At 41.8% G+C, this 144,179-nt stretch overlaps 5 protein-coding genes across 10 annotated transcripts; 3 read left to right on the top strand and 2 right to left on the bottom strand.

Moving 5' to 3' along the window:
* The first annotated feature begins 3,974 nt into the window (after positions 1-3,974).
* On the top strand, positions 3,975-9,668 carry zgc:136930 (uncharacterized protein LOC563946 homolog). Of its 2 annotated transcripts, XM_060931566.1 has the most exons (10): positions 3,975-4,787; positions 4,933-4,993; positions 5,071-5,166; positions 5,280-5,459; positions 5,596-5,721; positions 7,096-7,316; positions 7,475-7,512; positions 8,513-8,593; positions 9,316-9,342; positions 9,535-9,668. In XM_060931566.1, the coding sequence occupies exons 1-10, from the start codon at positions 4,030-4,032 to the stop codon at positions 9,582-9,584; spliced, it is 1,638 nt and encodes a 545-aa protein (XP_060787549.1). In that variant the 5' UTR covers positions 3,975-4,029; the 3' UTR covers positions 9,585-9,668. The 2 variants fall into 2 exon arrangements, with proteins under 2 accessions (XP_060787549.1, XP_060787559.1); XM_060931576.1 differs by lacking the exon at positions 8,513-8,593 and having other exon boundaries at positions 3,977-4,787.
* A 20,612-nt stretch (positions 9,669-30,280) lies between these two features.
* ccr9a (chemokine (C-C motif) receptor 9a) lies at positions 30,281-32,346 on the top strand. Its single transcript, XM_060922861.1, has 3 exons — positions 30,281-30,364; positions 30,545-30,629; positions 30,777-32,346. Exons 2-3 carry the CDS (start codon positions 30,576-30,578, stop codon positions 31,821-31,823), a joined length of 1,101 nt encoding a protein of 366 aa, XP_060778844.1. The 5' UTR covers positions 30,281-30,364; positions 30,545-30,575; the 3' UTR covers positions 31,824-32,346.
* A 4,987-nt stretch (positions 32,347-37,333) lies between these two features.
* On the bottom strand, positions 37,334-81,123 carry LOC132892955 (myosin regulatory light chain 2, smooth muscle minor isoform). Its single transcript, XM_060931552.1, has 5 exons — positions 81,040-81,123; positions 69,268-69,373; positions 50,754-50,974; positions 41,443-41,604; positions 37,334-38,241 (listed from the first exon to the last, which is right to left on the bottom strand). The coding sequence occupies exons 3-5, from the start codon at positions 50,935-50,937 to the stop codon at positions 38,069-38,071; spliced, it is 519 nt and encodes a 172-aa protein (XP_060787535.1). The 5' UTR covers positions 50,938-50,974; positions 69,268-69,373; positions 81,040-81,123; the 3' UTR covers positions 37,334-38,068.
* prpf4ba (pre-mRNA processing factor 4Ba) lies at positions 80,504-110,288 on the bottom strand. Of its 3 annotated transcripts, none has more exons than XR_009655494.1 (16): positions 110,209-110,288; positions 101,625-102,821; positions 100,076-100,195; positions 99,702-99,851; positions 99,457-99,538; positions 96,223-96,421; positions 94,303-94,376; positions 89,112-89,202; positions 88,845-88,992; positions 88,343-88,480; positions 87,966-88,119; positions 87,758-87,872; positions 83,148-83,299; positions 82,905-82,991; positions 81,783-82,758; positions 80,504-81,537 (listed from the first exon to the last, which is right to left on the bottom strand). XR_009655494.1 is itself a non-coding variant. In XM_060931532.1 (15 exons), exons 1-15 carry the CDS (start codon positions 110,244-110,246, stop codon positions 82,555-82,557), a joined length of 2,949 nt encoding a protein of 982 aa, XP_060787515.1. In that variant the 5' UTR covers positions 110,247-110,288; the 3' UTR covers positions 80,504-82,554. The 3 variants fall into 3 exon arrangements, 1 of the variants encoding a protein (XP_060787515.1); XR_009655495.1 differs by having other exon boundaries at positions 80,504-81,904; positions 82,007-82,758; XM_060931532.1 differs by having other exon boundaries at positions 80,504-82,758.
* A 295-nt stretch (positions 110,289-110,583) lies between these two features.
* On the top strand, positions 110,584-133,252 carry si:dkey-154p10.3 (zinc finger protein Xfin). 3 transcript variants are annotated; one of them, XM_060922838.1, is made up of 8 exons: positions 110,584-110,667; positions 113,351-113,838; positions 113,916-114,609; positions 116,409-116,496; positions 116,631-116,861; positions 122,886-123,019; positions 125,503-125,626; positions 131,807-133,252. In XM_060922838.1, exons 2-8 carry the CDS (start codon positions 113,359-113,361, stop codon positions 132,003-132,005), a joined length of 1,950 nt encoding a protein of 649 aa, XP_060778821.1. In that variant the 5' UTR covers positions 110,584-110,667; positions 113,351-113,358; the 3' UTR covers positions 132,006-133,252. The 3 variants fall into 3 exon arrangements, with proteins under 3 accessions (XP_060778821.1, XP_060778836.1, XP_060778829.1); XM_060922853.1 differs by lacking the exon at positions 131,807-133,252 and adding an exon at positions 126,043-126,434; XM_060922846.1 differs by lacking the exon at positions 125,503-125,626.
* Positions 133,253-144,179: the final 10,927 nt, after the last annotated feature.

Here is a 144,179-nt window from a genome sequence, read left to right as displayed (position 1 = left end):
TCTGCTGATGAGCTTTTTGGAGATCAAATCAAATCAAGTTTATTTGTATAGCGCTTTTAACAATAAACATTGTCGCAAAGCAGCTTTACAGAATTTGAACGACTTAAAACATGAGCTAATTTTATCCCTAATCTATCCCCAATGAGCAAGCCTGTGGCGACGGTGGCAAGGAAAAACTCCCTCAGACGACATGAGGAAGAAACCTCGAGAGGAACCAGACTCAAAAGGGAACCCATCCTCATTTGGGCAACAACAGACAGCCTGACTATAATATTAACAGTTTTAACAGGTATAACCCTCAACTGTCCTCATGGGGCCGTCCTTCACAGGAGCGGTCTGATAAAACTCCGACCAGACACAGGGCACCAGGATGGATCAAGCAGGTCCGAGGGGCAGAAGGGGCCAGCATCTCAATCCCAGGATCAACATGTAACTCAGAGGGACAGATTGGGGGGGGAAGAGAGAGAGAAAGAAAACACAGGTTGTTAGGTATGCCCTAAAAATGACAAGTATTAAATCTGTGTGGTAGGCTTGCAGAGACTAGAGTCTTTACATCAGGCATAACACACAACAATGGCATGTTAATATGGTAAAAAATATCATGACCTGCTCTGGCTGGATGCTTGATTGGGTGATGGGAGCACACTCCTCAGCAATGATGAGATGCAGATGGGACCCTTAGGGCTGGCCAAGACAATTCAGTTACATTTCACCGGGTCTGGGACATGCGACAGAATGTCTGACGGCCGATTCCCTGCAGGCTACGATAGCCAGTCGAGGTCTCCACCCTCTCCACCAAAAGATTTCCTGTTGACTCCATGTAACTCAGAGGGACAGATTTGGGGTGGGGGGGAGGGAAAGAAAAACACATGTTGTTAGGTATGCCCAATGTCACCTGAATAAGTAGGAGCAGTATACATATTGCACCGAGTACAAGCAGGGACTCCGGCAACTAACTATGACAGCATAACTAAAAGGAGAGAGCCAGAAGGTAACACAGGCATGAGGGAGCCCCGGGACATAAAGCAGCCAGCCACTACACCGTCAACAAACTCGAGTGAGCAAGCGAGTGGGGACTGACAGCATCCATACATCCCAGTTTACCAAAACACTCTATGGCCGAATCCCATTTCACCCCTTGGACATACCCCTTGGCCCTTCCCCTCCATTTTGCGCGTTCACGTGAAGGGGTATCCCAATCCCAGTTAACGCGGAGGGGTAGGGGAAGGGGTAGGGCTTCTGTACCCCTCCAAACGGAGATTTTCCTGGAGCTGACTCCGAACGAAGGGGTTTGAGTGATTTCCCACAATGCCATGCGGATTTCAGCGAGATTTCATGCGGATTTCAGAAAGATGGCGGTTCCCGCGGCGAAAGATTGTCATAAATGTGTTTTCTCCATTATTTAAGTGTTTTAAGTTGTTATCCAGAGGAAACACGCCGCTTGATTCGCTTTCGAGCTGAGAATGAGCAGCGATTTCTGAAATCCAAGCTGCTGCTAAAAAGCTTTGGGAGTGAGTATTGTTTTCGGTTGCTTGACTGCGTACGTTTTGTTCTGTTATTCTCGCTTTTATTGTTTACATGAGTGTTCTGACACCTCATTCTGTCGGATGTGGTGCACGAAGCGCCAAAGATACCCCATTCAGTGGTGTTAGTTAACAAATCACACCCTGCCAGCAGAGATTTCTGGTTCTGCATCTGGCTCTGACTGTAGCGGCTGGTCGCAGCCAGTGACGCATTTGGTCGCATTTTGCTAACGTAAACGCTGATGGAGGTACGCGATGACGTATGCGATCGTTGAAGGGCTATCCCAATACGTAGGGGTTGAATTTCAAGCCCTATCCTTTGTAGCTCAGTTTCAAGGGGAAGGGCCAAGGGGAAGGGGGAGGGGAAGGGGGAGGGGTAGGGGTAGAAATTAGAATTGGGATTGGGCCTCTGTCTGAGGACCCTCCAGATCTACTCCTTTACCTCATAAACACCATTAACAAAAGGCTTGACTAAACAGATATGTTTTCAGCCTAGACTTAAATGCTGAGACTGTGTCTGATTCCCGAACATTACTTGGAAGGCTGTTCCATAACTGTGGGGCTTTGTAAGAAAAGGCTCTGCCCCCTGATGTAGCCTTCACTATACGAGGTACCAGCAGATAGCCTGCACCTTTTGATCTAAGTAGGCGTGGCGGGTCATAGAGGAGCAGAAGTTCACTCAGGTACTGTGGTGCGAGACCATTTAGTGCTTTAAAGGTCAATAGTAGTATTTTATAATCAATACGAAATTGGATTGGGAGCCAATGCAGTGTGGATAAGACAGGCGTGATGTGGTCATATTTTCTAGTTCTAGTAAGGACTCTTGCTGCTGCATTTTGAACTAACTGGAGCTTGTTTATGCACTTATTGGAACATCCAGACAGTAAGGCATTACAATAATCCAACCTGGAGGTAACGAAAGCATGGACTAGTTTTTCTGCATCATGCAATGACATTAAATTTCTTATCTTTGCAATATTTCTGAGATGAAAGAAAGCTATCCGGGTGATGTTATCAATGTGAGTTTCGAATGAAAGACTGGGGTCAATAATCACTCCGAGGTCTTTTACTGCTGCACGTGAAGAAACAGAAAGGCCATCCAGAGTCACTGTGTAATCAGAAAACTTACTTCTAGCTGTATGTGGTCCTAGCACAAGTACTTCAGTCTTGTCAGAGTTAAGCAGAAGGAAATTAATAAGCATCCAGTGTCTAATGTCCTTCACACATTCCTCAATTCTATTAAGCTGGTGTCTCTCATCAGGTTTTGCAGATTTTGGAGATGCTGATTTCCTTTTCCAGCAGGACTTGGCACCTACCCACAGTGCCAAAACTACTACCAAATGGTTTGCTGACCATGATATTACTGTGTTTGATTGGCCAGCCAACTTGCCTGACCTGAACCCCATAGAGAATCTCTGGGGTATTGTCAAGAGGAAGATGAGAAACACCCGACCCAAAAATACAGATACGCTGAAGGCCACTATCAAAGCAACCTGGGCTTCAATAACACCTCAGCAGTGCCACAGACTGATCACCTCCATGCCACACCACATTGATACAGTAATTCATGGTAAAGGAGCCCCAACCAAGTATTGAGTGTATAAATGAATATACTTTTCAGAAGTTGGACATTTCTGTATTGTAAATCCTTTTTTTGATTGATCTTAGGGAATATTCTAATAATTTGAGATACTGGATTTCTGATTTTCATGAGCTATAAGCCATAACCATCAAAATTAAAACAAAAAAGGCTTTAAATATTTCACTTTACATGTAATGAATATAGAATATGAAAGTTTACCTTTTTGAATTAAATTATGAAAAAAAGGAACTTTTTCATGGTATTCTAATTTTTTGAGATGCACTAGTAAATGTGAGGTAAATTTTACCCAATTTATTTATTTCATAACTTTTTATTTCAGTTATTTTATACTCAATATATGGAATTAAATCTATCCCAAACAAGTCAATGCAAATTGTTACCTCAGATTTATTGGGTAAATTCTATAGGTTACTTTTTTCAGTGTAGGGTTCAAAGTATAACCCCTTTAGGAAGCTAAGAATGCTTAACTTTTTAAAGAACTGCCTTTCTATACCAGGCTGTACTGTTCCCTTACCCTTTTGGATAGCTGTCAAATATATCTGAGTGAAATTTCCATCATAAACCAGATTCAGAAAACAATTCCAGTAGTGTCTCAAGAATCACTTTGATAGGAAGATTAAGTGTGCGTGACTATGTTTATGTGCATCATGAATCATTCCGTGCTTGATAGTGATAAAGCATAGACGCTACCCTCAGGGAGAGCTTATAATTTCAAAGTCCATGGAATGAGATGGCACAAAAAGCATAGCATCAAGTCCAGGCACATGCTACAGATCAGTGCTCCTCCTCCTCCTCCTAACTATTCAACACTGCCTGTATATAAACCTTTTCAAGCTCCCTGCCTTCTTACATTCTCCATTTTCTTCACATTGTGCTTGCTCCAGTGATCCACAACTGTCAATAATGTCTTTCTCTGCATCATTGTCCTCTTCCAGGCTGTCTGGTATCTCAGGAGCTGGAGGTGGTGGAGCCAGATTAGGGCTTGGTGGTGCTGGAGCAGGCTTGGGGCTTGGGCTGGGGGCTGGGGCTGGGGCTAGGCTTGGTCTTGGTCTGGGCTCTGGTCTTGGTCTGGGCTCTGGAGTTGGTCTGAACTCTGGAGTTGGTCTGAACTCTGGTCTTGGTCTGGGCTCTGGAGTTGGTCTGAGCCCTGGTCTTGGTCTGGGTTTTGGTCTTGGTCTGGGCTCTGGACTTGAAGCAGGACTGGGCTTGGGTGTGGGTGGTGCAGGGTTGGCACTGGGCGGTGGTGGAGGTGCTGGAGGAGTAGTTGCAAGCCCAGCATTTGCCATGGGTCGCACCATCGCAGCTGGTGGGCTAACTGCAGGTGCTGCTCTGGCTGGTGGTCCTGCTGTAGGCGCAACCATGGTTCCCATCCTATCTCGTGCAGCTGAGAAAACCACACTGTCACTCCTGAATGACCGCTTCTCTGTGTACATGGCCAAAGTGCATGCATTGCAGCAGGAGAATGCTGCACTGGAGGCTAAGCTGTCCCAGCTGACCGGTGGCACTGACATGTCCCCAGAATCGACAAGCACTACTACGGTGGAATACGAGACCCAGCTGAATGAGTATCGCACCACTCTGCAGAACCTCACTCTTGACACCATCAAACTGGAGATAGAGCTCGACAATGTGCGTGGCATTGCCCATGAGCTTAAGGCCAAGTATGTGTTTCAGTCTGCTTTTAAAGTACAATGAACTCTTAATACATTGCAAAGTGTTGTAGTTTTTATGCATAATATTATATTCAAATGCATTTTTTCCCTCCACAACAGTATTATTGTGTGTATATATATTATTTTTTAAAAGGCTTGACTTTGAACAAGGGGTCAAGTACCAGCTTGAGTCTGACATTGCTGCCATGAAAAAGGTAAGAAGGAAAAGTGGGATTAATTTCCATTATTGTAAGTACAGTTATGTTTTATTTAGCTTTATTTCTACCTTTAGGACACTGAAGCAGCAACTGACCTAAGAATCGATTTGGATGCAAAGCTCTCCAGCCTGAGGAATGAACTGGACTTTGTCACCAAAACACAGGAAGAGGTACTTTACATTTAGACATTAATTAAGACTTGGCTGCAATTTTAGACTTTGTCTATCTTTCTTTTGGTTTTTAATTTGAATAATTCTCTACTCATTGCACAATCTACCTTCAGGAGCTCGCTTCTCTGCAGTCCAAACTGGGCACCACAACCATGGACACCTCTGTCTCTATGATTGAAGTGGACACTGGCAAGTCATTTGACATCTCTGCAGCACTCAACAAGATACGACTGGAGTATGAGAAATCTGTCCAGCAGCACAGAGAGGAAGCCGAAGCCTACTACAAACTCAAGGCGAGAGTTTAACAAATGCCTTCGGACTTTATCTTTTATTTTACATTGTGTTTTCTCTTGCAACCTAAATTAATACGACTGTCAGTATTAAACCTGTTTGGGTCCCAGAAGCTAATATTTTCTCTCCCTTTCTTAGATGGATGAAATACAGACTGCTAATGTTAAGAGCACAGAGGCTGTGTCATCTGCCAAAGCCGACACTGCAACCGTCAGGAAGGAGTTACAGGGGCTCGGGTTAGAGTTACAGGGCCTTATAACACAAGTGAGTGTTCAATATATGTACATTCACATCCGGTAATTCTTACTGTACTACTACCAAAGTTCCACTTTCATAATCGTTTTCATTTGATAAAATTATTACATTATCAATGATTACATTAAACTTGTACATTTAATTTAAACTTATTATACATTTAGAAAGTATACCGAAAGCAATAGCAGTGACAACGCATAACACACAAAAGTCATGTAAATTAAATTAATAGTTAAGACTGTGCACATTGTGTGTGTGTGTGTGTGAGAGGAGGAGGAGGAGGTTAAACTACAAAAAAGCTAACCATGTTTGAGTAGAATATTTAGATATATTTCTTTTATCTCAGTGCAAAATACATTTGAATAGTAAGCAACACCTGATATGCACCTGATGCACTCACTGTAGCATGGCTGTTGGAGCCGGATGGACTGCTTTGAGTATTTTAGAAACTGCTAATCTCCTGGGATTTTCACAGTCTCTAGAATTTACCTAAAATGTGAAAAACACAAATCATCCACTGCCTGTGAACTGTGATAAATGAAAATCCCAGGAGATCAACAGTTTCTGAAATATAAGACTTAAACCAGCCCAATTTGCACCAACAGCCATTCCACGGTCAAAGTCAATGAGATCCAATTATTTTTTGCCCCATTCTGACATTTGCTGGGAACATTAATTGAAGTTCTTGACATGTATCTGCATGATCAGAGCAAGTGTGCCTTGTGACACTGGTGTCTTTGTCATGCAGAGTTATGATTGTAATACGTAGATAAGCTTTAATTGGAGTCTTCTGAATCAGCAAGAAAAGCCCTTCATCAAATTACTGTGTACTATGTATGGTTATCCCCTGTCATAAGCATCATTTCCTTTGTTTTCTGGGGGAATTTTGACATTATGGGGACTTTATTACGAATGAACTCATTTCTATAAACCAGCAAACTAAGAAATAAATGCTTGCTCGATTTGTTTGGGTGCAGTTACAGGGCTAGACATAACACAGTTTAGTTCTCATCGATTAGCATAGTTACCATAAATCACAGTTGCCCGATACAGGAAACAGAAGGCACGGGATGTGGTTTCAAAGTCAGTACCACAAGAAACGAAGAGCTGCTTCTCACAGTCAGCTCTCTCAGAGAACGTATAGTCTCAGTTCACAAACATTTTGACATGTTACTTGATGATGCACCATGCAGAAAATGTTGAGAAGTTAGGTACTTTCTGGCAGGTTAATGCACAACATGACAAGGGGATTTATAGTGAATTTCTTGGTACTCTTTGACTTAATTGTTTCACACACAAAACACAGCATTCTCAAGGCATCCAATCACACCACACTGAATTGAAAGTAAAATAATCTATAATGCTATACCTTTGTTTTCCCAGAACATGGCCCTGGAGCAGAGCTTGGCAGAGGCTCATGCTCAGTCCAGCGTGGGCGTGGCTGAGTACCAGGCCCAGATCGCCAGCCTCACATCTGCCATTGAGGCAGCTAAAGTTGACCTTCACAAACAAATTCTGGCCTACCAAGAGCTGTTAGACATCAAACTCGCTTTAGATGTGGAAATCGCCACCTACAGGAAACTCTTGGAGGGAGTTGACTTGAAGTGAGCCTCGTTCAAATTGACTCATACTGTAACACCAGTAAAAGGCATTTGTTAACCAAATCCTGACATTTAACATCCTTTAAACCACTCTCTCTCTCTCTCTCTCTCTCTCTCTCTCTCTCTCTCTCACTCTCTCTCTTTCTTTTTCGGGTTTTCAGATTGCCAGAATCTACAGAGTCATCCTACACTTTCTCAGGTATGAGTAGTCATTGTCGAAATCATCACAACAAAATCTCAAGTTAGCAACAAAACATAACAAAACAGCCTTAGGTTACGTGAAAGCAGGGATTTCGCAAGAGTCCAGATAACCTTGGAAACCAATTTCAGGTGTTGTTAGATCACACTTACTATGATTTGTTTAGATTACTTAGCAACCATTGCCTGGCTCACCTCTAAACTTCAAATATAACATGATTGCCAGCATCCAGTTAATGGAAACATACTTATTCAATATAGGTATATCCACTGGTTTTTAACCATCATTCAACAGGAATGGAAATCAAGGGAAAAAAATCTAAACTTAATCAATCTTTAAAATGAAGCAAGCAGGCTCATGGGTGTAACAGTCATATGAGAAGCATGTAAGCTCCATCAGCAACATTTATCAGATTGTATCACTGATAGAGGAGAAAACCAATTGTTGATGACACAATACTTCTTCAAATCATAGTCATTCGTGTGACCAAAAGCTGATTTTTAAAATTTGTGACTCATATTTACCTTGGTCCTAGACACTAGTAGCCAAGAGTTTGTAAGAATTAGTCCAGGACTCTAGACTTCATATATATATATGGGTTCTGGGTTTGAACCTCGTAGCCGACTGGGTCCTTTCTGTGTCGAGTTTGTATGTTGTCCCTGTGGCTGCATGGGTTTCCTCCGGGTTCTCCGTTTTCCTCCCACAGTCCAAAGACATGAGGATTAGGTCAACTGGCTACTCTAAATTGTCTATAGGTGTGAATATAAGTGTGAATGGTTGTTAGGCCTGTGATAGACTGGCGATCTACTCAGGATGTACCCCACCTCACGCACAAAGTCAGCTGGGATCGGCTTCAGCTTCCTTGTGACCTTGATGGATAAGTATAGATAATGGATGGATGTACTTTGCATAAGTTTTTGCACCCATAGAAAGGGGACCATAGTCCTGGGGCATGGGGGTGGACGTGGCCCTCGCTTATCTGCACTTTTCCATCTCGTAGGGAGTGCCCCACCCAAAACCAGCACGCCCCAGGACTCACCCCATGCCTCCCTGGATAGACACACTAGATATATCCACAAAGGCAAGTCCTCTTCAACCATATGCCTGTAGTGTAGTCTGGCCAAAACACTTACAAGTTTAGGATTGCATTATCATAAAAAATGAGTATGAATACATTTGCAAGTTTTTAGGTACATGTCAATACAGACTTATAATGAAATGAGTAACCTACTCAGTATTAAGCGATCAGGGGAAGTCATGGAACATTTCATTTATCTGAGTATGCACCAAGATTAGTGGGTGTGTTCATTAAAATGATTGCAAGGTGCAATCATTATATCTCATCTCATCTCATTATCTCTAGCCGCTTTATCCTGTTCTACAGGGTCGCAGGCAAGCTGGAGCCTATCCCAGCTGACTACGGGTGAAAGGCGGGGTACACCCTGGACAAGTCGCCAGGTCATCACAGGGCTGACACATAGACACAGACAACCATTCACACTCACATTCACACCTACGGTCAATTTAGAGCCACCAGTTAACCTAACCTGCATGTCTTTGGACTGTGGGGGAAACTGGAGCACCCGGAGGAAACCCACGCGGACACGGGGAGAACATGCAAACTCCGCACAGAAAGGCCCTCGCCGGCCACGGGGCTCGAACCCGGACCTTCTTGTTGTGAGGCGACAGCGCTAACCACTACACCACCGTGCCGCCCGCAATCATTATATATAGGTATATATAGGTATACAAGTATATATATAAAATAAACTTCTAAATTTCTCTACATTTTTTTCATTGCAGCTGGCAAAGGTCGAATTCATGTCACAGGTACTGTACATATCAGACACACTTTCACTTCACTTTTTTTTGGCTTCATTGCTGTGCTTGGAATGATGAGCAGTTGACTTTCACCAGCATTTATATTACCCATTCATAAACATCTTTTATGTTTCCAGTTACATTCAGATTTGCATGGAGCCAACACATGACTTGTTTCTCTCCTCTCTATCTCTCCATTAGAATACACAGAGACTTCAATCATCAGTGATGCAGACACCGAATCCTCCTGAATGCAGAGGGATTGTTAGAGAGAGTTTGCTTCATGGACAGCAATCTCCCCTCAGTGTTTTTCCAATAAAACTGCATTCCACATATATGTTCTCGTTTCTTCCACTTTGGATCCATACTAGGAATGTAACCAAATACTGAACAAGTTTCTTTGAATGCCAGTATAATATGTTCTAAATGATACCAATAATATCAATACAAAATATGAATAGGAGGAACGATATTTTTAAAGTATCATAGGGTATTTGAAAGAGCCTAGAGTTGTGCACTGGGGACTCCACATGATCAGGTGCAGGTGAGGGGTCAGATATGAAGCTTGTGGGACAAAGAAAAAACACAAATATTAATATGTGAATCTGTGCGATGCATTTGAAGCATCCTTAGTAACTGCCTGATCAGGATCACTGTGGCTTATATACAGGATATATACAGCGTTTCTGGGTTTCAGGGGGCATAGGTCTTGGGGTTGTGTATGTGTGTGTGTGTATAACACATTATATATATATATATAAACACATTTTATATATATAAACACATTCACTGGATATGAGCAATCATGTGTTCTGATTGGCAACTATACTACGATATACTACGAGGCTATCAGCTCATATACCATGAGTAGAGAAAAACAAAATGGCGGCGCATGTTGCTGAACCAACCTGGAATGAAATAAAAACTCTACTCCTAAACAAAAACCCCAAAAATACAAAAAAGCAACAAAATATGGAATGAAAGTATTTGATGGTAAGAACATATCTTTTTTCTTTTTCAAGAATTATTATTATCGCATTTTTCACAAAAGGCTCCTGTCGTTTAGCCAGTTTGTTTACATTCTAAGTGGAAATGATTTTTTTGGACATTTTGTTTAAAGTTTTTATTTATCGAATTTGCAAAAAATAAAAATAAAAATGCTCTGTTTCTCAAAATCCACTGAATTTGGATAGAATAAAACAGTTATTCCACTCAATCTCATCGTACATGGGTTATAGCCAAATCAGTGCTACGTGCCTCGTCGGCTATCAGCTCATGTACGACTTGATTTCATGGAATAACTGTTTTTATATATATATATATATATATATATATATATATATATATATATATATATATATATATACACACACAGAGATAGGGAAGGAAAAAACATTAAAATAGAACAAGTGAGTTTGTAGCAGCTTCCTCTGTGTCTCACAGTGAAAGCACAATGCAAAAAATGATTTCTTAGCAAGTGAACATATCTTGAAAATAGTTGAAACGATCTAGCATTTCCTAGGAGACACTACAAGACACTAATTCTGAGATTATTAAACCTAGTTCTAGATTGCAACCAACTTATTCCAAGATGTCTTGTCAAGTAAAATGATCTGTCCATGCAGCAAGATAATTTCATGAGTATTAAGTAATGTTCTCCTCAAATTCAGTTTTCACTTTTTTGCAGTGTACCTCAGAGATCAACTTCATGTGTAAAGTTTTCTCTCAATAGTATATTTGAAGAGGAAACACCATTTTGCAGTTCATGCATGTTGCCAATGTGTATATTGCAAATGATCGATATTGTGTAATTATTATACAGTGAATTTTGCAATCAATTCCACCTATAAACATTACATGCTGCTTTACACATGAAGCTGATATCTGAGGTGCTTTCACTGTGAAACACAGAGGAAGCTGCTACAAACTCACATGTTGTTTTTTCCTCTCTTATCATTACATCATTGACTTGATCATACATGATTTTCACAACATTATGAGACAGGCTGTTTGCAGGTGATAAGTGTTTTGGTGCTGTGCTATTGCACTGGTTGCATTGGTCAGTGACAGTGTTAAAGTTGAATTTGATTTGAGTCAGTTAGATATGTAACTAGCATTCTATTTCACAGCTCCAAACATCGGCCTGCTGAATAAAATAAATCTCGATAAAATATGCTACAATGTCACGAGGAACAACCCATGTTAGGACTGACTGGAAAGGTGCTCGGAGATGACTGCTGCACTCGTGGCACTATGAGGGGAAATGCTAATCTTGTAGAATCTGGAGAAGGTGCTCAGTAAAACCCAGGTATCAGTAGTATAGGCTTCCTGGAGTATCACGCTTCTAAGTAATGCCCAAGATTAGGAGATGCTCCTCAAAATGGTGTGTCATGGTAGGACCTGTTAGGCCAAGGTGATGACGTTCACCATCCAGTAGGACATTCTCTATTTAGACAATTGAGCTTTCAGCGTCTTTTCCTATATGACTGATGAACAGTTGATCTGGGTGGCACGGTGGTCTAGTGGTTAGCTGCCTCACAGCAAGAAGGTTCTGGGTTCGAGCCCAGTGGCTGACGGGGGCCTTTCTGTGTGGAGTTTGCATGTTCTCCCCGTGTCCGCGTGGGTTTCCTCCGGGTGCTCCGGTTTCCCCCACAGTCCAAAGACATGCAGGTTAGGCTAACTGGTGGCTCTAAATTGACCATAGGTGTGAAAGGTTATTTGTCTCTAGGTGTCAGCCCTGTGGTAACCTGGCAACTTGTCCAGGGTGTACCCCACCTCTTGCCCATAGTCAGCTGGGATAGGCTCCAGCTTGCCTCTGACCCCAGTTGATCTGATGATTGAATTGCTGCCATCAGAATCAATGCCTTATCAGCAAGGCATGTGTTTCTTGCAAAAAGAGACCAAGTTCAGTTTGTCATCTTGCACGGGCACATAAGATGTCTTAAAAAACTCTAGTACAAAGGGAAGAATGTACTTCCAGAATGGGTGTGACATTTTACAGTTTATGACATCCCAGCAAGACACCACTCCTGCTGCGGTGACATGCTGTGATGGCTGCAACATACACCTTCCTGTTGTTTAGCAGCAGACGTGTCAAATCTGATCAAGTCAAGTCAAGTCAAGTCAACTTTATTGTCAAATATGCTATACATGCTCAACATACAGCACAGATGAAATTTCAGTCCTCTCTGACCCACGGTGCAAACAGGCAATGCAATAAATAAAAATAGAATAATTGAAAAAACAAACAATATAAACAGAATAAACACTCTAGATAAGAACTAGACATAGACTAAACACTCAGACAATATAAACAGTATAAACACTCTAGATAAGAACTAGACATAGACTAAACACTCAGACAATATAAACAGTATAAACACTCTAGATGAGAACTAGACATAGACTAAACACTCAAACAAACGATATAAACAGTATAAACACTCTAGATAAGAACTAGACATAGACTAAAACACTCACACACACACGTAAATTGGAGCAAATAAACAGTCAAGGGCACTTGAGGTATAGCAGGTAAACATGAAATAAGCAGTATAAACAATAAACTAATGGCTGTTAAGGTGAGGTAGTGCGGAATAGTGCAAATGAGCGAGGTAAAGTGAAATGTGCAGTCCCTGAGTTCAGTGTGTTAATGAATGTTAAGAGTGTGTGTGTGTGTTGGGAGGGGGGGAACTGTGAGGGTGACATGTCAGATGCTGAAGGGGGGGCAGGGGGGTGTGCGAGCAGAATCTGTGGCAGGGGGCAGAGGGGGGAGGAGGAGCAAAACAGGGAGGGAGTTGAGCCTCCTGACCGCCTGGTGAAAGAAACTGTCCTTGAGCCTGCTGGTTTTGGCCCGGAGACTCCGCAGTCTCCTCCCCGACGGCAGCAGGCTGAAGAGGCTGTGAGATGGGTGGGTGGGGTCACCTGCAATCCTGATGGCTTTGCGGGTGAGGCGGGAGTTATATATATCCATTAGAGAAGGGAGAGAGACACCAATGATCCTCTCAGCTGCTCTCACGATGCGCTGCAGAGTCTTGCAGCAGGACACCCATGTCTTTGCCTTTGTTGTGGTGTCATGATGAGGAATGCAAATTTCATGGTTTTTTTTTTTACACTCAAAGCACAAAAACAACAAGACCGCTTGTTCAGCAAAATACTGGAATGGTGCATAATGTCATCAGAGCAACACTGGCCTCAGTAACCTATTTCACTCTATCCAGTGTAACTGGCCATTTCTGCCTGTTCAAGTAAAGCTCATTTCACACACAGACCATGCAACAGTGAACCAAGAGCTGAATGGCTACAGGCAACTTCAGTTTGGGGCGGCACGGTGGTGTAGTGGTTAGCACTGTTGTCTCACAGCAAGAAAGTTCTGGGTTCGAGCCCAGTGGCCGATGGGGGCCTTTCTGTGTGGAGTTTGCATGTTCTCCCCGTGTCTGCGTGGGTTTCCTCTGGGTGCTCCAGTTTCCCCCACAGTCCAAAGACATGCAGGTTAGGTTAACTGGTGGCTGTGAATATGAGTGTGAATGGTTGTTTGTCTCTATGTGTCGGCCCTGTGATGACCTGGTGACTTGTCCAGGGTGTATCCCGCCTCTTGCCCATAGTCAGTTGGGACAGGCTCCAGCTTGCCCGCAACCCTGCACAGGACAAGCGGCTATGGATAATGGATGGATGGACTTCAGTTTGACTGCACAGAGATATCTAAACTCGGAGCACACTGTGCATTCAGTAAAGTATGTAGGTGTGATGCAAAGGTCATGGTGTCATGTGTGTTTGACATTAAAGTGGAAATGGAAATGTATGGGGACTGATAGACTCAGTGCACTGCTGAAATGCAGTGTAAATTAAACACAGACCGTGATGCAATTTTGTAATCACTCCACAAATGTGGAGAGAGTAGAATGCTGCCATTACTATTTTGAACATATTATTTAGTACGGTGGAATGTAGGACAAGACACAGCCAGTGCTTTAGTTGCTGGTTTCCCAGACATAACAAGAAAACATCTAGCTTATCAGTTTCTTACACCAACACATCCACTGATACTGTATAGGGCACTTTGCTCCATTAGATCTGGAGAAATTTGCATATGCAGTTTTTTCCATGCTATTTGAGCCAAAGACTTTTTTCAAACAGTCATTTCACAAATCTGTGTTTGAAAGGTCATCTCTTCAATCCATTGCTGCTATATGGGCCTTTCTCCATTCAAGTAAGTAGCCTGGGCTTTTATGACAGAAAATAACCTTATCTTCATCTGTTATATGCACTAGTTTGCCTACAGAACACAGCGCATAAACAATAAGCTGTTATTCGAGGTGTTATTTGGGTTACACAATAACGGAACACATAGGAAGCTTGAAAATGAATTAAACTTATGGGGCATCATCACAAAATGACTCCGGTGTTGTGAAAGTTCATACAGTGATTTTAAATGAGAGGGAGTCAAAAGATCTCATCTCATTATCTCTAGCCGCTTTATCCTGTTCTATAGGGTCGCAGGCAAGCTGGAGCCTATCCCAGCTGACTAGGGGTGAAAGGCGGGGTACACCCTGGACAAGTCGCCAGGTCATCACAGGGCTGACACATAGACACAGACAACCATTCACACTCACATTCACACCTACGGTCAATTTAGAGTCACCAGTTAACCTAACCTGCATGTCTTTGGACTGTGGGGGAAACCGGAGCACCCGGAGGAAACCCATGCGGACACGGGGAGAACATGCAAACTCCACACAGAAAGGCCCTCGCCGGCCACGGAGCTTGAACCCGGACCTTCTTGCTGTGAGGCAACAGCGCTAACCACTACACCACCGTGCCGCCCGAGTCAAAAGATGACTTGTATAATTTTTTAAAAATAATTTTGCCATTTAAGACATTCCTTAATGTAATAGTCACCAAAATATTATACTGTAAAACAACCTATAAATATGACTTCATAAGTTAAATATGTGCGTGAAATGGATTCATTTCAGTTTACACATCACTAAGTTTACACCTGACCATCTCCAAACTTCAGATGGTGACACCTTAAACATTTTCGTTAATTTCTCTGGATGGGCAGCACCAAATTTAACAAACCACCTTATTTTAAAAGATAATTAATGGTGGAGGCGGCACGGTGGTGTAGTGGTTAGCGCTGTCGCCTCACAGCAAGAAGGTCCTGGGTTCGAGCCCCGGGGCCGGCGAGGGCCTTTCTGTGTGGAGTTTGCATGTTCTCCCCGTGTCCGCGTAGGTTTCCTCCAGGTGCTCCGGTTTCCCCCACAGTCCAAAGACATGCAGGTTAGGTTAACTGGTGACTCTAAATTGACCGTAGGTGTGAATGTGAGTGTGAATGGTTGTCTGTGTCTATGTGTCAGCCCTGTGATGACCTGGCGACTTGTCCAGGGTGTACCCCGCCTTTCGCCCGTAGTCAGCTGGGATAGGCTCCAGCTTGCCTGCGACCCTGTAGAACAGGATAAAGCGGCTAGAGATAATGAGATGAGATGAGATTAATGGTGGATTTAGAATATCCAATAAAAAATTATTTTCTGACTAACTGGACTCATTTTATGGTGGCACACCCCATATAATCATTCATCAAAATTGTATTTTATCATGATGTCATACTTTTATCATTATAATGTAGTCATATAAGATAAATGCTATCACTGTCTGCTGTCATTCAGGCCAGTTTGCTCTCTACTATATGCCAGCCCTAGACTGTGTGTTCCTGTGACTAAGACACTTCTCTGTCTGCGGTATTTGTGGTTTAGTTGCAGTCTGATAACCCGCTTCTGAAAGCCCCAGTTCAACAGACATTTTGTTGTGCCCTCAGCAGGAGTCAATAACACTCATAACAACCTCACTGTGTGCTACTGGTAACGGCAGTGATGTCTGCTGCATGCTGGGATGACAGGAGGGCAAGTGTTCTCAACTAATCTAGCTCCATGTTAATGCATTAGACCAGGGGTTTTCAAAGTGTGGGAGAGTCAGCCCCCCCTCGGAGAGCAAATAAACAACAGCGCCCCCCCTTACAATTTTTGTTGTTGCTATACTTAATGTTCCATTCGTATTTTTAAAAAAATGGTTGTTGTACACATTTTTCTTTTTTTCTTTTTCACATTTTAAACATCTGTGCTTTTTAATACATCTTGTTTTACACATTTTAAACATCTCATAGCATCGTTAGCTAGCACCTCTTGGCAGACAACACACTGTGGCAGTGGAGCATCTTCAGATCCAGTCCATGAAAATCCAAACTTTTAAATAATCGTGGTCATACTGCCTTCTTTTTCCAGTCCCCCAGGATTCCGCGGGCCTTTTTTGTGATTGTTGCGGGCTAAAATGTCTGATGTTGCGGGGGGTTTCCCAAAAAAATTGCGATGAGAGTTGCGGTGTTTTTTAGGTTTTTGTTGCGATTCCATTGCGGGAGGAAGTGAAAGTTGCGAGAAATTGTTGCGATTTTCTCTTTTTGTGATTAAAATTGAGTGACATGTTAAATATTAAGTTATTACTGAAAAACTATTGATTAAAAAAAACAGAGAAATGGTCCTATAAACAACTTTACCAATATAAAAGATTACCAGGACTACAAAAATGCAGAAAAATAGGCTTTACTTATCCAAATGCACCTGTTGGTTCAAAAGTTAAAGTGCAGAGAACCTTACAGCACAACATGAAGTTACCTTAAAATATAATATAAATGCCTCAGCATGCAAGAAAAAAAACTATTAATACTAGTACTGTGTGCAGGCAGTCTCTCCTGAAGACTAAATTAAACAATAATTATAAACTAATAAAATAAATGGCTCAGGCTTCATAGAAGAAAAAAAAAATTTGAACAGAATCTCACAGTATGATTCTGAAGCTGCCTACACAATGGAAAATAAAATACCATTTTGGCAAAAATGTTGGCATCCATTAATTTCTTGTATTAAGTAAAAAAAAAATAAAGTGCACACAGTCCTTCACTGTAAACATAACACACTTTCAGTAACAGAATTTAAGCCTACAGAAACACTGACTCGCACATCATGCAATGTTGCCAGATACTGCTGACGTTTTCCATCCAAAATATGTTCAAAACCCGCCAAAATGCACTTAAAACCAATCTGGCAACACTGCGCGTATGCTGCTTCTCTTGAACGTAAACACGGAAGTAAGGCGGAAGGTAGTTTGTCGACGTCACTTCAAGATGACGCCAACGATTGGTCAAATTTGCGGGAAAGTTGCGGTGATTGGATATAATTGTAACACCGCCCTGAATTCGCGGGGATTGGTTGAATTTGCGCTGAAGTTGCAAATCGCAACATCCTGGAGGCTCTGGGTTTTTTTTTTGCTTGGCCGAAACTCTGTCTCCTCATTCACTGTAGCTTTAGGTACTAAAAATCGATCCATTTTGTCTCTGGTAAAGGCTCCTCACGTTGCGCCCCCCCTGAAGAACTCTGGCGCCCCCCAGGGGGGGCGCGCCCCACACTTTGAAAAGCCCTGAATTAGATAGTCTGTTTTGGTGTTAGGGAGCGCTTTTAAGAGTTCATCATTATACCGTAAGACTGATCTCCAGGAGGGTACAGTAGATGTGCCCCAGATAGCATGAACACTGCAGGAAAAAGGCATCTTGGTAATATTCACTTGTAACAAGAGTTCTAGGTGGGTGGAGCACAGAAGCACGGCAGGCCAGAACTGAGTTCTCAAAGACTCTTTATTTAGCTTTTCAGTCTAAACTACACATGCACGCACACAAGCATCCAGGTTGGGGAGAACCTCTCTTCCTCCGCTCTCCCTCTCCTCTTATAGGGCGTGGTCACTGGGGAAGACACACAAACACAGGTTAATTCCCATCAGGTGCAGTGATTCCGCCACTTACCTTCCCTGACTCCGCCCTCCATTCACAGACCGACGCTTGACCACACCCCCGCTGCCACATACCCCCACCGCCCGACTCAGGCCGGGCAGCTGTCCGGCCTGCCGCCGACTCCTCCCCCCGACAGGAGAGGAAGTCTGCCACAACCATCTGTGCCCCCGGCCTGTGGACCACCTCGAACTTAAACGGCTGGAGTGCCAGATACCAATGGGTGATCCGTGTGCTAGCATCCTTCATGCGGTGGAGCCACTGCAGGGGCGCGTGGTCCGACCAGAGGGTGAAAGGGTGCCCCAGAAGATAGTAGCGGAGGGCAAGGACCGCCCACTTGATGGCGAGGCATTCCTTCTCTATGGTGCTGTACCTGCCCTCGCGCACCGACAGCTTGCGGCTGATGTACAGCACTGGACGGTCCTCCCCCTCCACCTCCTGGGACAGAACCGCCCCCAGCCCTCTGTCCGATGCGTCTGTCTGTAAAACAAAGGGGAGAGAAAAGTCAGGGGAGTGTAACAGTGGCCCCCCACACAGTGCAGCCTTTACCTTAGAAAAAGCCCGCTGACATTGCTCCATCCACTGGACTGGATCTGGTGCCCCCTTTTTAGTGAGATCAGTCAGTGGGCTGGTGACGTCCGAATAATTAGGTATAAACCTACGATAGTAGCCAGCCAACCCCAGGAACTGCCTCATCCCCTTTTTGGTCTTGGGCCTCGGGCAGGCCGCAATTGCTGCTGTCTTATTGATTTGGGGACGCACCTGCCCATTGCCCAAGTGGAAGCCCAGATACCGTACTTCCACCTGCCCAATCGCACCCTTCTTCAGGTTGGCTGTGAGCCCCGCTCGCCTCAGCGACCCCAGGACGGTCCTCAGGTGTTTTAGGTGCCGTGGCCAGTCATTACTATAAATAATAATGTCATCTAGGTATGCGGCCGCATAGATGGCGTGGGGGCGGAGGACCCTATCCATAAGCTGCTGGAACGTAGCGGGCGCCCCAAACAACCCAAATGGAAGTGTGACGAACTGGTGTAAGCCAAACGGTGTGGAAAAGGCCGTTTTCTCACGGGATAGTGGAGTCAAGGGGATCTGCCGATATCCCTTTGTCAAAACCAGTGTCGAATAAAAACGAGCCATGCCTAGTCGATCGAGCAACTCACCAATACGAGGCATTGGGTATGCATCAAATTTAGACACCGTGTTGACTTTTCTATAGTCCACACAGAACCCGACCGACCTGTCGGCCTTGGGAACCAAGACCATCAGACTGCTCCAGTCACTGTGGGACTCCTCGACGATGCCCATTTCGAGCATGGCCTCGAGTTCTTCCCGAACCACCTTTTTCTTGTGTTTGGGCAGTCTGTAAGGGCAGCTGTGCACTACCACCCCCGGGGGCATCTCAATGTGGTGTTCTATGAGGTGGGTGCGGCTGGGCAGGGGCAAAAATTCTGTTTGCAACCAGGCAACCTCCGCAAGCTGGGTCAGGGAGAGGTGGGCTCCACAGGGGACCGGAGCGGTGGGTGATGCCAATTTTCCCTTTTGAACCTCCGGCCCCAGCTCCGCCTTCTCTGGAACCATCGCCACCAGCGCCACGGGGACCTCCTCGCGCCAATGTTTTAACAGATTGAGGTGGTATACTTGTAATGCCCCACCCCTGTCCATTCACCTCACCTCACAGTCGATGTCCCCAACTCGCCGTGTGACCTCAAAGGGTTCTTGCCACCTGGCGATTAATTTAGAGCTCGACGTGGGCAATAACACGAGTACTTTGTCTCCCGGGGTGAATTCCCTAAGGTGCATGCCCCTGTTGTACAGGCGGACTTGACGTTCTTGAGCCTGCTGCAAATTCTCCTGGGTTAGGTGTGTGAGTGTGTGGAGTTTTGCGCGCAGGTCAAAAACATATTGAATTTCATTTTTGCTTGGGGAAGGTCCCTCCTCCCAATTTTCCCGCAGCACATCTAGGATGCCACGCAGCTTACGCCCATATAATAATTCAAATGGGGAGAACCCCGTGGAGGCTTGTGGGACCTCTCGCACTGCGAAAAGCAGGGGCTCGAGCCATTTATCCCAGTTACATGTGTCCTCGCTTACAAATTTTTTAATTATGTTTTTGAGGGTGCGATTAAACCATTCGACTAAGCCATCCGTTTGTGGGTGATAAACGCTGGTGCGGATCGGCTTGATTCCCAATAACCCATACAGTTCGTGCAGTGTGCGTGAGATAAACGTAGTGCCTTGATCAGTCAGAATCTCTTTCGGGATTCTGACTCGGGAGATGACGCGGAAGAGTGCTTCTGCAATACTACGTGCGGAGATATTGCGGAGTGGCACTGCTTCTGGGTATCGCATTGCATAGTCCACCAGAACTAAAATAAAGCAATACCCTCATATTGACTGATCTAATGGCCCGACGAGATCCATCCCAATTCTTTCGAACGGGGTCTCGATTAATGGTAGAGGGCGCAAAGGCACTTTTGGGATGGCCGCTGGATTTACTAACTGGCATTCGCGGCATGCGGTACACCACCTATGGACATCGCCGCGAATCCCTGGCCAATAGAACCGGGCCATTATTCGGGCTAGTGTCTTATCCTGCCCTAAGTGTCCAGCCATGGGATTAAAGTGAGCCGCCTGGAATACCAATTCCCGGCGGCTCTTTGGGATCAAAAGTTGGGTTACTTGTTCCTTCGTCTGAGTGTCCTACGTCACTCAGTATAACCTATCCTTAATAATGGGAAAATAGGGGAAGGACAGGGTGGCATTTGGCTGGAACGTTTGACCATCGATTACTCTCACTTGGTCAAACGCATGCCGCAGAGACTCGTCTCGCGATTGCTCTAATGGAAAATCCGCGAGGGATTCCCCGAGAGAGGGAGGAGGAGCCTGCTGCTCCTCACTCTGACCCGGTGATGACATAGACGGCTATGTGACAGCTACTCCCGCCAATGCCACACCGGGACCTCCCCCTGCTGAACTAAGGCAGGACCCACTCTTCACTAAGTGCGTCATTAAGTCCCGAAATCCCGGCCAATCAGTCCCCAAAATTATAGAGTGGGTAAGGCAAGGATTAACCGCCGCCTGTACTCTAAATTTCTCCCCTTGAAACAGAATGTGGACCGACACTAAAGGGTAGTCATGAACATCCCCGTGCACACACAACACCTTCAACAACTGTGCTCTGCCCAATGCCTCATCTTGCACTAGGCTTTGGTGGATTGAGGTCTGATTACAGCCGGAGTCCACCAAAGCCTGATACATATCCGCTTGGATACTCACCGGTATGCGATACGCTCCGGCCCGATCGAGGGCGGTTCCTGGCACATCGGGGATCCAGACCACTGCGCCCACCTCCATCGCCGAGCACTGATGCTGGAGGTGCCCCGGCTCCCCGCAGCGCCAGCACACCGGCCCAGGCTCTCTCTCTGCACCGGTGTGCCGGATTTCACTCACCTGAGGGGGGGAAGACAGACATGGAAGTAGGAAACAGTAGGACACCATGGGTGCGGCGGGCCAGCTGGGGTGGAGCCGGCCCCCGCCTCCATGGTGGGGGAATGGGACGAGGAACAGGAGGGGAGAGAGAGAGAGGGGAGGGGAGAGGGGGAGACATGCTGTCCTGCCGTTGGAATGACCGCCATATGGTCCTCCGCCAGCTCAATCGCCTGATCCAGTGACACCGGGCGATGGCACTGGACCCACTCCGCGGTCCCTTCCGGAAGTCGAGCGACGAACTGCTCCAGCGCCACCAGATCGATGATTTCCTCGGCGTCGTGGTTGTCGGCCCTCAGCCACTGGTGGCAGGTGTCCCGGAGTTGCTGGCCAAATGCGAACGGCCGGCCAACCTCCTCCAGGCGCAGCGTGCGGAAGCGTGCTCCGGAGTGCGACCCATGAGTTGGAGGACGGCCCTGTGGTGGTCCGCGTAGACCAGCCGGCTGTCGGCGGGGAGCTGTAGGGCGGCCAGCTGCGCCTCGCCCGTGAGCAGGGGGAGGAGGCGCGCCGCACGCTGTTCCACCGGCCAACCCCACGCCTCTGCTGCCTGCTCAAACAGAGCGAGGAAGGCCTCAGGGTCGTCGTGTGGACCCATCTTTGTAAGGGTGAGGTGGGGAGGGCCTGCGGCGGTGGAGGTGGTGGACCCCGCCAACGCGAGTAGGTGCCGGAATGCCTGGCGGTCTTCCTGCTGCGCCAACACCAGGGCCTCGAACCTTTGCTCCTGTTCTTTCCGGAGGGCGACCAGCACCTGGTGCTGGCTCTGTTGGGCTGTGGCGAGGGCATGGATCAAGTCCTTGAAGGGGAAGGACTCCATGGGGCAGTTCACTCTTGCACTCCGTCCCGGGTTTCAGCACCACTGTAACAAGAGTTCTAGGTGGGTGGAGCACAGAAGCATGGCAGGCCAGAACTGAGTTCTCAAAGACTCTTTATTTAGCTTTTCAGTCTAAACTACACATGCACACACACAAGCATCCAGGTTGGGGAGAACCTCTCTTCCTCCGCTCTCCCTCTCCTCTTATAGGGCGCGGTCACTGGGGAAGACACACAAACACAGGTTAATTCCCATCAGGTGCAGTGATTCCGCCACTTACCTTCCCTGACTCCGCCCTCCATTCACAGACCAACGCTTGACCACACCCCCGCTGCCACATCACTGTATAATATAATAGGGGTGAAATTGAACCAGGGTGGCACGGTGGTGTAGTGGTTAGCACTGTCGCCTCACAGCAAGAAGGTCCTGGGTTTGAGCCCAGCAGCCAGCGAGGGCCTTTCTGTGTGGAGTTTGCATGCTCTCCCCATATCTGCGTGGGTTTCCTCCGGGTGCTCCGGTTTCCCCCACAGTCCAAAGACATGCAGGTTAGGATAATTGGTGGCTCTAAATTGACCATAGATGTGAATGGTTGTCTGTGTCTATGTGGCAGCCCTGCGATGACCTGGCGACTTGTCCAGGGTGTAACCCGCCTCTCGCCCATAGTCAGCTTAGATAGGCTCCAGCTTGCCTGCGACCCTGTAGGACAGGATAAGCGGCTGCAGATAATGGATGGATGGATGGATGGAAATTGAACTATGGTTTTCTCAATGTACACGGGTCATTCTAGATTCAGGGTACATTTTGCATCTCTGAGATAAACCTTTTGTTTGCAAATTATGACAAACTTTCACCAACAGCTATGCTTGATGTACATTTTAGCCCCAATTTATCCATAAAACGTTAACTAAATGACTCCCACCCCTCCCCCCACCCCACATTATTGGCTGTCTTCGACTCCTGATTCATACATTCAACTCGAATAAACATGAAGTGATCCAGTCTAACAATCTGTTTTTTGGGGCTTATTCAATTAAGTGTTATCAAATCAATTGTATAGAAAGTCTATTTTCTGTACTATGTGAAATTTCAGTATTTTTTTTTTATCTGTCCCAATATTCATGTCAACTCTGTTGTAAAACCACATAAAATCCACAGAGACTTTTAATAATAATTTGCACGATACCCGCACCAAGAGATGTCACTTCCTCTGGCGGGAAACTTCAGAAAGGCAGTGAGGTATGCTGTGTTTCTTCTCTCATTAATTTGAACAAAATGTTGAGGATACACCAAGAGTACATTAATTATTCATCAAATCTGTTATTGTGATATTGGATTGAATCTCACTCATTTAAAAAAAATAGAATAATATGATTAAAATCCATAAAATTCTGTTTTTATACATGTCATGTGGTCACTAGCTTTGAGGTGAACATGTGGAGTTCAGACACAAAACGGGTCAACTCTGTTATCACCGATTCTGTTAATGGATTGCCCAGTTTGACGATAACTGAGTTGACGACGACTAACAGAGTCAACACTTGAAACGTACCCCCAGTTACAGAAGGGGCCACGCAACCTTATTTTCTAGTGAACTGGACCTTCTGGGCCTTTCTGAAGATTGCTTCAAGGCTGAACCTTCATGTATGTTACTTCTAGGTTTCAGCAAGGAATGTACTACATGTACACATACACTATATGGCCAAAGGTTTGTGGACACCTATCCGTCACATCCATATGTGCTATTTGAACATCCCAGTCCAGATTTTGTCGCCCTTTGCTGTTATTGATATCCATTTCATGAAGCTCCTGACACACAATTCTTGTGCTGATGTTGGTTTCTGAGGCAGTTTGGAACTCTGTAGTGAGTGATACAACAGAGGATAGGTGAGTTTTACACACTACGTGCTTCAGCACTGAGCAGCCCCACTTTATGTGCTTGTATGATGCTTCTAAACAGTGACATTTCACAATAAGAGCACTTAGAGTATCAATGTCTGTGGGCAAAATAGAAAGGGCAGAAGGTGAGTGGTGAGCAGGTACACGCCCTTTCCCTGACTCAGTTCCCTGTTTAGTGTGTATTGTGCAAAGGTTCACTGCAGGATGTTTGAGAGGATTTCTGTTTGTTTCAGACCCATTGTTCACCTCAGAAATGAAGTTGAATGTCATGCACATATGAATCATCACAACATATTAGTTCCTACTAAAATAATGTTTTCTCGCACGTTCATATCATGTGATACAGATGTATCCTGGGGCCACATGCTAATTTTGAATGGTTTTTTTTCCAAGTGTACTTTAGTGCTTGAACCCAGAATGTGACATGTACCACTCACATGCCACATGTTAAGCTCTCGGTAGGCCAAAACAAAACAAAAGGCAGGCTTTATACACATTTCTGGCTCAGTTATAGTATTTATATCCATCTGTCCATTATCTGTAGACGATTATCCTGCTCTACAGAGTCGCAGGCAAGCTGGAGCCTATCCCAGCTTTCTATGGGCGAGAGGTGGGGTACACCCTGGACAAGTCGCCAGGTTATCGCAGGGCTGACACATAGACACAGACAACCATTCACACCTATGATCAATTTAGAGCCACCAATTAGCCTAACCTGCATGTCTTTGGACTGTGGGGGAAACTGGAGCACCCGGAGGAAACCCACACAGACACGGGGAGAACATGCAAACAGAAAGGCCCTTGCTGGTCGCTGGGCTTGAACCCAGGACCTTTTTGCTGTGAGGCAACAGCGCTAACCACTACACCACCATGCCAACCCTTAGTATTTATATATTTTTTGTTATACTGTATATCAGAGTTTTGGATCCTGTGCATGACAGTTCTACACACAAGGATATATTACAAAAAAAAAGAGAGATTAGTGAAATGAAACAGCATGTGGTTGATAAAGCAACAGGTAGGCAGCAGATTTTGAGGCTGCAAAATTGTTTGAGTGATTTGGTGTGGGCTTCAACCATGTTTGCTCTATATACAACAAAGGCTTGGACACACCTACTCATTCATAGGTTGACTACATTGTAGAACAAAACTGAAGACATCAAAACTATGAAATAACATCTGGAACATGTATGGAATTATGTGGTAAACAAAAAGGGTGCTAAAAACAAATGTTTTATATTTTAGATTCTTCAAAGTAGTCAGCCTCGATGACGCTTTGTACACTATTGGCATTATCTTAACCAGCTTCATGAGGTAGTCACCTGGAACGCTTTTCAATTAACAGTGTGCCTCGTCAATAGTTAATTAGTGCAATTTCTTGCCTTTTTAACATGTTTGAGATCAAATAGTAACAATACAGAAACAGCCCTATTCAACTAATCCATATTACTTCAAGAACCGCTCAACTCAGTAAAGAGAAACGACATCCATCATTACTTTAAGACATGAAGTGACTTAATTAATAAAAAAAAGAAAAAAAAAGCATTGAATTAGAAGGCATGCCCAAACTTTTGACCGGCACTGTGTATATACATGCATGTATAGAACTTATCGTTGCTTGAATAATAGTGTCATTGTTTTGCGCAACAGATAAAAATAGGCTGATTTTCAAATGGGAACTGATGCTTCAAGCTCAGGATATGGCATAACGAAGCAGACAGAACAAATTGAGTTAAGTCTCGACTGTTCTACAGTGTAGACAGAAAAACAGGATGCCCGTCATGAGAAAGGGCTCAAGTTTAACAGAGGAACTAGGTTCAAGTGGTATTTGAGTTTTGATAGATCTCATTTAGTGCCAGAGTCCTAAAAATATGATCCATGCTTAGGACAAACGCTGTGAGCTTTTACTTTTCAGAGGAAAGGAAAATTAATTTCCTTGGGCTAGGCTTTTGCTAAAAGGAATCTGTTACCATTGGACATGACGCCATACGTGTGCGTGTCGTGTGACTGACCACAAAAATCAACAACAAGAAAAGGAGAAGGTTATGAGAAGATTATGTGGTCATTATTTTCAGTAGTTCCCTGTTTGTGAAACCAAGTACGAAAACAATACGTCAAAAGGCATGGCTAATCGAAGACAGTGTGTCAGCTGGTCAAAGTTCATACGTCTCTCTGTCTGGGTTCATAAACAAGTCACCAGAGGTAAATACAAACACCTGTTAATAAATGCATTCTTTGTTTGTTAACTTTACGAATCTCATGACTTATTTCTTCATATTAGTCATTCAGATTAAAAACAATGCTATTTTAAGATACTCTTTTATAGGCAAAAGAATAAAAAATGGATCAAAATAGGAAGTTAAATCATGCCCCAACCAATTTTCCAAATAAAGTGCAAATTTCCAAAATGAATTCCTTAAAATTTCCAGGACACCATCAACAGGCCCAGACATGTTTTCCTTCCTCTTTTAACTACGTATGCTTTGTTTTACTCCCAAATTGTTTTCTAATTATTTTGAATTATTCGTAGGCTTTAAAGGGGCGGTATGTAATTGCTGGGTTTCATATGACGTCACATCCGGCTCATTAGTTATTCAAAATTTTAACTGGTGGTCTACCAATGTTCAGCTGACAAAGCGTTTGTATGGAGAAGGTGCATTGCTCGCATGAAAAATGCCTTACGGTTGTGTTGTTCGAATCAATCAAACCGTGAAACTGATCAAAGTTTCTTCAGGGTTCCCCGCAAACTAATAAAAAAGGATGAATGAACACATGATTTCACAAAAAGACGTCGAGAAAGGTGGCTTTTGAACCTCTCAGTGAAATCGAAGGGAGCCGAGTCGAAGCATGCTCGAGTTTGCAATGATCACTTGGTGAAAGGTTTGTATAGTGGTGCTTGAAAGTTTGTGAACCCTTTAGAATTTTCTAAAAGGTTACAAAACCATCTCTAAAGAGTTTGGACTCCACCAATCCATAGTCAGACAGATTGTGTGCAAATGGAGGAAATTCAAGACCATTGTTACCCTCCCCAGGAGTGGTCGACCAACAACGATCACTCCAAGAGCAAGGCGTGTAATAGTCGGCGAGGTCACAAAGGACCCCAGGGTAACTTCTAAGCAACTGAAGGCCTCTCTCACATTGGCTAGTGTTCATGTTCATGAGTCCACCATCAGGAGAACACTGAACAACAGTGGTGTGCATGGCAGGGTTGCAAGGAGAAAGCCACTACTCTTCAAAAAGAACATTGCTGCTCATCTGCAGTTTGCTAAAGATCACATGGACAAGCCAGAAGGCTATTGGAAAAATGTTTTGTGGACAGATGAAACAAAAATCGAACTTTATGGTTTAAATGAGAAGCGTTATGTTTGGAGGAAGGAAAACACTGCATTCCAGAATAAGAATCTTATCCTATCTGTGAAACATGGTGGTGGTAGTATCATGATTTGGGCCTGTTTTGCTGCATCTGGGCCAGGACGGCTTGCCATCATTGATGGAACAATGAATTCTGAATTATCCCAGCGAATGCTAAAGGAAAATGTCAGGACATCTGTCCATGAACTGAATCTCAAGAGAAGGTGGGTCATGCAGCAAGACAACAACCCTAAGCACACAAGTCGTTCTACCAAAGAATGGTTAAAGAAGAATAAAGTTAATGTTATGGAATGGCCAAGTCAAAGTCCTGACCTTAATCCAATGGAAATGTTGTGGAAGGACCTGAAGCGAGCAGTTCATGTGAGGAAACCCACCAACATCCCAGAGTTGAAGCTGTTCTGTACGGAGGAATGGGCTAAAAGTCCTCCAAGCCGGTCTGCAGGACTGATCAACAGTTACCGGAAATGTTTAGTTGCAGTTATTGCTGCACAAGGGGGTCACACCAGATACTGAAAGCAAAGGTTCACATACTTTTGTCACTCACAGATATGTAATATTGGATCATTTTCCTCAATTAATAAAATGACCAAGTATAATATTTTTGTCTCATTTGTTTAACTGGGTTCTTTTTATCTACTTTTAGGACTTGGGTGAAAATCTGATGATGTTTTAGGTCATATTTATGCAGAAATATAGAAATTCTAAAGGGTTCACAAACTTTTAAGCACCCTCTCCCTCTCAGCTGTCCTTAGTGTTTTCCAAGTACTTTTCTTGCTATGTGTCGTTATTTTACGGTACGTTATTTAGTCATGAAGTGGTAAAGTCCCCAGCTGTTTCTTTGTTTCCTCCTCACAAAGTCCATATGCATGAAGGTCGCAACAAAATTCTTCCCCAGCCATACAGTTACAATGCCCCATGATCACTTCTCCGTCTTGTTTAACTGAGATCCAGGTCTTTAAAAGGGGTTTCTGATGATCTTTGTGAATGATTTACCTGAGAGATAAGAGTCAACACAAGTGAGAATCAAGCCAAATGTTGTTTGTGTACACTTCAACTTGCAGCGCTTCGTTGTAAAGATGCAAACGAAAAGCTTTAAAAAAAACATACATACACGGGCAAAAACAATGCAGGATTCATTCGGCAGTGACTTGATACCGAGGTCCTTTATCCAGCCACATACAAAAAAGTCGTAAGCCTCCATACTCTTCCACGCTTTCATCTGTTTTGCGGTGTAGAAGGACGTCTGCAACAACAGATAGTTCGAGATGTCGGGGAACACGACTGAAGGATAGTTTTCGAGATCGTATAACAAATCCTTCTTTCCCAGACTGTAGGGGTCGATCCCATTGCACATAGCAATCTTCTGAATATATCTAAAGCCAGCAGTGGCTTCTAGATTGCGAGCATACTATGATAAGTTATAGCTAGTTGTTTGCACTACGGCAGCCGTTTAGACCACCAGCTATTTCACATACGGTAAAACTGTTAAGAAAAGTCACGTGTCTGTCTGTGAGGCAAATTGCAGTTGCAGTTCAAGCATGGGTAAGTCAAGTCAAGTCAAGTCAACTTTATTGTCAAATATGCATTCCGAATATGCTTTAAATAAGTCTTTACTTTCTCTGCCAACCCGTGTTTTAGATCCACTTATGTCTTCTGAGAGAGGTTCAGACCTGAGTAGCTCTGCTTTGGCTGGGGGTGGAGCTAATTTCTGGCCCGGTTATGTAAACAGAACTGAGACGTGACCCGTTGCAAATTTATTTATTTATTTGTATAATTTATTTATTTTAAATTCATTTAAAGGCATCTCTGAAATTATATTGCTAACACAGGTCTGGGGCCACTTTTTAAAAAGTTACAAACTGCACCTTTAAGATGCGAAGTTGTGGCTTTAAAAGATAATGTTTCTAAGTAATCAGTTTTCAATAAAAAAAAATTAAAAACTTCTGTTGGGACATATGGAATCATTAAGGACAGTATAGCTTATGCCAGTATTTAAAACCACAAACCCAGTAAACAGGTGCTATGCCTGTGCCTGGAGGATTACTGAACATTAGTCAAACACTCGACGTAATCTTGACTAGTACAATACCTGAGAGTCTTTTTCCTTCACCCAATCAAAAATGCAGTTCAGTTTGAATAATCTGCCTACTTATTATGGTTCTACAGGCAGGACGATGGAACTAAAGTTCCTAATGCAGTAAACACAATCCTAGTTTATAATCAACATTCAAACCCACATGACAGGGATAATAATCCTAATCATACTAAAGTGCTCTGAAATCACTCCATAACATTTATTAGAATCTCGACTAAATCTTAACATATAGTTCCTTGTTATTCCCCTGCTTTGTGTCGATGATTATTCATTTGAGTATTGAGATATCACTGTGAGTAAGTTCAGTAAATATGCATGGCCAAACATCACACTACAGGAAAAAAAGAGAGGGAGAGTGCGCGCGAGAGCAAGCGCGAGAGAGCGAGAAACCACTGCACAAATGCGTCACGTTGTGGTTAATCCGAGGCCTTAAAAGCTTCTGCAAAACAGACCAGTTTAGACATCAACTCAGCTGCATCCGCCATCCGCCTCACCTCTCTATCCTCTTTTCCGTGAACTCTGGAACACCTGAAAACATGTAAGTAACAGAAAAGAAATGTAGAGATATATAAATAATAAAAAGGAAATCTAATGTTATTGCTTGAAGATGTTTAAGTTAAGTGTGCTTTAGCTGATTTTTTAAAAATCTGATATTACTCTGGTATTTGGGGCTTGAACTAATAAGGCACTAATGTTTACATTTTCTTACCATTTTTAGATTTCAGAGAAACTTCTGAGAATTAAAAAAAATGATAAATATGACTGAGACTTGGAATTCCTTCTTATCACCAGCCACCCCAGACGTAAGTAGCATCTAAATGAAGATAAAATCACTGCATGTTGAAAGTCACCAGCTAAATTTCGAGACATACCTACCTTAATATGTTGATTTGGTCAGTAGTTGAAATTCATGGCTAATAATGTCGTTCATTTTCTTCTTTTATCCACAGGCTGATTATGGAAGTGGTAGTGGTTCTGGTCACGGAGATTATGACTTTGACGCCCCGTGTGATAAGAGCATAGTACGCCAGTTCCGCATGTTCTACGAACCCCCTTTCTACCTTCTGATCGTCATCCTGGGCTTTATGGGGAACCTGCTGGTGCTCTGGATCTACACGCACTTCAAGAATCGCCTGAGAACCATGACCGATGTGTACCTGCTGAACCTCGCCTTGGCTGACCTGCTCTTCTTGTGTACGCTTCCCTTATGGGCGGTGGATGCCATGAAGGGCTGGGCATTTGGCACGGCTCTGTGCAAGGGCACATCGGCGTTGTACAAGATCAACTTCTTTAGCAGCATGTTTCTGCTGACTTGTATCAGCGTGGACCGGTATGTCTCGATCGTGCAGAGCACCAAGGCACAGAACTCCAAGGAACTGCGTCTGGCCTGCAGCAAAGTGGTGTGCGTGTTTGTCTGGCTCCTGGCCATTATACTGTCCATTCCAGAGTTTCTCTTTGCCCGAACCAAAGTGGACTCTGAGGGCAACCAGTTTTGCACCATGGTCTACTGGAACAATCAAAACAACCAAACAAAGATCCTGGTCCTGGCTCTCCAGATCTGCATGGGCTTCTGCATTCCTCTCCTGGTCATGATCTACTGCTACTCTGTCATCATTAGAACCTTGCTGAAGGCCAAGAACTTCGAGAAGCACAAAGCATTGCGTGTCATCCTGGTAGTCGTGACAGTGTTTATCCTTTCTCAGCTGCCATACAATAGCATGCTGGTGATCGAGGCGACACAGGCAGCAAACACCACCATCACAGACTGTGCCGAGGCCAAGGGCTTTGACATTGCCACCCAGATCATGAAGAGTTTGGCTTACATGCACAGCTGCCTCAACCCATTCCTGTATGCCTTTGTTGGGGTTCGTTTCCGAAAAGACCTGATAAGGCTGTACAGAAAGTATGGATGCACACCATCCAAATCTGGCAAACACGGTCCACTTCGCTCTTCTGTCATGTCCGATACAGAAAGCACCATGGCTTTCTCGCTGTAAACTCAGCCTTGGGACAGTATTAGTGCATGAGTTGAGGAACAAGTTCTCAAAATGTTGCCAGAAAGTTTCTGAATCTGTGAAGCATGATAGAGACACAGATTTCTTCAGAGAAGGTGTGCAGAAAAGGTGAACATGAATGCATGAACCTTCTCCAGCTGTCAAATGCCGAGGCCGTTGAAAAGAGCCGTGTGCGCGTGTGTATAGAAGCCTATGAATAAGGAAGAATTACACAGAATGTAGAGTGGTTGTGTTATTTTCTCCATGTCAGATGTTGTATTAAAGAAGGCTGTGATCTTCCTTCAAAGCTATGTAAATAACATTTGATATGTATGACTGATTTTTTTTAAAATGTCTGACCTTCAGAACTCCAGATGTATCATCTTTATTTGTTGCAAGAACTGTGACATTAGTCACAGCATTTCATGGAAATTACTGTAGTGCAAAACTGAGCCAATGTGTGTATATATATATATATATATATATTTTTTGTACCAAGACTAAATTAAATTCTGGTTTAAACTAATCTTCTTTTTGTTTGCTTTTTGAACACACCCACACACCTCAGAATGAATACATAAACCTACAAGCTAAAAAAAAAAAAAAAAGTTCATTGTTTCTCAGAAGGAGAAGTAACATCCCTTATTTGTTTATGTTGTTGAGTGTTTCGTGCAAAGCTTGGTCACACAGCAAGAATAATACACACAGTGGTTAGAAAACCGTTGTGATCATGACGTACAACTTTCAAATGCATGAAACATGCGGCACTTGTGGCCAGAGAGTCACGTCTCTCGTTCAAACTGAAAAGATAACCTACACACTAAGATTTTACTCAGATTGATCTTTCCCCCCTCTCATTTGAATGGTTAGTTTCAATGGCTGTACATAAAACTAAAAAAAAAAAGTATCGAGAACATTTGAACCACACCTTCCTCATTTTGTTGTTTGTTAAAAAATCCACTAAAAAAAAAATTCAATTTCTAAATGGCTTAGAATTTCCATCATGTAATTTTGAAATAACCCTGAGTTCTGCTGGCTGACATGTCAAAACTTTGAAGCCTCATAACAGCTCACCTACCATAGAGAGAACCTTATATTAGGACAACAGCATGAACCTTTGGACTTGCAGTGGTGCTTGAAAGTTTGTGAACCCTTTAGAATTTTCTAGATTTCTGCATAAATATGACCTAAAACATCATCAGATTTTCACACAAGTCCTAAAAGTAGATAAAGAGAACCCAGTTAAACAAATGAGACAAAAATATTATACTTGGTCATTTATTTATTGAGGAAAATGATCCAATATTACATATCCTTGAGTGGCAAAAGTATGTGAACCTCTAGGATTAGCAGTTACTTTGAAGGTGAAATTAGAGTCAGGTGTTTTCAGTCAATGGGATGACAATCAGGTGTGAGTGGGCATCCTGTTTTATTTAAAGAACAGGGATCTATCAAAGTCTGATCTTCACAACACACGTTAGTGGAAGTGTATCATGGCACGAACAAAGGAGATTTCTGAGGAGCTCAGAAAAAGCGTCGTTGATGCTCATCAGGCTGGAAAAGGTTACAAAACCATCTCTAAAGAGTTTGGACTCCACCAATCCACAGTCAGACAGATTGTGTACAAATGAAGGAAATTCAAGACCATTGTTACCCTCCCCAGGAGTGGTCGACCAACAATGATCACTCCAAGAGCAAGGCATGTAATAATCGGCGAGGTCACAAAGGACCCCAGGGTAACTTCTAAGCAACTGAAGGCCTCTCTCACATTGGCTAATGTTCATGTTCATGAGTCCGCCATCAGGAGAACACTGAACAACAGTGGAGTGCATGGCAGGGTTGCAAGGAGAAAGCCACTGCTCTCCAAAAAGAACATTGCTGCTCATCTGCAGTTTGCTAAAGATCACGTGGACAAGCAGAAGGCTATTGGAAAAATGTTTTGTGGATGGATGAGACCAAAATAGAACTTTTTGGTTTAAATGAGAAGCGTTATGTTTGGAGAAAGGAAAACACTGCATTCCAGCATAAGAACCTTATCCCATCTGTGAAAATTGGTGGTGGTAGTATCATGGTTTGGACCTGTTTTGCTGCATCTGGGCCAGGACGGCTTGCCATCATAAAGTGAATGTTTTGGAATGGCCAAGTCAAAGTCCTGACCTTAATCCAATGGAAATGTTGTGGAAGGACCTGAAGCGAGCAGTTCATGTGAGGAAACCCACCAACATCCCAGAGTTGAAGCTGTTCTGTATGGAGGAATGGGCTAAAATTCCTCCAAGCCGGTGTGCAGGACTGATCAACAGTTACCGCAAACGTCTAGTTGCAGTTATTGCTGCACAAGGGGTTCACACCAGATACTGAAAGCAAAAGGTTCACATACTTTTGCCACTCACAGATATGTAATATTGGATCATTTTCCTCAATAAATAAATGACCAAGTATACTATTTTTGTCTCATTTGTTTAACTGGGTTCTCTTTCTCTACTTTTAGGACTTGTGTGAAAATCTGATGTTGTTTTAGGTCATATTTATGCAGAAATATAGAAAATTCTAAAGGGTTCACAAACTTTCAAGCACCACTGTAACTCACCTTGTGTCAGCAGATCAGCCTGGTGGTGATCGTATAATGGCGTGGGGAATGTTTTCTTAGCACACATTGTGCCTCTTAATACCAACCAATCAACCATCACAGCTTATCGGAGTATAATTACTGACCACATATAGGTCTTTTACGAGCTCAACTTTGCCATTTTATATCGGCTACTTCACACGACAGTGAGTTCAGAGACCTCGCCAGTCACCAGGTCGGAGTCTAATCGAGCACACTTGGAACTGAAGCTGTTGAGATAAAAGGGGGATCCTATGCAATATTAGTATTTGTATTCATCTAGTTCCTAATAAAGTGGTCAGTGGGTGCACACACTTTTCAAACCTAAAAACATACTGTATATGTCATGAACCTTGGAGCAAATTGATGCTAGGTGGTGTATAAAAATAAAATATACAGTACTGAGCGTAAATGAGTGCACCCCCTTTGAAAAGTAACATTTTAAACAATATCTCAATGAACACAAACAATTTCCAAAATGTTGACAAGACAAAGTTTGATAGAACATCTGTTTAACTTATAACGTGAAAGTAAGGTTAATAATATAACTTAGATTACACATTTTTCAGTTTTACTCAAATTAGGGTGGTGCAAAAATGAGTACACCCCACAACAAAAACTACTGCATCTAGTACTTTGTATGGCCTCCATGATTTTTAATGACAGCACCAAGTCTTCTAGGCATGGAATGAACAAGTTGGCGACATTTTGCAACATCAATCTTTTTCCATTCTTCAACAATGACCTCTTTTAGTGACTGGATGCTGGATGGAGAGTGATGCTCAACTTGTCTCTTCAGAATTCCCCATAGGTGTTCGATTGGGTTCAGATCAGGAGACATACTTGGCCACTGAATCACTTTCACCCTGTTCTTCTTCAGAAATCCAACAGTGGCCTCAGATGTGTGTTTAGTCATGTTGGAAAAGTGCATGACGACCAAGGGCACGGAGTGATGGTAGCATCTTCTCTTTCAGCATAGAGCAATACATCTGTGAATTCATGATGCCATCAATGAAATGCAGCTCCCCGACAACAGCAGCACTCATGCAGCCCCACATAAGGACACTGCCACCACGTTTCACTGGAGGCACCATGCAGTTTTCTTTGTATTCCTCACCTTTGCGACGCCATACAGTTTTGAAGCCATCAGTTCCAAAAACATTTATTTTGGTCTCATCACTCCAGAGTATAGAGTCCCAGTAGTCTTCATCTTTGTCAGCATGGGCCCTGGCAAACTCTAGGCGGGCTTTTTTGTGCCTGGGCTTTAGGAGAGGCTTCTTTTGTGGACGGCGTCCATGCATGCCATTCCTCTGCAGTGTACACCGTATTGTGTCACGGGAAATAGTCACCCCAGTTTGGCTTTCTACTTCTTTAGATAACTGCAGTGAACTTGCATGCCGATTTTCTTCAACCCTTCTCATCAGAAGACGCTCCTGTCGAGGTGTTAACTTCCGTGGATGACCTGGACGTCTCTGTGAGACGGTTGCAGTTCCATCTTTCTTAAATTTTTGTACCACTTTTGCTACAGTATTCTGACTGATAAGTAAAGCTTTGCTGATCTTCTTGTAGCCTTCACCTTTGTGGTGGAAATAAATTATTTTCTTTGGGGAATTCTGAATAGACAAGTTGAGCATCACTCTCCATCCAGCATCCAGTCACTAAAAGAGGTCATTGTTGAAGAATAGAAAAAGATTGATGTTGCAAAATGTCGCCAACTTGTTCATTCCATGCCTAGAAGACTTGATGTCATTAAAAATCATGGAGGCCATACAAAGTACTAGATGTAGTGGTTTTTGTTGTGGGGTGTACTCATTTTTACACCACCCTAATTTGAGTAAAACTGAAAAATGTGAAATCTAAGTTATATTATTAACCTTAGTTTCACGTTATAAGTTAAACAGATGTTCTGTTAAACTTCGTCTTGTCAACATTTTGGAAATTGTGTTCATTGAGACATTGTTTAAAATGTTACTTTTCAAAGGGGGTGCACTCATTTACGCTCAGCACTGTATGTTTAAGCTGTAAAGTTTTTCAATTCAGAAGCAGCCACTTACAGGACTGTAGCTGTAAATCTGGAGTAGAGCTATGTTTCAAGTTCTCATACATCTATGCATATGCTTTTTGGCTTTATATATTGATTCGCCTTCACCAGTAGAATGTTTGTTGCCTGTTTTGTAACAAAACAAAATGTTCTACTTCGGTAGAGGTTGGTTGATACCACAGACTGAGATTGGATTTAAAAAAAAAAAAAAAAAACCCACACACACTTTTCACTCTGCTGTGTTTGCACGACAGGAAGTGGTTCGAAGGGGACAACTTGAAGTCACACGCACACAAAAGTAGCAGTTCAGTTCTCAGACCGATAGTCGAACTAATTTCCACACGGTAAACTCTGAAACATGCGATATAAGCAAAAGTACATTGCTACACCACACAAGGACTAAGATAAAGCATGGTATTGCTTTTTCAACGACAAACCAGTGTGGAGTTCAGACATGCGTCACTGCTTATTAACATCTCCATGCAGAACAGACTAACTTATTTCTTGTACATACGTTAAGGACAAATTCGCACCATTATACACATCATCTAAGCAGTAGATGTTGAAATGTTGGCACAAAGTGAGATGTTCATCCTGGTGAACTAAATACTTAAAAATGGCAGAGCTAGGTAATAACTTTTGAAAAGGTTTTTGGATGAGCAGCAAAAACAAAAGATTAGCTACCAAGAAACGCAGACAAGTATCTTGGGTATGAAAATGTTCCCATAGCTGTCGAACGACCAATCACAAGCACGTGTTGAGTAAACCTGAGATTAAGCACAGCATGCTAAGCAGTTCATGAAGATCCCACTGTTGCAAACGGTTTCTTCGCTTTTTTTCCCCCCCAAATCAAGAACGTTCACCTCCTTTGTTATACACGGTTCTTTATTTCAGTTATACATTCTGTGAGACTTTGCAGTGGAAGATTATTGCTTTACTTTACACCACAAATGGAAAACCACAACAGCATCCTATTTTACGATGGACGAGCTTGTTACATTGTGGAAGCTGCCTCTACCATGTGGTTACATACTTCATTGGTTGGTTGGAAGCACCCTTACTAATATTTCAGTAGTAGCAATGACCATAGTGCTCAGTGTAACTTTCAGCTGCACACTTTAAAACAAACCAACGTGTGTATTCTTAAACTTTGTATCTAAACAGTATCGCTGAACAACAAAAAAAAAGTGCATAAATAATTAGTGCGTCAATAATTTAATACAGCAACGGTAGTGCCATACTTCAGATTTAAGCTTAACTCTCAGCAGTCTTTAACTGGTTTTCTGATGAAATGTTAAAGCCTAACAAAATGGAACAGCAAAGCTGCTAGCGTGTAGACCACCATCATTCCCGAGCTTACTTCAAACCCTTGTAACACTGCTACAGCTTCATTTTGCTCCTGAGTACGCCACTATGTAGTTATAAATACAGTATAGAAGTATATTAAGAATTTCTACGAGGTTTATCAAATCGATCAGTCTTGCCTTGTAGTGTTATGTGCCTTCCTTCTAAAGCCAACACGTGTGAATTGGCCTACAACAATTAAACATGATGTGCAGTACGCATTATGTGCATGGGTCTTCAGTGCAATCCGGTCCCTTCCTAATCATCCTTGTCCTTGGCACCGTGCTTTAAGATGCGCGTGAACGCCACATAATTGAAGTTGCCCTTCTTGTCAATCGGAGCTTCTCGGAAGAGCTCGTCCACCTCTTCGTCTGTGAATCTGTCGCCCATGGTGGTCAGGAGCTCCCGGAGGTATTCCTCTTGGATAAAACCTGGACCAAAAAAAAAGAGCTAAGAAAAACAACACAGTTCTTACAGCGTGTTAATATTCATTACCAGGTCTCCCTTCACTGGGAAACCCCCTTCTGTTTTATTGTAGAGATGAAAGTAGAGCAAAGAAAAAAACCCTGAACTTGAGGGGGCATGCAACGTCCCCCAAAAATATTTTAATAACAAAACACACAAAACCTTGCATTCTAGTGCTTATTTTCACAAGTTATAACTTAAGCCTTTTTCTTTCATGGACATTAATGATTAACATGTCAAATATCAAATTTAATTCCCCTAGTTAAGGAGTAATTTTCAGGAGTGCATTTAGAAAATGCGGCGAGTTTCCTGGCTACACAGTTCATTACTTTGAAAAAAGAAAAGAAAAAAAAAACCACAGTTGAAGGTAAACTCAGCAAAATCCCAAAACAGTACTGTTAAAAAGTAAAGGTCTGTTAGAGTTTCTAAAGCTTTCAGGTTTCAATGTTGGGGACATTGATAAACGAGGCTCAATCTTTTAGTAGAGCTGTGCGTTTGCAGAAGCTAAAGTGAACTAAACATTTCCAATTCATATTTATGCGAGTTGAAGCCAATTGTTTACATTCGCTCATATTGTCTGCAAATTTAAACACACCAATGAATACCAAATTTCTCATGTAAATCAGGGGCGTAGCTAGGATTTTTCGGGGGGGGGGGGATGTCATCCACACGCTGACTGGCAGCCTGAGTACATTATGTAACCAAAAATAATTACCATTGCTAGTTTTAGGCAGCTTAGAAACCGGCTCTTCCATTATTGCTGTTTCTTCCACGTTTTCTTGTGTGTTCTAGAAACGGCACTAAAACTTAGCTTCGAAACCACAAAATGCAACTTTGATGGGGGGGAAAAAAAAAAAAATATATATATATATATATATATATATATATATTTATATATATATATATATATATATATATATATATATATATATATATATATAAAATTGCTTACCTCTCTTCACGTCAAAAGGAGGAAAGTTTTGCTCGTTTTGACATGGCAAATTATTAACACAAGAGGAAATACTTGTAATTTGCAACTAAAAAGACTGCAGCTTCACTGGCAGCTTGACCATGCTTTCTAGTGTGACTGTGTTGGCCTTGTGCAGAACGGTGTCAGTCCTGCGTGCCTTAGCATGTGCACCTGAAGGCGCGCCACGCACGCGCCTAACAAGCTCCGGCACGTGCGCCGTTAAAGAACACCCGTCTTTAATTGATGAACTATGTTTGGGCTATTTAAGGACCGCGCCCATGCAAGGACGATGCCAAGTATTACGCCGCGTCTAGGAACGCAAAAAATCCGAAAAATAAATTTCTCCATTTGGAAAGACTTTCATCCCTGTTTATTGGTACTTTTAACATCACTGGCACAAAGCAGATTTACCAAGTGACATCAGATGGTGGGATCTTGATTCTAAGGTTCCTGTTCTTGGCTCCAGGAGTGGAACCCAACGTGGTGTTCTGCTGAGATGCTTTCGTACTCACCACGGTTGTAAAGCGTGATTAGACTGCAGCTCCTTGCACCCACGGTGCAAGAAGGAACGCTACCGCAGGTCTTTCATCCCAACTGCTGCCAGATGTTTCAATGACAGCCTGGCATCACATTTTTGTCACTTCACCCACATCTCATAGTCATGCTGTGCAACATCATTACTATTTGGTACAATATCCTTGACATTGCAAGTATTATTATTTTTTTATTCATGCCTCACTTTCAAAATTGTTGCGCACAATTGTATCCATAGCCTGTGTCATCTTCTTATTAGTTATGTTATACTGTCCAATAACAACACTTCACTACCTAGTGCAATATTTCTATTCCCATTTCAGTTGCCAGTATTTAATTGGTGCAATATTGCTGTGTACATTTCATACACAGCCTGCATTTTTACACTTTTATTGCACCCTTTCTTTTTGTTACTGTCTATTCCAGACTCTTTCTATCTGTGAGCTGCTGGAACAAGTACATTTCCTCATCGAGGGATGAATCAAGTTTATCTTAGGAGTTCCTACAGCCTTCCTGGCAGCTCGAACCAAACTGGCCATTTTCCTTTGACCTCTCATCAACAAGGTGTTCGTTTTCATCCACACAACTCAAATGTTTTTTACATCATTCTGTGTAAACTCTAGAGGCTGTTGTGTGTGAAAACACCAGGAGATTAGCCGTTTCTGAAACACTCAAACTGACATCCATGCCACAGAGATGACAATTTTTCCCCACTCGCCCCTTTCACATATCCCACTATCCCTTGCGGGATTGGGAACTCCTGGTGGGCCGGCCCAGGCTTCTGATAATGGTACAAAAAACAAATACTGGGCTATATAATAGAGTTTCCATGTTCAAATATCATTAAAGGCTTACATGGTTGCACAGATCCCCCCCCAAAAAGATTAATACTGCTTGAAATAATTGCATGTTCACAATTTGGATGTTCAAATATCAGATGCAAGCTGAAGTGTGATGTTATTAGAGCGCTTTTTTATTTGTCCAGTTACTGGTTCCATGGTATTTTTTGTCAGCACAGAAGCTTTTAAAAGTCACTCTTCAAGCTCTTTCTGCATTGTTTACACGAAATACATGTTCCAACTACTCCGTGCTAGAACTCTGGCCAACATTGACACTGATGACGAATTGTAAATGCGTAATCATTTCGATCAGTATTAATCTTGAACGAAAATCTGAGACCATGTAAACCTGTATTCTATTTGAACATTGAAACTGATTATATAGCCCAATACTGGTTTTTGTACCATTATCAGCAGCCTGGGCCTGACCACTGGACGTTCCCAACCGCGCAGTGGACTGCGGGATATGTGAAAGGGGTGAATTCTGATGTTTGAAATGAACATTAACTGAAGCTCTTGATTTCTATCTGCGTGATTTGATGCATTGTGCTGCTGTCAAGGGATCGGCTGATTAGAGAACTGCATAAAACCACAGGTGGATGGGTGTTCCTAATAAAAAGTGGCCAGTGAGTGTAAATCATTAGTGTATACAGGTCTAGAAGTCAAACAGTGCTGTGTGTATAAAAGACTTAAAATGACCTGGATACTTTATAACTAGTGACAACTGGAACACAATGCACTAGATCACGAATCAAGGGTGAAAAGACTTTGTGAAGTTGAAAATGCATCATGTTCACTCGCTCGCTGTTATTGTAAAGAATTACCTGTTCCTTCCTCGTCGAAGCAAGCAAAAGCGTTTCTGATGACGTCCTCGGGGTCCGTGCCATTCAGCTTCTCTCCGAACATCGTGAGGAACATGGTGAAGTTAATAGGACCTGGTGCTTCGTTCATCATGGCCTCAAGGTATTCGTCGGTGGGGTTCTTACCTAATAAAAGCCAGGTTATCAAAGTTAGTTTTGGTTTTTCTTCTCCTAAGGACTACGATTTCTGTGATAACTTTAGGACTGCGGTTGTCGTGAATGGTTTTGCACTCAAGTCTCCATCAATGAACAGCTGATAATGTCAACAAAAAACAGACTTCTTATCAAAACCATAATGAATTTCCTGGTTTCACGGCTTGACTACGCAAGTTATTTATAAAAAGACACCATCTGTTGTCACCCAAAGGAGAATAGGTTCCCTTTTCAGTCTGGTTCCTCTCAAGGTTTCTTTTTCATGACATCTAAGGGACTTTTTCCTTGCCACCATAATGTGTCCTATACATTTGAGAAATTAAAAAAAAAAAAAAAAAAAACTGTTCTGCAAGCCAACTGTTCCCCCCCCACCCAAGTAGTCTGTTATGGAGTGTGATTCCAGCCAAAATAGTGCAATCAGCAGCATGAATAAAAAAAAATAAAATACAACCCCAATACCAAAAAAGTTGAGATGTGTAAACTCTAAATAAAAAGACTGTGATCATCTGCAAATCTCAGAAACCCTATATTTCATTGACAATAGTACAAAGACAACATATCAAATGCTGAAACTGAGATACTTTATTTGAAGTCAGTAACATGTCAAAAAAGTTGGGACAGGGGCATGTTTACCACTGTGTTGCATCACCTCCACTATTAACACTCAGTAAACGTCTGTGAACGGAGATGACCAATTGCTATAGTTTGGAAAGAGAAAATGTCCCATTCTTGCCTGATATGCAATTCCAGTTGCTCAACAGTTCGGGGTCCCCTTTGCTGTATTTTGCGCTTCATAATGCACCAAATGTTTTAAATGGGAGACAGGTCTGGACTGCAAGCAGGCCAGTTTAGCACCTGGACTCTTATTACAGTGCCACGCAGTTTTAATATGTGCAGAAAGCGGTTTGGCATTGTTTTGCTGAAAGAAGGAAGGCCTTCGCTGAAAAATATTTTGTCTGGATGGCAGCATATTGCTCTGAAACGTGTATATGTCATTCAGCATTAATGATGCCTTCCCAGATGTACAAGCTACCCATGTCATGTGCACTAATGCTGTCATGTGACAGCATTAGTGCACATGACATCACATCACATGTGACATCACATGTATAATTGTCATGTGACAATTATACTGTCGCTTTCATTTTTGTACTTTTCACTTTCCTTTTTCCGTTTTTTTCCCCGGTTTTTTCTCTTTCTTTTTTCGGAAGAACGCCGAGACCGGAAGCTTTCTTTTTCTCTCCTCCTGTGTAAAGTCCACAAGCGGAGGCCATCTGATCTGCTTTAATATCAACAGATCTTCATTTAAGGTACGTGAATCTTTTCATCATGGCACACCTTCAGCCTGTTCAGTGTGCTGAGTGCAGGATGTTTAGTCATTCTTCCTCCGTCACTAGCAATAGCTCTATTAGCTTTACTTGTGATAAGTGCAGATTAGTTAGCTCTCTGACGGAGAAGATTACAGTGCTAGAAGCGCGTGTCCAGGCTTTAGAGCAGGTTAGTGAGCGTGAGAACAGTGTAGTTTCTGTTAGGGAAAGTCTGGACGCCCTAGGTGGAGTTAGCAATCCCCCAACTCCAGCATTAGAGCCCTTGCAGCGGGGCGAATGGGTGACGGCTCGGCAGCATAAGCGTAGAGCCAAAGCTACCGCTGAGGCTCGCCCACGGGAGCACCACTCCTCTCCGCGTCACGTGTCGAACAGGTTTGCTCTCCTTAGTGATGCACCCACTGAGAAACCTGAAAGAGCTCTGGTTATAGGGGACTCTATCATACGGCACGTGAAATTAGCTCAGCCTTTAGGGGCACCAGCAGCTTTAGTCAGGTGTATACCGGGAGCCAGGGCGCCGGACATAGCAGGTAATCTTAGGGTCCTAGGCAAGCACAGGTTCTCAAAGATAGTTATCCATGCAGGAGCTAATGATATACGCCTTCGTCAGTCTGAGGTTACTAAGAGTAACTTTGTAGAGGTGTTTAAATTAGCGAAGGCGATGTCCGATGCTGTAGTATGCTCTGGCCCCATCCCAATGCGGCGTGGCGATGTAGCTTACAGCAGGTTATGGTCGCTGAACTGCTGGCTGTCCAGGTGGTGCTCTGAAAACAGTGTGGGCTTTATAGATAATTGGGCTAATTTTGAGGGCACTGCTGGCCTGTTAGGGCAGGACGGTATCCATCCCACTCGGGAAGGTGCTGCTCTCATTTCCTGCAGCATAGGTCATAGTCTCAGAACAGGCCTAGTTAATTTCTGACAATCCAGAGCCAAGGCCAGGGAGCAGACGAACAGGCTAAACCAACTGTCTGCTAGCTGCACAGAGTCGTCACTCAGGGCCCACTACATCGAGACTGTGTCTGTTCCCCGAGCTCAACAAAAAGGTAGAAATTTTCAGAGAGTTTGTTCCAGTAACCTAATCAATATAAAATTAGATCATACTGACTGTACAGCTGCTGCCAGCACCTTTGATCTAAAGGTGGGGCTATTAAATATTAGATCTCTTACATCTAAAGCGCTAATGGTTAATGAACTCATTACTGATCAGGAGTTTAATGTACTGTGTTTAACAGAAACATGGATTAAGCCAAATGAATATATAGCATTAAATGAAGCGAGTCCTCCTGGATACAGTTATATACACCAGCCTCGTCTAACTGGCAGAGGAGGAGGCGTCGCGGTTATTTATAACGATTATCTAGGTGTAACACACAAACCTGGTTATAAATTTAATACATTTGAAGTTCTTCATACTCAATGTATGTAGCCTCGAAAAATAAGTCTACCCAGTTAATTCCATTGCTTATTATTTACAGGCCCCCGGGGCCATATTCTGAGTTTCTTTCTGAATTTGCAGATTTTCTCAGATTTGGTTATTTCCTTAGACAAAGCTTTAGTTGTCGGAGATTTTAATATGCACTTCGATAACCCAGAAGACCCTTTAAAAACAGCGTTTGTGTCCATCTTAGATTCAGTCGGGATTAAGCAGAATGTCATAGGACCGACCCATAATGGTGGTCACACCCTTGATCTAATACTAACATTCAGATTAAACGTAGACAATATAGTCATACTTCCACAGTCTGAAGTTCTCAGATCATTGTCTCATCTCATTCAAAATATGTCTGAGTAATAATATATGCACCTCACCACGCTACTGTATTAAACGTACTTTCACGTCAACTACTGCACAGAGCTTTATAAATGATCTCCCAGAGCTGTCAACTTTGATTGGGTCACTGTCAGCCCCTGCAGAACTTGATCAGGCAACTGAATGCTTAGAGTCAACATTCCGCCATACTTTAGATAATGTAGCTCCTCTAAAAAGGAAAATGGTCAGAGACAAAAAATTAGCGCCCTGGTATAATGATGACACTCGCACATTAAAACAGACCACTCGAAAATTGGAACGTAAATGGCGTCAAACAAAATTGGTAGTGTTCAAATTAGCTTGGAAGGAGAGCTTCCTGAAGTATAGAAAAGCTCTTAGTGCTGCGAGATCAACATATTTCTCCTCCCTAATAGAAGATAACAAAAATAATCCTAGATTCCTATTTAATACTGTAGCAAAATTAACCAGGAATAAGTCCACTATCAACACATGCACACCTGCAGTATGTAGTAGCAACGACTTCATGAATTTTTTTAATGACAAAATTGAGAATATCCGACAAAAAACTCAAACTACTAATTTAAGGTTAGACAATGAAAGTGACCTTGTAGTTAACAATATAACTGTATCAGATCATCAGTTAGAATGTTTTACTCCCCTAAAAGAAACTGAATTACTTTCATTAATCTCTACATCAAAAGCCTCAACTTGCGTACTAGATCCCTTACCGACACATCTATTCAAACAGATAATACCTGGAGTAATTGAACCGCTTCTAAAAATAATAAATTCTTCTCTTATGATTGGCTATGTACCCAAATCCTTTAAACTAGCAGTTATCAAACCCCTGATTAAAAAACCTGACCTTGATCCCTGTCAGCTGTCCAATTATCGGCCGATATCAAACCTCCCCTTTATCTCCAAGATCCTTGAAAAAGCTGTGGCACAGCAGTTATGCTCATATTTACATAGGCATAACATCCATGAAATGTATCAGTCAGGATTTAGACCTCATCATAGCACAGAGACAGCACTGGTTAAAGTAGTAAACGACCTACTGTTGGCGTCTGATCAGGGCTGTGTCTCGCTACTTGTGTTGCTTGACCTTAGTGCAGCATTTGATACCATTGATCATTCCATTCTTCTGGATAGACTAGAAAATGTTGTGGGAGTTAAGGGAATGGCCCTCTCCTGGCTCAGGTCTTATCTAACTGATCGTTATCAGTATGTTGATATAAATGGTGATATTTCTAGACGTACCAAGGTAAAGTTTGGTGTTCCACAAGGTTCTGTCTTGGGTCCACTGCTTTTTTCTCTTTCTCTCTCATATATATTATATATATATATATATATATATATATATATATATATATATATATATATATATATATATATATATATATATATAAAACCTCTGGGCGATATTATTCGTAAACATTGTATTAGTTTCCACTGTTATGCTGATGACACACAGTTGTATGTCTCTGCAAAACCTGATGAGAGACACCAGCTTAATAGAATTGAGGAATGTGTTAAGGACATTAGACACTGGATGCTTATAAATTTCCTTCTGCTTAACTCTGACAAGACTGAAGTACTTGTGCTAGGACCACATACAGCTAGAAGTAAGTTTTCTGATTACACAGTGACTCTGGATGGCCTTTCTGTTTCTTCACGTGCAGCAGTAAAAGACCTCGGAGTGATTATTGACCCCAGTCTTTCATTCGAAACTCACATTGATAACATCACCCGGATAGCTTTCTTTCATCTCAGAAATATTGCAAAGATAAGAAATTTAATGTCATTGCATGATGCAGAAAAACTAGTCCATGCTTTCGTTACCTCCAGGTTAGATTATTGTAATGCCTTACTGTCTGGATGTTCCAATAAGTGCATAAACAAGCTCCAGTTAGTTCAAAATGCAGCAGCAAGAGTCCTTACTAGAACTAGAAAATATGACCACATCACGCCTGTCTTATCCACACTGCATTGGCTCCCAATCCAATTTCGTATTGATTATAAAATACTACTATTGACCTTTAAAGCACTAAATGGTCTCGCACCACAGTACCTGAGTGAACTTCTGCTCCTCTATGACCCGCCACACCTACTTCGATCAAAAGGTGCAGGCTATCTGCTGGTACCTCGTATAGTGAAGGCTACATCAGGGGGCAGAGCCTTTTCTTACAAAGCCCCACTGTTATGGAACAGCCTTCCAAGTAATGTTCGGGAATCAGACACAGTCTCAGCATTTAAGTCTAGGCTGAAAACATACCTGTTTAGTCAAGCCTTTTGTTAATGGTGTTTATGAGGTAAAGGAGTAGATCTGGAGGGTCCTCAGACAGAGTGTTTTGGTAAACTGGGATGTATGGATGCTGTCAGTCCCCACTCGCTTGCTCACTCGAGTTTGTTGACGGTGTAGTGGCTGGCTGCTTTATGTCCCGAGGCTCCCTCATGCCTGTGTTACCTTCTGGCTCTCTCCTTTTAGTTATGCTGTCATAGTTAGTTGCCGGAGTCCCTGCTTGTACTCAGTGCAATATGTATACTGTTCCTACTTATTCAGGTGACATTGGGCATACCTAACCACCTGTGTTTTCTTTCTCCCCCCCCACCCCAAATCTGTCCCTCTGAGTTACATGGAGTCAACAGGAAATCTTTTGGTGGAAACGGTGGGGACCTCGACTGGCTATCGTAGCCTGCAGGGAATCGGCCGTCAGACATTCTGTCGCATGTCCCAGACCTGGTGAAATGTAACTGAATTGTCTTGGCCAGGCCTAAGGGTCCCATCTGCATCTCATCATTGCTGAGGAGTGTGCTCCCATCACCCAATCAAGCATCCAGCCAGAGCAGGTCATGATATATTTTTTACCATATTAACATGCCATTGTGCGTTATGCCTGATGTAAAGACTCTCGTCTCTGCGAGTCTACCACACAGATTTAATACTTGTCATTTTTAGGGCATACCTAACAACGTGTTTTCTTTCTCTCTCTCTTCCCCCCCCCCCCCAATCTGTCCCTCTGAGTTACATGTTGATCCTGGGATTGAGGTGCTGGCCTCTTCTGCCCCTCGGACCTGCTTGATCCATCCTGGTGCCCTGTGTCTGGTCGGAGTTTTATCGCCCCACTCCTGTGAAGGACGGCCCCATGAGGACAGTTGAGGGTTATACCTGTTAAAACTGTTAATATTATAGTCAGGCTGTCTGTTGTTGCCCAGATGAGGATGGGTTCCCTTTTGAGTCTGGTTCCTCTCGAGGTTTCTTCCTCATGTCGTCTGAGGGAGTTTTTCCTTGCCACCGTCGCCACAGGCTTGCTCATTGGGATAGATTAGGGATAAAATTAGCTCATGTTTTAAGTCGTTCAAATTCTGTAAAGCTGCTTTGCGACAATGTTTGTTAAAAGCGCTGTAGAAATAAACTTGATTTGATTATGCACCCTCATACCATCACAGATACTGGCTCTTGAACTGTGCACTAATAAGTTGGATGGTCCCTCTCCTCTTTAGCCTGAAGGACGTGATGTCCATGATTTCTAAAAATAAATTTCTACCTTTGATTCATCAGACCTCGGGGACAATTTTCCACTTTACCTCAATTCATCATAAAAGAGCTCGGGCCCAGAGAAGGTGGCGGTGTTTCTGGATGTTGTGTATATCTGGTTTTAACTTGCATTTGTGGATGCAGTAATGAACTGTTTTCACAGACGATGGTTTTCTGAAGTGTTCCTGAGCCCATACAGTGATTTCCACTACAGACACGTGTCTGCTTTTAATGCAGTGTCACCTGAGGGCCTGAAGATCACAGGCATCCAATGTCAGTTTTCAGCCTTGTCTCTTGCATACAGAGATTTCTACAGATTCTCTCAATCTTTTAATGATATTAGGTTTCATAGACGATGTGATCCCCAAATTCTTTGCAATTGAATATCGAGGAACGTTATTCTTAAAAATTGTTGCACTGTTTGCCCTCGCAGTCTTTCACAGAGCAGTGAACCCCTCCTTATCTTTACTTCTGCGAGACTCCATGTCTCTGGGATGCTCTTTTTATACCCAATCTTGTTACTGACCTGTTACCAATTAACCAAATTAGGTTTTTTTGGTTTGTTTAGCATTACACTTTCCAGTCTTTTGTTGCCCCTGTCCCAACTTTTCTGAAACATGTTGCTGACATCAAATTCAAAATGAGCATATATTTTTCAAAAAACAATAAAATCTCAGTTAACATTTGATATGTTGTCTTTGTACTATTTTCAATGAAATATAGGGTTTCCATGATTTGCAAATTATCGCATTCTGTTTTTATTTACAGTTTACATAGCATCCCAACTTTTTTGGAATTGGGGTTGTTTAAAAAAAAAAAACCCCACAGAATCTAAAAATGGTAAATTAATATGAAAATTTTTTTTAAATAGATGCATTTTACTTGTTAAAGTGTTTTAGTAAACCACCAGATGCAGACCCTTCTCATTATTATAAAATATGTAATAAGAAGAGTTGAGAACCTTCCTGGAAGAGCTCCTTCACGTCCTCCGGAAGCGCTTTTGGATCGGCTGCACCAAATTTAAAAACGATTCTTTATTTTAAATATGATTCAATGTAGATTGAGAATATCCAGAACACAACTTCAGTTTTTGATTAGCGACTACTTTGTGGAGACACGCCCCATTTAGAATAACCCGTCTAGCTGCTGTTGTGTTTGGGAGATGGGAGGAAACCAATACAGATGCAGGACGAACATGTAAAACTTCCCATACCCCTTTTCGGCCTACAGGGAACGGGTTCTCGAACCGGTTCCATTCAAGATTCTTTGAACCTTGGTGCCAGCTAGAAAACCGACCCACATTTTCACTAGTTTTGTAAATCAAGGATGCGTCATGAACAGAAGATGATGTTACACAATTCACAGCGGGAGCAAACAGTAGTAGCAAGATGGCAGTGTGCACTGATCACCTTCGAGCTTTGGTTCGGTTATTGCAGATATTTGTTTTCTGAAGATGTATCCTTTTCCGTTGCGTTCTCCATTTCCTCTCCAAACTAATGACTTCATGCTTCGTGCTGGAAAAACTAGCTATATTTTGGTTCCAGATGGGAGCCAATTTTGCAGGTTCTAAACCAATTTATTTTTGGTTGAAATGCTCTGAATGGGGGCAGCACGGTGGTGTAGTCGTTAGCACTGTCGCCTCACAGCAAGAAGGTCCTGGGTTCAAGCCCAGTGGCCAGTGGGAGCCTTTCTGTGTGGGTTTCCTCCAGGTGCTCTGGTTTCTCCCACAGTCCAAAGACATGCAGGTTAGGCTAACTGGTGGGTCTAAATTGACCGTAGATGTGAATGTGAGCGTGAATGGTTGCTGGTCTCTGTGTTAGCCCTGCGATAACCTGGCGACTTGTCCGGGGTGTACCCCGCCTCTTGCCCATAGTCAGCTGGGATAGGCTCTAGCTTGCCTGCGACCCTGTAGAACAGGATAAGCGGTTACAGATAATGGACGGGGCACGGTGGTGTAGTGGTTAGCATTGTTGCCTCATAGCAAGAAGGTCCTGGGTTCGAGCCCAGCAGCCGGCGGGGGCCTTTCTGTGTGGAGTTTGCACGTCGTCTGTGTGGGGTTCCTCCGGTTTCCCCCACAGTCCAAAGAAGGTTAGGTTAATTGGTGGCTCTGGGATAGGCTCCAACTTGCCTGCGACCCTGTAGAACAGGATAAGCGGCTACAGATAACAGATGGATGCTCTGAACGGTTCAAGAATCAATGCACGATTCAGAACAGAACCCGTTCCCTGTCGGCTGAAAAAGGGGAAGAGACAGTACCCAGAGCTCAGGATTGAACCTGGAGCTGTGAGGCAGCAACACAACTGGTCATAAAGGATTTAAGAAAACTGCATGGTTTTATAGTGTACTTTTTTTAAAAGTATATTTGACAATAGTAGTCATGAATGTGAGACTAGAAGATGAAATCCTAAGTTATTAGAATTTCTATACTGTCCCGGCTGGGTGTCTGATCTAACAAGCTCAGCATCAGTGTCCCAGGCTACGGTGTTACCTAATGAAGCCAGCATGTCATGGAGGTCCTCTTTATCGATGAAGCCATCACGGTTCTGGTCGATCATATTGAAGGCCTCCTTGAACTCCTGGATCTGTGACTGGTCAAACATGGCAAAGACATTAGAGGTGGCCCTCTGAGGACGCTTTTTGCTGGTCTTCACCTTCGCCCTTTTGCTGGACATTTTGGCAGTTGGGTCTTGAAACACCAAGGAGAAGGGACTAAAGGGTGGAGGGGATTAAAAATGCCCATGAGTAATCCTATATATACACACACATACATACACACACAGTCAAGCCCGAAATTATTCGTACCCCTGGCAAATTTTGACTTAAAGTTACTTTTATTCAACCAGCAAGTTGGTTTTTTTTGGACCGGAAATGACACAGGCTTCTCCCAAAAGATAATAAGACGATGTACAAGAGGCATCATTGTGGGAAAAATTATTTCTTAGCTTTTATTTACATTTGAACAAAAAGTGGCATGTCCAAAATTACTCATACCTTTTGCAAACTGTCACAGTGTATGGGAAAATCCAAAGTTCTATACCATTCCAAATAGTCCAAGCTGTTCTAAAGCATCCCAATTACCCTGATTAATTGGGAACAGCAGTTTTAATCAACAACAGGTGAAAAACAACAGCTCTCTGCAGTGGGTTTGTGGACAGTCGTGGCTAAGACAAAGGAGCTCACTGAGGACCTGCAGCTGCGCATCGCAGCTGCTCACAAGTCAGGAAGGGGCTATAAGGCCATATCTAAATGTTTTCAAGTTCCAGTGGCTACAGTGCAAAAGTATTATTTAAAAAAAAAATACAAGACGTTCTGCACTGTGAAATCTCAGAGGACGTAGTCGGAAGCCAAAAGTGACACCTGTGCTGGCCAGGAGGATAGTGAGAAGTGAAAAAGAACCCAAGGATCACCATCAAGGCCATCCTGGTGAATCTGGGCTCTGCTGGTGGCAAGATCTCAAGGCAGACAGTCCAACGGACACTGCTGGGTTCCACGGACGCAGACCAAGGAGGACACCACTTCTCCAGATAAGGCACACAAAAGCCCACTTGGCCTTTGCAATTGCTCATCTGGACAAAGATGACTTCTGGTCTTCTGTTATATGGTCAGATGAAACAAAAATTGAATTGTTTGGCCACAATGATGTGTCCTTCATTTGGCGTTTAAAAAAAAAAAAAAAAAAAGAAAGCCTTCAACCCTAAGAACACCATCCCCACGGTCAAACATCGTGGTGGGAACCTAATGCTTTGGGGGTGTTTTTCAGCCAATGGACCAGGGAACCTAATCACAGTAAACGGCACCATGAAAAAAAGAGCAGTACATCAGGATTCTCAACATCAGGCGGTCTGCAGAGAAACTTGGCCTTGGGCACCAGTGGACATTTCAGCATGACAACGACCCAAAACACACAGCAAAAGTGGTGAAGAAATGGTTAGTGGACAAAAACATTAGCGTTTTGCAGTGGCCCAGCCAGAGTCCTAACTTAAATCCAATTGAGAATCCGTAGCGGGAGCTAAAGATCAGGGTGATGGCAAGGAGACCCTCCAATCTGAAAGAGTTGGAGCTCATTGCTAAAGATGAATGGGCAAAAATACCAGTGGAGACATGCAAAAAGCTGGTCAGCAATTATAGGAAGCGTTTGATTGCTGTAATAGCCAATAAAGGCTTTTCTGTGATTAGCAGCACTGGAGCACCCCAGGACACAGTGCTGGCCCCTCTTCTCTTCACCTTGTACACCGCGGACTTCTGCTACAACTCGGATCGATGTCACATTCAGAAGTTTGCCAATGACACAGCCATCGTTGGGTGCATCAGTGACAACAGAGAGGAGGAGTATAGGAGCCTGGTGAGGGACTTTGCTGTGTGGTGCAATAGGAACCATCTGCAGCTCAACATCTCGAAGACCAAGAGCTGGTCATTGACTTTGGGAGGTCCAGACCAAGGTCACGACCAGTTCTGATCGAGGGAGTTGAGGTGGAGGCTGTGGATCTTACAAGTACCTCAGGCTATGGCTGGACAGCAAGCTAGACTGGACTTGCAACACCAATCACTTGTACAGGAAGGGACAGAGCAGGCTGTACTTCCTGAGATGGCTGCGGTCCTTTAACATCTGCAGGAAACTCCTGTGGATGTTCTATCAGTCCGTGGTCACCAGTGTCCTGTTTTACACCGTGGTGTGCTGGGGGGACAGCACATCCAAGGAGGACACATCCAGGCTGGACAAACTGATCAGGCGGGCCGGCTCTGTGGTCAGCATGAAGCTGGACTCTCTGCCACTGTCACCAGAGAAGACGACTATGGACAAACTACTGAACACAGCGTTTCCCCTAGAAAATGTTTGAAGGTGCGGTGGCAAGACCTGCACTTAGACGTCCCACCCCAGTACGAGGATACGGGAGCATTCTGAGAAATTTGACAAAACACACTAAAATGGTGACCCTTTGTAAGGGAATAAATGAATAAACCTAGTATTGAAAGACTAGGTAATTAACACAACAAAGACTATGAGTGGCAGAATTGGTTGATATTAAAGTAGCCACAGAATACTTGCCATGGTCAGTGTGGTAAAGCCAAGGTTTGTATCTGGGCTTGTCAACCCATGTAGGGTCCCAGCCCGTGGCCCTGTGTTTGCCCTTCTTTTGGCTGCTCTCCTCTCTCTTCCCTCTCTTCACATTCTCTTTCCTGTTCTGGCAGTCTGCTTTGCTCTCCTGCTTGATTACTGCTACCTGCCTAAAATGTTCATATTTTCAAAACATTTACATGGACATTTTAAAATTAACGTGGTTTTGATCATTTCTGATCTGATATGGCATTTTGCAGATGATATCACACACACCCACTGACGTTCGGAAAAAGGGCTGTGTTTAAAAACTCGCGTCGGTGTTGTACTTTCTGCAACAGGGCGATTCTATAATTTGGGGTACATTCCATGTCCGCTGATGTTTACTGATGTTACTGACTATTAAAAATCTTTTTTTTTCTCTGGAATTTCACATTTTAAGCATGTATACACATCATGCAATATAACTATAAAAACATTTAACACATTTTTTGATTATTATTAATTAAAATCTATCATGATATTCTTAGAGTTTATTTTTTCCATGTCCGATTTCCTGTTTCACTATTTTGTGTTCAAAATAAAGCATTAAAAAACAAAGTCAATAATATTATTTTATAATGTTCTTAAGGGTGTTAAGTACTAGGAGAAAATAATTTCATATTACATTTTAACATCTTAATACTTAAAATATTAATTTTACCGCTGTCCGCAAAATTTGTGTCAACTAAGTTACTAACAAGACTCCCTCGCTGAAACCCAAAAATGGTTTGCTCCAACACCATGTGACCAGCCCTGTGTGGTGACGCCTTCCTCTCTGGCGGGCATTTTGAATGCATCATGGGGAGTCTCCTAATTTTCTTCAATATTTGATCTAAAATTACTAGTGCTGTCAAGCGATTAAAATATTTAATCGCAATTAGTGTCGCGACTGTCATAGTTAACTCGCGATTAATCGCAATTTAAATCGCACATTTTTTGTCACATGAAAAACCATTGTAATTCTCTTAATCAGCATAAAGTGAATGGGCTTGCTCACCGTTCAAACTACGGGGGTACTCGGGGGATCCGAGATCCCCTGAAACAGACATGAGATCTCTTGAAAACATGACTTGGGAAATGTTGGGGGGTCTCTAAAATATTGTCAAAATGATGTTTATTGACATAGCAATCGTGTGTAACAGGAAGCATTTGCATATCCGAAGTGAGCGCGCGATGGAGAGCCGCGCTCTGAGACAAGCGCAAGCACCCCCCCAAGGGAATAAAGGGACCCCCCCGAAAATATCGGCATAGTTCGAACACTGGTTGTACCAATGTTTTTTTTTTTTTTTTATTGCAGAGCACAACACGTCTTGTCACAGCCACTGCAAAGTCGGGCTGGAGCCGCCGATGGGAAAACGAAACCTAAGCCGAGCACCGTGGCTCTTCGGGGGAGGGCAGAGGACTCTGGCTGTGCGGGGCGTGGCATCATGTCACAGAGCGTTAATCTCGCGATAAAAAAAAAAAATATATCGCCGTTAAAATTGAGTCAAGTTAACGCGTTAATAACGCGACATTTTTGACAGCACTAAAAATTACATATGGTCTGGGAGTATATTAATTAAGCGTCAACTAAGTTACTCATATAATCATGGGTTTTGATGTTTCAATATTTTAATTAACTTACCTGATTAAAAAAAAAGCTGTTAACCTCTAAGAAAATACCATGTGCTTAGCAATGCTACATTAGCTAAGGAAGTTATGAGACAAAACATGGAAATTGTCAACTAAGTTACACAGACTGGGTAACTTAGTTGACAGGCAACTCCAGTGCTCTCTGACATCAGTAATTTTCACTACATCATTGTCATTATCAGTCTGCCTCTCTCAATGAATACTGTAGTTAATAGAGTGCATCTTACTTTTTCACTATACAAGTTAATTTAGTATTTTAAAATCTATTTGAAATAGGTGTCAGCAGCTGAAAAACAGTGCAAATACAGGGCTCGAAGAGATGCTGATCCAGCAAGAAGGGCAGCATATTTGGAGAAGCAAAGACAGGCATGGCACAGGCTAAAGGCCAATTTATGCTGACAACCCAGTCCTTGCAGACGGTGTCGCAGATAGCGTCTGCGTAGCCCCCCCACCTTCGCAGATGCTCTGCGCACACCTCCCAAAAATTGTGACCACCGCAGAAGCCTCGCAGACAAGAGGGCTCTGATTGGTCCACTCTACATCCGCTGTACACGCACTTCCGCTTCCCTACTTTCCCGGTTTGTTTTGTTTTCACGACCGGCATTTTTAAAAACACGAGCGAAGATGGAGCAGCACGAAGAGCGGTTGATCGAGGAAGTACGTACATCTATACGACTCCAGTTCTAGTCATTATATAAAAAAAAAAAAAAGTTCTAGTCATTATAAGTAATCGGAGGATAAACACTCCACTAACCACACCCACCAACTACTCCTAGCGACTTCGCGCCCCCTTGCGTTGTGGCGGTGAATAACATCACGCACGCCTATTACTCCCCGCTCAACGATAAATTACAACTGTCTGCGAAAAGCTATCTGCGAAAGCCTTGTCGCAAGAGCATGCAGAGGCCATAAGGGCACAGAGAAAGGTGAAAACTGTTGGAATGATGAGTGAGAGAGAGAAGAGAAGCAAGAGGGCCTATTGGAGGAAGGCGCAGAAGGAAAGCAGGGAAAGAAAGATGAAACTTCAGTATCGGGATGTCAGTTGCCCTTGTACCACTAGGCAAAGTTTTGAATGCAGATGTGATGGCACACATGACTTTGCCTTTGATGTTGAACACACAGCAACATTAGGCCAAGTTTACATTAGACCGTATCTGTCTTGTTTTCTTCGCGGATGCACTGTCCGTTTACATTAAACCGCCTGGAAACGCCGGGAAACGGGAATCCGCCAGGGTCCACGTATTCAATCCAGATCGTGTCTGGTCCGGTGCTGTGTAAACATTGAGAATATGCGGATACGCTGTGCTGAGCTCTAGCTGGCGTCTCATTGGACAACGTCACTGTGACATCCACCTTCCTGATTCGCTGGCGTTGGTCATGTGACGCGACTGCTGAAAAACGGCGCGGACTTCCGCCTTGTATCACCTTTCATTAAAGAGTATAAAAGTATGAAAATACTACAAATACTGATGCAAATACTGCCCATTGTGTAGTTATGATTGTCTTTAGGCTTGCCATCCTTCCACTTGCAAGTGGCAAGTGATATGCGCTGGGATCACACACACAGCGGCTCAGTCCCGAATCACTGCTCGTGCGCTTCACTCGCGCGCTCTGTGAGCTGCGCAGGGCCGGAGTGCGCACCCTCCAGAGGGCACTCGCTGTTCAGGGCGGAGTGATTTGGAGCGCAGGATGCCTGCGGAGCCGAGCGTATCCGTGTATTGGCGTTGCTGTGTGCACGCGAATCGTTTTAAAAATGTTAATCTGATGGTCCGCTGATACGGTCTAATGTAAACCCCACCTTAGTCCCTCAAACACACAAAGCAGCAGCATGTGAAATTCCTTGGGGTCCTGATCTAATTGGAGAATGGTGTGTTGTAAGATACGAAGGGGACATTTACCCTGGGATAATTCAGGACATCATAGAAACCCATGTACAGGTGAAGTGCATGAGTAACACTGGAATAAACCGTTTCTTCTGGCCACTCAGAGAGGATGTGCTATGGTACCTGTTTGAGGATGTGTTGAGAATGATTCCTCCTCCAAAGGCAGTGAATTCACGCCATGTTGAAATTGACAGAAATATGGTCAAGTTTGTAAAAGGTCCTAGTGAGGTTTATATGGAATGTATCGATCAGTTTAATGTTTCATATACTACAGTTGTAGTTCATTATATTTTCACTGTAATTCTGTTCTACTGTATTAACTGAATACAGTGCAGGGCAGTTCATCGATTGTTATTTGTTGCCCTCTCACTGCTTTTATATGTATGTGAATCAACTTTATCGCCTTTGGTTCTGCTTGGCTACATGAATGATTTCTACTGATATTTTACTGTAACTGAGTTACAGTTACATGGTTACTGTTGCTTATTTCCTTGTCACTGTTTTATCCATCACCTTGCCTATGAATTTACTTAAATGATCTTTCATTAAATTTCATACTACCTTAAAATAACATGGTACTGGTTGTTTAATGTGTCCTGTCAACTACGTTACTTGTGTCAACCACATTACCTCCATCGTCAACTAAGTTACACTTACATTTGTCAAGTTAAAAGAATGAAAATGAGGTCTATAACATAACTTGATTGGTATAGATGTGACCAGTTGTGAACTTTGGCAGCCTTTTCTTTAAAATTGTGAAAATGACTGGTTTGGCATTTTTGTAAATGAAAAAATCATGGTCCTAATCAGGGCTTTGAACCGGTTCAAGGAACGAAAACGAAAACCGGGAACTTTTTCTATTTCACATGGAACAGAAACGAAACCAGAAACTTTATTATTTTTCATGTTCCGGAACAGAAACGCTTATTAAAAATAATGGTAACCGGTTAATACCAGTTTTTATTTCATTCCTCAAAGTTTCCGTAGCCTACAAATAAAAAAGCCATTCTTCTCCTGCACAAGTTTCTATGACCCACTGGGGTTCACTTCCTGTGTGACGTTCGCTGACTGAATGGAGAGAGCGGGAAGGTGGACCATCACGTCTCCATTACTGAGTGTCTGAGCAAAGAAGAGCCTGAACGATGCAACCTCCCTATTGGCTGTTTGTAAAAATGTATCAGTTGTTGCCCTTTCCACGGGAATCATCGCGGACTCGAGAGACGAGACCTGACGAGTTAGTTCGTTGGTAGCAGAACAAAATGTCTGGACACAAATCGGGTTTTCAGAAAAGGAAAGAAAATAAACGGAGGGTCGAAAATACAAAAAAGGAGGCAGAAAATGCAAAACGAGTTTTAAGGTAGGACAAATGGTTAGTTTTCTGAGGCAGCCCGCTGTGGCTGCCTGCAGGCTTATTTATTATAGCCCATTTAGTTAAAATAGTTAATATAAAATGTTTATAGTTATGTGATGGTTGTCCTGATTTAGACTGGTGTTGTTTTTTTTTTTTGGGGGGGGGTTTGCGCGATGTTGCACCCGGGTCCAGATTAGGGCAGAACCGGCCCTGGCTACATTTCAGCTGTAGTTTGTTTTATGAATGTATGTACTTGCATAGATGTGTACTTGGTCTTCCAATATGGCGCCTAACAAAATCTCGCGGCGCGGTGACGTCATGCGGTAGCCCTCTATAGGGCCTGACTAGCCTTTGATAAACACACTAAACGAATTCTCTTTCATTTTTGGCACTTTTTCTGTTTGTGTAGATGGGAAGACATACTGAGAATCCAAATCGCCAACATTTGAAATAATAATAATTGTTTTGAATTATTTCTTGTCTTATTTAATGAAGGTTGTAATAGAATTAGCCTACATTTGGCTTAAGCTGGATGAGACAGAGACATAATTTTATAGCCATTTGTTAAACAGCTGACAGGGAACGTAATTAACCGTTCCGGGAACGAAATTTTTTTGTTCTAACCGGTTCGGGAACGTCTATTTAATGGTGGAACCCAAAACCGGAAACGTTAAAATTCCGTTTCTGTTCGGAACGAACCAATAGGAAAAAAAATTCTGGTTCAAAGCCCTGGTCCTATTAACAGTTGTAGTCGAATTACTTACATATTGGGGGAAATTTCGTCTCGTCTCGTCTTCTTCCGCTTATCCAGGACCGGGTCGCGGAGGCAGCAGTCTAAGCATGGAAGCCCAAACTTCCCTTTCCCCAGACACCTCGGCCAGCTCCTCGGGAAGAACACCGAGGCGTTCCCAGGCCAGCCGAGAGACATAGTCCCTCCAGCGTGTCCTGGGTCTTCCCCGGGGCCTCCTCCCGGGGGGACATGCCTGGAACACCTCCCCAGGGAGGCGTCCAGGAGGCATCCGAAAAAGATGCCCGAGCCACCTCAGCTGGTTCCTCTCGATGTGGAGGAGCAGCGGCTCTACTCCGAGCTCCTCCCGAGTGACTGTGCTTCTCACCCTATCTCTAAGGGAGCGCCCAGCCACCCTGCGAAGGAAACTCATTTCAGCCGCTTGTATCCGCGATCTTGTTCTTTCTGTCATTACCCAAAGCTCATGACCATAGGTGAGAGTCGGAACGTAGATCGACCGGTAAATTGAGAGCTTCGCCTTTTGGCTCAGCTCCTTCTTCACCACGACGGACCGGTAAAGCGACCGCATCACTGCGGAGGCTGCACCGATCCGCCTGTCGATCTCACGCTCCATCCTTCCCTCACTCGTGAACAAGATCCCGAGATACTTAAACTCCTCCACTTGAGGCAGGACTTCTCCACCAACCTGGAGAGGGCAAGCCACCCTTTTCCGGTCGAGAACCATGGCCTCGGACTTGGAGGTGCTGATTCTCATCCCAGCCGCTTCACACTCGACTGCAAACCGCCCCAGTGCATGCTGAAGGTCCTGGTTTGAAGAAGCCAACAGGACAACATCATCCGCAAAAAGCAGAGATGAAATCCTGTGGTTCCCAAACAGGATTCCTTCCGGCCCCTGGCTGCGCCTAGAAATTCTGTCCATAAAAATTATGAACAGAACCGGTGACAAAGGGCAGCCCTGACGGAGTCCAACATGCACTGGGAACAGGTCTGACTTACTGCCGGCAATGCGAACCAGACTCCTGCTCCGTTCGTACAGGGACCGGACAGCCCTTAGCAAAGAGCCCCGAACCCCATACTCCCGAAGCACCCCCCACAGAATACCACGGGGGACACGGTCGAATGCCTTCTCCAGATCCACAAAGCACATGTGGACTGGTTGGGCAAACTCCCATGAACCCTCGAGCACCCTATGAAGGGTATAGAGCTGGTCCAGTGTTCCGCGACCAGGACGAAAACCGCATTGTTCCTCCTGGATCCGAGGTTCGACTATCGGTCGAATTCTCCTCTCCAGTACCCTGGAGTAAACTTTCCCTGGGAGGCTGAGAAGTGTGATTCCCCTATAATTGGAGCACACTCTCCGGTCCCCTTTCTTAAAAAGAGGGACCACCACCCCAGTCTGCCACTCCAGAGGCACTGTCCCCGACCGCCACGCGATGTTGCAGAGGCGTGTCAACCAAGACAGCCCCACAACATCCAGAGACTTGAGATACTCAGGGCGGATCTCATCCACCCCCGGTGCCCTGCCACCGAGGAGCTTGCAAACCACCTCAGTGACTTCGGCTTGGGTAATGGACGAGTCCACCTCTGAGTCATCAGCCTCAGTCTCCTCAGTGGAAGACATGACGGTGGGATTGAGGAGATCCTCAAAGTATTCCTTCCACCGCCCGACAATGTCCCCAGTCGAGGTCAACAGCTCCCCACCCGCACTGTAAACAGTGTTGGCAGAGTACTGCTTCCCCCTCCTGAGGCGCCGGACGGTTTGCCAGAATTTCTTCGAGGCCGACCGATAGTCCTTCTCCATGGCCTCCCCGAACTCCTCCCAGTTCCGAGTTTTTGCCTCCGCAACTGCCCGAGCTGCAGCACGCCTGGCCTGCCGATACCCGTCGGCTGCCTCAGGAGTCCCGGAGGTCAACATGGCCCGATAGGACTCCTTCTTCAGCTTGACGGCATCCCTTACTTCCGGTGTCCACCACCGGGTTCGGGGATTGCCGCCACGACAGGCACCGGAGACCTTGCGGCCACAGCTCCGAACAGCTGCGTCCACAATGGAGGTAGAGAACATGGTCCACTCAGACTCAATGTCCCCCGCCTCCCTCGGAAGCTGGGAAAAGCTCTCCCGGAGGTGGGAGTTAAAGACCTCCCCAACAGAGTGCTCGGCCAGACGTTCCCAGCAGACCCTCACCATACGTTTGGGCCTGCCAGGTCTGTCCAGCTTCCTCCTCCGCCAGCGGATCCAACTCACCACCAGGTGGTGATCAGTTGACAACTCAGCCCCTCTCTTCACCCGAGTGTCCAAGACATAGGGTCGGAGATCAGATGACACGACTACAAAGTCGATCATCGACCTCCGACCTAAGGTGTCCTGGTGCCACGTGCACTTATGGACACCCCTATGCTCGAACATGGTGTTCGTTATGGACAAACTGTGACTAGCACAGAAGTCCAATAACAAAACACCACTCGGGTTCAGATCGGGGAGGCCGTTCCTCCCAACCACGCCCCTCCAGGTGTCACTGTCATCGCCCACGTGAGCATTGAAGTCCCCCAGTAGCACAATGGAGTCCCCAGTCTGAGCACCCCTCAGTACCTCTCCCAGGGACTCCAAGAAGGCCGGATACTCTATACTGCTATTTGGCCCGTAGGCACAAACAACAGCAAGAGCCCTCTCCCCAATCCGAGGGCGCAGAGAGGCGACCCTCTCGTTCACTGGGGTAAACTCCAACACATGGCGGCTGAGCTGGGGAGCTATAAGGAAGCCCACACCAGCCCGCCGCCGCTCACCATGGGCGACTCCAGAGAAGTGGAAAGTCCAGCCCCTCTCGAGGAGCTGGGTTCCAGAGCCCAAGCTGTGCGTGGAGGTGAGCCCGACTATCTCTAGCCGGTACCTCTCAACCTCCCGCACAAGCTCAGGCTCCTTCCCCCCCAGCGAAGTGACATTCCATGTCCCAACAGCCAGCCGCTGTGTCCGGGGGTCAGGTCGTCGAGGCCCCTGCCTTCGACTGCCACCCAATCCACACTGCACCAAACCCCTACTGCTACCTCTGTGGGTGGTGAACCCACAGGAGGTCGGGCCCACGTCGCCTCTTCGGGCTGAGCCCGGCCGGGCCCCATGGGCAAAGGCCCGACCACCAAGCGCTCGCATACGAGCCCCAACCCCGGGCCTGGCTCCAGGGTGGGGCCCCGGCTGCGTCCTACCGGGCGACGTCACGGTCCTGGATTTTTTCTCCATAGGGGTTTTTTGGTGAAATTTTAATGAATAAAATATATACATTTTTTAAAATATTGTACATCTGGCAGAAAAGACTAAATATGTCTTCAAATCTAATTTTACTTTAAGTGTAAGATTCCGCCAAATGATTGAAATCATATCAGTTTGCCCGTAACTTAGTTGACAAGCTCGGAAGGAAAAACATTTTATTTCATTAAAAATAGAAAAAAATGGTTAATGATTAAGCTTTGCAACAACTGGATATGTTACCCTGAAGGATTATGCTAACTTGTAAGACTGGTTGATTCACTGAAAAACAATATGTTTTATTTTTTTCTTACGGCGAAATGTACCCCAAATTAAAGAATCACCCAACAGTGTATGCTCGAATTAGGGATGGACATCACATAACCAATAGCCTAGATTAATCGATAATTGACCATTAAGAATTTCGTTAAGAAGAATGACGTTCATCGACAAAAATGAATAGCCTATAGGTTGTTGTGTTGTGCGTAGTGCAAGTCTTCAAGCAATGAATTTCGCTGTCTGTCACGGACAAACATTTGGTCGTACCCTGGCTTCAGTTACCTACGAGCTTCCGTAGCGTAGGTCAACTGCTTAAAAATCAACATGAAGCAGCACGGCGAAGTGTGGCGTGGGACCATTTTTAAATGTCCAAGTTTACTGTCATCACTATAATGGAGCGTATAAATACAATTCATCCACAACAAAAGTGATGTAGCCTACCATTTGAACAGCACGCACCGGAGCCTTGTAAAATGACGGTGGCGGTTCATCTCAATTCCAACTATCGACTCGGTGTTAGACTACGGACAAGAAGGAGCTGGAACATCTCATAGTAAAACTAAGATAGTTAAATACAAACGTTATGGCTTTGGTTCTAAAAACACACCGAAGAGGGTCTGAAGTTTCGATATTTAGTGTATAAGCTATCAGATAGAACCTGTGGTTTGTATCCAAGGACGGCTCGCAAACCGCAAGATCTAGAGTAAAACTAAAATATCTAAAAATAATTGATTACAAAGACGTGTTTTTATTATGAAAATAAATCGAAGAGGGTCTGAAATATTGATCTTACGAGTATTTAGGCTTATCTGTAAATGGGATGATGGCGTCGTCCGTTCACCTATATAGCCTATTAAAACACCGATGCCGGCCGCTATGGGATACAATACGGCCGACGCCAGCCGCCATGGAATCTAATGGGATAAATTACAGCAATCATTATGATTACTTTAATATAAAAGATGTTAATTATTATTCGATTATTCATCGTTAATTCTCCCGACAATCGGCGAAGAAAACGTAGCAGTTAGTTTACCTCAGGTTGGCTTGGCTACGCTGCTCCAGGCGGAACGTTGTCCAATCAGAGCCCACGGCGACCCGTGGAAACCAATCAAGTAACTGCTAGCTCGGCCAGTGGAACTGCGCTTTGCCCCAAACGCAAAGACTGGGCAAGCAACGGATAATGTAGCCGAATACATATAGCTCCTAGGGGTATTCCTGAAGGTGCGGTGGCAAAAATCAAGGCGCGGCGGCCCGCCGCAGCCAATTGTACATAACGGAAACACAGGAACATCATGAATGATGCCAGTCACCCTCTGCACACAGTCATCAGCAACCAGAGGAGCCTGTTCAGTGACAGAATGCTCCTTCCCAAGCGCAGGACGAACAGACTCAAAGACTCCTTTGTCCCTCACGCCATCAGACTGTACAACTCCTCTCGGGGGGGGGGGGGGGGGGGGGGGGGGGGGGGGGAGGAGACAGGAGGACAGAAAGGAGCAGTAGCCTAGCCTGACAAAAAGCAATACTAGACAATGTGCAATATAAAGTGCAAGTGCTGCCACCCCCTTCCTCTCTTCCCCATATCATTCTTTTTATATGTAAATACTTAATTTATCTAGAAGTTCTCTCTATTTATCCTGTAATGACGCTGCTGGAATCTTAATTTCCCTGAGGGAACCCTCCCAAAGGGATCAATAAAGTTCCATCTAATCTAATCTATTGATTATTGAGAAGCGTATGAATAATTTTGGACATGCCACTTTGTGTTCAAATGTAAATAAAAGCTGAGAATTTTTTTTCCACCCCACAATGATGCCTCTTGTACATGGTCTTATTATCTTTTGGGAGAAGTCTGTCTCATTTCCAGTCAAGAGAAAAAAAACAAACAAAAAAAAACCCTTGCTGGTTGAATAAAAGTAACTTTAAGTCAAAATTTGCCAGGGGTACGAATAAGTTCAGGCTTGACACACACACACACAGTACCAGTCAAAAGTTTGGAAACGCCCTCTAATTCAGTGTTTTTTCATTATTTTTAAAATTTCTGAATTGTAGATTAATACTAAAAAAAAGTCAGTCATCGACATTATGAAGAAATATATATGGAATTATTTGGTTAAAAAAAAAAAAAGTGTTAATCAAACCAGAATGTTTTATATTTTAGATTCTTCAAAGTAGGCACCTTTTGCTTAGATGACAGCTTTGCACATCTTGGCATTTTCTCAGTCAGCTTTACGAGGTAGTCACCTGGAATGGCTTTCAGTTTACGCTGTGCCTTGTCAAGAGTGAATTTCTTGACCTCTTAATGCGTTTGAGACCATCAGTTGTGTTGTGAAGAGGTAGAGTTGGTATACAGTGAATGGCCCTATTTGAGTACTGCTCTAATCCATATTATGCCAAGAACTACTCAACCAAGTAAAGAAAAACGACAGTCCATCATCACTTTAAGAAATGAAGGTCAGTCAGTCCGAAAAATTTCAAGAACTTTGAAAGTATCCCCAGGTGCAGTCACAAAGACCATCAAACGTCATGATGAAACTGGCTCATCAGGACCGCCCCAGGAAAGGAAGACCTCGGGTTACCCCGTTGCACAGGATAAGTTCATCAGAGTAACTAGCCTCAGAAACCGCCAGTTAACAGCACCCCAGATAAGAGCCCACCGAAATACTTCACAGAGTTCAAGTAGCACACACATCTCAACATCAACTGTTCAGAGAAGACTGCGGGAATCTGGACTTTATGGTCGAATTGCTGCAAAAAAGCCACTTCTAAGGAAGAACAACAAGAGGAAGAGAATAGCTTGGGCCACAAGGAATGGACATTAGACCAGTGGAAATCTGTCCTTTGGTCTGATGAGTCCAAATTTGAGATTTTTGGTTCCGATTGCCATGTCTTTGTAAGACGCAGAGTGAGCAGGTGGTTCCTACATGCGTGGTTCCTACAGTGAAGTATGGAGGAGGAAGTGTGATGGCTTTGCTGGTGACACTGTTGGCGATTTATTCAAAATCGAAGGCGCACTTAACCAGCATGGCTACCACAGCATTCTGCAGCAACATGCCATGCCATCCCATCTGGTTTGCGCTCAGTGGGCCCGTCATGTGTCTTTCAACAGGACAATGACCCAAAACACACCTCTAGCCTACAGTATGTAAGGGCAATTTGACCAAGAAAGAGCGTGATGAGTGCTTCGTCAGATGACGTGGCCTCCACAATGACCTGATCTAAACCCACCTGAGATGGTTTGGGATGAGTTGGACCGCAGAGTGAAGGCAAAGCAGCCAACAAGTGCTCAGCACCTCTGGGAACTCCTTCAAGACTGTTGGAAACCATTTCAAGTGATGACCTCATGAAGCTGATTGAGAGAATGTCAAGAGTGTGCAAAGCTGTAATCAAAGCAAAAGATGCCTACTTCAGATAGGCCCTTCAGATAGTCCTTTTTTTTTTATTCACCTTGTTATCCCGAGATAACGACATAATTAATTCAGGATCTCGAGAAAACAAAACCGTTATTCCGTGATCTCGAGAAAACAAAACCATTATTTCGAGATCGAGTAAACAGCTGAGAAATGGTTCATTCGGGTGCGCCAAGAAACTTGTGATATGCTGACTTTGGGGCTATTTCTCATTCTGTATAGATGCAACTTTGGTCATTAGAATGCCTGGAATAATCGATCACCTAATAAGGCAATATTTTGATCAGGGGTTGACACAGGGAGAGATTGCATTAAGCCTTTTAATAAGGGATAATTTCAAAATTAGTCCGCGGCACCTCCGCAGAAGACTGGCCCGGCTTCGTCTCTACCGACGGAGATACAGCGATCCAGCTGAGATCATGAAATAATTGTTTTGTTTTCTCAAGATCTCGAATTAGTTGTGTTGTTTTCTCGAGATCCTGAATTAATCATGTCATGATCTCAGAATAACAAGGTGAATAAAAAAAAAGATTATATGAAGGGCCTCTCTCGGCTTCCGTAAAGAACAGATTTCAGGTAATTTTTTGACGTGTGTATGGTAGTTTTGTGTAATCTGCTATAAGATGGGAGAAACAAATGAAGTGATTCTCAGAGAGGACTTTTTTTTTTTTGACAATTCAGAATCCACTACTTCCATAGTGCTTTTAAATACAAGGCTGTAAGCTTTGTGTTAGTTGTCTCTAATATTTATGTCCCAATATCTTGACCACATTTTAGGATGAAAATAATCATTTTAGATATGTTATTTTATATTGAAAAATGAGCTGTCTCAGAGAGGACTTTTTTTTGACACAATTACATACTAATTTGATCAAAATAGTCTGAAAACTTATTGGCATTCAACATTAAAACTTAACTATGTTTCCAATGATATGGAACCAAATATGTGTTTTATGGTATAAAGAATGATGTAAGTGCATCCCTTTTGGAGCTACCTGTGGTCAAAAAAGCACTTTTTCTAAATGACACGAGTAATTGTGCTAAATATGACATATTGCCATACATTCACCAAAAATAACGTTATCACCAAAATTATTTTTGCATGGTAAATAGAGCGATCACAGGGCTACAATAAACAACCACGTTTATTTAGTCAAGCCTTTTGATATTGAAGATAATAAGTGTTAAATGTGATTTTTAGCTTGCGCACCCTGATTGTAAAACAACCCATTACACTTCCATTAACTGGGATGGAGGGGACTCCCTAAAGTGAATGACGCATGAAATGGAATGACAGCTAGTGATTTGAACAATAAATGGTCCCTTGTCATTCAGATTCTTATAAATGGAATAACGATTGAAATGTAGGTGGAATGACATGCTTTCAGCTCATGAAATGGAATGACATTGTTTCTAAGTGGAATGACATACTTTAAGCTAATGTTATCAGTGATATCCCCTTTTACAAATGGAATGACAGCGTTTCCAGGTGGAATGACATACTTTAAGCTAATGTTATCAGTGATATCCCCTTTTACAAATGGAATGACAGTGTTTTTAGGTGGAATGACATACTTTAAGCTAATGTTATCAGTGATATCCCCTTTTACAAATGGAATGACAGCGTTTCCAGGTGGAATGACATACTTTAAGCTAATGTTATCAGTGATATCCCCTTTTACAAATGGAATGACAGCGTTTCCAGGTGGAATGACATACTTTAAGCTAATGTTATCAGTGATATCCCCTTTTACAAATGGAATGACAGCGTTTTTAGGTGGAATGACATACTTTAAGCTAATGTTATCAGTGATATCCCCTTTTACAAATGGAATGACAGCGTTTCCAGGTGGAATGACATACTTTAAGCTAATGTTATCAGTGATATCCCCTTTTACAAATGGAATGACAGCGTTTCTAGGTGGAATGACATACTTTAAGCTAATGTTATCAGTGATATCCCCTTTTACAAATGGAATGACAGCGTTTCCAGGTGGAATGACATACTTTAAGCTAATGTTATCAGTGATATCCCCTTTTACAAATGGAATGACAGCGTTTCCAGGTGGAATGACATACTTTAAGCTAATGTTATCAGTGATATCCCCTTTTACAAATGGAATGACAGTGTTTTTAGGTGGAATGACATACTTTGAGGCAATGTTATCAGTGATATCCCCTTTTACAAATGGAATGACAGTGTTTTTAGGTGGAATGACATACTTTGAGGCAATGTTATCAGTGATATCACCTATTAGGCGGCACGGTGGTGTAGTGGTTAGCGCTGTCGCCTCACAGCAAGAGGGTCCTGGGTTCGAGCCCCGGGGCCGGCGAGGGCCTTTCTGTGTGGAGTTTGCATGTTCTCCCCGTGTCTGCGTGGGTTTCCTCCGGGTGCTCCGGTTTCCCCCACAGTCCAAAGACATGCAGGTTAGGTTAACCGGTGACTCTAAATTGACCGTAGGTGTGAATGTGAGTGTGAATGGTTGTCTGTGTCTATGTGTCAGCCCTGTGATGACCTGGCGACTTGTCCAGGGTGTACCCCAGCTTTCACCCGTAGTCAGCTGGGATAGGCTCCAGCTTGCCTGCGACCCTGTAGAAGGATAAAGCGGCTAGAGATAATGAGATGAGATATCACCTATTACCTAACCCTAGAAACAATGTCATTCCATTTGTTAATTTGATATCACTGATAACATTGCCTCAAAGTATGTCATTCCACCTAGAAACCTTATCATTCCATTTGTAAAAGGTGACATCACTGACAACATTAGCTCAAAGTCAGTCAATACATATAGAAACCCTGTCATTCCATTTGTAAAAGCTGATATCCCACCAAGCACCCACTTATCTTATCCTAGGGAGGTCTAAAACTAAAGATTTCAATCGTTATTCCATTTGTAAGAATCTGAATGACAAGGGACCATTTATTGTTCAAATTTACTACCTGTCATTCCATTTCATGCGTCATTCACTTTAGGGAGTCCTGGATGGGGTCAGGAGTTTAACTGACAAGCTAGCGGTGTTAAGTGTTCATATAAACTGTACACAGCGAACATTAACCTTCATTTCATCTTTTATTTTCGTCATATCAGATTTGCCTGAAGAGTAAATGAGGTCAAACCCCTGACCGCCACCACAGCTAGGAGCACATTACACAAAAACAAACCCCTCACTGAAGTTCAGCTCATCCCCACACACCGTTTATACACAACACAACGCGCTCGACACTCCGAGCAAGCTAGCCATGCTAATCACTAACAAACAGCTCTCTGCTTCAAGCTAAAACACCTACACGATTTCCAATCGTTTTAACACCGTCATGGACAAAACGCAATTCGTGTGGGTATAGAACTCAAGAACACTTACCTATATAAATAACTAGCTATAAAAGAAGAGCCACCAACAAGGCTGCTAAGACTCTGCTGACAGTCACCCCCTCTAAACCAGCAACATGGAACCGCCCGAGTCAGTCCTGTAAACGAGACCGGAACATACCATTATTTATAATACAGGGGGGTTTGATGTTGTTACCAAATTGCACCTAAACTAGACAATAACAATTAATTCCGGATTTCTTTCACATGTTGTATAGACTAATATTGCGGGAAAAACTGCACATTTTCATAGGCAATGAAAATAAAGATAAATTAAAGCGGCAACTCGATATCAGGTTAGGGCCTTTGGAGTTCAGGGCCCACTTTATGACTCTGTAGTCCACATTCTATGGAGTTGTCTGTTGGGGAAGCAGAATCACAATAGCAGAGAAAAAAGAAAAAAAGAACGTATCCTGCCTTTCTAACCAGCTTGTTCTGTGCACTGGACTCAGTAGGGGAAGAACAGGATGTTGGATGTTCTACAGGGTCGCAGGCGAGCTGGAGCCTATCCCAGCTGACTGTGGGTGAAAGGCGGGGTACACCCTGGACAAGTCGCCAGGTCATCACAGGGCTGACACATAGACACAGACAACCATTCACACTCACATTCACACCTACGGTCAATTTAGAGTCACCAGTTAACCTAACCTGCATGTCTTTGGACTGTGGGGGAAACCGGAGCACCTGGAGGAAACCCACGCAGAAAGGCCCATGTCAGCCTCTAGGCTCGAACCCAGGACCTTCTTGTTGTGAGACAACGGTGCTAACCACTACACCACCAAACAATAAATCTCATCTCATCTCATCTCATTATCTCTAGCCGCTTTATCCTGTTCTACAGGGTCGCAGGCAAGCTGGAACCTATCCCAGCTGACTACGGGCGAAAGGCGGGGTACACCCTGGACAAGTCGCCAGGTCATCACAGGGCCGACACATAGACACAGACAACCATTCACACTCACATTCACACCTACGGTCAATTTAGTCACCAGTTAATCTAACCTGCATGTCTTTGGACTGTGGGGGAAACCGGAGCACCCGGAGGAAACCCACGCGGACACGGGGAGAACATGCAAACTCCACACAGAAAGGCCCTCGCTGGCCACGGGGCTCGAACCCAGACCTTCTTGCTGTGAGGCGACAGCGCTAACCACTACACCACCGTGCCGCCCACAATAAATCTAATATAGTAATTTTTACGAATAAAGTGATTCATATAAGTAGCAGTCTGAGTGAACTACCTTGACGTCCGTAACATCACAGCAGGAAATCTATCGGGCTCATCGCCATTTCCGCTATACTAAAACACCAAGCTGACTGCAGCTCCGATCCTCCATTTTGAGCTAATTTATCGCCATGCCACGTAGATGTGCTTTTGGCCGGTGCAGCAACACGACAGAAGGTGGATTTACGTTGCATTCATGGCCCAAGAATGTTCAAACTGCAAAGATTTGGACGCGTTTTGCAAATAGCTCATGGGCACATTGGGCGCCGACGAAGTGGTCTCTCCTCTGCTCTGCACATTTTACTAAAGACTCGTATGAAACCTCTGATCTGTTGAGGAGCGTTGGCTATAAGCCCGTATTGAAAGAGGGTGCAGTACCAATAATTAAAGAAAACTACAAGAAAAGGAAAGTATATATTTATTTACTTATTTAAGCAATGGACATTTCAAAAGACTCTTCACACCCCGGTCATTGTCTCTTCTAGCTTTTGCCATCAGGCAAGAGATACAGAGCAATGAAAACCAGGACAAACCGCCTAAAAAACAGTTTCTATCCCAAAGCAATCATGGCTTTAAACTCAAATGTGCAATAGAACTATTCTTGGCCCTATCCCCAATGTGCAATTTGTATGTGTGTATATATATATATATATATATATATATATATATATATATATATATATATATATATATATATTCTTATCAGTGCAATCTGTGTACATACAGAACCAATACAATTATGTTTATATTCTGTTTATACTGTTTTATCAGTGCAATCTGTGTACATATAAAACCAATACAATACAATTCTGTTTATATTCTGTCTATACTTTCTATTTATTTTTATACTTTATTTGTTCTTATTTTTTCTATAACTCATAATGAGTCAACAGCACCTTCAATTTCATTGTACCTTTGGAAAAGTGACAATGACGATAAAGACTTATCTTATTTTTTAAAAGGAAACTAAGTTCAGTTTCCCGGAGTGTGAGCCGAGGGTTGTTGGTAAAACCCAGGACGGAACTGGATGGGACATAAGTGACCTCCCCGTGGTTGTTGCTAAAACCGGTGACGTCCCGTCCCGAGCCGAGCAGTAATGGCGGAGTACTCAGTATGGAGAAAATGGAGAATGAGTGGAGCAGCCGTCTGATTTCTAAACTGGATATCGCTGCCATCTCGCCCTTATGTGGAAGAAGCGAATGAACGGAGAACTGAACGAACAACTGAAAGTCAGATTGTTTCAAAACAATTGGCCACAAGATCGGCCTTCGAGAAGCGAGAACACAGATGGGAAAGCGCCGACTCTCATTTGGATACAAAACATGATGTCGTTTACCTGCATTTAGATTAATCCATGTAACTTGTATTGTGTGTTTAAGTTACCAGTATAAGATTATTTAATTTGCTTCAGAATGTGATTGTCTCAGTTCATCTGATTATTTAATTAGCCTTTTACGTTTTATCAGTGAAAATGCATGCATGTACATGCATGTTGCACAAGTTATAACACCTATTCTGTTTTAATGAGAGTCAACCCACAATCAATGAAGTCAAATCAGTCTTAGTTGAGCGAGTCGGTAACGCTATTTCTTACTTTCACCATAAATTTTATTTATACACTACCGTTCAAAAGTCTGGGGTCACCCAGACAATTTAGTGTTTTCCATGAAAAGTCACACTTTTATTTATCACCATAAGCTGTAAAATGAATAGAAAATATAGTCAAGACATTTTTCTGGCCATTTTGAGCATTTAATCGACCCCACAAATGTGATGCTCCAGAAACTCAATCTGCTCAAAGGAAGGTCAGTTTTATAGCTTCTCTAAAGAGCTCAACTGTTTTCAGCTGTGCTAACATGATTGTACAAGGGTTTTCTAATCATCCATTAGCCTTCTGAGGCAATGAGCAAACACATTGTACCATTAGAACACTGGAGTGAGAGTTGCTGGAAATGGGCCTCTATACACCTATGGAGATATTGCACCAAAACCATAGCCTGGCAAGCCAGACTAAATGTGAATATTTAGTCTGGCCTCGATCCGTAGACATTTCTGAAGGGTGTAGGAGGAACAAACCGCTGTCTTTCAAACTGTCTCTGTGCGTATAGGCCAACGCTCTGACCAATCAGCGCAACAGTGACTGTGACGTAGTCAGAGCGCGCAGTGGGGGAGACCTTGAAATAAATAATTTTTCAAAATGCGTATTAATTACTAAACAGGTTCTAGATATTAAGAAGTTTGGAGATAATGACCACAAGTTTGGAGTCTGTACCACATACTTAACATACACTCATTTTTTTCAAGGGTTTGCTTAAACTGTTTTTGAGAGTTTTTATTTAGTGGTGTTTGGTGAAATAATTTCCCTTAAATTTAAAATAACGGGAAAATAAGAAACAATCAAAAAGTAATGTTTCAAAGCTGTTTATTAATTCTTCGTACTGCACAAACTAGCCCATCCTTTTGGCTATGAGCGGAGCCAGCTGGTAGATCAGACTTTTGCCATAGCCGGTCGGCAAAACAGCGAAAACGTCCTTCTTGAAAAGGAATGAGCGGAGAGCCTCTTCCTGCTCATGTTTCAACGAAAACTCCAAGTCTAATTCTTCTAAAACTGATTCCAAAGCGGAGTCAAACGTGCGCTGTTCACTAGCCGTAGCCATCTTTCCTGTTGTGCTTTCTCCAGCGTTGCGCAGCTTTGTTGTCACTCCTGCAAAAGCCCGCTCAAAGAATCCAAACAAAAACCTTGCATTGTGATTGGCGGGCACGATTTGATGCCCGGGGTGTTTTTGTTTATATAGTGCGAGGCTAGACCCATTCGCTAGGCAAAAATATTTTTGGCCGCTAGGCGGGTGGGTCTAGTTTACTAGGCTACTAAAACCAGACATTTGCAGCTAGAATAGTCATTTACCACATTAGCAATGTATAGAGTGGATTTCTGATTAGTTTAAAGTGATCTTCATTGAAAAGAACAGTGCTTTTCTTTCAAAAATAAGGACATTTCAAAGTGACCCCAAACTTTTGAACGGCAGTGTATGACTGTGGTCTATAGCTGTAAAAGGCCTCGGCCTTAAAACCGGTTCCCGCTGTGACGTCACGCACTCAGGGCTGGCTGGCTCAGCGGGGCAGCTCGAATGCCAACTTTGCGGTCGATTTTAACTCTCAAAAATATATGTATTTTTTATTCCCATTTATGCAGCATACAAGAGTCAAGGATGGAGATACTATCCACTCAGAAATATATTTAAAAATAAAGGTTCTGCGTATCTCCTTTAATGACGAACATCCACTGCAGGAGACAGTAGCAGCACTGGGCAGCTCCTTCAGTGACTGGCTCCTCCATCTGCGGTGTGTTAAGGAGCAGCTCCTTCCTCCCTACTGCTGCGAGACTGTACAACCGGCACCTCACCAAACACAGCTCCTCACAATAATCAACAATACTGTCCTGATCACTTCTACGTCCACAGAGACGCCTCTGAACGTATACTGTGTTCACTGACTATCAGCATCAGTACTTTACAGCGAACTGCTAACTACACACTGTTAAAATGGCTCTTGTGCAATACTACCTGGGCAATACTTACATGTGCAATTCCACCTTTGCGATACACTTATGTTAACTGTATATCTGCAAACCTGTTAATTTATGCAAATTTGTTCATTTTTATCTTTAAATTTGTAGTTTATTTCTTTTATATATATCCTTTTTTGTGCGGCACGGTGGTGTAGTGGTTAGCGCTGTCGCCTCACAGCAAGAAGGTCCTGGGTTCGAGCCCCGGGGCCGGCGAGGGCCTTTCTGTGTGGAGTTTGCATGTTCTCCCCGTGTCCGCGTGGGTTTCCTCCGGGTGCTCCGGTTTCCCCCACAGTCCAAAGACATGCAGGTTAGGTTAACTGGTGACTCTAAATTGACCGTAGGTATGAATGTGAGTGTGAATGGTTGTCTGTGTCTATGTGTCAGCCCTGTGATGACCTGGCGACTTGTCCAGGGTGTACCCCGCCTTTCGCCCGTAGTCAGCTGGGATAGGCTCCAGCTTGCCTGCGACCCTGTAGAAGGATAAAGCGGCTAGAGATAATGAGACGAGATGAGATATCCTTTTTTGTATACTTAGTACTTTTGCACTACTTCACTGCTTTATCTTTTTCTCTTTCTATATTTTGCTGCTGTAACAATGTAAATGTCTCCTTGTGGGATTATAAAAGGCTCTCTTATCTTATCTTAATGGAAACAAACACACACCACCCCCAGGGCGAATCATATGTGAGGCCTGTGTTAGGAAGAAAAAAAACCCAGATACCGTATACATTCTGATATTTTTAATCTCATCTCATCATCTGTAGCCGCTTTATCCTGTTCTACAGGGTCGCAGGCAAGCTGGAGCCTATCCCAGCTGACTACGGGCGAAAGGCGGGGTACACCCTGGACAAGTCGCCAGGTCATCACAGGGCTGACACATAGACACAGACAACCATTCACACTCACATTCACACCTACGGTCAATTTAGAGTCACCAGTTAACCTAACCTGCATGTCTTTGGACTGTGGGGGAAACCGGAGCACCCGGAGGAAACCCACGCGGACACGGGGAGAACATGCAAACTCCGCACAGAAAGGCCCTCGCCGGCCCCGGGGCTCGAACCCGGACCTTCTTGCTGTGAGGCGACAGCGCTAACCGCTCCACCACCGTGCTGCCCATATTTTTAATTCAGTTGTTTATTATTTATATTTAAAAATCATTGTAAGTTCCAGGTGTTGGATTATGATATTGATAATTTGTCTGTCCATACTGTGTAGAAATCTAGACTGAAGTGCTTATAGTGAATAAATGCAGTGAAATCAGAGACATTTAAACCCCTTATTGTCTGTTTTTGCTGAATGTTTTGTCTTCTTCCAGTCGGTTGCCATGGATAAAGTTTTTACGCCAGACAACAAGAAGTATGAAAAGCATCTCTGGCTGTCCATTCACCAATATTTATTCAGAAGATTTGGGGTAATGTCCTTCTTTGCATTTCCAGCCGCTTGTACACGGTATCCTGCACCATGACATGTTGCTAATCTTTCTACAGGAGCCATAACACAAGAGGCCATGGAAAGAAGAGGAAGGGGTTATCAGGTCTGGAGTGTCTTGATACATTGTTCAAAACTTTTCTCTTTCTTTACATAATTAAAACAGCGCCTCCGCTTAGGGGAAGGTGGACGGGGCCTATTGGCCAAGAACAGATAGAATGGGCAGGACGTTTTAGCCCAGCACGTTGCAATGACCACGCCCACTTTCCCCCCAAAACCTAATGATGTAAGGTGGACATTCAACAACCTGGTGTCCAGCTGCTCAGGAGGATCTGGTAGATTGTGCTCCATTCTTTCTTTTCTCAGCATAAAAATCCAAGAAATTTTAACCAAGACGACAGGAAACTGATGCCCACCATCCCAGCACCATCTCCAGGTCAGATTGTTTTTAAATTCATTTGAATGTTTCAGTACATGTGTCTCTTTGCTGCAAATAACAAACTCCATTTGTCATTTATTTCCAGTCAGCAAACTATATTAATACTATTTCAACTCATTTCACTGTCTTGTGCACATGTAACGCACTACCTTTGAAAAGAGAAACTGATAACGTAAAAATTTGATCCATTGTAGCTGTGTATAGGAGTGAATACAGCTACTAATTATGTACTTACAGACAAATACACATTTTATTTTATATAGCAGTAATACACTACTAATATTTTGTCCTCACAGGATTTCTTAATCTCATGCCTAACAACAACTACACCCGTCTAAAGTATTGGGTGCACCAAAGGTATCAGGTACCGATAGTTTTCTTTAAGGTGTTTGTGAATTTTATATTATAGCAAGTAAAGAAGTGTTTGACTGCCAAATGTAGCAAAGTACGTCATCCTTTAAACTTGTTACAGAAAGCTTCGTCAGCCAGGAACGTCAATATAACGCATGAGCCAGCCATCTGCCGTGACCGGCCGGAATCTGCCAAAGTGTAAGTAGATACAGAGACACTCCCAGGCTGATGACAGGCATCTTCATTATGGGTTCAAGTGCAGTGTGTTCTGAAATATTAGGCTCATTGGCAACTTGCAGTGGTGGATGCCTATTAATTTCCATTTGTCCATCTAACAAAGAGATCTTTTGATTCCCGATCTTGCCTTCCATCTCAAAATGCAATTTTGATGCAACATAAACAAGGTACACCATTGCCTCTGACAGGGCTCGTCACTGGGGCCTCCAGGCTCCAACAAAATCCTTCCTTAACCTGTAGTTGAACTGCATGTAGCTCTAAATTATCCTGCAACATTAGACCTATTGCTTTCTGCACTACTGGGATCTAATGTCAAGTCTGATACGAGTTCCTGGCTGTTGGACAGAAGTAGCTTCATTACAGATATATTGTCTAATTTTGGCTCCTTGAGAATTTTTCCCAATTAATTATGGTATATTTATTATCTCCTATAGTCTGAAGCATCATAAAAACAGGCCAAGGATGCTGAAGCACAGATGGAAGAAGCTTGGTCTCCAGGATCTGGTCAGTAGTAGTAACAGGAATGCCCATACACCTGAACAGAACGCATTTGCAGTGAAAACGGACCCTTTACTGAAAACAAAGACCAGCCAAGCTGAAGCTCAAAGAGGAAATAAGGAAACAAACGGCTTACACTATTCAAACAGTTCTGAAGTTGGACTTCCAGAAGGGAAAGTGAGTGATAAACACTTGTCGTCAAACATATCAGGATCAGAGTGCTACACAGATAGTGACCCTTCAGATCAAGAGCAGGAAAGCATTGAAATGTCAAAATGGGCAGCAGCTTTGGAATTCGACTTGAAGCCAGAGCCTTTTGACAAGGACCTGGACCTTCATTCCACAGAAACGGCATTTTACCCAGAGGTTCTTCCTGCGTCACTCAAAGTCCTAGACTCCACACAGAGTCTGTCCTCCGAGATTCAGCAAAGTCTATTTGTGACTGATCCTTGCCTTGCTGCTATAATAGCACGCCTGATGGAGCTAGAAAGGCTTCAGGCTGCTACTGTGCAGAAAGAGCGAGCAAAACACGTACGATCCAGACCAACCACTGCTAATGCTAGAAACGGCAATCGGTTGAGAAAAAGTGACCTTCCAGGATGCAAGACAGGGATTTCAAGGGATCCAGAGTGCAATTCTGTTATCTGTAGTTTTACCAAACTCATGGTTTGTCCCAACTCGTCGTGCAGATGCAGGCATCATACCCTCCCTTCGACAAAATCAGGCCAAGGAAGCGGGAGCAAATTGTCACATCCCACCTTGCTGAAACATCCTGACAGCATGTCAGGCAAGTGCACAAAAGCTGAAACGTTCTCCGTTAGTGTAAAATTCCCACAAAACCCCGCAGTGCCAAACAGAACCAAGAGTCCAAAGACACAGAGGGGCTCAACTTCTACTAAAAAGGCAACGGTTCCCAACAGGAAAACTTAATCCAGGTCTTCAATGTCAGATGTGTGTCATTTAGGAGTTGCACTTGCTGTAAGGTTTTAATTATATCAGGATACAAAGTACATATCTATGGTCAAAGGTGTTTGTTACACAAAAAACAACAGGCCACAATGGTATTACAATTCTCCCCCCTTTATTTATTCATGATCTCTCTTGTCATTATACACTGTACATCTGTTGTATGAATATGAATGCAGTATTTGAACAGTTCATTGGGAAATGTCTGATGTCTGAATAATTGAAGAGATGACGAACTTCTTTAAAAGGGGATTTCAGCAAAAGGGTGTGCGACTAGTCAGGTTATCCCCATTGTAGGCTTGTATGAGGAAGGAAAAGTTGACTTACCCTAAAATAAAGACAAATTCAGGTTAGTGTTGACGATCAGGCATACAGACATGGCTCAGTGTTTTTTTTTTTTTAAGGGGCATTACCTTTCAGTTGTTCAATTTGACTATACCGCCAATTTAGAACAATATTTCAGAAAACAATAAAGGACTTCCTTAAATGTAATACAGCTGAAGTAAAACTATAAACACACACTGCTGGTGGCGTGGGCTGGCTGTTTTGAAAGTAATTATTCCAGATTTTATGATGCCCTTTAAATCAAAAGCCTACACAGTTCACCGAAACCTGTATTAGTTATTTCTTTAGTAGTACCAGCTGAGTAGTTGTGACACTTTTGTAACATAAGTGTGCCTACAGAATGACTCAGGTTGTGTTTAATGGTTGACAAGTGAGGCTCATTAAAACCAAAATGATAGCTCGTTTTGCTGATGTTGAATAAAGGAAAAACTAATAAAGAGCACTCTCTAAAGCAAAAACCTTTGATCAGGTGCGAGTCCCTTTAAGAGTCTTCTCTAATGGACAGCACCTAAAATACAGAGAACAAATCAAACAGTATCTTTTCTTTCCCCCCAGTATGGTAACAGTCATTCACCAAGCTCACTGCATTCCCAAGTGATGCATATAAAACAGTCTGTTGACTTGTTAACAGGTGAAATGCAATCGCTATAAACTACAGTGGTGTTTGCGAACCCTTTAGAATTTTCTATATTTCTGCATAAATATGACCTAAAACATCCTCAGATTTTCACACAAGTCCTAAAAATAGATAAAGAGAACCCAGTTAAACAAATGAGACAAAAATATTATACTTGGTCATTTATTTATTGAGGAAAATGATCCAATATTACATATCTGTGAGTGGCAAAAGTATGTGAACCTCTAGGATTAGCAGTTAATTTGAAGGTGAAATTAGAGTTAAGTGTTTTCAATCAATGGGATGACAATCAGGTGTGAGTGGGCACCCTGTTTTATTTAAAGAACAGGGATCTATCAAAGTCTGATCTTCACAACACGTGTTTGTGGAAGCGTATCATGGCACGAACAAAGGAGATTTCTGACGAGCTCAGAAAAAGCGTTGTTGATGCTCATCAGGCTGGAAAAGGTTACAAAACCATCTCTAAAGAGTTTGGACTCCACCAATCCACAGTCAGACAGATTGTGTACAAATGGAGGAAATTCAAGACCATTGTTACCCTCCCTAGGAGTGGTCGACCAACAAAGATCACTCCAAGAGCAAGACGTGTAATAGTCGGCGAGGTCACAAAGGACCCCAGGGTAACTTCTAAGCAACTGAAGGCCTCTCTCACATTGACTAATGTTAAGGTTCATGAGTCCACCATCAGGAGAACACTGAACAACAATCATGTGCATGGCAGGGTTGCAAAGAGAAAGCCACTGCTCTCCAAAAAGAACATTGCTACTTGTTTGCAGTTTGCTAAAGATCACGTTGACAAGCCAGAAGGCTATTGGAAAAATGTTTTGTGGACGGATGAGACCAAAATAGAACTTTTTGGTTTACATAAGCAGCGTTATGTTTGGAGAAAGGAAAACACTGCATTCCAGCATAAGAACCTTATCCCATCTGTGAAACATGGTGGTGGTAGTATCACGGTTTGGGCCTGTTTTGCTGCGTCTAGGCCAGGACGGCTTGCCATCATTGATGGAACAATGAATTCTGAATTATACCAGTGAATTCTAAAGGAAAATGTTAGGACATCTGTCCATGAACTGAATCTCAAGAGAAGGTGAGTCATGCAGCAAGACAACGGCCCTAAGCGCACAAGTCGTTCTACCAAAGAATGGTTAAAGAAGAATAATGTTTTGGAATGGCCAAGTCAAAGTCCTGACCTTAATCCAATCAAAATGTTGTGGAAGGACCTGAAGCGAGCAGTTCATGTGAGGAAACCCACCAACAGCCCAGAGCTGAAGCTGTTCTGTACAGAGGAATGGGCTAAAATTCCTCCAAGCTGGTGTGCAGGACTTGAGCAGTTATTGCTGCACAAGGGGTTCACACCAGATACTGAAAGCAAAGGTTCACATACTTTTGCCACTCACAGATATGTAATATTGGATCATTTTCCTCAATAAATAAATGACCAAGTAGAATATTTTTGTCTCATTTGTTTCACTGGATTCTCTTTATCTACTTTTAGGACTTGGGTGAAAATCTGATGTTGTTTTAGGTCATATTTATGCAGAAATATGGGAAATTCTAAAGGGTTCACAAACGTTCAAGCACCACTGTACATGAAAAGGGTATAGATTCAAATAATGGTATTGCTTGAATCATTACGTTGACTTTATGAACATCTGGCAGAGCATTAGGGAAAATCTGAGAGGTGTTGCACAATCAGCAGCTCCCTTGAATAGTTACCATTAATACCTATTACAGTTGAACACATTGCCCTTCTGCTGGCCCTCATTCGCAATCCAGACATTATAATTTATATTAAAAGATTAAATTAGGATTGCTTTGCCCAAAACTAGAGGCTGTGTTTACTCTGAACATTAGCAGGACTAGATGAATAGCAAAACATGTGTACTTACTAGTTTCACATTACATCACTCAAGTTGCTATGCGTTCACATTACGTCAAGAAAGAAATAAGCCTGTGTAGTGTGAAAGGGGCTATAAATGGGTCTGAGAAAGTGTGAACTCGAGAGCAAATCAGAAATTTCAACACCCTCCATTTCTGTCTATGCCATGTTGGAGCTACACATGCCTTTAAGAGTGACCTGGATAAGGGGTCTTGTGGAGGTCTTGTCTCTTTGAGAGCAGAGGCAGGCTGGAGGATGGTGCACAGAGAAGAGCCTCCTTTGGCTGGAGAATATAATCTCTCTCTCTCAGCAACCACAAGGGAACAGTGGGAGAAACATCATAAACAGCAGTTAGTGGCAGTGAAACTTAAGAAATTTAAGTGTATGGTATCTTAAACCATAATTACCTGACAATGGATGCACACAAGACAGACCAGGAGGTCTAGGACCATTTTTTTTTTTTTTTAAACTTTTTCTCCACAAACATTTATTTTAGACTGTTTTATAACAATTATAACTTTACAATTATGCAAACTATTTTGTAACATGCAGGACGAGGTATGGATAATATACAAGCTGAATGAGCTAGTCCTGTGTCTTAATTAGAACAACAAAGCAATATGAAGTAAAGAATCAATTACCGCTCAAAACAAGCAGATTCATAGAGCAGATGAGGAATATCCCTGTATCAAAAGACAACACGATCACGTCAGAACAAAGGAGCACAGGCAGAAGACGTACACAACAAAAAGCTCATACAAGTGCACAGCATTTTAGATCACATGCACCCCTTGCGAGAACATTAGGTAGAACAAATGCATATCCATTGAGTGTCAAACATTGTTTTTGAAGAACACATTACTGTCAGAGGCAGTACACTGAAGGTGCCTGTTCAATTCAAATAGCAGACTTCCCCTTTTTCCCTTACCCTTAACAGCATAAGTGCCTGCCTTGGAATTCCTTTCCAGACTTGTTTATGCAAGAACTTTGCTTTTTAGGAATTAACTTTGGCTCTGTGGAAGGACGACGGGTTTAGACCATTCTTCGTCTCTACATGCAAAAGATGCCAGAAAATGAGCATACCATTTTTTTTTTTTTTAAATGAACAATTAGAGGCACCATATACTGGCGATTTTGGCCGGCCGAGCTTACCTTCAGTGTACTGTTAGAGGAACACAACCTGCCTTTACAGGAGGCGGCCTTCCCTGCAGACAGGCTCAGGTAGGGCTCAAGAGCTCCGATTTCAGCAGACGAACACCTACAGGCCCGTGCACCAGTGGGCGCTGTCGCTCTAGCACCTGAGGGAGATGCGGATATAGACGGCATTTATCCTGAACTCACATCATAACGAACAGTGTTGGGGAGGCTCAGACTATTGGAACACCAGTACACATACAGATAATGTTTGCTGCTTTCAGATTATATCAAATCAATGATAGCATCAACATTAAAAAAAAAAAAAAAAAGTTTTAACCTAATGTTCAGGGGGGTGACATCTTTATCAGGGCATTGTAAATTTAAAACTAGAAGCAAGATAATGTGTTCAAGAAAGGGGAAAAAAAAAAAGCCATTTTAACTTTAGACATTAAAATGTCTCTTCATATATTCAGTCATGCCTGTAGATACAAAACCGTCACTTTTTGTTGGCAGACTTTTCAAGGACTTGGTGCTGTGTATCCTCAGAAGTGTGGGCATGACAGTCATATCCTCTCCTGGATGTAGGGATGCTGCAGAGCCTGGTTGATGCTGATCCGCTTGGCTGGGTCGAGCACCAGAATCTGATCCAGCAGGTCTTTGAGTTGAACCACCTTCTTCCGCTGGTCCTCTGGCAGTCTCTGACGACCGACCATGTCGTTCAGCAGGTCCTTAGTGGGGTTGATGCTGCTCATTACGGTCACTTTCTCCTGGAGAGCAGGATAAAATAAAGGCGGAACAGAAAGAACATAACACGAAAGTGTGTTAATAGGACAGCGTGAGACACACTAAGTGGAACACGAGTCTGTAAGTGTTTTGAAATTAGATCACAACAGTGAAAAGAAATGATGCTTACCCGTTCGGTAACTTTATCTACCTCTATATACAAGAAGTTCAAGTTTTGATCAAAGTGTTGGTCCTTGAACAAGCCTTTCCTGATCATCTGTGAACATTGTAACAATATTAATCTGTTCCGATATTAAATCGATTGGTGAATTAGTCTTATTTGCAAAACACACTAATAAGATATTTAACACGATAGAAATGAAGAGGCTTGTAATGTAGTATCTGCTGTCAAATCAAATATCCAGCATGTTACCTTGTTGGGCATTTTCCCTTTAAGGTCCATAGCAAGTTTCAGCATGTGGTTGTTGGTCTTCCCAGGGAAGAGGATTTTCCCTGTGTACAGCTCGTACAGCGTGCAACCCACAGACCACATGTCAATTCCATAATCATATGGCTTTCCAATGACTACAAGAGGAAGAAGAGAAAAAGGAAATAAAAGCAGTAATTCAGAATTCAGATCAACCACCAGAAACTTAAAAAACAAAACAAAACCACAGTTAAAAAAAAAAAACAGTTCAAGAATTCTACAGTGAAGTGATGCTATGTGAAATATAGTGATCCATTTCCACTGAAAGACTAAGTGACTAACTGAATTTAAGAATATTCAAGATGTACAACCCCGATTCCAAAAAAGTTGGGAAAAAGTACAAATTGTAAATAAAAACACAGAGTGCAATGATATGGAAGTTTCAAAATTCCATATTCAATTCAGAATAGAACATAGATGACATATCAAATGTTTAAACTGAGAAAATGTATCATTTAAAGAGAAAAATTAGGTGATTTTAAATTTCATGATAACAACACATCTCAAAAAAGTTGGGACAAGGCCATGTTTCCCACTGTGAAACATCCCCTTTTCTCTTTACAACAGTCTGTAAACGTCTGGGGACTGAGGAGACAAGTTGCTCAAGTTTAGGGATAGGAATGTTAACCCATTCTTGTCTAATGTCGGATTCTAGTTGCTCAACTGTCTTAGGTCTTTTTTGTCGTATCTTCTGTTTTATGATGTGCCAAATGTTTTCTATGGGTGAAAGATCTGGACTGCAGGCTGGCCAGTTCAGTACCCGGACCCTTCTTCTACGCAGCCATGATGCTGTAATTGATGCAGTATGTGGTTTGGCATTGTCATGTTGGAAAATGCAAGGTCTTCCCTGAAAGAGACGTCGTCTGGATGGGAGCATATGTTGCTCTAGAACCTGGATATACCTTTCAGCACTGATGGTGTCTTTCCAGATGTGTAAGCTGCCCATGCCACACGCACTAATGCAACCCCATACCATCAGAGATGCAGGCTTCTGAACTGAGCGCTGATAACAACTTGGGTCGTCCTTCTCCTCTTTAGTCCGAATGACACGGCGTCCCCGATTTCCATAAAGAACTTCAAATTTTGATTCGTCTGACCACAGAACAGTTTTCCACTTTGCCACAGTCCATTTTAAATGAGCCTTGGCCCAGAGAAGACGTCTGCGCTTCTGGATCATGTTTAGATACGGCTTCTTCTTTGAACTATAGAGTTTTAGCTGGCAACGGCGGATGGCACGGTGAATTGTGTTCACAGATAATGTTCTCTGGAAATATTCCTGAGCCCATTTTGTGATTTCCAATACAGAAGCATGCCTGTATGTGATGCAGTGCCGTCTAAGGGCCCGAAGATCACGGGCACCCAGTATGGTTTTCGGGCCTTGACCCTTACGCACAGAGATTCTTCCAGATTCTCTGAATCTTTTGATGATATTATGCACTGTAGATGATGATATGTTCAAACTCTTTGCAATTTTACACTGTCGAACTCCTTTCTGATATTGCTCCACTATTTGTCGGCGCAGAATTAGGGGGATTGGTGATCCTCTTCCCATCTTTACTTCTGAGAGCCGCTGCCACTCCAAGATGCTTTTTTTATACCCAGTCATGTTAATGACCTATTGCCAATTGACCTAATGAGTTGCAATTTGGTCCTCCAGCTGTTCCTTTTTTGTACCTTTAACTTTTCCAGCCTCTTATTGCCCCTGTCCCAACTTTTTTGAGATGTGCTGCTGTCATGAAATTTCAAATGAACTGATATTTGGCATGAAATTTCAAAATGTCTCACTTTCGACATCTGATATGTTGTCTATGTTCTATTGTGAATACAATATCAGTTTCTGAGATTTGTAAATTATTGTATTCCGTTTTTATTTACAATTTGTACTTTGTCCCAACTTTTTTGGAATCGGGGTTGTACATGCAATTATAATTCACACTGATGCACTTGATGGATAACCCATGTCTAGTATTGTGCGTCCTCATGCAGAATGGAACGATATTTTTAATTAGACATACAAGCCACTTTTTCCATGGAATAAAAACATTTATTTTTTTCGCGGTCCGGTATCCATCAAATCCTGCGCTCTGATTGGCTGGCAAGCGGGTCCGTGTCCAACCTTGTAAAGGACTATCCAAAGAGGTTGAGGTCAGTTGTGGCACAGAAAGGGTACACTATTGACTATTGATTGTCAGGGGGCTAATAATTTTGACCATGTCATTTTTCGATTTTCTTGTTACAAGTCAGAGCATGAATAAAATATCATCAAACTTAGTGGCCATTCTATCTTTTCTCTTTTGGAATCATATAAACTATACACATTTTTGGAAATTGTCATTTTCATGGATAAACAAAGGGTTATGTCTGATTTCACAAAGGGGCTAATAATTTTGACCTTAACTGTATATTCTTAAGGCATATTTACAAGAGAAAAACATACCAACGGACATCGAAAAACTGGAAGAAAGACACATCAGAGATGTAAAATTTCCAGGCTAGTGAGCGACTGAATTTATAAACCAACGTGACCGCAAGGTTTGCTTCATTAAAAGCGGAAGGTTTTGATAGAATTTTGGCTGCCAGGTTGCTTCGTTGTGTGTAGTTGTCGATGTGGATTTTAAACGTAACTAAGTAAATTACACAGGGAAAATAATAATATTTGGCTTGACTGCGTTAGCATTGGCCTTCGCTAACACTACACCAACGAGAAGGTAACTGGAGTGCCGCGCGAACAGCAACTTGTCTTTGACTCGTTCAACGTCATGCTAGCTGAATGGAACATATCTGATATACCACTCAAAGCCAGCCAATATTATTTAAATATGACATCATTACTGCCTACAAGAGCGCACGAGCCAAGTCAAGTTTATTTGTATAGCGCTTTTAACAATAAACATTGTCGCAAAGCAGCTTTACACAATTTGAACGACTTAAAACATGAGCTAATTTTGTCCCTAAGGCCATACTTAAAAAAAAAAATCCGTTTCCTGTCCACCGGGTGAGCAAAAAAATTTTCAGTCGGGAGGGAGGGATTTTTTTTTTTTTTAAAGGATAAGGCAACTTTTGTACAGTGTGTGTAATAGGAGAAAAACATACGTAATCAATTCCGTTAATTATTTCTCTTATATATCGAACATGAAAAAATATTTTTAACTTTGAAATCATGAATTGACACAGAGGAGCCGAAGTTGAAGGAGTCAGCCATTTTGAGATTGTGGGCAACTATAAACCAATCAGAATCTTTCGTTAATGCGCCTCCCTCTGATCTGTGACGTCACTGGGCCCATGAAAACAGTGTTTACAGACAGATCACTGTGATGACAGTAAGGAGTCCCGGCGGGTGGCTTGTATTCGATTCGTTTATATCCCGACCTTGTCAGCTGTCAGATTTATGTTCATGGACCCGGTAAGCTGGTAAATAATATTTATTTATTTTTTTCTTTACCAAATTCTAACAGAAAACGAGAGCGCCCGAAAGGGAAAACCGAGCCGAGCCGCTTCACGCATGCGCAGTAGGCTTGGTAGGACAACTCCAAATAGGAGTCATTCAGGATTCAGCCATGTTTTTGCTCCGTGTTTTTACTCGACCAAAGTTATACAGTATTATGAGCTTTAAGTTGCATAAATAAAACCATTTGGTGAAACTTTGAAGAAGCGATTGTACTGGTTTTTTACCTTATTACCATGAAGCACTGAAGAGTTGTTTTCAGTGGTGGGCCGCATGACGTCACGCAGTAGATCAATACGGCGGAACGCATCTTCGCTGAGTTCAGCGCAAGCCCATATTATTAAAAGTTAAAAGATACTGTTATGTGGTCTGTTCTTTCTCTATAAATTCCATGATCGATTACTTTATATATTTATCTATCTATTTGTGGTGATTTTGTACAAAAGTTGCCTTATTCTTTAATATATGGATGGATAAGAAATCGCAATGCTGTGTTTGCTTTTTCTTTCAGTACTTTATTACAAAAGCAGACACATTTAATAAAATATGACAGTTTAATCAACTGAAACTTGTACAAAAACTTTAAGTTAGCATTTTAAATGCTGACTGCAACATTTGCGGTACTTAAACTGTCCGACACACGGACTTTTTGTAGTTCTAAATTGACCGTTAGGCCTAGTTCGGATGAAATTACACTATTAAAATGATCACTGAATGATTTGTTTTTCTGAATCTTTACTATTTTGTTGTTCGCTAGAATACCATTTTGTGATTTCACACTTAAGCAAATGTTTGAAAACTCCAGATCTCCTTCCTTCATGGTGGCTGACATTTTTTTGTGCCGCACGGCGCATGCGCAGAGTAAGGGAGAGTAACTCATCCGCGGCCCCGACATGCGGTGTGTGTGTGCGCGTGCACTCGGCGGAGGCAGTAGTGTGTCAGAGGGAACAGAAGCAGAGATGACGCTTATTTTATCTCCGGTAAACCAGTCTTCTCTCGTTCAATTACGTGCTGGCATCAAAAGACACCGTTGGTTGTAAATGAAACCAAACTGAGTGGTTGGAGTGTATTTTCATACACAAATGGAGAAAAGGGACAGGGACAGACTCACCGATCTCAGGTGCTCTGTAGAACCGGCTGACCAAGTAGGGCGTGATGTCATTCTCAGCAATGTGGGATGCGGAGCCAAAGTCGCAGAGCTTCAGTATGGTCTTCGACTCATTCACCTGATGGAAGAGAATGCAATTAAGAAATGAAATGATGCCAGGACACAGAGACTTGGTGTCGTGTTGCACGGTAACACCGCTATTGAACTTTACCAGGATGTTGTCAGGTTTGATGTCAGCATGAAGGATGTTGCAGCGCTTGAGGAGTTTGAGGGCCAGGAAGAGCTGCTGGCTGTAGGAGCGCACTGCCTTGATGTGGAGCCCCACATCTTTGCCATACTTCTTCAGGACCTCCCGCAGGTTCATACTAGAACCAGATCATATGTTTATTCACTGCTGAAAAATGTCTCTCTCTCACGCAAGGTTTCTTAAGGGCTTCTCTGTCAAAGTAAGAATTACTGCTTACCATAGATTGCCAAATTGTATGACAAATATTCGGAGACTCTGGGAAGATTAGCTGCTGCCAATATGATAGGCTATGAGGATGGTTAACGCTTTCTAAACTTGGCTTAGAAGAGGAAAATACTCACCTGAGTGGCTCAAACACCAAACACAGGTGCTGCTTATGGTAAAAGTGCCTGAACAGACGCACACAGTGGAATTTATCATCAGGGTCTGCATCATTCAGCTTCTTCAGGAACTCCAGCTCTTTCAGGCCTGTCTTCTGCCTACAAGGGAAAAATTATTATTATTTTTTTTAAATAAACTATCAAAGCATGAGCTTTCCTATATTTGAAGCATGCTTTACTCTTGCTTAGAAATATAGCAAAAAATACAAAAAGTTACAATACCTGAAGATACTCATAAGTCCATTGATGTCATTCAGTACAAATAAATATTTTTCAGCTACTTGTTACTCTAAGCAACACTGCAGCTTGTCAACATTACAAAAGTGTATTGCGATAGGTCATTTCACAACCCTAGGCGATTGTGACATTGAATATTTCTCAAAAAAAAAAACCACCCAGGAAAAATACTAAAAAGGTATTAAAATGTGTGTTTAAGCCATTTTTAACTATGCATTTTTCTTACATGAGCTCATTGTTGCGTATGATTTTCACAGCAACTTCTTGACCGGCTCGGGCCAGATCCCTTGCACGGATAACATTACTGAACACACCCTGCCCGGTGTAGCCATAGACATCATATCGCTTGTCCAACATCTCTCCGATATTCACCCCTGAACACAAGAGGAAAATGAAGAGACATGATTATTCATCAGAGTGGTAGCACTTACCGCTCTGTAGCCTAGGCAGGGAAACGAGACAAGACCTCGAGCATACTTTAAATGTCACTTACGATAATAGCCCTCAGCATCTGTCCAGTTGTCCCTGAGACTGGGGTTCTCCTTAAAGTCCTTCCCAATGCCTGCGGCACGCAGCCTTGCGCTCTAAAAGTAAAATTGGCAAAAATATTAAAAGACCATCTTGGTCTCAAATCAGTACTAGTACAGAAAGTTTGTGAACCCTTTAGAATTGTCTATATTTCTGCATAAATATGACCTAAAACAACATCAGATTTTCACCCAAGTCCTAAAAGTAGATAAAGAGAACCCAGTTAAACAAATGAGACAAAAATATTATACTTGGTCATTTATTTATTGAGGAAAATGATCCAATATTACACATCTGTGAGTGACAAAAGTATGTGAACCTTTGCTTTCAGTATCTGGTGTGACCCCCTTGTGCAGCAATAACTGCAACTAAACGTTTGCGGTAACTGTTGATCAGTCCTGCACACCGGCTTGGAGGAATTTTAGCCCATTCCTTTGTACAGAACAGCTTCAACTCTGGGATGTTGGTGGGTTTCCTCACATGAACTGCTCGCTTCAGGTCCTTCCACAACATTTCCATTGGATTAAGGTCAGGACTTTGACTTGGCCATTCCAAAACATTAACTTTATTCTTCTTTAACCATTCTTTGGTAGAACGACTTGTGTGCTTAGGGTCGTTGTCTTGCTGCATGACCCACCTTCTCTTGAGATTCAGTTCATGGACAGATGTCCTAACATTTTCCTTTAGAATTCACTGGTATAATTCAGAATTCATTGTTCCATCAATGATGGCAAGCCGTCCTGGCCCAGATGCAGCAAAACAGGCCCAAACCATGATACTACCACCACCATGTTTCACAGATGGGATAAGGTTCTTATGCTGGAATGCAGTGTTTTCCTTTCTCCAAACGCTTCTCATTTAAACCAAAAAGTTCTATTTTGGTCTCATCCGTCCACAAAACATTTTTCCAATAGCTTTCTGGCTTGTCCACGTGATCTTTAGCAAACTGCAGATGAGCAGCAATGTTCTTTTTGGAGAGCAGTGGCTTTCTCCTTGCAACCCTACCATGCACACCATTGTTGTTCAGTGTTCTCCTGATGGTGGACTCATGAACATTAGCCAATGTGGGAGAGGCCTTCAGTTGCTTAGAAGTTACCCTGGGGTCATTTGTGACCTCGCCAACTATTACACACCTTGATCTTGGAGTGATTTGTTGATCAACCACTTCTGGGGAGGGTAACAATGGTCTTGAATTTCCTCCATTTGTACACAATCTGTCTGACTGTGGGGTCATTCCGTGCCAACTCACCTAAATTTCAGGAACTCCCCCACATCACCGTCTCAGATTTTACTCAAAAAATTCTCTAATCAAGAATCATATGTTTGTACCACACATGCAAAATATTAGCCCCCAATTATGTTGTAGTTTTGGAACTACAGGCCTTTGAAATATTGATGTCAAAACACCACGTCGAAACTGGCTCTTTCCCCAACTTCAGAGACCCATAACTTTTTATTGCAGCTATCTAGAAAGTTGTGTGTGCAGATTCTTACTGAATGATACCCACTCTTTTCAAATCTGTTGCCAGAAAGCCTCTGAAGGACATACTTTTTGCATAATAGGAAACCAAAAATGGCATTTTGGCCAAAATCGCTTAAAATTCATTAAAACTCAAAGGGGCCTAGTAGAAATATGAAACTAGTTAGATTTTTTTCCTCATTACATAGTAATTGTAGGGTTGTTATCTGTTCACAGAAACATATTTTGCGATGAAAATTATATTCCTGAATTTTAAAAAATTTTTTTAACATCTTACGTCCTTTCCGAGGGGGCTAAAATAGGGCATTTTTGCCATCTTATTTGTTAATGTGGCTAGGGGTTTAGGATCTTCTAGTTTTTTGTGAAGATGCTCTCATATAAGATGTAACTACTCCCTGATTTTTTTTAACAAACGCCCCTTGCTTCATATTTTAATAATTTTTTTTGTACATGGACAGTTTCATCATTTTTCACTTTTTTCCACATTCAGAACTCTGTAACTCTACATTGGAAAATTCCTACTAGCAGCTATTTCAGATTTACATACACTGACATACAAATTTTCATATTTTAGTAGTAGTCTGCCCAAGAAATTCATATTTTTCTTTCTATTGGGACCTAAAAACAGCTATTTGGCCAAAAATGACAAAAATGTTGACTTGATATTTTTCAAGTTCTGGAGGGAATGGGCTATTTTCCTCATAAATTAAAGATGTGGTGACTTTTTCTATCCTGGAACAAGATCTCATCACAGCTTCTGCCCAATTGCACCCACTCAGCTGGAGATGAGAAGGGTTTCTTCTGATGTGGTACCATCATCGGTAGTGGACATAGGACCTGAAACCACACCAGTTTTACAGTCCCAGTTACAGGCCCCAAGCCAAATGTCCCAATCTGCACCAAATATGTACCAGCCAGGCAAATATATTGCCTGTGTTTATGACAGAAAATGGTACATTGGAAATATTGTCACCAGAAATGAAGAAGAAAATGATGTGTATGTCAATTTCATGAGACAAGGACGAGGCAACACATTCTCATGGCCACCACAAAGCAGGAAAGATGAATGTTGGGTGCCTTTGCTTCATGTCCTTTGTGTGGTAGAGGCCCCAAACATAAAAAGTGGGGGACGCCATTACCAACTAACAGAGGATGACTTCAAACTTGTGAAAGACTTAAGTTTTAACTTATGTACTACTAGATGACAGTTTATGAGTGTCTTAGCACATCACATGAAACTGTACTGCCTGTGAATGAATTACCCATTATCACGGATGCCCATATTTGACTTTAAATTATGTACAAATCTTGTGATGTTTTTCAACATCATGATCATGGATCATTGAATGTGTTAATATGTAAATAAAACCTCATTGCTAAATGTTTTGTGCTTACACAACCTTGAAGTATATAAAAAATACTACTCCAGAATTTTGTTGTTATTTTTCTATATTTTCCAAGGATATTCAACAAAAATTGCAATTATACCTAAAATTTTCTAATTGCAAAAAATAATATACAATACAGAAAAAGTTGTTCAGGAAATGTGTATGCCTAGATTAGGTTCTTATAAGCCTTAATTTGTGTGCAAAACACCCCTTTATTATTCCCTTGTTTATTAAAAGCTGCCCAGCGTTTTTGTCATTTTTGGCCAAATAGCTGTTTTTAGGTCCCAATAGAAAGAAAAATATGAATTTCTTGGGCATACAACTACTAAAATATGAAAATTTGTGTGTCAGTGTATGTAAATCTGAAATAGCTGCTAGTAGGAATCTTCCAATTTAGAGTTACAGAGTTCTGAATGTGGAAAAAAGTGAAAAATGATGAAACTGTCCATGTACAAAAAAAATTAAAATATGAAGCAAGGGGCGTTTGTTAAAAAATATCAGAGAGTAGTTACATCTTATATGAGAGCATCTTCACAAAAAATTTGAAGATCCTAAACCCCTAGCCACATGACCAAATAAGATGGCGAAAATGCCCTATTTTAGCCCCCTCGGAAAGGACGTAAGATGTTAAAATTTTTTTTGTAAATTCAGGAATTGAAATTTCATGGCAAAATATGTTTCTGTGAACAGATAACAACCCTACAAATACTATGTAGTGAGAAAAAAAATCTAACTAGCTTCATATTTCTACTATGCCCCCTAGAGTTTTAATGAATTTTATGTGATTTTGGCCAAAACGTCATTTTTGGCTTCCCATTATGCAAAACGTATGTCCTTCAGAGGCTTTCTGACAACAGATTTGAAAAGAGTGGGTATCATTCAGTAAGAATCTGCAAACACAACTGTCTAGATAGCTGCAATAAAAAGTTATGGGTCTCTGAAGTTGGGGAAAGAGCCATTTCGTCATGTGGTATTTTGACATCAAAATTTCAAAGGCCAGTAGTTCCAAAACTACAATGAATTGGGAGCTAATATTTTGCATGTGTGGTACAAACATATGATTCTTGATTATAGAATTTTTTGAGCAAAATCTGAGACGGTGATGTGGGGACCCTTAGGTGAGTTGGCACGGAATGACCCTGTGGATTGGTGGAGTCCAAACTCTTTAGAGATGGTTTTGTAACCTTTTCCAGCCTGATGAGCATCAACAACGCTTTTTCTGAGGTCCTCAGAAATCTCCTTTGTTCGTGCCATGATACACTTCCACAAACATGTGTTGTGAAGATCAGACTTTGATAGATCCCTGTTCTTTAAATAAAACAGGGTGCCCACTCACACCTGATTGTCATCCCATTGATTGAAAACACCTGACTCTAATTTCACCTTCAAATTAACTGCTAATCCTAGACGTTCACATACTTTTGCCACTCACAGATATGTAATACTGGATCATTTTCCTCAATAAATAAATGACCAAGTATAATATTTTTGTCTCATTTGTTTAACTGGGTTCTCTTTATCTACTTTTAGGACTTGTGTGAAAATCTGATGTTGTTTTATGTCACATTTATGCAGAAATATAGAAAATTCTAAAGGGTTCACAAACTTTCAAGCACCACTGTATATGGAATGCAGAAAGGTTGATAATTTGTGGTATATATTTTATGTGGTCTACGGTGTCCTTATTAAAGTCGTCGCTGAACTTTATAAAATGGTTTTCAATCCTTTCGGGGGAATTAAGTGCGCCAACAGGTCAAAAGGTGCAGAAAGCAGTGCTTTTTGGCACGTTCTGAATACCTCGCTGGAAAAAGGAGTTTTTCCATCTTCATCCAATCTAGAACACCTGTTTAGGACAAAAACACGTAGCTCTTGCTTATTCTTCAGAACTAGTATAAAACGTTTAGAGATTTGGTCTGCCAGTGTATTAGATCTGCAGCTGCACAACATTCACAAATTGATCATGATCACAGCCAGATTTGTACATTTTATAAATCTGTGAGTTGAACGGTTGCGTCACTGAAATGTCCACTGCACCCCCATGTGGTTTGTCATATCATGCAAACTATATCACATCACAACAACTGAATCTAACTGACACTTTGTTCTTGCACTCCTACGGAGAAGATAGCATCGAAGAGTTCAGCTTACTGTACCTACGCAGCAAAAAGCCAACAAGGACTATGCAATTCTACCTGTGCAGATCTCCTTACACTGACAACTTTATTTAAGCGCTCAAGCATGGAAAGTCTTGAACCCATGCAATGCAAAACCATTTCCTGGCTACTTACGTCAAAGTACGCAGCAAACATGTCATCTGACTCTGTAAACATGTCAGGAGCTGACTGCTTCTTTGGATTGCCTCCTGTAAAAATATAAAACAACTAACTTAGTGAACTGATTAATTAAAAATGTGAATTTCAAGCTCAACTAAGAAAAAGATCCAACAAGAGAAACCTCACTCATCACTCGTCTTTATGCGGTCATAACACAACTTAGTGCCTGTTGTAGGTTGTTAAGGTGCCTTTAAAGGTTGTGTGTTCAACAGTCATGGAAAATGGGCGAGCTGACAGGTTATTGTTTTTATACTGGGACACCTTGAACATCCAGCCTGCTTCTGTTGGGACATTTTAGTTACAAATGCTGGTTGGGGCGAAGCCTTTATTTAAGCGCTCATGAAACGATAATTCATGAGAGATTTCTGCAGAAAGAAAATTATTTATAGACTACTGAGCACTTTGATTTCAGCAACTTTATCCTGGTCAGGGAAAGTTTTTTTTTTTTAAGCTGGCAAGTAACCATGGCATAATCAAGATAACACCTGACAAATACCCCTTTTCCACCAAATCAGTTCCAGGGCTGGTTCGAGGCCAGTGCTGGTTCACAACTCGTTCAACTTGCGAGCCAGCTGAGAACCAGTTTGCTTTTCCATAGCTCGCGGTGCTAAGGGAAGCCACGTCATTACGTCGCTGTATATGTCAGTTACGCCGCTGTATACGTCAGTTACGCCGCTACGTGTGCATAAACCTTGGCGCGAATATCGAAGCAAAAACAACACGGAAGAAGCAGCAGCAACAACAACAATAATAATGGATGACTTCGCGTTTGTACAGCTGCTGCTTCTCGTCGCTTAAAAATGGCGATCTTTCGCGGTCTTATTATTGTTGTTGGTCTTAACAACTCCGCCCCCCCGCTGACGTAAGCGGTTCTTTCCTCTGGCCCAGCAGAGAGTTGGTGCTAGCCTGGAACCGGTTTTTCTGGCCCCAGAGCCAGTTCTTTATCAGTGGAAACAGAAAACCCGGTTCCAAACTAAGCACTGGCCCCGAACCAGCCCTGGAACTGCTTTGGTGGAAAAGGGACAACAGTGGCCGTACATCAGAAAATAATTAAAAGGTAGATTGCCTTTCAGATTTAGGTCATAAAAAGAATTTTCCCCGACACGTTTTTGATTCTTTTTGTTTCGTGGACCGAAAGCTACAGAATTCGAAATCACAGACTTCCAATTTGATTTTTTTTTAATAGAACAATTAATGACTTTAGAGCCACATGGTCCTCAATTCTCCGCTATCATTTCTTGCTTCGCTGTGACGTAATACAAGATACTACGTCATAGTGGGCTTTCCCTGTGAAACAGGAGAGAGAACCATGAAAGACTGACTACAGTAACGGAAAGCGAGAAGAAAAGACGTTACGTCGCGAAGGAAAGGAATCGCAGGACCAAACTAATAAATATTGGCGGTCAGCGAGCACCTCAGTGTGATCAGCTGTTCGTTTAGTGACGGAATGATGGAACGGTCAGTGCACTATCAAGGTAAACCTGTAGATGGCAGTAATGCAACACTGGATGCCAGCTGCTGTAAAACCCAAAAGACAATGAGAACGATGCCGAAAGGTAAACATGCGCATGTTGCACACCGGACTTCCTCTGCCTGCGCGACGCGAGTGATTTCCTGCACATTATTTGCTCGGGAATCCCCTCAAATTAAATAACTTCCCAGCCACAGAATGCCCTGTTGTTGTTTTTAAAGATATTACAGAAATAAACATGTATCACAATGACCAAATTTCAGAGGGAACTAAATTTCACCGGTTTTATGAAATCGAAAGGCCGTCTACTTTTAATGAAATGGAGACAAAAAAAAAAATCCACACATCTCTCTTCCATCAAATGTGTTATTTCCTGATCTTTTCTACTGCATAATAAAACGTACCATCTTTTTCCTGGGTGAGCAGATTGTGTTTTGCCTTAATGTTGGCCTCGAAGGTGTCCAGGTTCTCTTGTTCATAAGCCTTTACATCAGCTGCAACTCGCTCTAGAACATCATCCGGAGACGGCGAGCGGCTGTGGGAGCTACTCTGAGGACTGCCAGGCTCCGACTTATTGTTGTCCTCATTTGATTCCTTATATTTCTGTATTTGACAAACATGGACAGATGGTTTACAGTACCGAATATTAGTTTTACTACAGATGAATTGCAAACTCTGTCTATGGAGGTCTGGACTATTTTATTTGGAGACCAAACCCTAAAAAGCATGATCTCTGAATGCCAAACATGCATATTCAAGTTACTTTGCACTCAACAGCACAATTTTTATTTATTTATTTATAAAACCATACTATGTGTTGAGAAAGTTTTTAGACCTCCAGTTTTTGCCCACTTTATGGTGTTCTAGATTTCATTTAAAATGGATCAAATACATTTCAATCATCAATCTACACATAACCCATGATTGACAAAAGTGAAAATGAGACATGTTTGCTGAAGAAATGATTTATTAACTCAAAACAAAGGGACCTTTGACTCTTCTTGGGTAAATCTCTACCAGCCTTGCTCATCTGGATTAGGGCAACTGAACTGAACTACCATCTTCAGCTGTCTCCACAAATGTTCTGTGACGTTTAAATCTGGGCGTCGTCTGGGCCACCCGAGGACATTCAGAGAGACACTTTTCCTTAAAGCTGCTTTCTGTATTTGGCTGCATTCATACTTCACTCAATTGTGACCAGTCTCTCCATCTCTGCCAATGAAGCACCCACACAGCACTATGCTGCCACCACCATGTTTCATCACAGGGGCTGTACTACCATTCAATGAGTGGGAACTGGTTTTTGCCAGAAGCGGCACTTGGAGTTCAGCCCAAAGAGTTCTATTTTTGTCTCATCAGACTAGAGCAACTTTAGCCCTTTAAGTGCTGACCCTGTACATTTTACTTAGGAGTAGCCTCCAACTAGCCACTCAACCATAAAGTGTTGACTGATGGACGATTTCTGAGATTGTAGTTTCTATGTCTGAAGAGGACTTCTGAAGCCCAGTTAGAGTGGCCATTAAAGTGCATATCCTGGACCAATTGCGGGTTTTTTTTTAAATATGAAAGTACGTTCCTTTACACACTCATCCAAAAAGGTAATTTTGCACAAGGCCATCTGTCTACAGCAGAAAAAAATAAAATAACAAAATGCGTCTGGAAAAATCCCAAGGGAGTCTGGAGCCAGAATCGTGACGTCACCTGCGGAAGCGCCAGCAGGCTGCGCGAGCTCTGCACAGTTTCAGTGCACAGCCTGTGTAGACCAAGCGCTCCCATTTCTCTCTCATTGTCCGGTCTTTTGGAAAACGATGAGTACTAATCCCATCAAGATTGGTGTTGCTACACCCTCCGACGATACATCTGTTAACCATTTTAATAATTACGCGATAACGTTGAAGAAATTTGCAGAAAACCACCAGGTCGTTTTCTCATAAACAAACCAGCGCTGACGTAGGATTCAGAGGGAGGCGTCCCGCACGCGACGTCACGAAAATCACTGTTTCCCGGGAAATCCAAATGCCAAGTTTTTTCGGAGGCGGACAAATTTGCCTCAAATGGCTTGATTTCAACTGAATTTCTCTGGTATTGCGCAAGGTAAAAAAAATTGCGCAAAATGCGACAGATATTTGACCAAAGTTTAATATAAAATAGGAGAATTACATTGATCTTGCTCCTGAATTTACCCGTGATATGCACTTTAAGTTCTTGGTCAAGTCCTTGACCAAAGCCCTTTTAGCCCAGTTTCATGGAGCTGGCCATCTGGCCAAACTCAGAAGAGTCCTGGGGGTTCCAAACTTCCATTTCACAATGATGAAGCCCACTGTACTCCTGGGAATGTTCAGTTGGTAAAAGGTTTTGTACCCTTTCCCAGATCTATGCCTCAACTTTGATCAAATTCAGTCATGGAGGTCTACAAAGAGTTCCTTGGACTTCATGGCTTGTTTTATGTCCGACATGCCCTATGAATTCTACATACAGGGGTATGCCTTTCTAAATAATGTCCAATCAGAGATTTCAGTCAAGTTCTATTAACATATCATGATAATCAAATCAAACAGGATGCACCTGAGCTCAATTTGGTGTGCTTTAGCTGAAGGTAAGAACGAGCAAATTTATTAAAAATTAAGTAATCGTTATGGATTATTGGATGTAGATTAATGACAAGAAAATAAACGTGATCTGTTTTAAATTAACACAGTGTGCAAAAAAATTGAAGAGGCCAGAATACTTTCTGAACCCACTATGTTGGGTTTTAACCAAAGATGTATGATACGTTCTACTTTTACACATTTTCAACACAGCGTGTGCAGACAAGTTGATCTAGAACAGTGTTTCCCAACCTTTCTTGAGCCACGGCACATATTTTACATTTGAAAAATCCCACGGCACACCATCAAACAAAAATATCACAAAAATATGTGTATTATTTATATATATATATATATATATATTAAAAAAATGATAATCTAGTCTCAATTTACTCACAATTTCCTTAGTGGGAAACCTGGGCCTGTTTAGTTGAACACAAAGCTGATACACTCGTAGGAATTGAAGAAAGACACACACAAAGATCTTCAACAGCTCTGAGTCACTCTCCTTTTTTAGTTTTTATAGCAGTCATGCTTGAAAAGCCCAGCTCGCATAGATAGGTTGTGGAAAATCACCTTTTTCGCTTTCTTCTGACCTCTACTCATACTAGGGCCTTCATCCGGGTCAGAATTTTCTCCAGGGCCCAGTTTGGATTGTGTACTTTTTCTTTTCAAATATTTATCTATCGCTATCACCGCTGTCACACCCGAAGCATTACTAATTCTATTGTTTGAATGGCAACAGGTAGATACACAGGTTAATTAGCTACCTGCTGCCATCTATTGGAAGAGTATTTAATTGTTCTGCCGGTCACTATACGTCGCTGGCATAGATGAACGAAAACAAATTATTTGCAGTAAATAAATAATTTTCGGAACAATTAAGTGAAATTGGATAATGTCCCACGGTACACCTGATGATCTCTCACGGCACACTAATGTGCTGTGGCACAGTGGTTGGGAATCACTGATCTAGAACATCTAAAAATCTAGCTCTTCTCACCACTAACAATAACAGAGATACGGCCAGTTATATGGCAAAAATCCGACCTGCACAATCGCCAAGCGCTGGAGTCTCCTCTGCTCGATCAGCGCTTCCTCGTCCTCTTCATCCACATCATAATCCTCCAAACTATACGCAAACAATTCATAAATTATAATTCTTTAGAGATTCAGACTCCATAACCTAAAAAGCTACCACAAAACAACAATATTCAATAGTAATCCAAAATGTGTTGAAGCTGATATGGTTAAAAAGTCACTCAACAGACAAAACTAATCTCTTGTGCACTCACGCTTCGTCCGATTCATCCTGCTCAGCTTTCATGCCTTCAGACAGACTGCCCTTAAACTTATCATCCTTCTCTCTGCTGCTTCTCCTCCTCCGGTCCTGAGAGCCTGAGCGTGCCTGCTGCTTGTAGCCCAGCCTGCCCCGCTCCACAGACCTAAAGCAACACCAGTGTAAACAAACAAACAAAACAAAAAAAAAGGATTCCAAGGTTAAACTGTTAAATGACAACCTCAGGGGAACTCTGTTAAAGGTCCTTAGGTTAAAACAAAAAAAAAGGATTCCAGGGTTAAACTGTTAAATGACAACCTCAAGGGAACTCTGTTAAAGGTCCTTAGGTTAAAAACGCTTAGGCTTAAGTGTGAGACAGCTGGTACACACCTTCTTCTGGGAAGGGGAGATCTGCTGGTGCGTCTCCTGGGGGAACGGCTCGGTCTCCTTCTGGAGCTGAGAGGAGGACTCCGTCTACTGCAACTGGCTGCATCATCGCGGGACCGCATCCTGTCGGGAATAAACACACGCGCAGGAAGAACAAAATAAAATGAAGAAAAAAATGTCATAGCATGTTAACTATGTGCCCCCTTGTGCTCAGACAGCATAAATTAGACGTTGGAGTGATTCACATGGACCTTTCAATAGAGATCTTGCATGTGACGTCACAGCCGATCCAGATTGTAACAGACGCCATCTTGTCGGTCAGACGCCATATTTCCGCCTTCTACTTCATTCTGGTTCTACTTCTGCTTCTACTTCTACCTTTTCTTCTGGAAAACCCTACTATATACAATTCTACTACAACGGCTGCGGCTACAAGCTCTCCCTACCTGTGCACGTTTATGTTTTTTGTGTATATTTTTGCGTGTTGTTCGTCTGTACCGGACTTCAATATCCACTACAACCGTATGGACTTACTGGACATTGGTTTCCAGCAGAAAATGATGGTTTGTAGCGATTTCCATCGCATGCACAACATTCCGGACGAGACAGCGAGACCAGCGGGGTCTCTGTGGATTGTTATCGGGTCTGGCAGGCGAAGGAGGCGGCGTTGGGAGAGGAAGCAAAAGCGAGGCTGCAGGCAGAGCCGGCCTGTTGACTAAGCTCAGAAAACAGCCACTCAAACCTCCACTGCCAAGCCTCTATCTCTCCAACGCCAGATCCATGGTAAACAAGACGGACGATTTGGAATTACAGCTGGAATTACCTTATTCTATTCTATAATCGGCTGGTCAGTGCTATACTAGATTCTACTGATATATCTAGTATCAGTACTAGTAATACTTAAGTGACTTACCCGTCCAATGAGGATTGTTATTTTCTTGTTTACAAGATGCCACATCTGAGGGCGGCTGACAAATCCTGAATTTCTGTAAAGATAACTGTCCAGAGATTTATAAGCACGCAGTGCTTCGCCACTGAACAGCGAGGGAAAGTTTGAGGTAATTATAAACGTCTGGGTATTCCACCTCTGGCAGTTCAATATCCACTGACACGGTCGTGAAAACTATGTCCGGTAAGCCATAAGCGTCACTAATCTGTAGGTCGTTTATTTTAGACATATATCTAATTATCTGTTCATTAGAAAAATGAGCCGTGTAGTCCGTCGGTTGAAATTGATCCATTTTGTACACGAGTGCAGCAGTATTCAGCGGTGTTTTTTACCGACAAGATGGCGGCTGTGTACTTTCCGGTCACGTGACTGCAAGATCTCTATAGGATCATAAGCAATTTTTGCACTGCTTCCAGACAGGCTTGTAGCCCAGCACCTCTTCACTATTAAAAAAAAAAGTTTCCTGTACATTTCTTACTTATGTATCACTTACTTATCACGTGTGATACTTTAAACACTGGATCTTTCAATAGTCAATTTTAAATTGCTGTTCAATATAACTGACTGGAAAACAACTTTAACAAATACAAACAAAAAGAACACCTGATAGGTGAGGATCTCTGGCGGTCGGATTCTCTCCGTCTTCTATCAGTGGAGCGAGAGCGTTCCCTCCTGGCTGGAGATCTGTTGCGGGTGGCGGCGCGGCAGTTGGAAGACTGTTGAGGAGAATGGCGGTCCCTGCTCCTGCGAGATGATCTATCCCATATCGGACTGCGGATGTGCCTTCTGTGGGGAGATCTGTTCTCCTTGCCTGATGAGACTTCCTTAGAAGGAGACTTGACTGATGCCTTTTCCCTGTCCCTTTTGCGGTCAGGCTCAGGTAATCTGCCATGTCTGTCTTTTGATCTAGAGCGTCTTGCCTTCTCTGGTGATCTGGGATGGTCACTACTTCTGGTCCCAGGCTGTCTAAATGAAGACGAAGGGTCTCTCTTACTTCCCTGTTCTGTCGCTGCGGAGACCGAATGCGTATTATTCTGCTTCCTGGATACTGCAGGAGATCTGGACCTTGGACGTCCATCTTTGGGCTGCTGAACATTCTGGGATGGTCTCTTCTCTAATGATTGGCACGAACCCTGAGTTCGGTCCTTATTATCTGAATCGGATTCAGTTCTACTCTTTCTTCTACGTGATTTATGTTGGTTGATGATTGACTTTTCTTCAGACTCGCTTCTGCTACGCTGCCAAGGACCCGTTCTTTCGTCGTCCACGGAACCGTGCTGACTTTGTTCTGCATCTTTAGTCACCGGCTGGTTTTCTTGCTCCCCAGCTATATAAACCTGTTCTAGATTCTCCCTCTGCTCATCCCCATTACACAACTGTTCCTGTACTTCCATGTCCTCGTCTGAGCCCGAGTTATATCCCTGCAGTATCAGGCCCATTCCTGAGTGCACCCTTCCCTCCATCAGCTCATTATCAAGCTCTGCTTGGATCAGGGCCCTTTGCTTTTCTAAATCCTCCAGGGCTGCCAGGTCATCCAACCTAGACCTCTTTAGCGGCACTGTTTCATCAGTGTCCTCGACCTCGCCGTCATCCATCCTAGAGGAATCTCTGTGTCTGCGCTTTTTATGCTTGTGTCTGTGCTTGTGTCGGTGCTCTTTTTCCTCCAACGATGAATATTTGTGTTTTCTGTGCTTGCTGTGATGTTTGTGTTTCTTTCGCTTGTGTTTCTCCACGCCGTCATTGTCCTTACACGTCCTGAGTCTATTCTCTTCTTCTTCTTCATCTGATGCGTTGCCAGTTCTGTCAGAGATGGAAAAAGAAATAGAAAAAAAAAGTGTATAAGCTTAACATTTCATAATATTCAGCAAAAATAATAATTTTAAAAAATTGTAAAGAATAATGTTGAAGCTACTATTAAAAATTAAGCATACCTATTATTTATAGAGGAAATATATTAAACTACTTGTTTTAATGTTTTAATATTTTAATTAGAACTTCATGATTTTCATTTTGGTGGAAAACTACAGAGGACTGAGTATAATTGCTACAGTCTCCCAGGTCCTATCTTGGATTGTTGTTGAGAGGATAAGGGAAACGTACGAACATATTCTCCTGCAGACGCAATTTGGCTTTCGGTCAAATAGATCGACCACAGATGCCATATATATACTATGTCAGCTTCTGGAAAATACTAGGAAATTAAATAAACCAGTGTATATAGCATTCGTGGACTTGAAGGCTGCCTACGATTGTAATTCCGAGGGATGCATTGTTCAAGTGCTTGGAAATTCGACTGAAGTCCCCCAAGCTAGTATCCATACTACGTGCACTCTATACAGGAACCAAGGCGTACGTGAAAGGAAGCAAGCATCGGTTTGAGACAGTGGTAGGATGCCGACAGGGCGCACTAGAGTCCCCCGTCCTTTTTAACATCTACATGGACTTTGTTGTACGAGTCGCACGTCATGAAATACTGAAGGAATATCCAGAATCAGCAATGAAAGTAGAATACTGTATGCCAAATGAAGTGTCACCACGGGAATATCGTAGGAAGGCTCCAACACATGGAACTACCCAGATTATGGAATTATTGTATGCTGATGATGAGGCTATTCTTGCCAACTCTGTGGAAGAACTGAAAACCATCCTTGAAATATACGATCAAACCTTCACACGCTTCGGCCTGAAGATGTCTTACAGTAAAACGGAGACAATGGTTCTCAATGTTGATGATGAAATAAAAAACAAGGAAAGTCTGATCACCATTGGCAATAACAAAATCAAGAATGTGTGAACTTTCAAATATCTTGGGTACATGATCTCAAATGATGATATGAATAAACCTTGTTTTCTATATGCAAGGACTGGAGCTGCCTACCAAAAATGGAACGAACTCAAGCATGTACTAACCGACCATCGTATAAAGTTACCGACCCGAGTGGCATTCCTTACTTCATGTGTGCGATCTCGCCTTCTGTACAGCATCCAGGCGTGGTCATTAACTGAGAAAGAACTTAATACCATCGAGGCCATATGGCATGGTTTTTTAAGGAAAAATGATTAAGGGAGGGTACAAACGTGTAAATGGGACATTCCACCGAATGGGTGCCATTTGCTTGTTGCACCACTCCCAAATTAAACTTAATTTGTTATATCTTTTCAACACATTATAATAACACACACAAATGTGTATTGGTCAACCTCAGGCTACGTTACAAGGTTTGGAAGTCAAAGATGGCTGTATTTTTTTCAGTCCTGTTACCAAAACTCTGAAAGTAACAGGACTGAGTTTTTAGCCTAGGATTAGCTAATACATGGAATTAAGCCACATGGTGTCATCGCTAACAGCATGACCACACTTAGCACATTCTAGTGATTTACCAAAAATCTGTATTTTTAAAAGAAACAAATATCATCTAATAAATAATTTAAGTAACAGGACAGTATGTTGACATTGACCTTATCAGTCAAAGTTAAAAAAAATCATCAAATATACAGAAAAGTAAACGAGAGAACTAACTTTTGGTCTTCCCATGGCCTTCAGAAGACACAACTGATGTAACTTCCTGTTGAGCATGTGATTTATGGAATGTTCCAAATTTGTCAGATGGGGTAATATGTTTGGGCAACAGGACTGAGTGAAAACCCAGGGACACGACTAAAATGTGTATTTTAACTAAAGATATTGTGGATTTCTTATGAAAAAAATATATTTAAACCATGGATAGGATATGGAGTCGCACAAGAGTGCAAAAGAAATACTGTTTCTGAAGGATTTTAATCATAATATTTCATAGTTAAGTATAAAGTTAGAGTGCGGGGACAGGTAACACATGCTATTTTTCAGTGTTTTAGGTAGTTTTTATTAATCCTTACAATTATATATATCTTAAATTTGAAATCAGATCAATGTGCAGGACATTCTGCATAATAAGGAAATGTATTTTAAAGTACATTTTTATGTGCATTTATACATATAATTTTCTAGGGACAGAAATGGCACCGATTCAGTGGAACAGACTGTGTCACGGTCTGATCGTGCGCTGGTATAAATTTACCATGCGCAGACCGATTTTTTTTCCCGGTCAACTTCCGGGAAGTCTAAATTTACTATTTCTTGCTGCGATTTTGTACTGAGCATTTCAACACATTTGTGGACTAATAGAACGCGAATTGTGACTACAATTGTGAGATTTGATTATCAGTAGACAAGAATGGTTTGGATTGAATTTTATTAGTATATGTGTAAATGAAGTTAATAAAGTTGTTCAAAACACTTTACATTCTGACTTCGTTCTTTCATATATACTTAAACAAATCAATATTCATGAAGATAAAGTTCATCATTCCTGGCTGCTGGCTGCTCCTGATCAGCCTACTTAGTGCATAAACTGGAACTAAAACACGGGTCATTCATTCATCAAGATAAAGTGAAAATTTATTTGTGGATCAAGTATGAACGTAAATCCCATATCATATTGGGCTGGTAAATTCTGACTAGGTCCAATGACAGGAGTCTAATTATACCAGGTTGGTAAATTTGACAGAATAACTAAATTATTATAATCATGATGAGTCTCACTCAAACAAATCAATATTCATCAAGATAAAGTGAAAATTTATTTGTGGATCAAGTATGATCATAAATCTATCATATTGGGCTGGTAAATTCTGACTAGGCCCAATGACAGCAGTCTAATTATACCAAGTTGGTAAATTTGAGAGAATAACTAAATTATTATAATCATGAGGAATCTTACTTAAATCAATATTCATCAAGATAAAGTGTAAATAATTCAAGTATGAACATAAATCTCATATTAGGCTGGTAAATTCAGACTAGGCCCAATTATACCAAGTTGGTAAATTTATACTGTGGTAAATTCAGACCGTGGCTGCTACAGTATAAAATTTACCTGGTAAATTCAGACTGGTGGTAAATTCAGACCGTGACACCGGACTGGAGATACAAAATATCGAATGAGACCCTACGGAAACTAACAAACACGAGCCCAATCTGGAACTTTTGCTATTGGCAAAACTTGAAATACCTTGGCCATGTCTGCAGAATGGAAAACAGTGCACTACAGAAGAAAGTGCTGTTTGATATCAGGACCCCCAAGAGCGTCTGGACCAACTCGGAAAAAATTCTCGGTATTGTATGGAATCAATTTTGTGCCAAAATGTTCATACAATACTTTTGAAATACCAAACAAAAACGACAAATCAAAATACAAAAAAAAGAGTCAATTTTTTTAGACTGGCAAACAAATTATTCGTGTAATCGTGCAAAATATCAGTCTATTACTCTTCAGAAACCTTTTATTTTTGTTCCGCGTCTTTCTCAGTTTTGTTTGATGTAATTTATTTTGGTTGCGATTCCAGCTTTCTCGTTTGCGCTCCCTGAATTTTTGCTTGCAGTTTTGGCACAAACTTCACGTGTGGGTGGGCTGTCCAGGAATGCATTCCCATTGGCTAACTTGTGTTTGACTGACAGCTACGCTCAGCGATTCCCCAGGAAGCTGTTGCGGCCATTTCCTACTCGGATTTTGGCGGACTGTTTGACGAGTGACCGATCCATTGGCGGTAAACAAGGATCGAGTGGACTTCAGTGGCGACTATGATATTGAATTAATTCAGCAAAGTGCAAGTACGAGACAAATGCGTTGTATGTGTTGCAGTAGTGCACATTATGCAGGCGTGTTTAACATTAGCAAGACAGCTATTATATTGGGTAGTGGAGCTAAATCTAACATTTGACTTGCCATGAAACACCTGCATAATGTGCACTACTGCAATACATACAACACATTTGTCCCGTACTTACACTTTGTTGAATTAATTCAATATCATAGTCGTCACTGAAGTCCACTCGATCCTTGTTTACCGTCAATGGATCGGTCACTCGTCAAACAGTCCGCCAGAATCCGAGTAGGGAATGGCTGAGCGTAGCTGTCAGTCAAACACAAGTTAGCCAATGGGAATGCATTCCTGGACAGCCCGCCCACACGTGAAGTTTGTGCCAAAACTGCAAGCAAAAAGTCAGGGAGCGCAAACGAGAAAGCTGGAATCGCAACCAAAATAACGCTGTGTTCACACTTATACCAGTATGATAGTTGTATAACTGTATCGATACAAAGTATACCGGTACAGTTTAGTGCATCTGTCCACACTAGCGAGAAATACTTGCGGTTTTCTTTCACGGAAGTCGAAATGCGCGTGCCCGAAATGTTTCCGTGGTTACCGAGTAACTTCCTTCCGAGAATATGGCGGATGAAACAACGTGTGTGCGCTTTTTGTTGTCAATGTATAGTCTGTATTTCTGGTGGTCATTTATTCAGCCGAATCGTATAAAACGCGCGAGGCAGTTGAGAAAGAAACAAAGAAAACGAATCTCCCTTTCTCCCTCTTCCCCTCCCCTTCTCTACCTTTTCTACTCTTCCTCTGCTCCATGTAGCTCCATGGTCGTTTTGAGCCATTTTGACGTTTTATTTACAGCTGGAAAGCACGTGCGTATTGTATTGCAGGAATGGTTCATTGCGCATGCGCATTATATTTGCATCGATACAGAACCGCTTCATCTGTCCATACTACAGCGAAGCGCTACAGTACCGATACTGTACCGCAGCGGCCCCCAACCCCCGGGCCACGGACCGGTACCGGTCCGTGGGTCATTTGGTACCGGGCCACACAGAAAGAATAAATAACCTGCATTATTTCCGTTTCATTCATTATCTGAGTCTGAACGATGTTTGATTTTGAAAAATGACCGGATTCTCTCGGTTACATTTTGTTGCGATATATCTTACACCGGTGTAAATTTTGCGCAGCGTTCACACGTCACAACCCTGCTTACTAGAGAGAAGCGTGTTAGCACCGGTGCAGCCCCACTTGCGCTCACACGGCAGTTTCTGCGACCGTGTTATAGTAGCAAAAACTTTATTACTATCATTTCCTTTGATAGTAATAAAGTTTTGATATTTCCTTTTATTACTATCATTTCCTATCATTATTACTATCATTTCCGATAGTAATAATGCGGAAATGAAATATGCGCATGCGTGAAAATGTACTTCTTTTTCCCGGTTGTCATGGCATCACCAAGCGCCGGGAAAACAACGTGGATGAAGACACCAGTGTTGCCAGATATTGCTGACGTTTTCCAGCCCAAAATATGTTCAAATCCGTCAAAATGCACTTAAAACTGCCAAATCTGGCAACACTGGAAGACACGCAGTTCTGTTGTTGTTGATATTCGCCATTTTGGAAGCGCAAAATACCAGGATGCAAATTATGCAATGCCCGTATGTAATCAACTCTCCTCACGCGTAGCGAGTCTACCCCTAGCGTTCAGACGGCCCATTTTATATCGGTGCTGCCCCGCAAACTAGCATTTACTCCGGAGTAAATTTCTTAAACCACCTCCCGAGCAGGGTTAGATTTGCACCGGTTTAAGCAGCTTTCAGGGGCTACACCGGGATAACTTTGTACCGTGTGAACGCTCTACCGGGGCAGCCCCGGTGCTACACCGGAGTAAAAGTTGCCGTGTGAACACCCCTTATAACTCACGCTTGACCAGAGCATGTGAGCGGAGTGGAGCGGCGAGAATTTCGGTCCTCGCTCACGGAGGTGGTCGCTCCGCTCGCTCCCCGCTCAATGTCGCACCACGCCGCTTTGCCCGTTACCGCTCAGCGCTCCATTGCATCCCGCTCCACTCCACGCTCGCTCAAAAAATATGTGCACGCATGCGCGTAGCGGACGCGGAGCACTTCCCGTATCTCTGCCTCTGTCCCCCGCACTTTTTTACAGCCATTACAACCACTTAATTTTTAACACGTGGAAACGCGTTTTTCCGAGCCGCCTCTAAACGCATCATGAGCAGGCGGAGCGCAGGTGACAAACAAACACCGCTGTCGTTCATTCTGAGCCACGTTGGGCATGCTTCAGACTCGTGATGTGAGCGGTAACGGGGCGAAACTGGAGCCGGCCATTGCCTCGCTCCATCCTTCCCATCCTTGAAAAAAAAAAATCCCGCTCCGCGCTCTTTTCAAAATTCGTCCGTTCCGCTCACATGCTCTGCTCTTGACGCATGTCAAGACGCTTATCTCAGCGACCAAGAATGTTGGAGAGAGGACATTACTCATGTTATGTTGCTGACGCGATGTTACGAGGATGCTGCTAATAAAGTTGCATACGAGTACACAGTGGATTCACGTTTATTACTATATTTAGAAAATACCACAGTTTATCCACCACCTTAAAGGCTGGTCCGTGAAAATATTGTCTGACATCAAACCGGTCCGTGCCGCAAAAAAGGTTGGGGACCACTGCTGTACCGGTACGAAACTCATACATTTGTGGGTTTCGTACCGATACGGTTATACCGCTACAGTACCGGTATAGTTGCTAGTGTGGACAGGTGTTGCGGTACGAAAGTAGTTTCGTATCAGTACAAAATCCCTAGTGTGGACAGGGTATATATTACGTCAAACAAAACTGAGAAAGACGCGGAACAAAAATAAAAGGTTTCTGAAGAGTAATAGACTGATATTTTGCACGATTACACGAATAATTTGTTTGCCAGTCTAAAAAAATTGACTTTTTTTGTATTTTGATTTGTCGTTTTTGTTTGATATTTCAAAAGTATTGTATGAACATTTTGGCACAAAACTGATTCCATATTATTGATGTGTCCCAAGTGAGGAGAGCTATGATGGACAAAACTGAACTAATGCGACTGGTGGACGCTCGATTCTCCCCACGGCCAACGATGAGCCCAGAGGGAAAACACGATGATGTACCTGCTGGCTACTTAACACTGGATTAATGTTTTAACGCTACTGTTGACTAGCTAGTTAGCTACTGAACATTATGCTTAGTTAATATTGTGTAAATGTATTTAATAGTAACAAACAGTCGAACCAGTTTTAATAACCTCTCTTTAATTTGCACTAAGAAGCTTATTAAGGAAGAAAAAAGAAAGAAAGACGTTGTTTAGTGTCGCGCTAGCAAGCCGAGCTAAATTAGCTGCTTAGCTTAACAGCTAGCTAGATTACCGGACATTTCCTAAAACTCATACAACTAATAGCTAAACATTAACCAAACCATAATAACTTATTTCATTCTTTAACAAGCATATCACGTATACATTACACAGATTAAAAAATACAACCAGAAACTCGCTTACGCGAAACGGTTAAGAGCGTCGTTAATCATGGTTTCCATCTTTAGCAGTAGCAATTTAAGCTAAACGAAACTAGCTAAGGTTCACTCCGCGCATGCGTGGTACGTGAGGAAAGGAAAAACATAGGGACTGTCAAAAATACCCCAAATCATTTCGAATAGCCAGATTAGATTCGATCAGTGACATTTCGATATTCATACAAAATAAAGAATATAAGATAATTGTAGATATTTTTTGTGGTTTTATTGTGCGAAAAAAAATTTGATCGAGATTTTTTTTTTATTTTTACGTTTAATCTTTCTCTGTGCATTTTGCGTTGATCCCTAAACAACATGGCTAGCTGGTAAGCTAGTCACATTTCTACTGTTGATTTTGGTTTTGTCTAGTAGTGTCATAGAACAACACGGACCGCCGTTTCTGTTATGATAAGTTGTAATAATTACTTTGAGAACAAATAAACAGGTGAGATAGAGTGACGTTAATGAAAGCTAGTTAGTGTTAGTTTGTGGATACTGTGTGATAAATGTTTAATTACCTCGTGTAAGTATATAGTGTTGTGTTTTTGTAACCACATAAACAAATATGAGAGCTTACAATACTGTTACTGTGCATGCAGGAACAGCAATATTATATTTCAGCTTCTCTTATTCTTAGACATGAAAGCATAAACTCAATTCACGACAAACATTTTTTATTTGTGTAATGACAGCATGTGGGCTTAGAGATGTGTACCATGTTGAACTATATATGAATTATTATGTACACTTAATAACATCTGTGTTCTCTAGCCATCTTCCCTGGTGAAAATCTTTCAAGGATCCGTAAAGTTCTTTGTGAGGGTTCTTTGGGGATCCTGTTGAGGTTTTCAGCAAAGATCCTCAAAAGACCTTCAAGGATCTTTAAAATTCTTGGCAAGATCTTCAAGGATCTTCAATTTCCTTGCCAAGATCTTCAAAGTTCTTTTCAAAGTCTTCAAGGATCTTTGAAATTCTTGGCAAGATCTTCAAGGATCTACAAAGATCTTTTAACTTCTTGCCAAGGTCGTCAAGGATCTTCAATTTCCTTGCCAAGATCTTCAAAGTTCTTTTCAAAGTCTTCAAGGATCTTTGAAATTCTTGTCAGGATCTTCAAGGATCTTTTAAATTCTTGCCAAGATCTTCAAGGGTGTTTAATATTCTTGACAATATCTACAAGAATCTTAAAAAACAAAAAGCACATTCAATTCCCAACAAAACACTTCTTTATTAATGCTATCATAACATATACACTGACATATTTTTATTTGTGTAATGACAGCATGTGGGCTTAGAGATGTGTACCATGTTGAACAATATAGGAATTATTATGTACACTTAATAACATCTGTGCTCTCTGGTCATCTTCCCTGGTGAAAATCTTTCAAGGATCTTCAAGGATCCGTAGAGTTCTTTGTGAGGGTCTTTGAGGGTCCTGTTGAGGATCTCAACAAAGATCCTCAAAAGATCTTCAAGGATCTACAAAGATCTTTTAACTTCTTGCCAAGATCTTCAAGGATCTTCAGTTTCCTTGCCGAGATCTTCAAGGATCTACAAGGATCTTCAAAGTTCTTTTCAGAGTCTTCAAGGATCTTTGAAATTCTTGGCAAGATCTTCAAGGATCTTCAGTTTTCTTGCCAAGATCTTCAAGGATCTTCAAAGTTCTTTTAAAAGTCTTCAAGGATCTTTAGAAATCTTGTCAAGATCTTCAAAATTCTTGCCAAGATCTACAAAGATCTTTTAACTTCTTGCCAAGATCTTCAAGGATCTTTTAAATTCTTGCCAAGATCTTCAAGGATGTTTAATATTCTTGACAAGATCTACAAGAATCTTAAAAAACAAAACGCACATTCAATTCCAAACAAAACACTTCTTTATTAATGCTATCATAACATATACACTGACATATTTTTATTTGTGTAATGACAGCATGTGGGCTTAGAGATGTGTACCATGTTGAACAATATAGGAATTATTATGTACACTTAATAACATCTGTGCTCTCTGGTCATCTTCCCTGGTGAAAATCTTTCAAGGATCTTCAAGGATCCGTAGAGTTCTTTGTGAGGGTCTTTGAGGGTCCTGTTGAGGCTCTCAAAAAAGATCCTCAAAAGATCTTCAAAGATCTACAAAGATCTTTTAACTTCTTGCCAAGATCTTCAAGGATCTTTGAAATTCTTGCCAAGATCTTCAAGGATGTTTAATATTCTTGACAAGATCTACAAGAATCTTAAAAAACAAAAAGCACATTCAATTCCAAACAAAACAATTCTTTATTGATGCTATCATAACATATACACTGACATTTCCAGTAGAAGAAGTCAATTGATTGACCAAGAGTTCCTTTCAAGATCTTTGAAACCTTGAAAATCATGAAAGATTCTTTCAAAGATCCTTTTAAGATGTTGGCTATTCAGGATTCCTTCGTATGTCCTTATCTGATTTTTATGAATCATAATTACATAAGTTTCAATCTATTTCCATTCCTTGCCAATTCCGCTGAATTAGGATCATTTAAAAAAAATGGAAAGATCCTCATTAGATCCTCGAGGATCTTAAAGAATTCTCACAAAGATCTTGTAAAGACCTTGACAAGGATCCTTACAAGATCCTGATTAAATCCTTGAGGATTCCAGTTAAGATCTTTTATAAGATCCTGAAAAGGATCCTTTTAAGATCTTTGAAGGGTCCTTGTTAACTCATCGAGGATCTTGGAGGAACTTTGTAAAGATCTCGTGAAGATTTTGACAAAGATCCTTAAAAGATCCTGATCACATCCTCAAAGATCCTAGCAAAGTTCTTAACAAGATTCTTAGAAGGATCCTTCTAATATCTTTGAAAGATCCTTGTTGAATCCTTGAGGATCTTAAAAGATCCTTGCAAAGATCTTTGCAGGGATCATTATGAGAATCTTTGTCAAATCCTTGAGGATCTTTACAAATGATTTTGCATTTGAAGATCTTTCTAAGATCCTTTAAGGATCCTATAAAGATCCTTATCTTTAAGGATCTTTGGCAGGTCTTAACAATCCTCATGGATCCTTAAAGATCCTGTGAGGTTTTTCACCAGGGTTTCTTCGTTTTATGTCTTATCCATATGTGTGTGTGTGTGTGTTCTGTTTATATCACTAGGGGATAGTATGGCTGGGATTAAAGATGCATATGAACTCATAGACCCTGTAACGCTGAGACTTGGAGAAGAGAGCATCACATCCCACCTGTACTGCAGCGCTGCCAAGGGCATTGAAGCTCGTTTGTCCACTTTGGTGGAGGCCTTCTTGGTTGAGGTGTTTCGCTGCCGAGTGTGCCAATTCACTAGTGGTCTGAAAGCTAGGATCTGCAGTCACATCACCGAAAGTCATTCTTCAGCATCATCATCACCATGTCGCCACCTCTCCTGCCTGGAGAAGGAGGATGAGGAGAGCTTGACTGAGATTGACCGAAATGCATCTCCTTATGATCTCCATTCTGGCTCCAAAACCAGTGAGGATCAAATGGATATGGACCGCATGTTTCTGCTCCCAATGTATGGTATGTTGCAGAACATCAGCCCACCACCATGCGATATCAGCTTGAGCGCCAACTCCGACAGCAACCTTCATGTAGCCCAGACATGCGAGGTGAGTCATAACTCAGAGTTTGTGTGTTGGTGTTAGGTATGGTTTAATTTGATGTGCTTGGTATACGTTTTGTCAAGGTGAGCACTTTATTTGATGAAGACAGACACAGCGAAGAGGAGAACGTCTTCCATTTGGAGGATTCCAGCCATGGACTCCAAGGACCGCTTTCTGCTGAAATCACTTGTGCCGAGGATGAGGAAATGGCACAGTCTGCTCATTTAATGACCCTTGGCTTGTGCAGAATCTCTAGTGCCAAATGTTCCTCTCAGCCTGCCGCCCTGTCTGTGCCCCCAGGTGGACAGGACGTCCCAGAGACATCCCTGGAAGACAAACAACCCCTTTTGACCACATCCGAAATACAAAAGCAGGTTGAAGAGGAAATGGGGCTTTCTTGCGTTTTCTGTCAGGCAGTCTTGGCTAACCATAGCCTGTTAGAGGTGCACCTGAAGTGCCATGATGGTCAACAGGGCTTCAAATGCCCACACTGTGGCCGAGCAGCAGCGGACTGGGCTGATATGGAGTGCCACTGGAGGAGCCATGCAAGAAAGAGGAGGACTAAACACCACAAGTGTGCTCTTTGTCCCAGGACGTTCAGGAGAGCAGATTTGTGTGAAGCTCACCAGAAGAAGCATAACCGAGCTCGGACTAAACCCGCTTCTCTGACACAGTGCTCCCTGTGCTTCGAGTGGTGCCACCCGGGACGGGAGTGGGAGATGCACCAGCGCTGCCACCTTCAGGGAGAGTTTAAGTGCTTGTACTGCAATTTCACAGGTAAACCAAAAGAAGAACTCTCACAAAGTCATCAAACTGTTTCTGTGCATGCAACCGACACACCTCTCAGCCAGCCATTTGGCGCTGTTGCTGATACATGTCTTGAGAAATGTTTTCCTACATACGTACATATCTACAGTTGTGGTCAGAAGTTTACATACAGTGACATGAATGTCATGGCAATATTTGGGCTTTCAGTAATTTCTTCGAACTGTTCTTTTTCTGTGGCAAAATGAATGTACAGCATACATCTTAAAAAAAAACACACTAGAATTTGGTGCACAAGTTTTAATTTTCTTTGGGTTTTCTGAAATCAACACAGGGTCAAAATTATACATACAGGGTCAAAAATTTACATACGCTCACTTAGATTATTAATTCAGAGGTGCTGAAATTTCCAAAATGTCTTTTATCTTGCCAAAGCTGAGGTCTCTTAACTTCCTGTTAGCGATCATGATTGACTACAGCTGGTAGCTTCTCTGCACCTTCATAAAAAGGGTTTGTTTACAGCACTCATTGGATTGACCAACACACAGTAAAATGGGAAAGTCCAAGGAGCTCAGTGCAGATCTGAGAAAGGGGATCACAGATGTACACAACTCCGGAATGTCTCTTGGAGCCATTTCTAAACAACTGCAAATTCCAAGATCAGTTCAAACAATTGTATCCAAGTTATTGTGAGGTGTAGTCACTTTGTCAAGCCACTTTGCTTCAAGAAAACCCAAACTGTCACCCTCAGCTGAAAGGAAATTGGTTTGGATGGTCAGGAACAACCTGGGAACCACCATGGCACAGCCCTGCCATGAACTGGAAGCTGATGGATCACTGTCTACAGTTCAGATCACCATGGACTAAGAGGCTGCTATCCAAGAAATAACCCCCTGCTCCAAAATTGACCCCTTCAAGCTTAACTAAAGTTTGAAGCTGACCACACAGACAAAGAAAAAAGCCTTCTGGAGGAAAGCTGTATGGTCAGATGAGACAAAGATTGAGTTGTTTGGCCACAATGACCACCATGTACAGAGGGACACTGTACCAGCTGGTGGTGGTAGGTTCATCATGCTCTGGGGCTGTTTTGCTGCTAGTGGAACTGGTTCATTGCACAAAGTGGATGGAATAATGAAGAAGGAGGACTACCTCAGAATTCTTCAGCATAAACCATCAGAAACTTGAACATGATTTGGGACTTGGGAGTTACAACAGGACAATGAACCCAAACACGCATCAGAGCTGGTTGTGGAGGATAAAGCAGGCTAACATTAAGCTTAAAACAAGCCTGGACTTCAACCCTATTGAAAATATATGGACCGTGCTTATAAGTCGAGTCCATGCCAAGAAAAAAAAACAAATTCAATTGAACTCTACCAATTCTACCATGAAGAGTTGTGAAATATCCAACCAGAATTCTTCCAGAAGATAAATGTTTGGTTAAGGTGAATCTTGCGAAGAGACATTTTATCCAAATATTAGGTGTGCTCTATGCATATTTTTGACCCTGTGTTGATTTTAGAAAACCCAAAGAAAATTAAAACTTGTGCACCAAATTCTAGTGTTTTTTTTTTAAATTAAAGATGTATACTGTACATTCTGCCACAGAAAAAAAACAGTTCAACGAAATTACTGAAAGCCCAAATATTGCCATGACATCCAAGATGACATTCATGCCACTGTATGTAAACTTCTGACCACAACTATAAATACTGTGTTCCATTAATATTAAAACGGCAGAAACGACACACAGGCCAATTACAAGAACATTTTACTATTTGTTTGTATCACATGCCAAATTTGTCTCGTAGAAAAAGCTTGGAAGACAATGTACAAGCACATCCTCAGTCAACATACGCAAAGTGATGGAGATTCACACCACAACATTTCCTACAATGTGTAAGTACATACAGGTATCGCATGTATTTCTAGAATTTCAACTTGTACTCCTACTGTACACTCGAGACCTGATTCCACAGCAGTTCAGATGATACTGAAATTTTAGGTTGTGTTCATTTATTATTCATCCACAGATCATCCCTGAAGTTTGATGTTCAGTTGTCGAACAGTTACTCCAAATGCCTTGGAGATGTGCAGGCGGAGTCATGGAGACATGTGACAAAGATGAGCGTAAAACAAAAGGTTGTCGGAAAGAAAAAACTTGACAAGGACAAAAGGGACTGCGGGACAGCCACCGAGCAGGAGACGAGTGTGGGATTAAAGGTCCCTAAACGGAAAGAGTTCTGCTGCACGCTTTGTGATAAGTAAGTTATATTGACACTCATTTCAGTTTCCAAATTACCACTTACCTGTTATATGTAGAACTCTGTCAGGGCTCGACATTAACTTTTTAATCCACTTGCAGCAAGATTTTTCACTCGTCCTGACCATAACCTTTTTCTCACTATGTACAGTGGTGCTTGAAAGTTTGTGAACCCTTTAGAATTGTCTATATTTCTGCATAAATATGACCTAAAACATCATCAGATTTTCACACAAGTCCTAAAAGTAGATAAAGAGAATCCAGTTAAACAAATGAGACAAAAATATTATACTTGGCCATTTATTTATTGAGGAAAATGATCCAATATTACATATCTGTGAGTGGCAAAAGTATGTGAAACTTTGCTTTCAGTATCTGGTGTGACCCCCTTGCGCAGCAATAACTGCAACTAAATGTTTCCGGTAACTGTTGATCAGTCCTGCACACCGGCTTGGAGGAATTTTAGCCCATTCCTCCGTATAGAACAGCTTCAACTCTGGGATGTTGGTGGGTTTCCTCACATGAACTGCTTGCTTCAGGTCCTTCCACAACATTTCCATTGGATTAAGGTCAGGACTTTGACTTGGCCATTCCACAACATTAACTTTTTATTCTTCTTTAACCATTCTTTGGTAGAATTTCCCTTTAGAATTTGCTGGTATAATTCAGAATTCATTGTTCCATCAATGATGGCAAGCCGTCCTGGCCCAGATGCAGCAAAACAGGCCCAAACCATGATCCTACCACCACCATGTTTCACAGATGGGATAAGGTTCTTATGCTGGAAGGCAGTGTTTTCCTTTCTCCAAACATAACACTTCTCATTTAAACCAAAATGTTCCATTTTGGTCTCATCCATCCACAAAACATTTTTCCAATAACCTTCTGGCTTGTCCACGTGATCTTTAGCAAACTTCAGACGAGCAGCAATGTTCATTTTGGAGAGCAGTGGCTTTCTCCTTGCAACCCTGCCATGCACACCATTGTTGTTCAGTGTTCTCCTGATGGTGGACTCATGAACATTAACATTAGCCAATGTGAGAGAGGCCTTCAGTTGCTTAGAAGTTACCCTGGGGTCCTTTGTGACTTCACCAACTATTACATGCCTTGCTCTTGGAGTGATCTTTGTTCAGGCATGCAAACGGCACGCTTTTCGGCGCATTCCGCTTTTTCCCCGGCATTTTGGGCGACTTGTGTAATTCGTGCAGATCCGAAGAGTTTTTTTTTTGGGGGGGGGGTTGCTCTCCGGTAATCCACTCTGGTAGTAATGATAGGCCTGAGTACTGTGCAGACCATACAACGTTTGGTTCCCCCTGGTGGATATATGGAACCATTGACAGTAAGATTGACCGTATAGCTGCTGGCTGCTATTATAATATTCAACAGCGTTCCGTTACAAACTGCTAGCTGCTACACTGTCAGTGGATGGAACCGATGGCTGGGCAATCTGGTTGCTAAGGAACGTGACTCCTGGGATTTTCCTCAGATAGGTGTGTTCATTTATCAACTTGCTGAATTTCATCTACTAGTGTGTATTTCTTTGGAGCCTCGGTGACTGGGAGTAAACGATCAGCGTTGAAGTGGAAGTCATTTACTCGTCTACAATCAAAGCGTAAGTGTTAAAATAATTGTGTATATATTTAACTTTGTCTCTCGTAACCTAGCCTCCTTCATCTAACCATATTAGCCATGACCTATCCTTGGGGTAAAAAACGCCTGAAAAACGTAATGTTATTTGAGGAGTTGCATGATGACTGTATATGTTCTCAACGTAGTGTCTACATGGGTTAATGACTTTTGTTTTTTGTTCCTAGATAATATTTAAGTGCCCAGTGTTTCCCGCAGAAAATTGCTTAGTCAAGGTGGTGAGTCTTCGGTGGGCATCACGCGCGGCACGGATAGTGGTCCGGGGGGGGTTGTCGGGCCGTAACGCGTCACACGTTGCACAGATAGTCCGGGGGGGGGGGGGGGGGAGTAGTACTACAGTAATAACAAAGCTGTGTAGAACTGTAAAATAGGTAAAATTTTTCGCAACGGCGAAAAATGTATGGCTTTGCCATCTAGCCTATGATTACCCTCCCCTTTTGTTGAGGAGGAAAATGCATGACCCTCTGTCATAACATCGAGACTAAATAGCTGCCACTTCCTTCCACAAAAAAAGTTGCGTGACCATTCCCTGTTTTCCTCCGGTGGACCCAACGAGAGTAATCTCGCTGGGTGGACCAACAAAAATAACGGAAGGGTCCCACGAATGTAGCCTACAGCCATAATTTATATTGCCTACCTTAATACATTTATATTAGGCCTACTTATATTAGCACATGAACATTATATAGCATTAGGCTATATAATTATATTATTATATTATCTTACTTATATTAGTACATGAAAATTAAATTTCACTGTAACAGTGCAAATGCACCGTTTAGATGAGCAGTTACAAATACAACTTACCTTCTTATTCCACCGACGATAATGGCAACGTCTCGACTTTCCCGCTGAACCGTTGAATTTAAAATTAAAATGTTTGTAAATATGGCCTCGAGGACATATGGCGTAGTAATATATCCAACCACTAGGTGCCGCAGTTTAGTCTAGCTGTCAGTCCCTGTGCTGAAATGCATTACCACTTCGGGGTTTTTTTTGTTTGTTTTTTTTTGGACGCATTTTTTTTTTTCTTGGAACCTTGCTAGGGCGGGCGGTCGAGTTACCCAGGGCGGCCGCCTTGCCTGGAAAGTGCTGGGGGAAACACTGAGTGCCATAATACCGTTCTATACGTGCAAGAATTGGTCTTATTAAAGCTTGTGGCTGTCTGGCTTAGTTAAATGCTAACCGTTAGCACCCGACTAGCTGCTATTTTAGAACATCGAGTGATCAAATGGTAATGTGTAACCCATGTGTGTGTTATATGAGTTCGTGGTGCATCCATCCATCCGTGGTAGCCTAGGGCTGCACAATTAATCGAATTTAATCGAAAATCGCGATTTTGGCTGCCACGATTAAATTAAATGAAAATCGCGATTTATTTCCATTTAAAATGCGAGCTCTGCTGCATATCTGATCAAGCACTTTTTGACCAGTACTCCGCCAAACCATTAGGGGGTGAACCGACGCATGTAAGGTTTCATTACTCCGCCTAAATAAGCAAGCAAGCCTTAGGCGGAGTAATGAAACCTTACATGCGTCGGTTCGCCCCCTAATGGTGTGAGAGTAGGTAACAGATTGAGGTGAGAGAGGAAAGCTAACTATGTCGGAACAACAGACTATTTAGCACTGGAGGCAATGTTGTGACCTGCCTTCGCTCATGTTTAAAGCCAGAGCATGTTGACAGGCTGGTCTTTCTAGCTAAAAACTTGTAGGCCTCAGTATAATGCTATGTAATTGTTGCAACTGAGTTTTCAGTTCCTTCATCCTTTAGTAATTTCTTGGATAAATTTCATTTATTTGTCATTTGGAAATCAGAATTTCTCTTTTAAATTTCATTCTGCACTGAAAGCTGTTCATATTGTTTGTTTGAATATAGTGAAATAAAATTTAAGTGATTTCCCTAACATCAAGAATAATTGTGATTAATAATCGCGATTACAATTTTGATCAAGATAATCGTGATTATCATTTTTTCCATAATCGTGCAGCCCTATGGTAGCCACAACATTACAGTCACTTAGGCTGTCTAAATTAAGCAAAAACATTGGTGAATTTCGCCTCCTTTCAAAGTCAATGAGAGCGAAGCGAAATTCGTTTGTGTCGGGATGGACCATAATGAAGTCTGACTGATATTTTGTGTGTGTGTGTGGTGGTGGTGGTGGTGGTGGGGGGGGGTCCGCGTCGCCGCGCTACCTCACTCTTTTTTGACCATGGTTGTGTTTGCATCCCTGTTTGTTGGTCGACCACTCCTGGGGAGGGTAACAATGGTCTTGAATTTCCTCCATTTGTACACAGTCTGTCTGACTGTTGATTGGTGGAGTCCAAACTCTTTAGAGATGGTTTTGTAACCTTTTCCAGCCTGATGAGCATCAACAACGCTTTTTCTGAGGTCCTCAGAAATCTCCTTTGTTTGTGCCATGATACACTTCCACAAACATGTGTTGTGAAGATCAGACTTTGATAGATCCCTGTTCTTTAAATAAAACAGGGTGCCCACCCACACCTGATTGTCATCCCACTGATTGAAAACACCTGACTCTAATTTCACCTTCAAATTAACTGCTAATCCTAGAGGTTCACATACTTTTGCCACTCACAGATATGTAATATTGGATCATTTTCCTCAATAAATAAATGATCAAGTATAATATGTTTGTCTCATTTGTTTAACTGGGTTCTCGTTATCTACTTTAAGACTTATGCGAAACTCTGATGATGTTTTAGGTCATATTTATGCAGAAATATAGAAAATTCTAAAGGGTTCACAAACTTTCAAGCACCACTGTATTTACTAGAGCGTTGGCTACAGTTATCGACACCTTAACAATCTTTTGGCTGTTGCAAAAGTCGAAAAGACTTTCAGTACATAAATTGTGCATGAATAATTACTCAAACTTCCACTGGAAAAAAAATGAGTTGATTCCCGATTACTTGGCGTATCAGATCACGTGACACCCTTCCACAATTATCGACACCCAGATGATTATCTGTTAAAAAATAAATAAATAAAATAACAGTTTTTATTTAAAATTTGTTTTACATAGATTTATATTTAGTACAAAATATCTTTTATATAAATACAATATATCGATGTCGGTACTTACATAAATGAGGCGCTTCAGGTTGATTAATTAACCAGTAATAACTGTTGTAACTGAAGCTCACCATTGGAAAATTGTTTTTATCAGTAAATCTGATCAAAAAAATCGATAATTATGGACTGTCGATAATTGTAGCTGCCACTCTAGTTCGGTGAAAGGAAAGTGGTTAACAAAGTTTATCCAAAAGCAGGTATAGTTATGATACTTTATACCTGTTTATCCAAAAGCAGGTATAGTCATGATGCTTTAATGAACTCAAACATTAACTATAAACATAAACTATCCAATGCCCCATTATGGTGTGTGTGTGTGTGTGTGTTCTAACCCATTACCTGATCTGCAGTTTTAAGAGTTAGACTCACCCAAATTCAAAGCTTCTGGAGGAAATAAAGTTAAATCTTGATTAATCCAGTAAAACATGAAGTATAAATTAATTTCAAGCCAGATTAGAAAACATTGTGGTCAACAGGTGAAAGGAGACTCCTTTTTTTTTTTTGAGCCACTTTGGAAGGAACTCGTGTTTCCTTTTCTTTTCATATAACTATTTGCTTTCTATTCATCTTTTTATCTTTTTGGGATTGTCATCTTTTTCACTTTCTTTCAGTGAAATGAAACCGAAAGGAAACAAGGTGGACATGATAAGGGGGACAGAATCATGTTGTGAATGAAAACAAATCGTGAGTGAGTTCGGTACTGTCGTAAAATTCCCGCAAAGTATTTTACGACATTTGTGATGGTTAACATGTCCCATACAAAAGAAAAATGCAGTGAATGTCTGATTGAAATGAAGAAATTGAGGTATTTGATCACACTTTGTCCATTTTCGATGAATTCAGAGTCTAATATTCTATAATTAGGTGCTGTGACGTGGTTATTTTTACACGCGCACCTGCTGTACTCAGCTTCTCCTGGAATTTTGTAAACAAAAACATGTCCGGATCACTGAGGAGCTTGAAGTTATTTTGTTGAAACTTTATTGATGTAACTCTTGAACAATTACTATAAAAATGGTTATTTTCAACAAATATTCAGCTTGTCCCGTCAGACAGGCAGATGCGGATTTGACTTGTCCAGACCAAACATTTGGTTGTCTCGGACAGTCGGACTACCATTAATGTCAAGCCCTGCTATTTGAAATGTTGCATGAAAGGGATTTATACTACATTAATAATAATTACAACTTTAACAGAATCATACAGTACGTCTTGATTTTCATGGCATGTGCTATATCTTTATTTAAACTCGTGCTTATGAGACTTCATTTGGACTTTTTACAGAAAATTTTCCAGCAAGCTCACCATGCGACGTCACATGGATATTCATCAGGGGAAGAAGCCTTTTAAGTGCCCTGGCTGCCACTACAGCACCAGATTGAAAGCGTCTCTCATCCAGCACATGCGTGTTCACACAGGTTCAACACCTTTCTTACTTTGGGAGCATATACAATTAGGCATGTAACGATATATCGTGCGAAGATGAATCGTGATACAAATTTATGACTATTCAAATCGTCGAAATAAAAAACGAGTCGTGATTTTTATCAGGCTGCGTAGTTTTTCCTAGCTGTAATTGCATAGTTGAGACAGCAGAGGGCGCAATAATTAGGCATTATGTCAGGTGAAAATTCAATTCCAATCCAAATTGCTTGAAATTGCTCTCATTGAATTCAGAATTGAATGTAGAACAACATACTTTTTACAGAATTAAAATGTTTATCTGTCCTTGAGATATTACAAATCAAAGATTGAAAAAATGGCTTAATATTTAGAAAGCTGCTGTAATATTATGTCTGAGGATCACATGGTCCAAAACGGGCCTCATTAACCAATGAGATCAAATGTTTTTTCTTAATAACTTTTTATTTTTCAAGATATTTACATGGACATTGGCAGGCACATAGATGGTTGTATACTGAATACAAAGTTTGGAAAATTAGTAAAAACCTATTATGCAAATTAGTATTAATTATGCTAATTAGGTTAAATGTTAAACTGGTACACTCAATAAAAAAAGTAATAAAAGATTATTTCTAATAACCTCTTTGTGCTCTGTAGGCCTTTGTATTTCTCAAAAGTAGGGCCTACTACAGGGCTAAAAATTAATTTCAGTGTTTGGTTGCCACTCGGGTCAGTATCCCTGAATTCTTAGTGGCCCAGGCCAAAATAAAGTGGCCCTTAGATTTCCTCTAGTTAAACACACAAAATTAAAACCATTCTAAAAATGGTTTTAATTTTCTGTGTTAAAACCATTTTTAAAAGTACTTTGTATTTATTAACGTAGGAAATATGCTCAGTATAATATGGATTTATTATTTTGAAAACCCACCTGCCGACTGATCTGGCACGTTTTAATTGTACGACAGTAATGATGTAAATAACGGTGCGGCGAAGTAGTGTCCCAAAATGTTTTTTCATTTGGCCCATGAGCTCACTATATAGTCCTCTATCTAGAATTCTCTAGATAGGGAGCAGTGAGTGATTTCGGACACAGCCTATGAGCCCACTAATTCTTGTAATAATTCTCACTGTACATTTGGACAGCACTACAAAATGGCGAACTCACTATATAGTGAGTGATTTTGAACCCAGCAGTGGATATCATGGAGCGATCTGAAAATTCACAAACAGCTTTGAATTTTGCACTTTAGAACTAACTTTTACTAGAATTCACGAACTTAGAGTTGAGGAAAGGACAGCAAAGAAAATAAAGATACTCCAAGGAAGGAACGTTTTATTTAAATTTTTTTTTGTACTTCTCAAATCGTAGTCACCCTTTGGGTAACCAAACCTCAACTTTTAGTCGCCCTGGTCAGTTTTTAGTTGCCACTGGCGACCGTGCAACCACCAAGTTTCAACCCTGCTACTATATGAAAGACTATAAATGATAATATTCACAGCTTTCAAGGTGAACTTCGAAAAAACTGTGTGAGCCACATCCAATAAACAATCCCAGTTAATTGAATTGAAATGGACACTCGTGTTTCTGACTTCTGGTTTTTTAAAATCTCATTCCGACCGCTACGATCTCAATATTTTTCATCAGAACAACTAGTTATATTCTAAAATAGTTATTTATTTACATGAATCAGTTTGATTTGAAAAAATAAGTAGGTAAAGCTCTGAAAACTCACTTCAAAGTCTCCCATGAATCATAACATCAAAACTAGCCGACAGAAAATTTTGCTGAACACGTCATCAGAAACAGTGAGAGTGAGAGAACATCCCTATAAAAGTTATCTGATTGATATTCACAAGTAATTCAGTCAGAAACCGATCAGAAGAGAGAGAGCCTGACCGCTTTCCCATGACTCAAAAAGCCCCGGCAGTTTCCCGATGTCCCATGAGCAGAAAGTTTTTACTCTGTTGTACCAACTTCAACCTGCCGTTACTCCCAAAGTACTGAACAGATCTTAACCAAATACATTTCTTTGGGAAGCAGAGATTATACGCTTTTTAATGATAGTATTCATGATAGAAAATATTCAAGAGTTAAGCAATGACAGATTTGGAAACTTAGATGAGCGTCTGCATGTATAATTTTCACAGCACGGCCAGCGAGCGTCTGATATGCCTACAATAATGTACGGTAGTGGGAATGTATGTGACTTCACCCTAGGTGGAAGTAGCACATCTCTAAAGCAGCGAAAACGCACAAAAGCTGCTCTAAAATGTGAAAAAAATTCTACATTCTCTGCATAAGCTATATAGCACAGTAGTGAAAGAAAGACCCAATACCCACCAGCATCACAGCTGTGCAGTATATTATCCTGCTGCTGTACAGAGGTTTAGAGCCAAGTGTAGAGGCTTTGAGCAAAAAACGTCATTAAAATGTCATGGTTGCCATGAGCCTTTCTTTAAACCCTACAGGTTTAAAGCTTTTCTTTGTTTGCTGTAGGTGAAAAGCCTTACAAGTGTCCCCAGTGTTCATACGCCTCCATTGACAGGAGCTCTCTGAGACGACACTCAAGGACACACACTCAGGAAAAGCCCTACCACTGCCAGTACTGTCCCTACAGCTGGTAAAGACACACATGTACAGTACACATGCTCACCACGTGAACCATTAAACACTAGCTAGAGTATAGAATACAACTAAGCATGAGTGTATACAGAGTAAAGAATATGGATTGTAAGTTCATTTTTCAAGTCGTATTCCTGTATAGATTTTATGTTTTACAAATAGAGTTTATAGACAGGACGGGATGGTGATGCAGCAGCTCTCTGTATATTTCTCATATTATCATATTCTCTGCTTTCCCAAAAACATGCTGGTAGATGGATTGGCTACTTTAAAGTATCTCTAAGTGCAAGTGTGTGCATGGTGCTCTGAAATACAACCCCAATTCCAAAAAAGTTGGGACAAAGTACAAATTGTAAATAAAAACGGAATGCAATAATTTACAAATCTCAAAAACTGATATTGTATTCACAATAGACCCCTTTCACTGACGTCACCCGAAACCGGAAGTAAACAAACCCTGCGCCATATTGGAAGACCAACAAACTCGTAATTAGGGGGAAATAACGGCAGCGCACGGTATGTGAACCCACGAGGCACTTGGATCATCAAAAACCTACAATGGTAAACTTTTGTGCTGTGTTAGGGTGTTCTAACAAAGCTGATGGGAAAGGTGAAAAGAAGTCTTTCTACAGAATGCCAGCTGTGATTGAGACACAAGGGGAGCAAACCAAGGAGCTTTCTGCCAGGAGACAGAGAGAGTATTTAGCTGCTTTACGCAGAGCGGATCTGAATACTTCTCGTCTACAACAGTACAGAATATGTTCAGACCATTTTGTTACTGGTAAGTCACTAGGCTAGAGTGTTGTAGAACATTTTTTTAAATGTTTATTGAATAAAAACATCCTTAATTTTATCACATTTATGTTATGTATTTCATTTCTTTCTTTTGTTTTAATTTTCCTCCCTCCATCCCTCTTTGGATTTTAAATATAGTTTTTCCCCATGTCCAAATAATTCAAATATATATAAATAAAAATAGATAAGTAGTAAATTAAAAATAAATTATGAAATAAGAAAATCCATAACAGCATGAATACAGATTGCAATAGTGGTCAAGTGCTATAATTTTTTTAACATGATAGTGGAGAATTTCATTTAATCTGCAGTGATTATTATATGAAATATAAATGAACAAATTCTGAACAGGTCTTTCATAGAATGGAACAACTGTTAATGTAGTCAAGAAAACACTGTTAACATGTTAATAAAAGAAAATTTGCTGCTACATTTCAGGTGTAGTTTGTTTTATGTATGTATGTACTTGCATAGATGTGTACTTGGTCTTCCAATATGGCGCCCTAACAAAATCTCGCGGTGCGGTGACGTCACGCGAAAGCCCTCTATAGAACATAGACAACATATCAAATGTCGAAAGTGAGACACTTTGAAATTTCATGCCAAATATTGGCTCATTTGAAATTTCATGACAGCAACACATCTCAAAAATGTTGGGACAGGGGCAATAAGAGGCTGGAAAAGTTAAAGGTGCAAAAAAGGAACAGCTGGAGGACCAAATTGCAACTCATTAGGTCAATTGGCAATAGGTCATTAACATGACTGGGTATAAAAAGAGCATCTTGGAGTGGCAGCGGCTCTCAGAAGTAAAGATGGGAAGAGGATCACCAATCCCCCTAATTCTGTGCCGACAAATAGTGGAGCAATATCAGAAAGGAGTTCGACAGTGTAAAATTGCAAAGAGTTTGAACATATCATCATCTACAGTGCATAATATCATCAAAAGATTCAGAGAATCTGGAAGAATCTCTGTGCGTAAGGGTCAAGGCTGGAAAACCATACTGGGTGACCGTGATCTTCGGGCCCTTAGACGGCACTGCATCACATACAGGCATGCTTCTGTATTGGAAATCACAAAATGGGCTCAGGAATATTTCCAGACAACATTATCTGTGAACACAATTCACCGTGCCATCAGCCGTTGCCAGCGGAAACTCTATAGTTCAAAGAAGAAGCTGTATCTAAACATAATCCAGAAGCGCAGACGTCTTCTCTGGGCCAAGGCTCATTTAAAATGGACTGTGGCAAAGTAGAAAACTGTTCTGCGGTCAGACGAATCGAAATTTGAAGTTCTTTATGGAAATCAGGGACGCCGTGTCATTCGGACTAAAGAGGAGAAGGACAACCCAAGTTGTTATCAGCGCTCAGTTCAGAAGCCTGCATCTCTGAAGGTATGGGGTTGCATTAGTGCGTGTGGCATGGGCAGCTTACACATCTGGAAAGACACCATCAATGCTGAAAGGTATAACCAGGTTCTAGAGCAACATATGCTCCCATCCAGACGACGTCTCTTTCAGGGAAGACCTTCCATTTTCCAACATGACAATGCCAAACCACATACTGCATCAATTACAGCATCATGGCTGCATAGAAGAAGGGTCCGGGTACTGAACTGGCCAGCCTGCAGTCCAGATCTTTCACCCATAGGAAACATTTGGCGCATCATAAAACGGAAGATACGACAAAAAAGACCTAAGACAGTTGAGCAACTAGAATCCTACATTAGACAAGAATGGGTTAACGTTCCTATCCCTAAACTTGAGCAACTTGTCTCCTCAGTCCCCAGACGTTTACAGACTGTTGTAAAGAGAAAAGGGGATGTCTCACAGTGATAAACATGGCCTTGTCCCAACTTTTTTGAGATGTGGTGGTGTTGTGAAATTTAAAATCACCTAATTTTTCTCTTTAAATGATACATTATCTAAGTTTAAACATTTGATATGTCATCTATGTTCTATTCTGAATAAAATATGGAATTTTGAAACTTCCACATCATTGCATTCCGTTTTTATTTACAATTTGTACTTTGTCCCAACTTTTTTGGAATCGGGGTTGTAGACTGGTGTGCCATCCTGGGTGTGTTCCTTCATATTCACTGTGATAAAGCGGTCATTGAAGATAAATGACTGACCTGAGTTTATATACATTAGACAGTCATATAGACACAAGCATATACAAGTTTGCTTGCAGAACTGAGGATTGCATCTCCTTTAGGGCTGGGTGATATTACTGAAAAACTTATCATGATAAAATGCTTCATTTTAGTTGAGCTCAATTATTATTAGTCATTTTCAATGACTTATTTTAATAATTACCAAGAGAAAAAAGGTTGCAGTGGTTAACACTGTCGCCTCACAGCAAGAAGGTCCTGGGTTCGAGCCCAGTGGCCAACAGGGGCCTTTCTGTGTGGAGTTTGCATGTTCTCCCCATGTCTGCGTGGGTTTCCTCCGGATGCTCCGGTTTCCTCCACAGTCCAAAGACATGCAGGTTAGGCTAATTGGTGGCTCTAAATTGCCCTTAGGTGTGAATGTGTATGAATGGAACCCAGCCACCATTTGGTGCCGGTCCCAAACCCGGAAATGGGAGAGTTGCGGCAGGAAGGGCATCCAGCGTAAAACTATGCTCCAATTAATATGACATGTCAAGGCATGGCAGTGACCCCACACACACAAGTGGGACAAGCTGGAAGATGATTTTGATTTTAAACACTACTTTTAGCAACAGACTTGGTGGCACAGTGGTGTAGTGGTTAGCACTAGTTTCCGGGTTCCAACCTCATAGCCTGAAGACGAGGGCCTTTGTGTGGAGTTTGCATGTTCTCCCCGTGTCTGCGTGGGTTTCCTCCAGGTGCTCCAGCTTCCCCACAGTCCAAAGATTAGGTAAAATATCCAGCCACTGGGGTTGCACAAGCCAGTGCGTACTTAGTGCCAGTCCCAAGCCCAGATAGATCGGGGAGGGTTGCATCAGGAAGGGCCTTAGGTGCAAAAAACCGGTACCAAATCAAATATATGGATCATAAATTGGGAAGGAGGATCCACTGTGGTGACTTCTAATAGGAGCAGCCGAAAGAAGACTACTTTTAGCAACAGACTTAACAGAGGCTTTATTTTGGCAGGCCACCCAGGAATATTAATGGCTGCCAAAGTATAATTAGTGGCCCATTTTAGCAAATAAGCATGAAGAATGAAAATGTTCTGTCAAGTCAAAGTCCCTTCCATGCCAGAATTTGGTCTTCCCCGGCAGTCTCCTGTCCCAGTACTAACCAACTCTTTAAGGCGTATGGGTGCGGCGCCGATCTCCATTTCAATAGCCCTCGGCCTCTCGCCTTTACAGCTAGGATTACAGTGGGGGGTTAGTCCTCTGGTAACCGCGAGAGTTTGACTTCCCCACTCACATCTGTATTGCAATGTGCCTTGCCCGATGGTAGTAGGTACCATTTTGATGGTGGTCTTTGGTATGACCCGACTGCGAGTAGAACTTGCGATCTCCTGGTTGAGAAGCAGACACACTAACCACTAGGCCAACTCGTGGTCAGAATGTTCTGTCATTATTATAAATAATAATGAACTGCATCGCTGAAACACAGCTGAACACAGCTCTGTTGTGCTGGCCAAACAACTGGACACATGAAGACAATCTTACTCAGTGTGCATGGTACATGTTATTGTCAGTGTTACCATGACAACATGGAGCGCTCAAGTCAATTCCAATCCACTTGGGGATTGTTCATACAGCTACATTTTTGTTTATTCATTATGTGCTTTTCAGACAGTTTGCACTTACAGTGCCTTGCAAAAGTATTCATCCCCCTTGGTGTTTGTCCTGTTTTGTTGCATTACAAGCTGGAATTAAAATGGATTTTGGGGGGGGGTTAGCATTATTTGATTTACACTTTTTGCCTACCACTTTAAAGGTGAAAATTGTGTTGTTGTTTTTTTTTAATTGTGACACGAAAAATAATTAAGATGAAAAAACAGAAATCTGGAGTGTGCATAGGTATTCACCCCCCAAAGTCAATACTTTGTAGAGCCACCTTTTGCTGCAGTTACAGCTGCAAGTCTCTTGGGGTATGTCTCTGTTAGCTTAGCATATCTAGCCACTGGGATTTTTGCCCATTCCTCAAGGCAAAACTGCTCCAACTCCTTCAAGTTAGGGTTGCGTTGGTGTACAGCAATCTTCAAGTTATGCCACAGATTCTCGATTGGATTGAGGTCTGGGCTTTGACTAGGCCATTCCAAGACATTTCAATATTTCCCTTTAAACCACTCCACTGTAGCTTTCGCAGTATGTTTAGGGTCATTGTCCTGTTGGAAAGTGAACCTTCATCCCAGTCTCAAACCTCTGGCTGACTCAAACAGGTTTTCCTCCAGAATTGCCCTGTATTTAGTGCCATCCATCTTTCCTTCAGTCCTGACCAGCTTTCCTGTCCCTGCAGATTAAAAATATCCCCACAGCATGATGCTGCCACCACCATGCTTCATTGTAGGGATGGTGTTCTCAGGGTGTTGGGTTTGCGCCACACATGGCATTTCCCATGATGGCCAAAAAGATAAATTTTTGTCTCATTTGACCAGAGAAGAATCTTCCATGTGTTTGGGGAGTCTGCCACATGCTGTTGGGCAAACTCCAAATGTGATAGATTTTTTTTTAAGCAATAACTTTTTTTTCTGGCCACTCTTCCATAAAGCCCCACTCTGTGGAGTGTACGGCTTAAAGTGGTCCTATGGACATACTCCCATCTCCACTGTGGACCTTTGCAGCTCCTTCAGTGTTATCTTTGGTGTCTTTGTTGCCTCTCTGATTAATGCCCTCCTTGCCTGGTCTGTGAGTTTTGGTGGGCGGCCTTCTCTCTCTCTACTTCTCCATAACTTTGTCTCGGACCTGTTTGGAGGCTCCTTGGTTTTCATGTTGCTTGCTTAGTAGTGTTGCAGAGTCAGGGTCCTTCCAGAACAGGTTGATTTATACAGACATCATGTGGCACTTTGATTGCACACAGGTGGATCTTAATCAACTAATTATGTGACTTATGAAGTGAATTGGTTGGACCAGCTCTTATTTAGGGGTTTCATACGAAAGGGGGTGAATACCTATGCACACTCCAGATTTCTGTTTTTTCATCTTAATTATTGTTTGTGTCACAATAAAAAAAAAAACCATTGTGCACCTTTAAAGTGGTAGGCATGTTGTGTAAATCAAATGGTGCTAACCCTCCAAAAATCCATTTTAATTCCAGCTTGTAATGCGACAAAACAGAACAAACACCAAGGGGGATGAATACTTCTGTAAGGCACTGTAACATGTTTAAGTGAAACTATCAAATAGTTTTACTGTACATATCGCTATCGTTTTATCACTAAAGTCTAATCTCGTGTTATTATTGCAGCATCCAGAAGAAAAGCTTGGACCTCCACTCTAGGCGGCATCACACTGGAGAGTCATTCCCCTGCCCGCTGTGTCAGTACTCAACACCGGACCGACAACTGTTGCTACGACACACACGCAAACACCACACCTCTGAGAACTCTTCTGTACTCGGGCCGAGGAATACACCGACTTCCAAAAGAACTCGAACCTCCAAATAACACAGACTACTAGGGCTGTAACGATCAGTCTGAATAAGGAAATTTGCCTTAATGTAGTTAACTAATGACAAATGTAAGGGAGCACGTCTCTATTTCTGGGTAGAATGTAATACCAATTGAAGCCACTGGGGGCAGCAGTAATGCTGACGCAAGTACTGTAAAACAGCTGTTTTTAGGCTCAACACTGTTGAAGCAGATTTAAAGAACACACAAAAAAACGATGGAAAATTTTCACTTGCAACATACAAGTTTCTTGATTAGCTAACAAGAAGTCAAACAGAGACAGCAGATCGAAAGTGGAAAAAAAAGTTTAAGATGATTTCCCACCCACTTCATGTGGGCAGGGCTGCACTCTTTCTTGAAGACATTAGTTATGGCCAGGTTCTTGCCCAAACTGATAATCTCATCAGTTTTTCTCTGGCTACTATTCTTGCTGGAGCAGTTGGAGGTTAGGCACCTTGCTCAAGGGAACTTGAGCTAGTCCTGCTGGTTCAGGAACTCGAACCAGCAACTTTTTTGGCCCAAAGCTGTTTCTTTAACCATTTGGTCATGACTTTCCCTCAACTTTGAATGATGGTGGCAGTGAGAGAGGAATAAAAAAGCAAATCCTAAAACACTTGACTGAAGTAAAAGCATGGAACAGTGCAGTCTACACAAAGCAGACGCCTTTCATAACAGTACAAGCGTTAAAAACGAAAGCAGACAAAAGCTCCTGCTTGGTGAGTGAAATATACGAAACAGTTAATAGCACATTTTGTTCAAGAGGCTTGGTATTTTCTTTATGCAATAGTGAAATATTTGTAGCAATTTCATAGGTTAATGAGGCCAGTCGAGTTTGACTTTTTTCATTTTTAGCCCATTTCATTTTGTGATTTTAATAGAGGTACTTTATCAAAAGTCAGGGAGAAAAAGATCAATCTACTAAAGGCAAAAATACAAGTTTTTTTGTGCTATTATTTAAAATAAATAGCTTATCAAATCCCTTATTTGCAATTTAAATTGGCTATTATTGTAACAGGGAATAATCATTCAATATTATCCCAAGAAGATTCAGTAGAGTCAGATGTTACATGATTGTTCCTCACAGTTTTTACATTATATTATTGAAAAAACAATGAACAACAATGATGAAAGATATTTATTACAGCTGTTCTCATTTATGAGCCACATTTAAGCCAATTGATAAAAAAAATTGCAGATGAATTTGCACAAATAATCGATGATTAATACATATATGTATTTTTTTGCAGCCCAAACTACGAATAAAATATTTGCATTTTCAAGGGGGACTCTTTTTTTTTAAATGTTTGTTTAAACTGAGCATTTTTAATGTGATTGTTGTGAAATGTTTTTTTTTTAAATTGCACTTTTATAATTTTGAAATGGAATAAGCTTTCAATAATCAAAAATACAATGAAAGTAAAATCATTTCTATTTTGAGAAACAGCCTGTTTATGCTGTCCTTTTTACTTTTTTTTCGTTAATAAATTACAACCCCAATTCCAAAAAGTTGGGATGCTGTGTGAAAGGTAAATAAAACCAGAATACAATAATTTGCACATCATGGGAACTCTATTTCATTGAAAATAGTACAAAGACACCATATCAAATGTTGAAACTGAGAAACTTTTTTTTTTTGGAAAAATATCTGCTCATTTTTAATTTGATGTCAGCAACATGTTTCACAAAAGTTGGGACAGGGACAACAAAAGACTGAAAAAGTTGTGTAATACTAAAAAAAAAAGAATTTGGTTAATTGGCAACAGGTCAATAACATGATTAGGTATAAAAAGAGCATCCCAGAGAGACGGAGTCTCTTAGACGTAAAGATGGGGAGGGGTTCACTGATCTGTGAAAGACTGCATCAGGAAACAGTGCAGCAATTTAAGAATAACGTTCCTCAATGTAAAATTGCAAAGAATTTGGGGATCACACTATCTATGGCACCTAATATCATTAAAAGATTCAGAGAATCTGGAGAAATCTCTGTATGCAAGAGACAAGGCTGAAAACTGACATTGGATGCCTGTGATCTTCAGGCCCTCAGACGACACTGCATTAAAAGCAGACACATTTCTGTAGTGGAAATCACTGTATGGGCTCAGGAACACTTCAGAAAACCATCATCTGTGAAAACAGTTCATTATTGCATCCACAAATGCAAGTTAAAACCAGATATAAACAATATCTAGAAACACCGCCACCTCATCTGGGCCCAATCTCAGTTTTGATGAACTGAGGTGAAGTGGAAAACTGTCCTGTGGTCTGATTAATCAAATTTGAAATTTTTTTTGGAAATTGTGGATGCAACATCCTCTGGGCTAAAGAGAGATACCATCTGGCTTATTATCTATCAGTGCACAGTTCAAAAGCCAGCATCTGTGATGGTATGAGAGTGCATTAGTGCCGTCGTTGTCTGCTGTCCATCACTAGTGATGATGACTACTTCATTAGGATGCGCAGAAACACAGATGGGCAGCGAGGCCTGCACCAGAGCGACAGAGTCGCCCGCAGCGGCACGAACGGTTCATCTGCCGCATTGCACCGAAAAGCGCCCTGCTGCCAGCACCTTATTAGTGATGTACTATTTAATCCATAGCTGGAACCCAGGCAGGTGCTACCACTCCGGGTCAGAGCAGACCTGTGAGCAATGGTCATTAAGGGGTAATTCCATTTTCCCCAATACTCAAGTCCTCCTGGACCTGAGACTCACCAACGGTTGCAGTTTAAAGTCATGCCCAGGGTGGATTACTGCACAGGTTTTGGAGCAACATCCTGCCATCCAGACAAAATCTTTTTCAGGGAAGGCCTTGCTTATTTCAGAAGACAATGCACAACCACATTCTGCACATATTACAACTGCATGATTCCGTAGTAAAAGAGTCTGGGTGCTAAACTGGCCTGCCTGCAATCCAGACCTGTCTCCCATTTAAAACATTTGGGACTTCATTAAAACCTATGACAAAGGAGACCCCAAACTGTTGAGCAAATGCAACTGTATATCAGGCAAGAATGGGACAACATTTTTGTTTCAAAACTACAGCAATTAGTTTCCTCAGTTCCCAAACATTTACAGAGTGTTGTTAAAAGTAGAGGTGATGCAACACAGCAATAAACATGCCCCTGTCCCAACTTTTTTTGAAACGTGTTGCTGACATCAGATTCAAAATGTGCATATATTTTTCAAAAAACAATAAAATTTCTGTTTTAACATTTGATATGTTGTTTTTGTACTATTTTCAATGAAATATAGGGTTTCCCTGATTTGCAAATCATTGCATTCTGATTTTATTCACGTTTTGCAGTGTCCCAACTTTTTTTGAATTTGGGGTTGTAGAATGAAATTGTTTTGCACCTGAATGACTAGCTCATTGAACTTGGTAGGCTACAAGATATAACTTTCAGGACACCCCAAACATAATGTGATGCTGAATGTAGGGGTTGGATGCTGACACTAAGTGGGCTAAAGGTCGGTTGCGTAGATTGAAATCCCACTACTAGTGTCTTAACGGGCGATGTTTCCCCTAGATACGGAGGGGAATGTTGGAATACCTCCCAGCTGAAGTCAATCAAGATTTATATTGTACGCTTACAGGGTGGTGCACTGTGGGTTCTAATAAACAGTGCTGGTTATTGTGCCTCACTCACTTCACACAGTGCATAGAGAAGGCAAATGAATAAAATCAGTATTCCAGTATGCACTTCTGAACAGAACTGAGAAACGTTTCCTTCCTGAAAAGTTACCGTGAAGTGGACTTGGGTGAGTTTCATTTTATTTTACTGCCTATTTATGATCAGGTTTCTCAACAGCAGTTGTTTTCTAGAGTTTCTACAGTAACGTGCAAAATGCATATCAGATCACAACACTCTTTAGTACAGTAGTATGCAAAATGTAACTGCTGTCAAGTTTCTCAAAGAAGCTTGTGTAACCCTTAAATATTAATGTGCACTTCCAACAAATCCACATGATTTAAAGGATATACTGTAAATAGGCAGCTTGTACAAAGATGGGATTAAGTGTAGGTTAAATCTTCTTTGCAGTACTTCTATATTTAATGCTGGAAGGTGAATTTTCACAGCTGGGAGTTCCTCAGAAATACAAAAGGTATTCTCATGTAAATATCAATCACCCAATCATTATAAAACCAAACCAATAACCATATGTATATAAGCTGTATCTAAGATCTTGAGTTGGCTAGTGGTTTTCTGATATGACACTGCAAAAAAACCCAAACATGTATCAACTTGGCAGTAATGAGTTGATAGCTTTGTGCATTTAATCAGCTGTATCATGTTTAGTAGTAGAGTATATTTCCTCAAATTAGTTAAGGTGTTTTTTGCTTTGAGCCTTAATGGAACCCTTATGGTACTTTCCCATTACACAATTCTTTCTCAACCTCCAGTACGCATCTGACACATAATCATTTGAGACCCGGCTGCTGAAAAGGCCCCAGCAGAATGTTTTCAATGTTGAAAAAAGTTTTCAGAAAAATGACTGACAAATGACTGACAATTTGTGGGGCAAGGGAGAAAAACCACAAAGTTCTGGTGAAAAATTGGGCTTACTAATGAACAAATATAAATAGAACAATGACGTTTAATCAAAATTTCTTTGCTAATATTTTGTGAAGGTAAATTTAATTTAGATACCAAACCCAGAGTGGCATGATGGTGCAGTGGTTAGCAAAAAGGTTCTGGGTTCAAAACTTGCAGTTGACTGAGGTTTCCTTCAGGTGCTTTGGTTTCCTCCTTTCAGCCAAAAGACATACAGATTAAGTCAATTGGCTTCTCTAAATTGCCCGTGAGTGTGAATGGCTGGTTTTTTTCTCTGTGTTAGTCCTGTGATAGATCAGCGACCTGCCTAGTGTGTGCCCCACCTCTCACCCTGACGGAAAAGTGGTATAGATAATGGATAGCTGGATGGCTTGGCATCCATCCAACTATCCGTTATCTATACCGCTTTTAGCTTTTTAGTTAGCATCTGCTAACTACAGTAGATGGATGGCTTGGTATCCATCCAGCTACTGTAGTTAGCAGATGCTAGGTAGGACAAGTAAGAGTCTTGTTATGGTTACAGTGTGTGTCATGTGAGATGTTTTTTTCCATCAGCATAAAAGGCACTTTGTGAAAGCACCGCTAAAGATTCTGTGTAGAATCCTATACATAACTCCTTCAGGGGAGTAAGAACCATTAACTATCCAAAGAACCCATAGGGAACCCTTGGTCCAAGAGTTTGAAGTACTGAAGTGTTTATACTCCACTACCTTTCCACCCCTGATGTAAGGAAATAAAAGCTGGGCAAAAAAGTAGACAAAAGTATAAGGTGTGTTTATGATCTAGTTGGGAAGAGAGTATTAGAAATCCAAAATAAAAATTTCAAGAAGGTGGAATCCTGGTAGGGGAGAGCGGAGAGACTTGGAACGGGGGAGACTTGGGACAGTTTGTATTCCCATTAATTAATTTCGACCAATCAAGTTTTAGATTTACATCAGAAGTTAATAGTTACCCTTTCGAGTCACCTACTTCCTTTGGAGCTTTGAAGATGGACACTGCAGTAAGGTTTGTGCAGTTCAATATTTTATCAACCAAAATTTGTATTTTCTACTTTGCCTCCACTTCCATTCTGTGGTGTAATGTACAACCCCGATTCCAAAAAAGTTGGGACAAAGTACAAATTGTAAATAAAAACGGAATGCAATGATGTGGAAGTTTCAAAATTCCATATTTTATTCAGAACAGAACATAGATGACATATCAAATGTTTAAACTGAGAAAATGTATCATTTAAAGAGAAAAATTAGGTGATTTTAAATTTCATGACAACAACACATCTCAAAAAAGTTGGGACAAGGCCATGTTTACCACTGTGAGACATCCCCTTTTCTCTTTACAACAGTCTGTAAACGTCTGGGGACTGAGGAGACAAGTTGCTCAAGTTTAGGGATAGGAATGTTAACCCATTCTTATCTAATGTAGGATTCTAGTTGCTCAACTGTCTTAGGTCTTTTTTGTCGTATCTTCCGTTTTATGATGCGCCAAATGTTTTCTATGGGTGAAAGATCTGGACTGCAGGCTGGCCAGTTCAGTACCCGGACCCTTCTTCTACGCAGCCATGATGCTGTAATTGATGCAGTATGTGGTTTGGCATTGTCATGTTGGAAAATGCAAGGTGTTCCCTGAAAGAGACTGTTACGGCGCCCCCTAGGGTCCAAAGGACCAGAGCGCCAACATTTATACAACAGACTTAAGTGAGAAAAAAAGACTCACACAAACAACAGTTTTAAGGTGCAGATTAAATTTTATTAGTGCTACACCAACAAAAGCAACCATAGGGGGAAAACGAAGGGTTTACAAATCTAAATGGCGACACCAAATCAAAAGAAAAAACAACCAAAAAAACCACCACCAATAACAGGTGCTCACAAAAGCACCTCAAATTACAAAATAGGGGGTGGTGTCACCATTAAACTAAACATAGGGCAATGTGGCTAACAGAAAAACTAATGTGTGCCAAAAAAAATGTACACCCCGGGGCAGATCTACGTAAACCTCACCCAATGCCCCCCCCCAGGAGCTTAAAACAAGATAAACCAAAAATAACAATATACACAACTAAACTAAAGTAAGGCAAAAATAACGACTGGTCAGAAAAAAAATCACAACACATCAAAAGGATACAACATAACTAAAAATTTCTAAACCTAACACAAGACAACCAAAAACAAACCACAAACAAGGGCGCTGCCACCACCCTAGCCAAAAACGCAATGAACAAAGAAACATGGGGACTTAAATAGTGCTGGCAATTGGAAGGGGACTGGTTGCTGGGTAAACGGAGATAAGTGGAAAACTGGATCCAGGTTCGCTGATCTGTAAGGAAAATGGTAAGTAGAACCTGAAGGGGGAGACAAAGCACAACACACACATAACAAAACACAAAATAGCAGGCCTGCATACACAAACAGAAAAAGAAACAGACGAAGTCGTAACAGAGACGTCGTCTGGATGGGAGCATATGTTGCTCTAGAACCTGGATATACCTTTCAGCATTGATGGTGTCTTTCCAGATGTATAAGCTGCCCATGCCACACGCACTAATGCAACCCCATACCATCAGAGATGCAGGCTTCTGAACTGAGCGCTGATAGCAACTTGGGTCGTCCTTCTCCTCTTTAGTCCGAATGACACGGCGTCCCTGATTTCCATAAAGAACTTCAAATTTTGATTCGTCTGACCACAGAACAGTTTTCCACTTTGCCACAGTCCATTTTAAATGAGCCTTGGCCCAGAGAAGACGTCTGCGCTTCTGGATCATGTTTAGATACGGCTTCTTCTTTGAACTATAGAGTTTTAGCTGGCAACGGCGGATGGCACGGTGAATTGTGTTCACAGATCATGTTCTCTGGAAATATTCCTGAGCCCATTTTGTGATTTCCAATACAGAAGCATGCCTGTATGTGATGCAGTGCCGTCTAAGGGCCCGAAGATCACGGGCACCCAGTATGGTTTTCCGGCCTTGACCCTTATGCACAGAGATTCTTCCAGATTCTCTGAATCTTTTGATGATATTATGCACTGTAGATGATGATATGTTCAAACTCTTTGCAATTTTACACTGTTGACCTCCTTTCTGATATTGCTCCACTATTTGTCGGCGCAGAATTAGGGGGATTGGTGATCCTCTTCCCATCTTTACTTCTGAGAGCCGCTGCCACTCCAAGATGCTCTTTTTATACCCAGTCATGTTAATGACCTATTGCCAATTGACCTAATGAGTTGCAATTTGGTCCTCCAGCTGTTCCTTTTTTGTACCTTTTACTTTTCCAGCCTCTTATTGCCCCTGTCCCAACTTTTTTGAGCTGTGTTGCTGTCATGAAATTTCAAATGAGCCAATATTTGGCATGAAATTTCAAAATGTCTCACTTTCGACATTTGATATGTTGTCTATGTTCTATTGTGAATACAATATCAGTTTTTGAGATTTGTAAATTATTGCATTCCGTTTTTATTTACAATTTGTACTTTGTCCCAACTTTTTTGGAATCGGGGTTGTACGCTGGTGAATTCGGGATTTGTTAGGAATTAAAGTATGTAGCCATGAGTTACAATATAGAGTATTATTTATTAAACTTAAATTCTGGGGGAAAAAACAAACAAACAAACAAACAAACAAACAAACAAACAAACAAAAACATTGAACGATTTTTCCACCAAAATGCCCAGATGGGGAGAGTTGGGACAATTCATCATGTTACAGTTTTTTTCTTGTGGTTTATAAATATAAAACTATTTAAAAATGTTTGCTAAATATGTGATCATGTCCCTGCATGAGGATGAAGCTTATTTCATTCCTTCTTGAGAATGGAACTGTTTAGTCTCGTCAGGTTTTAGGTAAACTGACATTTTTCTATCGCTGTACCGGCACTGTGTGTTCATACAGTTCATATGTTACAAGTTTTGATCTCATCTCTAGCCGCTTTATCCTGCTCTACAGGGTCACAGGCAAGCTGGAGCCTATCCCAGCTGACTACGGGCGAAAGGCGGGGTACACCCTGGACAAGTCGCCAGGTCATCACAGGGCTGACACATAGACACAGACAACCATTCACACTCACATTCACACCTACGGTCAATTTAGAGTCACCAGTTAACCTAACCTGCATGTCTTTGGACTGTGGGGGAAACCGGAGCACCCGGAGGAAACCCACGCGGACACGGGGAGAACATGCAAACTCCACACAGAAAGGCCCTCGCCGGCCCCGGGGCTCGAACCCAGACCTTCTTGCTGTGAGGCGACAACGCTAACCACTACACCACCGTGCCGCCCCACAAGTTTTGATAATAAATAAAAATGAAACATGTAGACCTAGGTATTTTATTTTTCTTCCATATCTCCCCACTATGTCCCAAGTCTCCCAACATAATGTCCCATATCTTCTCTCAATGTCTCATGTCTTCCTGCAATAAATAATGACAGAAAAAGTGAAGTCTGAAGGCCAGTATATGTAACAAACTGAGAAACTAATGTTGTGGTAAGATCATAGAGTAAATACTCTCTAATGCAATATGAATGTCACACTACCCACAAAGAATTTCACACAATCTACAAAAGCTGAAAACTTGTCCCAAGTCTCCCTGCTCTTGCCTATCATGTTGCTGTAAATTTCACACTTAAATTTCATGGTCCAATGCTTTTAGGCAGATGGCAGGAATTTCACAGAAATGATCCTATTTCTCTGAATGTTTCAAATGTTATTCTTTTTTCTGTTAGTTTCCATCTCAGAAGCTGAAAGAATCATGGAATCAGTAATGACACAAAGCCAGTTGGAGGAGGTGGAACAATTACTGGCCAGTATAATCTGCATGTTTAATAAGGTCTGAAAGCTGTTTTGATCCATGAGTTTTGATTTTAAATGCTCAGAGACATTTTTTTTTTCATGCTGAGTTTTTGTCTTTCTCAGTATTCGCAGTCTGAGGCATTGCTCACATTAGTTGAGGAACCCCTACCTGAACAGGCTATGAAAGTCACCTATGACTTAGTTCAGCCTTTCAGTCCTGTCACAGAGACAGGTTTGTCTTCAGATGACTGCAAAGATCTTCACACCTCTGGGATAATAATCAACAAAGGGATGGCGCTCTGAGGCCCGACACAAAGCAGAATTACTCTCACTACCCTATAACAGCATGTCACAAAGTGTTCTTAACACAGAAATTTGCTGTCAATTTAGTTTTCATATAATAAACAATGTAACATCATAGTTTTATCCTTTTATAGTTGTAACTAATGTTAGGGAACTTATGTGACACAAGTTAATTCCTGTTATCACTTACATATTACCACTTATAGTCATTTCCTCACCAGCCTCTCTTTTTTTGACACTGGAGACTCCTTCATGTCATGGACGCTAAATAAAATCCTTCCAGAAAACATCACCATACTAACGATAATACATTAATTTAATTGTTTATTATTAGATTTAGAGAGTCTGCCATACAAGTTCCTGTAAATGATCTGTCACTATGGATACAATAGCATATAAGAACGAAAAAGTCAGAGGTGTCACTGTAGAAAATGAATCAACATCTTCTGACCAATCAAAATGAAGAATTCATCAATGCTGTGGTATAATTAAGTTTATACTACAAACCCCATTTCCAGAATAGTTGGGATATTTTCCAAAATGCAATAAATAGAAAAATCTGTGATTTTTTTTTAAATTCACATGAAACTTTATTTAACTGACAAAAGTACAAATAAATGATTTTTAATAGTTGTATTGACCAACTTAATTCTATTTTGCAAATTTAAACAAAGTTAGAATTTGATGCCTGCAACACACTCAAAAAAAGTTTGGACAGAGGCATTATTACCATTGTGTTACATCACCTTTCCTGAGAACACAAATTGTTGCAGTTTTGCAATTGGAATTTTTGTCCATTCTTGCTTCATAAAAGACTTCAGCTGCTCAACAGTCCATGGTTGCCATTGTCTGATTCTCCTCTTCATGATGCCATATATATTCTCAATAGGAGACAGATCTGGATGAGCAGCAGGTCAGTCAAGCACACGCACTCTGTGTCTATGAAGCCATGTTGTTGTAGTCTGTGCAGAATGAGGTCTGGTATTGTCCTGCTCAAATAAGCGTGGACTTCCCGGAAAGAGACATTGTCTTGATGAATATGTCTCTCTAAAATCCCAATATACACCCCAATATATCAATGGTACCTTCACACACATGCAACTCACCCATGCTGTGGGCACTGATGCCCTCCATACCATCACAGATGCTGGCTTTTGCACCTTTCTCTGATAACAAACTGGATGGTCGTGTTCACCTTTGGCACGGAGAACTCGATGTCCAATTTTCCCGAAAAGAAGCTGAAATGTGGACTCATCTGACCACAGCACACGTTTATGCTGTGTTTCTGTCAATCTGAAATGGGTTTGGGCCCAGAGAAGCCAGCAGCATTTCTGCATAGAGCTGATGAATGGCTTCCTCCTTGCGTAATACAGTTTCAGGTTGCATTTCTGGATGCAGCAGTGGACTGCATTAAGTGACACCAGTTTTCTGAAGTACTCCAAAGCCCATGTGGCTATATTTGTCACATTAGCATGACGGTTTCTCAGGCAGTGCCACCTGAAGGCTTGAAGGTCATGCACATTCAACAGTGGTTTCTGACCTTGCCCTTTACACACAATGTCTCCGAATTCCCTGAATCTTTTCACATTATTATGTACTGTAGATTTTGAAAGACCAAAATTCTCTGCAGTCTTGCATTGAGAAATGTTCTTTTTGAATTGATGAACAATTCTCTCATGAATTTTGGCACAAAGGAGTGAGCCATGACCCATCCTTGCTTGCCAAGACTGAGCCTTTGGTGCTGCTCCTTTTATACCCAATCATGATACCAATTAACCTGCTTATTGTGGAATCTTCCAAAATGGTGTTACTTGAATATCCTATAAACTTTTCAGTCTTATTTTGCCTCTGTCCCAACTTTTTTTGAGTGTGTTGCAGGCGTCAAATTCAAACTTCATTTATATTTACAAAATACAATTAAGTGGTCAGTAAAACTACTGAAAATCTTTTCTTTGTACTTTTGTCAGTTAAATAAAGGATCACATGTATTAACAAATCACAGATTTTGGTTTTTATTGCATTTTGGAAAATATCCCAATCTTTCTGGAAATGTGGTTGGTACAATTTAGTATTCCATTCCATTGTTGATTATCTTCCTATGAAAGCAAAGCCAATTATGTTTTATTCCTTACTTATTATATCTGATGATGATCTTACTTTCCAGATGTATGGAGGTCCAATGGATTCTGCTTGGCCAACACTGAAACGATACTTTATGATGCATCTTTATTGAAGGAAAGTAAGAAATCAAAGTGTGAGTAAGTTCACTGACCATATTTCAGTATGTACAAGTGACAGTTTTAAATTAAATAAAGAGTGCATGTGAGTCTACAGGATCATATGTTCTCAGATACAGCATCATGTTGCACATACAGTACTAAAGTTAAGTTTGGCATTAGATCATGAGATCACATTCTTCAAATGTTCAACTTCCAGATCCTGACATGGACACAGACATGGTATGAGAGGATGTGCAAAGAAGAAACTGCAACTTTGATGTCCGATAAAATTGGGCTACATAATCCAGACCATA

The sequence above is a fragment of the Neoarius graeffei genome, chromosome 1 (assembly GCF_027579695.1).
Source record: "Neoarius graeffei isolate fNeoGra1 chromosome 1, fNeoGra1.pri, whole genome shotgun sequence".
Taxonomy (NCBI): domain Eukaryota; kingdom Metazoa; phylum Chordata; class Actinopteri; order Siluriformes; family Ariidae; genus Neoarius; species Neoarius graeffei.
This window is presented reverse-complemented; position numbering and strand designations above follow the sequence as displayed.

What these genes read in the sequence shown, in the direction of transcription:
- LOC132892955 (XM_060931552.1), bottom strand. Translation starts at nt 50,937, where the DNA reads ATGTCCAGCAAAAGGGCGAAGGTGAAGACCAGCAAAAAGCGTCCTCAG. An exon ending in TGACATGCTGGCTTCATTAG is followed by an intron (nt 41,605 to 50,753) that starts GTAACACCGTAG and finishes GGCTTTTATTAG; the next exon opens with GTAAGAACCCCACCGACGAA. An exon ending in CTTCGACGAGGAAGGAACAG is followed by an intron (nt 38,242 to 41,442) that starts GTAATTCTTTAC and finishes TTTTTGGTCCAG; the next exon opens with GTTTTATCCAAGAGGAATAC.
- zgc:136930 (XM_060931566.1), top strand. Translation starts at nt 4,030, where the DNA reads ATGTCTTTCTCTGCATCATTGTCCTCTTCCAGGCTGTCTGGTATCTCA. An exon ending in TACAGGGCCTTATAACACAA is followed by an intron (nt 5,722 to 7,095) that starts GTGAGTGTTCAA and finishes TTGTTTTCCCAG; the next exon opens with AACATGGCCCTGGAGCAGAG. An exon ending in GTCATCCTACACTTTCTCAG is followed by an intron (nt 7,513 to 8,512) that starts GTATGAGTAGTC and finishes TCCATCTCGTAG; the next exon opens with GGAGTGCCCCACCCAAAACC.
- si:dkey-154p10.3 (XM_060922838.1), top strand. Translation starts at nt 113,359, where the DNA reads ATGGCTGGGATTAAAGATGCATATGAACTCATAGACCCTGTAACGCTG. An exon ending in CTTGTACTGCAATTTCACAG is followed by an intron (nt 114,610 to 116,408) that starts GTAAACCAAAAG and finishes TTTGTCTCGTAG; the next exon opens with AAAAAGCTTGGAAGACAATG. An exon ending in GCACATGCGTGTTCACACAG is followed by an intron (nt 123,020 to 125,502) that starts GTTCAACACCTT and finishes TGTTTGCTGTAG; the next exon opens with GTGAAAAGCCTTACAAGTGT.
- prpf4ba (XM_060931532.1), bottom strand. Translation starts at nt 110,246, where the DNA reads ATGGAAACCATGATTAACGACGCTCTTAACCGTTTCGC. An exon ending in TCTCCCCTTCCCAGAAGAAG is followed by an intron (nt 99,852 to 100,075) that starts GTGTGTACCAGC and finishes GTGTTGCTTTAG; the next exon opens with GTCTGTGGAGCGGGGCAGGC. An exon ending in TTGGTGTTTGAGCCACTCAG is followed by an intron (nt 88,120 to 88,342) that starts GTGAGTATTTTC and finishes ATCTGGTTCTAG; the next exon opens with TATGAACCTGCGGGAGGTCC.
- ccr9a (XM_060922861.1), top strand. Translation starts at nt 30,576, where the DNA reads ATGATAAATATGACTGAGACTTGGAATTCCTTCTTATCACCAGCCACC. An exon ending in TATCACCAGCCACCCCAGAC is followed by an intron (nt 30,630 to 30,776) that starts GTAAGTAGCATC and finishes TTTTATCCACAG; the next exon opens with GCTGATTATGGAAGTGGTAG.